Source organism: Tachyglossus aculeatus, chromosome X4, assembly GCF_015852505.1.
Source record: "Tachyglossus aculeatus isolate mTacAcu1 chromosome X4, mTacAcu1.pri, whole genome shotgun sequence".
Taxonomy (NCBI): Eukaryota; Metazoa; Chordata; class Mammalia; order Monotremata; family Tachyglossidae; genus Tachyglossus; species Tachyglossus aculeatus.
In genome coordinates, this window is record NC_052098.1 from 11381576 (window position 1) to 11525754 (window position 144179).

A 144179-nucleotide genomic window follows, 5' to 3' on the forward strand; every position below is an offset into this window, starting at 1 on the left:
ATTTATTTTATTTTGTTAATATGTTGTATTTTGTTGTCTGTCTCCCCCTTCTAGACTGTGAGCCTGTTGTTGGGAAGGAACTGTATCTATATGTTGCCAACTTTTACTTCCCAAGCGCTTAGTACAGTGCTCTGCACACAGTAAGCGCTCAATAAATATGATTGAATGAATGAATGAATGAATGAATGAATGAATGAATCCTATTTACCTTGAATCTACTCCAGCGCTTAGAACTGTGCTTAGCAGCTGGTAAGTGCTTTACAAATACTATAATTATTATTATTATTATTATTGTTATTATTATTATTATTATCAGAAGGACAACTGCATACAGTCAAATCTCATAGAATACATTCTTGAAGAATGCTATGTTAAGGAAAACTCTTGTAGTTCTTATGCTTGGACTGATACTGTGAGCATGCATGCAACCATTTTTTCCAACATAGCACTGTTTTGTGTCCACAGACTTACACTGTTGGAAGAATGCTCCCTATTTCTTCTGTCATCCCATTCAATCCAGAATGTGTAGGGAAAACACATGGCATAGAAGGACTGATACTCACATTCAATCTCTCAATCAGTGGTGTTAAATTGAGTGCTTACTGTGTGCAGTGCATTGTACTTAAGTACTTTTGGAGAGGAACTCTCTCTTTTTCCATCTACCTAGATTGGGTTTAGACCCAGTCCTAAATAAATGCTACTAATGCAGCTTCCTGGAAATAGATATTGTAGTGAAACCATCAGCAGAATAATCCATTTCCCTATAATTACCTCTAGGCATTGGCAAAACAGAAAAACAAGTTGAAGTGCATATTCTCTGCTGACCGACTTTGCTAAAGGATGAGTGTGGGAGGGAGTTGAGAGCTGGGGTTTTCATATGTCTTTTCCCAATAATTGCCTGATTCGAGTTCCAACATTGAAGGGCTGAGTATGTTTTTTGTCATCATTATTATTTAATTCTTTAGATTTTAGTTGATGATGTTAGGGTTTGTTCCCATAATCCATCTAATGCATACCTTGGTAAGCATTCACTGATTTTCTTCCTCTTTTTCAGTTCTCGACTGCAGCAGTGGATTTCTGTGTTGTGGTGCGAATCGAGTGCCTGGTCTTTATTCTCTTGGAGCTGTTCTTTAGATGTGGCCTTTCTCTACGGACGACAAATCATTACTGTTCAAACCTTGGCCACTAGAGGGTGCACAGGTTTAACATTTCTAGCGCCGTGCAAACCTTTGTTTGAGATCATTTCTTTAAAAAAAACAACTTATTTTTATCTGAACAGTGAGCTGATTTAATTGATCCATTGTTTCACATAGAAACAAGTGACCTTATGCTAGCATTTGATTGATTTCAGCAGTATCTTTTTCACCAAGTTAGTACCTCCACAATGCTGTGAAAGGCCCAAACTGAGTTTCAGTTGCCCTTTGGGCTTTATGAAACTTACAGAGAGTGGAATGCACTTTGCTCTAGCCATAACTGTGAAAAAAAAGACAGCTGAAGGACTGTGCCTTGTGTTCTATTATTCTATTTGGGGACAGTTATCTATTTATTGTCACACAAAACAACAGAGTCTCATAGCTCTCTTCCTTCAAAGCCCTACTGACAGCTCACCTCCTCCAGGAGGCCTTCCCAGACTGAACCTCCTTTTTCCTCTCCTCCTCCCCATCCCCCCCACCCTACCTCCTTCCCCTCCCCACAGCACTTGTATATATTTGTACAGATTTATTACTCTATTTTACTTGTACATATTTACTATTCTATTTATTTTGTTAATGATGTGCATATAGCTATAATTCTATTTGTTCTGACAATTTTGATACCTGTCTACATGTTTTGTTTTGTTGTCTGTCTCCCCCTTCTAAACTGTGAACCCGTGGTTGCGTAGGGACCGTCTCGATATGTTGCCGACTTGTACTTCCCAAGCGCTTAGTATAGTACTCTGCACACAGTAAGTGCTCAATAAATATGATTGAATGAATGAATGAATGCTCCAGCAAACTTTCCCTAATTCCTCTCCCAGCACCCTGACCTATATCACTTCTTCAGCCAAATCTAGCTGTTATGGACTTATTTACACTCTCCTTAGCACTCATGTATCTACATTCACTGTATTTATTTTTGAATATGGGTTCTAATCCTGGCTCTGCCACTTGCCTATTGTGTGTCCTTGGGCAAGTCATTCAACTTTCATGTGCCTTGGTTTCCTCCTCTGTATGATGGACATTTAAAACCTGTTCTCCCTCCTATTTTGACTCTGAGACCCTTGTGGGACAGGGATTCCATTTGATCTGATTGCATTGTATCTACCCCACTGCTTAGCACAGTGCTTGACATGAAATAAACACTATAACAAACACTATAATTGTTATCAATATTATTTTGACCTCCCTAGTTATCAGTATTTTGTTTGTCTTCTCTATTGGAGTGTAAGCCCCTTGTGGGTAGGGGATGTTTCACTTCTTTATTCTGTACTTTCCAAGTACCCTGGTACAGGGCATCATTTGATGGGGATTCTCAATAAATGCTGCTACTACTACTACTACTAGTCAGTCATTCAATCGTATCTAGAGCTTAGAACAGTGCTTGGCACATAGTAAGCGCTTAACAAATACCACAATTATTATTATTATTATTATTGTTATTTATTGAGTGATTACTATGTGCAGGGCACTGTACTAAGAGCTTGGAAGAGAACAATATAACAATAAACAAACGCATTCCCTGCCCACAATGAGCTTACAGTCTGGAGGTAGTAGTACTACTGCCACTACTACTACTACTATTACTGCTACGATTGTTGTAGACAAAGGATGGGAAAGGTAGTTGATTCCGATGAATCAAGCCCTGCACTTGTGAGGGGACCTGAGTTACAGGCTGCTGATAGAGAATCAGCATGGCATAGTGGATAGCGCACAGGCCTGGGAGTCGAAGGACCTGGGTTCTAATCCCGCCGCTGCCACTTGTCTGCTGTGTGACCTTAGGCAAGTCACTTCACTTCTCTGTACCTCAGTTACCTCATCTGTAAAATGGGGATTGAGACTGTGAGCCCCACGAAGGACAGGAATTGTGCCCAACCTGATTTGCTTGTATCCACCCCAGTGATGATGATGATGATGATGATGGTATCTGTTAAGCTCTTACTATGTGCCAAACACTGTTCTAAGCACTGGGATAGATAAAACGTTATCAGGTTGTCCCACTTGGGGCTCACAGTCTTGATCCCCATTTTGCAGGTGAGGTAACAGAAGCACAGAGAAGTTAAGTGACTGATAAGTGGCAGAGTCGGCATTAGAACCCGTGACTTGGGACTCCCCAGCCCGTGCTCTGTCCACTAAACCACGCTGTTAGTACAGTGCCTGGAACATAGTAAGTGCTTAACAACTCCTATAATTCTTATTATTATTGATGGTAAGGGGTTGCAAAAAATGCCCCCCACTACCTTCAGAGTGACCCTCCCTCCCACGCCAGTGTCCCTAACCAGAAGCCACCCATCAGCCCTCCCCTGCCTCCTTTCTGAGTCACTATGATGCGTGGAAGGGGTCAATCCACAGTCCTCCTCCTTCCCGCTTTACTACCTTATTAAGGCACCCCAGCACTTAGAACAGTGCTTTGCACATAGTAAGCGCTTAATAAATGCCATCATTGAATCAAACTTATCGGAGGGCCCATGAAAACCAATCAATCAATCAATCAATCAATCAATCGTATTTATTGAGCACTTACTGTGTGCAGAGCACTGTACTAAGCACTTGGGAAGTACAAGTTGGCAACATATAGAGACAGTCCCTACCCAACAGTGGGCTCACAGTCTAAAAGGGGGAGACAGAGAACAAAACCAAACATACTAACAAAATAAAATAAATAGAATAGATATGTACAAGTAAAGTAAATAAATAGAGTAATAAATATGTACAAACATATATACATATATACAGGTGCTGTGGGGAAGGGAAGGAGGTAAGATGGGGGGGATGGAGAGGGGGACGAGGGGGAGAGGAAGGAAGGGGCTCAGTCTGGGAAGGCCTCCTGGAGGAGGTGAACTCTCAGTAGGGCCTTGAAGTGAGGAAGAGAGCTAGCTTGGCGGATGGGCAGAGGGAGGGCATTCCAGGCCCGGGGGAGGACGTGGGCCGGGGGTCGATGGCGGGACAGGCGAGAACGAGGTACGGTGAGGAGATTAGCGGCAGAGGAGCGGAGGGAGCGGGCTGGGCTGTAGAAGGAGAGAAGGGAGGTGAGGTAAGAGGGGGTGAGGTGATGGAGAGCCTTGAAGCCCAGGGTGAGGAGTTTCTGCCTGATGTGCAGATTGATTGGTAGCCATTGGAGATTTTTGAGGAGGGGAGTAACATGCCCAGAGCGTTTCTGGTAAAAGACAATCCGGGCAGCAGCATGAAGTATGAATTGAAGTGGGGAGAGACACGAGGGTGGGAGATCAGAGAGAAGGCTGATGCAGTAGTCCAGACGGGATAGGATGAGAGCTTGAATGAGCAGGGTAGCGGTATGGATGGAGAGGAAAGGGCGGATCTTGGCAATGTTGCAGAGCTGAGACCGGCAGGTTTTGGTGACGGCTTGGATGTGAGGGGTGAATGAGAGAGCGGAGTCGAGGATGACACCAAGGTTGCAGGCTTGTGAGACGGGAAGGATGATAGTGCTGTCAACAGAGATGGGAAAGTCAGGGAGAGAGCAGGGTTTGGGAGGGAAGACAAGGAGTTCAGTCTTGGACAGTGGAACCAGGCCCCAGGGAAATGTTGCAACAGCCCTGGCAAGCAACCTGGATGGATGACTGCCAAGCCAGTTGAAGAAAGGCTCACAGGGCACAGTGGCCTTGTCTTGTAATATATTTGAACAGGTTTTCTTCATTTCCCCAAGTGTTTCTGTTAGTAAACCCAGGGATAATGCTACTTGAGAGATGAGGAGGATGGTGGTGTTTTCAACAATGTGGCCTAGTGGAAAGAGCACAGGACTGGGAGTCAGAGGACCTGGGTTCTAATCCCAGTTCTGCCACTTGTCTATGGTGTGATCTTGGGCAAGTTTCTTCTCTGTGCCTCAGTTATCTCACCTGTAAAATGGGATTTAAGACTGAGAGCTCTATGTGGGACAGGGACCGTGTACAATCTGAATAACTTGAGCCTGTTGTTTCTAGACGGTGAGCCCGTTGTTGGGTAGGGACCGTCTCTATACGTTGCTGATTTGTACTTCTCAAGTGCTTAGTACAGTGTGCTGCATACAGTAAGCACTCAATAAATACAAATGAATGAATGAATAACTCGAATCTACCCTAGCACTTAGTATAGTGCCTAACATAATAATGGGCATTCAATTAATACCATTAAGAAAACAGAGAGTGGAAGGTTAGGTGGAGAAGATGATTTGGGAGGTTAGATTAACTCAGTTGGTCATTTTTGAGCTCGAGATGTGAAACTGTCAAATAGGAGAGGGGTCAGGGCTAGTGCAGTAGATCTGGGAGTCATCAGCCTAGAGGTGTTAGTGAAAGCCTGAGAGCAGATGAGCTCCCCAAGGAAGTGAGAGAAGATTCAGAAGAGGAGATATGGAACTGATTCTAGAGGGTGGAGACAGAGGAGCAGCTGGTAAAAGAGTCAGAAAAGGAGCGGCCGGGTAGTAGAAGTGAGACTACTTGGTACTGCTGTGGAATGAAAGGGAAGTGTACAAAGAGTAGCTCCTCCCCACTGGGAAAAGGTTTAGTGGATATTGATAGGAGACCTGGAGCCTCTTGCTCCTGACTTTCTCTTCGACTATGTTGACCATGTCACATATTTGGCCAGATTTATACTGGACAGTCCAGTTTGCAGCTTGTCTGTACCCTGTTTGGTACAAATATGGCACAACACCCCTTAGACCCTGTATTTTTGGTTGTTTTTTTTTTCAGTGCCCAGCTTCCCTACACAACAGCTCTTGCTGCCAAATTTCACAGTTTGGAAGCAGTGTCCATGTTGAGAAGTACCTGAAAGGGTAATGCAGACATTCTGGAGCAAAAGGGGGACTTGAGGTTCCCCCCGGAGAAACGCTCTAGCTTGGGTGCGTGTGGGGGTGGGAGGGTGGGGGCGCTTGTTGGCCAAACACAAAATGGCCTGTATGATCTCATCACATTACAAGGGTACAGACCCAAGTCTGTGGACGATGCAGAAGTGAGGGAGAATAGTATTCATTGAGTGTTTACGGTGTGCAGAGCACTGTATTAAGCACTTGGAAAAATAAACCCAGGGCCCCTGAATCGCAGCCCTGTGCACTTTCCACTAGGCTTTGTTGTAGCTTTCACTTCTCAGAAGTGAGACGCCATTTTCTGGCTCTGATCCGGGCCAGAGGCCCATACTTTATTGAAATAAGTAGACACGATTCCTGCCCTCAAGGAACAATCCTGTTGTCTGTGAAGAAATCTGTTTGGTGGAACAGAGCACTGTTTTTCAGGCATACAAGAGCCAAAGTTGCGTTTTCTTTCCTTCCTAGTGATGGGATTCAGCACTTTTCAGCAGTTAAAAAAAGTGACATGACCAGATGCAGCTTTAAATGAATATACATTAGAAAAGCTGCTTAGTATCACTTGCTTGCTGGAATTATGATCAGATTTGTCTTTTTAAGACTGATTTTAATAATCCAAGAAAAATGCAATTATGGGTATTTCCATAAATTTGAATACACAAAGTGTGGTGCCCATCAGAGACAAATGCGTCATTAGCAGCTTTCAGAAATGCACAGACCTTTGTTCCACAGTTGAATGGGTTCGGTCTCTGTGTCCATCACTGGGCTGCTGTGCATTTCAGAAAAGGGAGAGTGAGTCGGTAGACATGTCTGCACAAGTTTAGTTGCTATGTTAAGAAAGTAATGAGGCAGCTCTTCTCTCACAGTTCCCATACTGGCTTTCTCTCTGAACCATTCACTCCACCCATTCAAAAGCCCTCAAAAACGTGTCAATTTTCACCAGTTTTATCCAAGAAGACTTCTGAATCAGTCAATCACCAGTCGTATGTACTGAGTGCTTACCGTGTGCAGAGCAGTCTACTAAGTGCTTGGGAGAGTGCAGTATAACAGAGTTGGTAGAAACATTATCTGCCCACAAGAAGCTTACATCTAGAAGGCTGATAAAGTATGGTAAAGGTAAGGTGAGTGGTAGTGTGAGTCAGAGTAGAAGAAACATCAGCCCCACTATCTCCAGAAGACATTTATTTCATTCACATAACCCCGGGTGTCTTAGAGATGACATTTGCCTTTTTTCTGTAGGAACAGAACGGGTGACTCTGTTTAGGGTCAAGGTGAGGTTAATCAATCAATCAATCAATGGTATTTGTTGAGCACTTACTGAGGTCAGAGCACTGTACTAAGTGCTTGGGAGGGAGTGGTAGAGTTTGGTGAGTAGGTGAGAAGCACTGCCTGGCTTCTTCCCCCACCCCCAAACTCCAAAGACATCGCACTTCCCTCCCAAGTCCCCCACAGGCATTGCTTCCCAGCCGGGAGTAATAACTGTGGTATTTGCTAAGTGCTTCCTATGTGTCAGGCACTGTACTAAACCCTGGGGTGGATACAAGCAAATCGGGTTGCACACAGTCCCTGTCCCACGTGGGGCTCACAGTCTCAATCTCCATTTTACAGATGAGGTAACTGAGGCCAAGAGAAGTGAAGTGACTTGCCCAAGGTCATACAGCAGACAAGTGGTGGAGCTGGGATTAGAGCCCATGACCTTCTGACTCCCAGGCCCGTGCTCCATCCACTACACCCTGTGGTAGGAGCTTAGGTGGATGGAGGCTGGGTGTTGAAAATGAAAATACTTGACATAAAGGCATCTGGTGCCAGGTCAGTAGCAGACTAAGCTCCTTGAGGGCAGGGATCATGTCCACTTACTCTGTACAGTGACTACAGTGTCTACTGAGTACAGGTCTCTGCCCATAGCAAGTGCTCAATAAATGCCACTGATTGATGATCGATTGATTAAAGGGACAGACCAGCTGAAAACTAGACTGTCCAGCAGCATATAAACAGACAAATGGCCATCCTAGTCCCCATAAGAGAAGAGAGAATGAGAAGCAGCATGGCTCAGTGGAAAGAGCCTGGGCTTTGGAGTCAGAGGTCATGGGTTCAAATCCCTCCTCCTCCACTTAGCTGTGTGACTTTGGGCAAGTCACTTAACTTCTCTGGGCCTCAGTTACCTCATCTGTAAAATGAGGATTAAGACTGTGAGCCCCACGTGGGACAACCTGTTCACCTTGTAACCTCCCCAGTGCTTAGAACAGTGCTTTACACATAGTAAGCGCTTAACAAATACCATTATTATTATTATTATTATTATTATTATAAAGGTCTGCCCCTTTGGGGCCATTAGGTTGCTCTCCCAGCGATTTGGGCTAGCTCATCCCACTCCTCAGAGCTGGAAAGGGCCTGGCCTCTGCCTTGGACTCTGCCGGCAGGATCCAGACTCATGCCCAGGGACCTGTCATGCCCATGGGGGCAAGCTGTCCTCCAGGGTCTCCCCACCACCCACACACCCAGCCAGGAGCAAGCGGTGATGGTGCCGAAAGCAGACCAGCTAAGCTAGAGGCACTGTGGGTAAGAGGGGGATAGAGAATAGGGCTCCAGCCTAGCCTGGATGAGGTAAGTGGCAGCAGTGGTGGAGGAGCAAGAGCAGGAGCAGGAGCAGGACAGGGACACAGCCCTAATGAAGAAAACTTTCTGGTCCAAGACTGGACCCCTAAGGTCACCCTTCACCCCTCTGAACCCACCAATGAACCCAAGAAAGAAGCATAGGAGAAAGAAGCAAGGTGCCCAAACCACTGAGATCTTGATCCCCCTCCCCCAGCCATATTGCCACCCACCATCATAGCTCAGAGGACCTGAGATCACAGGAGGAGAGGGGAGGTAAAGGAGGAGAATGGGCTTTCCAGCAGTTAAAATGTAGAGATGGTGGGGGCTGTTTGGACCCAGAGCAATCAGGGATGTAGGGACTATTTTTTCCTGGTTTTATTGATCTGATTCTCTGAATTTTCCCTATTATTCTATCCCCATGTAAGCTCCTCTAGGGCAGGGGCCATGTCTACTAGCTCTGCTGTACGGTACTCTCTCAAGCACTTAGAACAGTGCTCTGGAAACAGTAAGCTTTCAATAAAAACCATTTGCAGATTGTCCCTTTCTGCCCTGCTTTTTAGGAATGCAATGTACACTTGGTGGTGAGCATTCCCTGTGGAAGGACAGAACTGGGCACCTTATGTATAGGGCAGCCCCACAGAGCCCCTGCTCTCCCTGCTATCAATCAATCAGTCAATGGTATTTATTGAACATTTACCGAGTGTGGAACACTGAACTAAATGCTTGGGAGAGGACAACAGAAGCACAGCACACATTCCCTGCCCTCACAAAGTTTATGATCTAATGGGGGCGAGGCAGACAGGCAAAAGTTATTTATGATGAAGAACAGGCAGGAGAAAGCACAAGGATATAACAGTAGTCTGAATAAATCAGGATGAAATAAAATTAATATTTTAATGGACAATGGAATATTCAGCTATGCATAAGTGCTGAAGATGCTATGAAATGCCTAAGTGCTAAGGGTGGGTGTTCATTTGATGAAAGATGGACTGTTGGGGATTAATTCAACAGGGAAGGTTTTCTGGGATTTTAGGAGGGCTTTAGGAGGTGGAGAGGGCTGAGGTCTGGCTGATTAGGGGAATGGGCAGGGGCAAAGGGTTCCAGGCCAGGGGAAGAGAATAAGCAAAGGGTCAGCTTTGATTCTTTGCTCTCCCCACAGCTGTCTGTTGGCTTCAGGCTCTGAATCCTTGCTCCCTGTCTTTCCCCACTGTTCTTCCTTCTCTCGTCCACTCTGCTCTTTCCTCCTGCCTCTCTCTGGTCCTGTGGTCTCAGACTACTCATCTCCTGGTAGCCATCTTTGAGCCATACTACTTGGACAGAGATGGTGACCCAGGCCATGACAACTTCTTTTACACACACACACACACACACCATCCCCCCACCCCCACCCCCGCCAAAGATTCCCGATCCACTTAAGCAAATTACAACTGCTCTGGAAGGTAATTTTATGGAACCTGAAGGCTTTGAACAATATTTTCCAAACAGGAACTTGACATTTCTTTAGCCTATTAGAATAAATAAACACTCCTACAAGAAACTCTACAATTATGTTGGAAGATGCAGTAAATGTACTATTCAGTGGCATAAAACCTTCTAATGCCTCCCAAATTGCAAAGACAAGGTTCTTCAAATACTCCAGCTTCACGTTAAGACCAAGTCATACAAAAGTTTTTTCTGTGAGATGTTTCTGAACAATATAGCCAGAATTATGCCATTACATGTTTGCAAAGTTGGGTGGTGGGACGGGGGACCGGGGGGCCAGCGGTGGGTTTTTTTTTTTTTTGCAGATGCTTAAAGTAGCCCAGAGTACATATTTTCTCACGCCCAAGTTCATTTGCCATCATTTTGCTAGGAAGAATGTGCTTGTGAAATGAAAGATGACTGAGTACTACTTTCTGTTCAACATAATTATATCCCTTGAAATAACAAAAGCCTTATATGCCTGTAGTCGTTTTCTGTTTTTTTTCAGGGCTCTCAAGCCCAAATCTAGCCCTGCAATACCCTTTAAGTGAGATTAGACATATTAGGCAGCAGGGAAAAGAGCATAGTAAAGCAAATTACCTTTCTCTGGCCTCAGCACAGTAGCAAGGATCTCAGAAGCTTTTGGACTTTCCTGCCTCCCTCAATTGACAGCTGCAATTGGAAGCCTCAGGTCTGGGCAGTGCATGTTCACAAGTCTACCAACTCTGTTCTAGTGAATCAATCAATCATATTTATTGAGCGCTTACTGAGTGCAGAGCACTGTGCTAAGCACTTGGGAGAGTTCAAAATAACAATATAGCAGACACATTCACAACCTATAAGGGAAGACAGACATTAATATAGTTACCGACATGTACGTAAGTGCTGTGGAGCTGAGAGAGTATGTGTGTGTGTGTGTGGGGGGGGGTGAATAAAGGGGAGCAAATCAGGGCGACACAGAAGGGAGTGGGAGAAAAGGAAATGAGGGCTTAGTCAGGGAAGACCTCTTGGAGAAGATGTGCCTTCAATAAGGCTTTGAAGGTGGGGAGAGAAACGGTCTGTTGGATAGGAAGAGGAAGGGCATTCCATGTCAGAGGCAGGATGTGAGTGAGAGGTCAGCAGCGAGATAGACATGATCGAGGTACAGTGAGTAGGTTGGCATTAGTGGAGCGAAGTGAACAGGCTGGGTTGTAGTAGGAGAGCAGTGAGGGGAGGTAGAAGGGGAAAAGGTGATTGACTGCTTTAAAGCTGATGGTAAGGAGTTTCTGTTTGATGTGGAAGTGGATGGAGTTCTTGAGTGGGGAAACGTGGACTGAACATTTCTGTAGAAAAATCCCGGCAGCAGAGTGCTGTATGGACTGGAGTAGGGAGAGACAGGAGGGAGGTAGTTCATCAAGGAGGTTACGTGACCAGGTTTATTAAGCCTAATTAAAATCACATCTTCCAATAGACCTACCCCAACTAATTCTTCATTCCCCCTACTCCCTCTCCTCTCTGCATCACCTATGCACTTGGATCTGTAACCTTGATGTACTTGATATTCACCCCTCCTTCAGCCCCACAGCACTTATATATATATATATATATCCATCATTTATTTTAATGGCAGTCCCTCCCTCTAGACTGCAAGCTCCTGGTGGGCAGGGAACGTGTCTACCAACTCTGTTGTACTGTACTCTCCCAAGCACTCAGTCCAGTGTTCTGCACACAATAAGTGCTCAATAAACACCACCGATCGAGTGAGTTACTGCATGGGTACTCAGCAGAATGTGTTGCACTCCTTGAAAAATAGGTGGGTTGGCAGGCTGGTAGGGGAAAGGAGTTTGTCTAACCAGGCTCATCTCTGCTGTCCGCTGCCTTGGGCTGGAGATTCACCCAACCACCCCCCCACCCCCACCCCCGCCCCAACACCACCACCGCCCCACTGCGCCAGAACATGATCTTTTCCTGCTGTAGCCATGAGGGTAAGAGTGGGGAGAGAAAGAGGTTGGGAAGGGTGGGACTGACTGCTTTTTTAGACTAGGATTTGCCACATGGTAATCTCACCTCCCTAGCCCATGGCACTAACTAGGAAAAGTATCTATCAGAAACTTGGAGTTCCTTAGAGAAATGGGCTCCAAAAGTTTAAGCCATCTCTTTTCTCTGATTTCCATTGAGTTTGCAACTCATTTTCTCATATTTCAGGAGCTACCATAAACCCCTCAGTCATTCCATTCTATCGCATCTCTGGAAGCCATGGATAACCACCAGCTGATCAATTCTGCCACTTCTGCTCGACACCCCGAGAGCCCAAGCCACAGTCCCTGCTGAGGCGGGATGAGGCAGAGATGGGGCACAAGTGGCCTTCCCAATTTTTTGAATGTCAGTGGTGATAATCTGTGATCAAGGACTATTCAATCACTCAATCAATGAATGGCATTTGTTGAGTGCCTACTATGTGCAGAGCACTATACTAAACACTTGGGAGAGAACAATACAACAGAGTTAGCAGACTTGTTCCCTGTCCATAATGAGTTTATAGGGTAGCAGGAGAGCATAAGGACCATCCTTTCCAGTGATGTCTGCTGCAAATACTGTACTCCCCCAAGCACTTGGCACAGTGCTTTGTGCACAGTAGATTCTTGATCAATAATATTTATTAGGTGCCTATTGTATAAAAAGTACTGTGCTTGGGAGAGTACAGTAGAATTAGGAGACATGAGCTCTGTCCTAAAGGATCTTACAGTTTAGCAGGGGTGACAGACCTTAGATTACAGATAAGAGGAAGAAAAAGGGGAGATGTATGAGTCCTTGTTTAAGGAATAAGGTGTGTAAGACATGTACTAAAGTGCTCTGAGAGGGTGTGAGAGTTTAAATGCTTAAGTGGGTGAGAAGTGCTGAACAAGCAGTAGGGGAGATTAGAAATGAATTGAAGAAAGCCTCCTGGAGGAAATGTGATATCAGTTCCATGGCATTTGGGCTGACTTTTTGTTCTACGACATGTTAGTGAAGTGTAATCCTTAGAGATGATCCCATTAAGGGGCAGTTTATGGAATGGCCCGAACTTCTCTCTGAAAACTTTAAATTATTAAATTGCTGAACTTTGGGCGGGGGGGGAGGTGCCAGAGGAGAGGGAGGAGGGACTTTGAGCTGAGAGTCATGGGATGCGATCCAGACCGTCCCAGGTCCCCGGCCCCCGGCCCCAGGGCGAGGAAGGCTAAGTTTTAGACTGTGCCTCCCCCAGCGGTCCTGCCTGCAGCCCGAGACGGCCTACTGTTTGTTCGTGAGACGGGCCGGGACCCCAGAGGAACCGTTTCACTCCGCAGAGAAGATGGAGGTGGAGAAATAGGGAGTGGGGCCAAGCAGGCAGGAAGACAAGAGAGAGAGAATCCCGGCTCAGCCACTTGTCTGCTGTGTGACCTTGGGCAAGTCACTTTACTTTTCTGGGCCTCAGTGACCTCATCGGTAAAATGGGGATTGAGACTGTGAGCCCCACATGGGACAGGAACTATGTCCAACTCGATTTGCTTGTATCCACCCCAGCGCTTAGTACAGTTCCTGGCACAGAGTAAGCACTTAATACCATCATTATTAAATGACAAATACTTGAAAATGGGAGAATATGCTTTTAAGTTTTTACTCGGAGACAAGGAGGAGAAGTGGGTACTTAAATTATGCTCTTCTCCCATTTTCAAGACTGTGAGCCCCATGAGGGACAAGGACTCTGTCCAACCTGTTTAACCTTGTATCTACCCTGGCGCTTAAAACTGTGCTTGGCCCACAGTAAGTGCTTAACAAATACCTCAATTATTATTATTATTCAAGCTTTTATTCAGAGACCAGGCAGAGAAAGAGGGTGGGGCAGGCATAGAAGAGAACTCAAGTAGTCCATTTTTTTTTCTGCTCTATTCATTTTTCTGAAGGTCTTTTGACTGCCCAAGTACAGCAAGAGGGAGCAGCTGGGACCCAGCGTGGGGAAGTGGGGAGAGTATTTAGTACAAATTGATGATTGAGTGACTAATGCCTCTGAAAGAGATGTAAGACAGAATCCAAAGTAGGTGGCTTCCTATTAATTTCTAATAATTGAAAATGGAAGAAGGGTGTATTTTGTTTGTCAATTATCTCTCTTCTCCCCCTCATTATGGGCAAGGAATTCATTCAATCATATTTACTGAGCGCTTACTGTATGCAGAACACTCTACTAAGCACTTGGAAGAACAATTGTTGCCGAATTGTACTTTCCAAGCGCTTAGTACAGTGCTCTGCACACAGTAAGTGCTCAATAAATTTGATTGAATGAGAGTACAATATAACAAAAAGCAGACACATTCCCTGCCCACAGCAAGCTTACAGTTTAGAGGGGGAGACAGACACCATTGTAAACACAAATTACAGATATGGAAATAACTGCTGTTGGGCTGGGAGTGATTGGAATGGTGTCTTATATTGTATTGTATAATACACTTGCACACAGTAAACACTTAATATGATTGATTGATTGATTCTCTGACTGCCTGAACCTCTCCACCCATCCCCCTGCCTCATCGCCCAGTTTCTCCACTTCCATTTTGCCTTCGGAGTTAACCTCTTCCCTTAGGGTCCCGGCCTCTCTCACAAGCACCTCTTGTCCCACTCAGGCCGAGTCAAAGGACCTCCAGAATAATGAACGAACACACACACACACACTCACTCACTCTCACTCCTATTTTAAATCTCTTCTCTACTCCCCTGCTCATCCCCATTTCTCCATCTGGTCTCTGAGTAAAAGCTTGAAAATGAGAGAGGAGGGTAGTTTAGTACCAGCTTCTTCTCCTGGTCAATGAATTAAAAACTTGCAAGTGGGAGCAGTCTTACAAACAGCTCCAGGACTACCTGGGACCTGACCCAGGATGTCAGTCTGCATTATGTCATGATGTGGAACCATAATTCAACCACTTCACCTCAAGTTTTAGAAACTTGATAGGATGATGACTTCAGAAGCCACCAACACGATCGTCAGGCAAATCACAACTCTGTTGCAGCACTGGAAGGATGTGAGCAAGGGATGGGGTCGGAGGTGGAAGTGATGAGAAGAAAGCATAGTGAATAGAACAAAGAGGGTGAGCTGGGATGAAGTGGGAGAAGAGTGAATAAGGAGCCCAGAGAGAGCTGACTGCATGTCAAAGCCAATTGTCAGGAGTTTCTGCTTGATGTGGAGAAAAATGGATAACCATTGGAGGTTAAAATAAAATTAATATTATTGATTGCTTGATGGATTTTTCAATCAATCCATGGTATTTTTTGAGTCCTTACTATGTGCAGAGCACTGTACTAAGCTCGCTGTCATCAGATGTTCCACTATTAAGTGTGGGAAATGCTGCTGCAAATGCTTATAACCGATAGATTTTCTGCAAAGCTAAATCATCTTTTGTGAGTCTGTTTCTTTACTTAGTGTCTCAATGATAAATGGTTATAAGATAAAGGGGCACTACAAGAGATTATTTTTTTTTTACTTATTCATTTTAAATTCTGCATTCCTTCTTTCAAACAGTAGAGAACTAGAATCCTCAGACTATATGTTTAAGCTCCCCTCCTCAAAAAAAAAAAAATTCCAAGGGAAGTCCTCCTTCCTTGATCAGTTCAGCATGTTAAGTCCTCAGAATTCAATTAAAGGACTGCATATAAAAGAATGTTCTAGAATGAGAGCCAGATGAATAGGAGATAACTTTTAAACCTCCTTTAAGGCCATTTCACAGTTATTTCAGCCGACGAAAATGGACAGTCCACAATTTGTTCCCCTTCTGCAAGCACTAACACAGGCAATAACTGATGCTATTTTTATTTATTTTTTTCAGATGCACAGAGATGCTCACTCATCACAACAGGAAACAGGCAAGCCAATACAAATATCAAATACACTTTCCCACCAAATACAAACAGTTAGATTAGAAATCAGGAGTCAAGCAACATTGCTGTAGTTTTCCTCAAGACCAACTTCTGACTGAAACCTGCAGGTTTTCCAGCAGGAAAAGAACAAAGTGAACCCTACCTGATTTCCAAGCACACAACAGAGGTCCTAAGAAACACATGTGATGCAAGCACTGTGGATGTGACAACTGGTTCTTAAAGCTTGAATATTCTTTTCACCATTTGTGCTGTCCATGTTTTACATTTCCTTTAGTTATGATCATGAAAACAGACTAAGCAGGTTCACTCTACCTGGTTCACTATGACACTCATTGTTCATAGTGTTCAGGTTCAGATGATATGGGGAAAGTTTAAAGTTGGATGGCTGGGCCTGAAAATCCCTTAATATTAAGGCTATAGTTATGTACTCAGTGGATTCACTCTGGGTCTTTATTCTGGAAAGTGCAACCTTTTCCCATAATTAAATCAGAACAGGGAAACAGAGCTATCAAACCACCCAACCTCCTTTCCTACAAGTTTGCAAGTTTCCCTGGCAGATTAAAGAGGAAATGAAAAAAAAATTAGAGCTTTATCTTGGCTTTAAATCTGTGACTAATACAGTCAATATTATACATTAATTTAGTTCATTCACTCTAAAAATAACCTAAAGCCATTTATCACAAAGTATTTTTTAGTTATTTGTTGCTTCAATAATAACCCCCACCCACCCTGAACCCAACCAAAAGAGTCTCAAGATTGATTAATCTCCCCTGGACATCATTAAAGAAGGGCTCCACTGGGATTAAAAAATGGTGAGTATGCAACAGAGCACATATTGGAAATCAGTATCCAGTAGGCCAGCCGGTCTGACATTGTACCTTTCCAGAATAAAAAAAAAAAACCAAACCAAACAAAACAAACTCAACTACTGAGCAAAATAATCTGTTTTTCTTGGAGGTGGAGGGAGAGAAATGAGAAGTGTGAGGAGGAAGTGGGAATTGGCAAGACTCAATTTTGAATCTGTAATTTTTTTTCTCCCACCCAGCTCTTGCAAATCTCAGCTACTAGCTGCCTGCTGGGATAGAGAGAGACATGTTTCAAAAGTCAGTTCTAGATCACAGGGCAGAATTCTTTCCTGGCCTACATGCAGAGCTCCCATTGAGTTCATTCTCTTCATCATTCTAAAGTGTTAACTTGAAAGAACTCTGCCCAAAAAGAAGTTGGCCTGGGGTAATCTATCTGCAAGATTCAAAACTAAAAAAGGGCTGAATAAGCTGCAGACCAGGCAAACCAATATATTTTTTTCAAAAAAATAGTGGGCTTTTACCGGCCTCCTCCACCACCGGTTCTGGCTTCAAACTGGTAGTAAAATCGAATAAATACCAAAACACCAGCATTTTTCCAATTTGACTGCCAAAAATCAATAGTCTTCCTAGGGAAACTGGTTGGCAAGTGACTACTTTTTTTTTTTCAAGGACCTTGAAATGTTTATGATGGTCTACTGGACTAATAATAATTGTGGTATTTGCTAAGCATTTCCTATGTACTAAGTGCTGGGGTAGATACAAGATAATCAGGTCTCACAAGGTAAACAGGTCACAGCACATCAAGGGATATTATCCTCATCAGACTAATGCCATACTATACACTCAAAGAAGAGAGGACAGGGTTATTCTCATTTTATCAAAATTCTCACCATATGTTAACACCGGTGGCTAGGAATGGGGCTGGGAAGGAGTGAAATCAAATTTGCTCCCACCCAGGTACTTGTTTTAAAATTTAGTCACTCTAGAAAATAAAATCAGCTACTTAGTCTGTTTTTACATTTGGATTGGAACAGCTTTGGTCAGGTTTGTATTACCAGCGTCACAGATCACTTAAGACATTTCAAACTTGCATGTATATTTGTATATGCAATTTGGGGGGTGACAACATGGGATTCGATTTCAAAAACTTAAAAGCTTTACTTGACAGCATCCCTCTGAGTCATTTTACTGGCTACACGACCAGCGAAGAAAACATTCATCATAAAGTGACAACTAGGATTGGCTGAGAACATCGCCTCTCCCCAATTTACAAAGCCTGGATCATTACACAGTCAACAACAATAGGCAAAGGCAACAATTTAAAGTGCAGAAACTCCACATGCCATACATAGTGAATGCCTAAAGTACTGTACGAAGCATTTGCCAGAGTCAACGACAATTTCCTTGAAACGATCAAACATAGAAGATTAACAAGTGGTACAGCAAGATCAAGGAGTTACAAACACACCGAATAGATCCCATTTTTGCTAAATGAGAACTGTAGAGCCTAACAGATCACCCTACTAGACATTCCGTTTAACAGGCTCTCATACTGTCATTCTTCCTTCTACCACTGGCCTTACTAACTCATCTTGATTGCATGCTGATTCTACAGATAACTGAAAGATACAACCAATACCTATGTTTCCACTCATAAATCAAGACACAGAAAGGAAAGGTGTGTATGGACTCAGAAGTATCTGAGCATATGGGACTTATTTTGCAGCTTTTTTCCCCCCAGAATTTTCAACTCCCATTTGGCCTCCTTAGCCTACTGTTCTTTCTTTTATAGGCCTTGGGTCTGGGTCTTTAGTTTGTTTCTTTCAGGGAGTGGGAGAAAGAGTCTACAACACCTGCTATTAAGGGTAGAGGTGTGGTGAGTCTTCTTTGGACTGTCTCAGTGGTTCAAAAGTCTTGGAAAGAAAAAGAATTGGATTTGCTAAAATTCCTAATACCCTTAAAGATTTCTTTCCCTTGCTTTTATTTTTTTAAGTCACAAGAAATGACAATGAGGAGGCAATTCTTCCAGGGAGAACTGTATTAGAAATAAATGGCATTTTAGAAAGGGGGAAGTTTGAATTTGGAATAAATACCACTACATAGAGAAGCATTTGATGTCATAATGAATTTCAGCATTCAATATGAGATGGAAGAAGCTGCGTGCCTTCTTGATTTCCCCCAAAAGTGCAGCATTCCACCACAGAGTGGTTACTAAATTCCAAACCAAATTTGCTTGAGGAAAAGCTCCTCCAACAAGATTCACTGTTGGGATAGAGTTGGTCTTGACAGATAAGGCATCTCCTAGTTTGTACGGGGATCCATCACAGTGTTGTGCTAATCCTTTCACTGAGAGGAGGGATTTGCTATTGAGCATTTGTTTCCCAATCTTTGCTATCTCTGATTTGTAGCCACCTAGTTTAAGGAATAGAATACATTTTTTCTCTTCTCTTGCCAATGTTTTCATTCTGACTAGGTAATCTATTACACACAGTTATAGATTAAGGTGCCTTTAAAATATTCAAAATACGATTTATGCTGTGTAGGTCAGTTAATAACTCCCTTAGGAGACCTTTAATAAGTCTTCTTTTCCCAATTTATATATCTGCAGGTGCAGCCCTGTGTTCACATGGAGTTTGCAATTTCAAGACTGTCACAGAAAAACACACAGAACAATAATGACACCATTGCAAAGTGCAAATTCAATTAAGTGCAGATTTCTAAAGCATGAAACACATTTTTGAAATCACATTATGAAACTGAAAAATTTAAAGAATTTTGTATGTTTAGCATATTTGAACACAAAAAAATGTATTTTTTATTTTTTTGTTTTTTTTAAAGAAGGGCATCTTTCCACATCCCAGGGTCCAAATATGGAATTGATTTGGATAAAATTTCTAATTTAAAAAAATCAATTTGGAGGGGAAACATATCTTTAAAGCTGGAAAGAATAAATTTTCAGTAAGCTAGGATCTTAAAGTCATAAATGATTTTCAAATTTATTTTACTAATTGCTCAAGTGGGTGCTGAAATTAGATGCAGAGAGTTAAGGAATCATTCTGACAACAAAGTTGTAGCACATCATCACTTCCCAATTTTCTGGGCTCAAGTGTTGAACCATCAGTTGCCCAATAGAATGTCAGCAGATGACTTGATTTACACTGAGCTTGAAAACGGGACCACCTGCTTTCCACCGACATATACTTCCTCGATGTTCCGATCATCTCCTGAAACAAGAGAGGGAGAGGGAGAGGGCATCTTTACACCAATCTGGTCTGCTGTGCACGTGTCCTAAGTAGTACTTTTGGTCAGCAGCTCCAGAAACTCTTTCCTAGTTATCTCTCAGAGATTCCCGTGCCCACCGCCAAAAAAATAAAAAAAAATTTAAAAAATCAGGGAGGAAGCTACAATGGTACAATGGTAGCGGAATTTGGATCCAGCTAGTATTTCAACCTGAATTTGCAGGAGCTCCATAACAATTCGATTTTACTGGTCTTTGCATTCACAATAAGGGTTTACTGGTGAGGAGAGTTAGAGGAGACAAAGGACATGCTACAAATACAGAGTTTTTAAGTATCCTCCTGCAAGGGAAAATTTCTCTTGTGACGCAAGGGAAGTTTGTGGCAAAATCTAAGGAAGTTTTAAAATTGTCTTTCCTGCAGATCTTTAGGAAGAGGAACCCAGTGGGTTCTCTCCCTCTTACTTGTCCACTATGTTGTCTAACCTAATCCCAGCTCACACTTTTAATTCCTCTCAAACTAATCTACTCATGGTGCCTCGTTCGCAGCCCTCCCACCACTGACGTCTTGCTCATGCCCCTCCCCACACTTGGAACTCCTTCCCCTTCATAGCCAACAGTCCTCAAGGCCTTTCTGAAAAACCATCGCCTCTGGGATGATTTCTAGCTCATATCCCCCACTACTACTGCTTCATAGTCTCCACACCACCTAATCACTAGAGTACTCTCAGTCTCCAGTATCAAGGATGTACATCGCTTAGATACCCCATTACTTAAACACTAACTCATGTACATCTCCCCTTTTCTTTCTTCTTCCTCTTTGTAATTTTTTTAATGCCTATCTCCCCCACTAGATTGTAAGCACCTTGAGAGCAGGGATAGTGTCTACTAATTCTCTTGTGCTCTTCCAAGTGCTTAATACACTGCTCTGCCCATAGTAGGAGCTTAATACTACCAGTTGATTGACTGAGGTAAAGGAATTGAGGAGTTAAGAATCTGTCCACAATTATACAGCAAGTGAAAAGAACCAAGACTAGACCCTGGTCTGCTAAGTCTTAGCCCAGACTCCCTAACACCTTCATTTTAGCCCAGAGGTGGAAATATTTAGGAGAGGCACTTGATAAATGTCACTGCCCGATTACTTTTTGACAACAAATCCCCTAATGTGGCATGGTGGTCCTTCTTAACTCCAGAAGATTCCAGAGTGGATTTGGCAAAATTTGGGGTAGGGAGGGTAAAGAACTCCCAGGGTTGTGCTTGTGGATCCTGGGAGGGGAGGAGAGAGTGGGGGCATACTTCCTTGTCCCTTCAGAATCCTCTATCCCAGTCACCAGCCGCCTCCCAGCAGGAAGCACTTAAACTCTTTCCCTAACTGCAGGACCTAGCGGACGGGACTTGGGGTCTGGAGACCAGGGTTCTAATCCTGGCTCTGCTTTTTGCCTGCTATGTGACCTTGAGAAAGTTACGTAAATTCTCTGGGCTTCAGTTTCCTCATCTGTAAAATGAGGATAATATTCCCATTCCTGCTTTCCCTCCCTCCCTCAGACAGGGAATGTGTCTGAACTGATTATCTTGTTCCTACTCCAGTGCTTAGCCCAGAGCTTGGCACATAAGTGGCTAAAATATTATTATTAGACATTCCACCAGTTGCTCATATTTTTGGGGAAGGAAATTCCATAACCTCCTTCCAGAGTCTAAAATTTGACTGCCAGGAAGTTCTTTCATCTCTCGCATTCATCCCACACATTCAATTTGTCACAAAATCTTGTTGGTTCTATCTTCATAACATCTCTAGAATCTGCCCTTTCCTCTCCATCCAAATTGCTACCATGCTGATCCAAGCACTCATTTCCTGCTAAGTTCATTGTGGACAGGGAATGTGTCTACCAACTCTGTTGTAATGTACTCTTCCAAGCGCTTAGTATTCTGCATGCAGTAAGCGCTCAATAAATACGATTGATCGATTGTCTTGACTACTGCATCTGCCTCCTCACTGACTTCCCTATATCCCGTCTCTCTCCCGTCCAGTCCATAATTCGCTCTACTGTCTGGATCGCTTTTCTGAAAAAAATCATTCAATACATATCTCCCTAATCCTCAAAACCCTCCAGTGATTGCCCTGCCACCTCTGTATCCACCAGAAACGCAATCAGCGTTCTCCATCCCATCTGACCTCACTTATACAAAAACCCAACCCATAAGCTTTGCTTCTCTAACACCAAACTACTCTCTATACCTCAGTCTCATCTATCCTGCCACCGACTCCTTGCCCACATAATCCCTTGGGTCCGGAACTCCCTCCCCTTCATATCTGACAGTCTATCATTCTACCCACTTTCAAAAACCTCCTAAAATCCCGCTTCCTCCAAAAGGCCCTCCCCAGATTAAGTCCTTTATTTCCCCTATCCGCTTTCCCCTTTCCCCTCTGCATCACCTAAGAATTTGGCTGTACACCCCTTAAGCTCTTAGATACTCACTCCAGCCCCACAATACTTACATAAACATTCTCATGCTCTACTAATTCCCCTACTCCTAATCTATTTTACTGTCCCTCTCTCCCTGTCTCTCCCACTATTTAAAGTCTTAAATAATCAGTGAGCCCAGACCTCTGGAGTGGGCAGGGAACATGTCTAACCAACACTGTTGTACTGTACTCTCCCAAGTGCTTACTACTATGCTCTGCCCACAGGAAGTGGTCAAAAAATATCATTCATTGATAGGATAGATAGTAATATGTAGTCCTGCCTGAAGCAGGCTGATGGATGAAATAACCTTCTTTTGCAATTCTTGGATTCTATGTTGCATTACCACTCAAACAATCAATGGTACTTATGGAGTGTTTATTGTGGGCAGAGTACTTTTACTGCATTAACGTTGGAAGACATGTTCCCTGCCCATTCCAGAGGTCTGTGCTCACTGACCATTTATGGCTTTAAACAATGGGATTAAATGTTGTGACATAAATCTGCACGGATCAAGAAGCCAGAGAAAATATTTAACCCAGGAAGTTACAATCCATGGGTTTTTCTAAAAACATCTCAGCACACCTAAGGGCAGTCACAAGAATGAGACCAGAGAAGGGAGGTATTCGCTTTCAGCACAAAGTCAGGGACGTACCTAGATAGAGGAACTTCTGGATGACAGCCTAAAAATGAAAAACAAAAGGCAATGTTTAGAAAGCAGACTCTGATCTTTTAGGAAAGTAAATCTGGAGGTTGGGAGCAATCATCTGCTGAAGTGTGACATTTACCTTTGGGCAGTAGAGAGAGTGGCTCTCTTGTTAGAAACCAATATTTACTGTTATAGTGTTTGAATAAGCATTGTTTGAAAGTTCTCCATACAGAACCTGGAACTCCAACAAGTAAGAGTGCTCCATAAACCCCCAAATAAATATAGCCATCGTAATTTCAACACCATAGGCCTTGGGTAACACAGGACTAAATGTCCTCCTTGCGAGTGGGAAAACCACCCAATATATAAGCTGATAAGGAAGTTTGACTATGCACATGGCTGTGAAACCCTTAAGCACTTTAATACTCACCCTAGACTTCCAGCACTTATGTACATATTCTCACACTCTATTATGTCCCCCATCTGTAATTTTTTTTAATGTCTGGCTCCCCCAGGGGCTGTAAATTCCCTGTTGGTAGAGATCACACCAAGCAACTCAAACTGTAATAATAATGATGATAATAATAGTAATAGTATTTGTTAAGTGGTTATTATGTGCCAGGCACTGTACTAAGCAGTGGGATAGATACAAATTAATCAGGTCCCACACGGGGCTCACAGTCTAAGTAGGAGGGAGAACACGTATTTAATCCCCATTTTTGCAGATGAGGGTACTGAGGCATAGAGAAGTTAAGTGATTTGCCCAAGGTCATTCAGCAGACAAGTGGCAGAGCTGGGATTAGAACCCAGTTCCCCTGGCTCCCAGGCCCCAGCTCTTTCCACTAGGCCAAGCTGCTTTTCAAGTGCTTAGTACAGTGATTTGCACACAGTGAGCGCTGAATAAATACCACTGATTAATTGTTTCAGAATTTAACTTTCACATGATTATTCTGAATTTCCAAGTTTTGACTCCACAGTTCTCCCGCACTAGCAACAGTCCTTAAAGTTACACCTCTCTAAAGCCTGGGTCTCCATTTACAAAGTGAAATGGAGGGTAGGGCAGTTATCTAGTGTAGTTGGGCTAGGCTGACAAGCGAGGATTACAGAGACTTTAAAAAAATAAGGATTTTCATTCCCTCTTGTTGCTCAGGACCTTTCTTTTGCCAGAATTATCTGGTTTGTCAATCAATCATTTGTATTTATTGAGCGCTTACTGTGTGCAGAACACTGTATTAAGCGCTTGAGAAGTACAAGTTGGCAACATATAGAGACAGTCCCTACCCAACAGTGGGCTCACAGTCTAGAAGGGGGAGACAGAGAACAAAACCAAACATATTAACAAAATAAATAAATAGAATAGATATGTACAAGTAAAATAAATAAATAAATAGAGTAATAAATATGTTCAAACATATATACATATATACAGGTGCTGTTGTCATCTCAGTTGAAGAAAGCTAAGATTAAGGACACTGTGTGAAAAAAAAATTCACCTTTTTAAGTAACATATAAAGACCCGTGTACATTTGGAATGTTCTCACAGGTGTTCTTAGGTTTTGGATGGTTCGCTCGTAAATGACTACCCTTAATGAAGTTTTATATAAAAATCGAGTGACTCAGTCCAATCTTCTTAGTACAATCTTCATTAAGAGGAGCTTCTAGTTTCTTCTACAAACAAAACATTTTAAAAATATAACTGTGGCTCGTTAGAGTGCTTATTTGCCTTCCTGAGAGTATTTGAACAAAATTATGTGATGCTTAAATCTGGGTTTATTTTTCTGACTATACTGCTGTTGGGGTGAACAGTATATGGGATAGGACCTCCAGTGAATTTTAGTAACATTAGGTTTGATTTACCTCCAAAATATTTCCAGAAAAATCACTCGAAAACAGGTCAAAGGGACAGTCTGTAGCTCTGGGGTTGATCAGCAGCGCATCAAATTCCTTGCCAACTTCAAAGTTTCCAATCTCATTATCCAGTCCCAGGGCTGTGAAATGAAACAAGTTAGTGAATCAGTCATATTTTCAGCCTCCTAAATGTGCCAACATCCCATAATAGGTTCCTGAGAATAGAAAGCTCCACCTACAGTTATACTGCTGTGAAAAATAGGGTATTTTAATAAGCACGAAGGATACTAGTTTTTGCTTTTTCACTTCAACAGACTTCAGGAACCCACTAGTGGGTCTTCAGACCTAATAAAAGAAATGATTAAAGACCCACAAGCAAAATCTGAGAATGAAATCTGGATGCCCTTTTCTGTTAGATATGTTTTTGTGGCATGTCTTTAAAGCTGCACTGCTGTATTATAGTCAGTGATTACCAACCTGAGAAATATAGTCTACCTTTTCTTCTTTCTGCTCAAATTCCCAATTTGAGAATGATATTGTGCCTATTTGAAATCCTAACTTTTCCTATTAACGTCCCCTTTTATCTGCTATTTGGAAATGGTCCTCTACAAGGGAAAAGGTTGCTCCTTTTGATCCTCCGGTTCCATCTGCATGGAAGTCCAAATCACCTCTGGGGTGAGTAAACAATTAAATTCTCATTTTTGCTTCTTTGGCAAAGCAGAGAGCCTCACAATAGAATGGAGTAAGTTAGCAGCAGTGAGCTGTTAGAAGTCTGCCCATTAAGCTTCTGTACTCTCAGTTCAAAATCCTTCAGTACAAGCAATGAGTCATTCTCAATCTATTGTCATATATTCTTTGAAATCACACTAGATTTTACAAATCAAATAATAATATTTTTTTGTTCTGACACAGTAGCATTAACCTTTGTTGGTGTGGCTCATTTTCTCTCCAAGTCGAAACACAAGTAAAACCTGGTTACAGTGCAATTCCCAGGACTGCCTGGATCCTTTTGTTGGAATGAATTTTGGTTACAATGCAATTAGATATTGCTTTTCCTACAGTCCTGTTTTGACCACTGTGGGGCATAAAAAAAAAAAAATCAGATTTTAGGGGTGGCAGTGCAATGCTTCCTGAGCTCTCCTGCACCCCTTAGACAAGGAGATCCAGGATCTGGGCAGAGCCACAAAACAGCAATATAGTTTGCTCCACACTTTGTTGTAACGAGAAAGTCAGCAAAGACTTTGGACAAATCTCATTACTGTATTATGAGTGATTTGGTGTAAGAGTATCCATTCTAACAGATCTTTACTCGTCTTGGTCACTTGGACACTTAATAGCTTTATCAGGGGAATCTACTAGAATCAGTCTAAAGGTCTCCATGGCCCAACAACAAACATCATCAGCTCTAGCAGGTCAAAATGGAGGTCATATGGATATTGAACTCGATGACAGGGTGGACAGATTTTGTTTTGCTTTGCTCCCAAAGCTACAAGAGTCTGTCCAAAGAAGAAAGTGGATATAACATACACTGGACAACTAAGCTGATAAACTGGCAAGAATTTAATCCACCCAAATGCTTAGAATGGTGCCTAACATAAATGCTGAACAAGTGCCACAATTTTGCTTTTTTACGGCATTTGATAAGTGCTTACTCTGTGCCAGGCCCTTGACTTCAAGACCTGACTATGCTATTAACAGATATCTTTAAGCTCCTTGAGGGTAGAGATGGTGTCTACTATCTCTATTGTACTCTCCCAAGTACTTACTACAGTGCTCTGCACACAGTAGACATAAACTCCTTGAAAGGCAGGGAGAGTGCTGAGTAACTCTACTGTATTCTTAGTACAGTGCTTTGCACCCAGTAGACTGTAAGCTCTCTGATGGCAGGGATGGTATCTATCTCTATGGTACCCTGCACAGAGAGAGCAATCAGTAAATACTGATTGACTGATTAATTAATTAATTGAAGAGAGGGGTGCTAAAATGGTACCCCTGGATGGCTTCCAGCTAGGATTTTCTTCTCAATGTTCTGAGTGGAACTGAGATGTCATTCTGCCTTAACTGAACTCTTTTTGTTTTTGTGATTACAAAGCTTGGAGGCAGGGAGGCTGAGCACTTGCAACCAAGGTTCAAGTGCTATTAAAATATGTCCATTCGGTTGTGTCTGCAATCTTCTATAAGCCAGTCACCCCATCAAAGATCAGGGGGACCTAAATGAAATCTTTGCTTTATCTCAATTAGTATTTGAAAAATCAAAAACAAATTAAAATGGATCTGATTGTTTTCAGGGAGTTTGTAAATGCATCCAATATCCATCTCCGTGGAGGTAAGCATGGAAAAGCGAGGGCTTCTAAACTACTTGAAGAACAGCAGTTTTAGCGGAAAGTGCTGCCCTGTGGAGAAAAGGCTACATCCCCTAAGTGTACTGTATACAATACTTCGAGATCCAAATCCACTTGGGACTCCAAGAGCTGTGATAAGTGTTGAATAGCTATTATCTTCAAAATAAATGTAAGTTTCCTCTGCTTCACTTCACACAGTCTATAGAAAAGAAATCACCTACCAAGTAGTGTGGCCTATAGCAAAAGAGCACAGGCCTGGGAATCAGGGGACCTGCTTCTAATCACGGCTCTACCAAATGCTTGCTGTAGGGGAACCAGAAAAATCACTTAACTTCTCTGTGTCTCAGTTTCCCCAATTGTAAAAAGGGGATTAAATGCCCATCCCTGCTCCTACTTAGGCTGCGAGCTCCATGTGGGACAGAAACTGTGTCCAACCTGATTAGCTGCTATCTATACTAGCTCTTAGTGCCTGACACAGAGTAAGCACTTAATATAATAATAATAAATAACCACACTGTAACACACAATAGAGATGAGCATTTCAGAGCAAGGAATAGAAGTGAAGTGGTAGGCACCTAACCCTCTTTGACCAACTGAAAAAAAGGACTGTTGGTGAAGCTGTTTCGCAGCCAGACAGGAGTAAAAGACAAACTGTTTAAGTCAATCAATTTCAGTTGGACAGTGAAATGGGATGTCAGTCAAAACCAAAAGGACTTGCCTAATTAGGGGATTCAACTTTAGGCAGAACAGGTAGATCAACTCTGAAAGATTAGAAAACTAATTTAGGATTCTTGGGAAGATTAGAGCATTTATGTACAATTCCTTATACCCTATTATTTCCCCTTTCTGTGATTTATTTTAATGCCTGCCTACTCCTATAGATTGTAAGGTTCTTGTGGGCAGGGATCGTGTCTACCAAGCGCTTGGTACAGTACTCTGTACACAGTAAGCACTCAGTAAATACCATTGATTGATTGACTAGAAAAGTACCACCTCTGCTCTTCAAAGTCTTACCATTTTCCAGGGCAATCTAGGAGATCAGATTAGGCTCAAAATTGGAATGCATTTGACCTTTAGTCATTTATTAGTAAAGATGGGAGTCAGAGGACCAGGGTTCTAATCCCAGCTCTGCCACTTGGCTGGTATGTAACTCACTTTCCCCATCTGTATGAAATACCACCTGTTGCCCCGGCTACTTAGACTGTGAGCCCTAGGTGGGACAGGGATTGTGCCCAACTTGATTATCTTGTATCTACCCTAGGGCTTAGTACAGAGTTTGGCATATACTACGTGCTTAACAAATACCACAGTGATTTTTATTATTATTAGATGGTGGCAAGTTTGTGGATGAGGAGAAAAAACCCACAAGAACATAAAGTTCCAACGTTTTCCCACTGAGTTTCTTCAATTCAGGTGGAGGCCATTTGGTCCCCATGATTCTTTTAATCTAGTTTATTATTTTTAGCTAAACCATTCTGTGAAATCACCAAAATCTGATCCTGGGAATTGTCTGCTACACAAAACAATTTAAATATGGAAATCTCCTGAAGAACATCTTCAGGAAAGACCAACCTCAAACCACTGAGTCTCTCAGGCATCGACTTTATATCTCTTTAATCCCATGTTTGTCAAGTAGTCCTACTGGTTCTTTAGACAACTTCTGGCATTTAATGTATTTTATTAGCATTGGTACCCCTTGAATGGTGCTTCTCAAATTCCATTTTGTTTTGCCCAATTCCCTGTTTGCCTCTGACCTGCCACTTTTGATGGCCTTTCCTGTTGTCACCCAGGTGCACTTTCCATTTTTGAAAAGATGACCATCTCCTTCTGATAACCTCGGACTGATTCTGCTCTGATTTCTCTGTATCACCACCAGTGCTTCTGCACACAATAAGAACTCAATGCTACTACTGCTGCTGCTATTATTATTATTCCTTGCCAGCTAGTTATGCAGGGCTTTAGTCTGCATGCATAAGTACAATACATTAAAGCCAATGGGCAGGGATTTCTGCTTGCTGTGGTGAGGAATGGGCAATGAGTGGAGCATTTTGAGGAGTGGAGAGATAAGTGCAGAATGATGATTTAGGAAAAGGATCTGGGCAGCAGTGGAAGTATGGGCTGGAGAGGGGAGAGACTGGAGACAGGGAGACCACTGAGGAGGCTGATGTACTCTTCTTTTTATAGCTTTCCTATTATGATCCATTAGCCCAGAGAAAGAAAGGCAGATTTGAAATAGCATTAGCTGGGACCTTTACTTTTCTTCACAGGGATGTTGAACAAGAAAGAGTGTGGCTTATATAGAGACTGTTACTTTACGTTCCCATTGGCTTCAATGGAAAACACTAGGTTAGAGAGTTTTGTTGCTGCACGGAGGGTGACAGAAAAGCTTGTTTACTATTACTATTCTCTGTGAGCACAAGCAAGCCAGTTCTCTGGACTTTTTGCACATAAAGCAGAACAACTTCAAATGGTTCACAGGATTTTCTCAGTTGCAAATGCGTATAGTAGGTACTCGATTAATAGTATTGACTGAGTGATAGATATGCCTCACATGGTGCTTCAGTATGATCAGGCAGGTGTAAGGATGATCTGAGCTGGGAGGGGAAGAGAGAAAGTAGGAATGGGAGGTGTAGCCCTTAATGGGGAAATGTCCCAGTGAAAAGTCCACATCTCCCCTCTCTTCAAGAGCCTACAATGGCTGCCCATCCATTCACATCAAACTCCTGATCGTTGGCTTTAAGGTACTCCATCAGCTTGACCCCTCATTTGCTTTCAACCTGGAAACAAGAAAGACTTTCCTAATTTTTTTTAAAAAAACCACCTACACTTGCTTACCTCGCTGATCTCCTGGTGCCACTCAGCCTGCACACTTTGCTCCTCTACTGCCAACCTACTCGCTGTACCTCAGTGATCTCATCTATCTCTCCACCCACCCCTTGCCCACATCCTCCTTCAAGCCCAGAACCCCTTCCCCATTCACATCCCTCAGACCACCACTCCCCCATCTTCAAAGCCCTACTCGAATGGCATCTCCAAGAGGCCTTCACTGACTAGGCCCTCAACTCCCTGATATGTTGCCTATGCATTTAGGTGTCTACCTCTCAAGCACTTTGATTTTCATCCTCTGCCCCACATCACTGAGGTACAAATCCATCTGTAATTGATTTTCATGTCTGACTCACCCTCTAGTCTGTAAGCTAGTACAGTGCTAAGCACACAGTAAGTGCTCAATAAATATCACTGATTGATTGATTGATTGGGGGTGTGGTGGAAGAGGGGAGAATCATTCCAGTCAGTTCCCCCCACCTTCAGCAACTTGCCAAACCATTCTCCCCCTTGGCCAGATGTGGTCAACTGGTGGGGAGAATTGAGGGCAGGGAAGAAGGGCAGTTATAAAACACCACCTAAACTTGCTTATTTTCCAGATGTTCATCTTGATTCCCAACTTTGGGGTGATCGCCCCCACCCTGTTCCTCCTTACATGCTTATATGTCAGGTTCCAAACTGATTTTATTATCTTTTGAGTAATGTGCAATGCTAATCAGAGAATGCCTACTGTGAACTTCTGTTCATCACTGTCACCTTCTAGGAACAAAAAATTCAAAAAACAAAGTTGCCCTCTTCAGCTTCCCTGCACCTATGAGAACTGACAAACACAGCTGAAACAGAATATATGTGTGTGTGTTTGTGCATGTTAAATGTCTATGTTCTCTCTGACACACACACACACACACACACACACACACACACACACACACACACACATTTTTTCCCATTACCTTGGCTTCCTCCAAGAGTTGCTAGTCTGAAGACTTCTTTAAGGGTGAGGTGCTGCTCATTTATTTTATTAATTAACAGGGCACTGGATGCCATCATTGCTCTTCTGATAGCATCAAGCATGGAAGCTGAATAACCCCCAGCAACATCTAGAATTTAAAAAAAAAAATCACAGATCTTGGTTCAACATCTGATACACTTTAGAAAAGAAAATTCTACCTGGAAACATGGACAAAGCAAAAGCAACATACACTGTAGTTCAAAAACTGCAATAATTACAAGGCAATGTAACCAAGGCAATGATTTTTTTGGTATTTGTAAGGCTAAAAAATAAAGGAACTGCTAGAAGAGAGGGTGGAACCTAACTCCAGGAGGTCTTCAGAATACCAGAAAAAACAAGTGACTTTTTGCACTCCCAGAGTCTGTTTGTGTTTCTCTCTATCTCTACCTTCCTTCCCCCTCCCCGAGTACACTTCTTCTCTGACTCCCTTTTCCTCTCTATATCATGTTTTCTTCCCTCTCCTTTTTCCTTCTTTTTTTCCACTCTTCCCCTTTTATCTGTCATTCCCTCTCTCACCTCACCCTCTCCATTTTCATGTGTCCAGCTTGATGAGCTTGTATCTACCCCAGAGCTTGACACACAGTAAGCACTTAACAAATTCCATTGTTATTATTCTCCCTTCCCCCTCTTCTTTCTTCCCTTAACCCCCTCACTTCTTGATTCTCCTCTTCTTTTCCCAACTCTCACCTCTTCCTCCTGCATCATTTGAGAAACAGGGTGGCCTAATGGAAAGAGCATAAGCCTGGGAGTCAAGAGCCCTGGCTTCTAATTCTGGCTGTGACACCTTGGGAAAGTCACATCAGTTCTCTGTACCTCAATTTCCTCATCTGTAAAATGGGGATAAGACACCTGTTTTCCCTCCATCTTAGGCTGCAAGCCCCATGTGAAACAGGGACTGTGTCTGATCTGTTTTTCTTGCACTGACTCCAATGCCTGGCACATAGTAAGTGCTTAACAAAACTACAATTCCTATTATCACTCCTTTCCTTTTCCCCTTCTCTCTCTCTCTCTCTCTGATACCTCTTCAAATTAAACCTCCAGCAGACTCTGACTAGTGTCCACAAATTAAGAAATGTAGGATATCTATTCAAGAAAAACATGTGGAAATGAACAAGGATGACCAAGAGGGTAATCTAGTGAGAAAAGGAAAGAGTGGCATGCACATAAAGATATGGAGAAAGTGAATGAAGGGATAAAATCATTTTTTATATTTCAAAGTGTCCACAAGTTAAAAAGAAATGTAGGATATCCATTCAAGAAAGACATGTGGAATTGTATAAGATGACCAACACGGTAATCTAGTGAGAAAAGAGTAGCAGGTGCATAAAGATATGGGGAAAATGAATGAAGGGATAAAATCATTTTTGTATTTCACAAACACACATTAACATAATTAAGTTGAATAGCTATCTTTGACGATCAAGAAAAGTTTAAGTGAACACACCAATTTTTGTTAAATAAATGGTACCATACAGTACCAGTCTGTACTTTGGTTATTTGTGGGCAGAGAGAACCAGTTCTAATCGGTATATACAGCAAAAGATTTAAAGGTGTAACACATTAATATAGTAGTTCTAGGTTGCATCTCATTTCATTTTAATAGCCAACGATTTATTTTTCTGTGGAAACCATTAAGTAGCTCTTTTCTGAGATGTGTTCCTTTAACCCAACAGAACATCACAGAGTATGTTTGGTTTTCTCAACTATACCATTTCATTTGCCTAATTAATATCATCAGTGTGTAGCCTTCCATTCAGGTGACAGTAATCTTGTATGTCACTGTAATACTTTAACCTTAGTAATTAACAAGGAAATTAAAAACCAGCTTGACTAGTTGCAGAACAGTGCTTTCCAGGTTTTATATCATTTTGCCTGTTACCACTGGTTTTCGGAATTTTTTTTAAATTGGCTGGGATTTTGGTTAAACAAAATTGAGCGCAAAGAGAGATGACCAATGCAGAGAGAGATACTTTATATAATCAGTGGCAGGAAGCATTTTATAAACTTTCCAGCTGACTTTTATTGCTGTGGTTCAGTCTTTCTAGATTTTCCTCCTGCTTTTCCCCTTCTCAATATTGTGAAAATTATATTATTGAGAATGAAGGAGCATATCAAAGTCAAGCAGACCAGAATTTACAGGTTAGAGACATGAACCATGAACCTTCTCAACAGTGGGGTTTGATTACAGTCCTGGTTTGAGAGTTGAAGTTTTTTCGCCCTCCGCCACCACCCCACAACTCTGGGCAGTGACCTATGCAAATATTTCATTTTATGACCTGAAGTTACATTTAAATGTTTTGTTTTTCCTTTCTTCTCAAAAAGGCAGGCCAGGAAATGAATTCCTTCCAGCAGCACCAAGAAATACTGAAGGCTGCCTACTTGTGTCACAGCTAGGCCTCAGCCTCCCTTTTACAAGAAAGAGGGAGACGAACCAAGCCACTGGCAAATCTCTGCTAATAATAACTGCAGTATTTGTTAAGCACTTACTATGTGCCACTCACTGTTCTAAGCACTGGGGTAGATACACAGTCTTAATCCCCATTTTACAGATGAGGTAACGGAGGCACAGAGAAGTTAAGTGACTTGCCCAAAGTCACACAGCTGATAAATGGCAGAGCTGGGATTAGAACCCATGACTTCTGACTCCTAAACCCGTGCTTGTGATCCTGAGCCAACAGGCGAGGGACAGCTCTGACCGATGGAAGTGTGGATGATGGTTAAGGGGAGCAGGGACCGGGAAGCGGAGAGACTGAGTCGGTCATGGAAATGGCCCTGGTGCTGATCCAAGTGGCCTTAAAATCCTCCAAATTCCAAATTGTCTTAACCCAAACTGAGTAGAAGCAGTATGGACTAGTGGACAGAGTGAGGGCCTAGGAGTTAGAAGGTTGTGGGTTCTAATTCTGGCTTCGCCACATGCCTGCTGTGTGATCTTGGGCAAGTCACTTCACTTCTCTGGGCCTCAGTTCCTTCATTGGTAAATTGGGGATTAAGAGTGTGAGCCCCATGTGGAACAGGGTCTGTGTCCAACCTGTTTAACATATCTACTCCAGTGCTTAGAACAGTGCTTGGCACATAGTAAGCATTTAACAAGTGCCATTATTATTATTACTATTTGGGTGCTCTCACACATGGCCAATTTGGCTCAAGTGACTTCAAACTGAGTAATTGGCCAAGAACAGGGCCTTATGAATAGCTCAGCTATTTGTTTTGGGAAAACAAATTCAGGAGAAATTTGAGTTGTTTGGTTTTGGGAGATTAAAATATAGGCCACTGATTTTAATTTCATTCAATCAGCTCTTTTCTCCTCCTACCTAACCTTGATCATTTTTCACTACAAACCCAGCCCACACACTTCGCTCCTCTAATGCCAAACTACTTACTGTACTTTGATCTCATTTTTCCTATGCACTCTCCCTTTATGTACATATCCTTAGCCATTTTCCCTATCTGCAATTTATTTTAACATCTGTCTCCCCTTCTAGACTGTAATCTCCTTGTGGTTGGGGATAGTGTCTACCAACTTTATTGTATTGTACTCTCCCAAATGCTTAATACAGTGTTCTGCACACAGTAACTACTCCCTAAATAACACTGGTTGATTGATCTCACCTCTCTCACAGCCAACCTCCAGCTCATGTCTTCCCTCTGGCCTGAAACTTCCTCCTGAATCATATCTCACAGACCACTGTTTTCCCTATCTTCAGAACCCTATTAAAATCATATCTCCTCCAAAAAGCCTTCCCTGATTAACCTCTCACTTCCCCACCCTATCTGCCCTCTCTTCTGTCATCTATGCACTTGGGTCTGTACGCCTAAGCACTTTGTTACTTAGTCACATAAACCCACACCATTTATGTACATATCCTTATACAGTACTGCTTCTTCACCTGTAGTTTATTTAAATGTCTTTCTTCCCCACTAGACTGTAAACTCCTTGAAGGCAAGGAATTTTTTTTTTTTTTTTTTTTTTTTTTACCAACTCTATGGTATCGTACTCTCCCAAGCACTTATTACAGTGCTCTGCACACAGTAAGCACTCAATAAATACCACTAACTGATTTTATATCCCATACCCAATGCCATAAAAAGTCACAGACTCAGTACTTTTTGTTCTATGAGTTATTATTACATGAATTTGTACCACGTGATCAGGCAGTAATTCTGGACATAATGGTGTTTTTTCGGTCCGGAATTATTCAGTTTGGCTAAAAAATGTTTAAAACAAACAAACAAAAAGAAATAAATCACATTTTGGGTGGGCAGATGATAATGGATTTGGTAAACACACCTTCAGCCTTGCAAAAGAGGTGGGAACTGGTAAACTTTTCTTAAAAATAATTTTGATAATAATAGAAAGCTTTCTTTTTTCCACCTGTTGAGAGCTGGGCTAAATTGAGAAACTTTAGACTTTTCAAATATCAGCACACATAAAATCCCGATGAGCCTGAACATCAGAAAAATCAAATGCTTCTCCTAGTCGCTGTCCTCTGTGGGCGTTCATAATGAAAAATGACAACATTCTCCAAGCCCCCTTTTCAGAAACTCTTTGCATTAAAATTTTTTTTTGTTAGAATCACACACCATTCAGCCTAAACATTAAAAGGCATGACTCATGCTTCCTAAGTAAGCAGCATGATATACAACCAGGAGAAACATCTAAAATACACCTTGAAAACAAGGAGGCATCAGCCCTCTGGAATGCCTTGAGGGAAAATAAAGAGCCCACTTTATTTTAGGGACCGTCTCTATATGTTGCCAACTTGTACTTCCCAAGCGCTTAGTACAGTGCTCTGCACACAGTAAGCGCTCAATAAATATGATTGATTGATTGATTTGGAGGTGATAGTGAGGGAGTCGCATTTTGCTGCTGCACTCAGTGAAAGCAAAACAAGCAGAACATAGTCCAGTAGAAAGAGCCTGAGACAGAGTCAGAGGACCTGGGTTCTAATCCCGGCTCCGCCCTTGTCTGCTGTGAGACCTTGGGCAAATCGCTTAACTTCTCTGGGTTCCCTCATCTGCAAAATGGGGATTCCCACTTAGACTGTGAGCCCCCTGTGGGACCTGATTATCTCGTATCTACTCCAGTGCTTAGTACAGTGCTTGGCACACAGTATGTGCTCAACAAATACCAGTTATTATGCATCCCTCTAGACTGTAAACTCATTATGGGCAGGAAATGTATCTACTAATTCTGTTACATTTTTCTCTCTCAAGCACTTCGTATAGTGCTCTGCATATAGTAAGTGCTCAATAAATACCACTGATTGATTGACTGGTATTTATTAAGTGTTAAATATTACCAAAGCCCCATTGGCAATTTATCCCCTCACTGACACCTTTCTTCTCAAGTAATTCATGGGTTTGGAGTGTCCCAAAATAAATCAAATTAGTCGAATTTTTCTCCACTAATGAATTCTGCTCCTGCCTTAACCATCTCTTCCTTTCTCTCAGTTCCATTTCCTCCTCTGATAGAACCTCACTTCCTGCAGACCTTTACTGCCCAAGAGATCTCCAATCCCAATGTCCTCTGTCCTTTTATTAATTCTTCCTGGTAACTCCTCCCACTCTGTGCCCAGCTTTCCCATTCGTTGGTCTCTCAGCCACTATGTACGTTTGTCACTCCAACTGGTAACAGACCAAATATTTTCTGGGCCTCCACTCTGCCTCAACCTGCTTTTTCTAGAACTTCTTCAATAAAATATAGTGAGTGAACTATAACATACCATGGCTATGACTTCCTCTGGGGTCACTGAATATTTATCTTCTTCTCCATTTTGTTTAAAAGAGAGGAAGGAAACACAAATCTTGTCTGAATGTGCCCTAGGCTATGTAACAGGTTAGTTATTAAAAGGTTTTTCTAGTAGAGAAAAATATATACTTGAAATGTATAGGATTAATTTAAGTTAGAGTTGTGCTCATTTGCTTTGTATAAAGGGGCCCCTTTAATTGCACCAGCACCCACAGACAAATTATGGGATACTCACCAGTGCCAAGTCCAATCTTCACTTTGTGCTTCATCACATTCTGTACATTTAGACATCCACTGATGAGCCTGGAAAGGAAAAAGGGAGAGAGGGAGAGAGAAGGGGGTGGGGGAAAAGTGGGTGGGGGAGAGAGAATCAGACCCAGAACAACATTATGGCCAAATAGAATGAAACATTAAAGTGGTTTGCCTGCTACTGAAAATGTTTTTCCAAGCTATTTTTTGAGCACCATTTGTGCACAATGCACTTCACCCAGAGTTACGCAGAGTGACAAAGGAACAACAACAAAACAAAAGAATACGACAAACCCTTTTTGAAGAGATTAGCCAAACAGGCAGGCAAGTACCTACACAATTAAAAACAAATATGAAATAAAACACATTGACAGGAACATAAAAAATAAAAAGACCCATGGAACAAAGATATCTTTATAAGTACATAGAAATCAAATATATATATATATACACACACACACACACACACCCCTCCCCCCCTTAAACTGTGAGCCCCAAGTGGCTACTCCAGAGCGTAGGACAGTGCTTGTTTAACAAATAAAATAGATGTGCATGCATATCATCTTTAAATGGCATGTTTATAATAATAATTACAATATTTGTTAAGCATTTACTAGGAGTCAAGCACTGTTGTAGATACAAGTTAATCAGGTCAGACACAGCCCCTGTCCCACGTGGGGCTCACAGTTTAAGTAGGAGGGAGAACAGGCATTGAATCCCCATTTTATAGATGAGGGAACTGAGAACCAGAGAAGTGAAGTGACTTGCCCAAGCCCACACAGCAGGCAAGGTCCTCTGACTCTCAGGCCTGGGCTTTTTCCACTAGGCCATGCTGATTTCTGCTGCTTGGCCTCTAAATGCCAAAGGGTTAACAGCTTATATGCTGATAATAAAAGTAGCAATAATCATAATAATGCCTCCTCGGACTTGTAGAGTGCTTTTCATTTTTCCAGAACACTTTCACATCATTTAAGCCATTTTTTTCCCCCTCACAGCATTCCCAGAGGTAGGAAGAGGAAGGCATTATTATCCCCATTTTACAGACGAGGAAACAAACACAATGAGTTCAAATGAACTGCTCCCAAATCACGAAGCAAGTCAATGGCAAACCTTCCAGACCCCACACTCTTTGCCCTGCCTCTCTAAATACATAAGCACTTCTGTCAAATGAGGCAGAAGTCACCTATCCAGGGCAGGAAGAAATGGAGCCCTGGAGTCAGAAGAGGCTTTGCTCACCGATATGCTTCTACTCCCCTGCACTGTCAAGATCTGGAACAACTGGACCAGTGGAAGGAGCAAAAAGAGAGCCTAGTGGCTCAGACAGAGTGGCAGATAAAGAGCTTTAAAACCAACTGAGGGCAACAGCTCTGGATACGTAAGTTATCTGTCAGGCTGGGATTTTATGTTGCTTTAAAGCAGTCCCTCCTCCCAACAGGAGGGGCATAAGGAGTAAGGGAAGTTAAGTCAGCATTCTCTGCTATTTGCCTGGTACACAGGGTGATGGATCCTGGATGAGTGGCTATTTTCCAGGTCAGGGAAGGGGAGATTCACTGTGTTGTTCAGCGAGTCGGCTGAGGAGTCTGGCAGTTCTCATTCTTCCTCTGGGGAAACCCAAGACAGCAGAACGACAGGGGGCAGAAGATGGGCAGACAGCGGTGGGTGGGGCGAAAGCAACTTGTAGGTTGGAGACAGCAATCAATCATATTTATTGAGCGCTTACTATGTGCAAAGCACTGAACTAAGCCCTTGGGAGAGTACAATATAACAAACGCATTCCTTGCCCTCAACAAACTCACAGTCTAGAGCGGGAAATGGACATTAATATAAATAAATCAATTATGGATATGGACATAAGTGCTGTGGGGCTGAGGGAGGGATGAATAAAGGGAGCAAATCAGGGTGACACAGCAGTGAGTGGGAAACGAGGAAATGAGGGCTTAGTCAGGGAAGCCCTCTTAGAAGAAATGTTCCTTCAATAAGGTTTTGAAGATGGAGAGAGTCATTGACTGTCAGATATGAAGAGGGAGGGTGTTCCAAGCCAAAGGCAGGACGTGGGCGAGAGGTCGGCGATGAGATAGATGAGATCGAGGTACAGTGAGTTTAGGTTGGCGTTAGAGGAGCGAAGTGTGAGGGCTGGATTGTAATAAAAGAACAGTGAGGTAAGGTAGGAGGGGACAAAATGATTGAGTGCTTTAAAGGAGTTTTTCTTTGATGTGGAGGTGGACGGGTAACCACTGAAGGCTCTTGAGGAGTGGAAAGCCTGGCTGAACATTTTTGTAGAAAAATGACCTGAGCATCAGAGTGATGTATGGACTGGAGTGAGGAGAGAGAGGAGGCAGGAAGGTCAGCAAGGAGGCTGTTACAGTAATCAAGGAGGGACAGAATAAGTGCCTGGATTAACAAGGTAGCTGTCTGGACGGAGAGCAAAGGGCGGATTTTAGCAATGTTGTGAAGGTTGAACCGACCAGACTTTTTGATAGATTGAATGTGTGGGTTAAATGAGAGAGGTGAGTCAAGGATGACAGCAAGGTTATGGGCTTGTGAGGCAGGAAGGATGGTGGTGCTGTCTACAGTGATGGGAAAGTGAGGGGGAAGACAGGGGTTGGGTGGGAAGTTAAGGAGTTTCTGTTTTAGACATGTTAAGTTTGAGGTGTTGGCGGGACTTCCAAGTAGGGATATACTGAAAGCAGGAGGAAATGTGAGATTGCAGAGAGGGAGAGAGATCAGGGCTGGAAATGTAAATTTTGGGACTCATCCATATAGAGGTGATAGTTGAAGCTTTGGGAGCAAATGAGTTCTCCAAGGGAGTGGGAGTAAATGGAGAACAGTAGGAGACCCAGAACTGAGCCCTGAGGGACTCCGACATTTAGAGAATGGGAAGCAGAACAGGAATCCATGAAAGAGTCTGAGAATGAAAGGCCAGAGGGGTAGGAGGAGAACTAGGAGAGGAATGTCAGAGAAGCTGAGGTTGGATAATGTATCCAGGATAAGGGGGGTGGTGGGCAGTGTTAAAGACATCTGAGAAATTGAAGAGAATTAGGATGGAATAGAGGCCATTGGATTTGGCAAGAAGGAGATCATTTGTGACGTCTGAAAGGAAGGTTTCTGTGGAGTGAAGGGGATGGAAGCCAGATTGGAGGGGATCAAGGAAGAACTGGAGGAGAGGAACTGGAAACAGCAGGTGTAGACATCTCACTCAAGGAGTTTGGAGAGGAATGGTAGGAGAGAGATGGAGAAAATAACTGGAGGGAGCCATGGGGTCAAGGGAGGGTTTTGGTTTATTTTCCCCCCAGATAGGAGAGACATTGACATGCTTGAAAGCAGTGGGGAAGAAGCCACTGGAGAGCAAACAGTGGAAGAAGGTAGTCAGGGAGGGAAGACGGGAGAGGGCAAGTGCTTTGATAAGGTGCAAAGGGATGGGGACAGAGGCACAGATGGAGGGCATGGATTTTGAGAGAAGGCAGGAGATGCCTTGAAATACTTCTGGGAAAGACGGGAAAGTTGAAGAAGGGGCAGGAGGAGGGAAGGACTGGAGAGGAGAGGACTGGAGAGCATGTACTTCAACGGGTTGGTTACTACTAATACAAAAGATATTACCATTACCACTATGGGGTTAAAGTAAAACCATTAAAAAGATGCTTGGCAACCACAGGAGCCTCCCCCAAATAGAACACTGATCAAAAGAGGCAACCTCTCAAAAGCAAGCTGCCATTATTTCTCCCACTCCCACAACCACTCTAAATCTTTCCTCTGAGTGGATAGGACAGGAAGACAAAAGATGACCTTGAAAAGGAGAAAGCGTCCTTTAGAAATGCCATAGTTCTCAATTGGCCTGCTACTTTTTCAATGTGGCCGAAGCTGTGATGTACCGATACCGCTAAACCTTGCCGGGCTGGCACAGTGACAATGAAGACAAAGAACTTTTGTTTCTAATTTCCCTAGCCAATTGCCCCCACCAAATCTAAATCTAGTCAGTCCTTCCAATGAATATCCTTACGAGAAGTTGGAGTTGGGGCAGTGAGAAATTGAAGCTCCACGTTCGTAGAACACCTTCAACTCTTCATCAGAAAGATAGCAGCCATGAGCCATCACCGTCTGCAGGTAATAATCACAATAATTATTGTGGTATTTGTTAAGCCCTTACTATGTACCAGGTACTATACTAAGCACTGGGCTAGATATGCGATAATCAGGTCTGACATGGGGCTCACAGTTTAAGTTAGGAGGGAGAACAGGTATTGAGTCCCCATTCTGCAGAGGAGGGAACAAGCTAAATCCCTTGCCCAAAGTCACACAGCAGGCAAGTGGTGGAATAAGGATTAGAACCCAGGTCCTCTGACTCTCAGGCCCATGCTCTTTCTACTAGGCCATGCTGCTTCTCAGTGAAGGGGCATTACCCTGAGGTTGCCATTGAACAGCTTTTAGGTTATTGCTTCAGAATCCAGAGAACCATCTAGTACTAGTATAGTTGGTATAACCCCAGTTGTTGCAATGTAAGCTCATTGTGGGCAAGTGTGTCTGTTCATTGTTGTATTGTACTCTCCCAATTGCTTAGTACAGTGCTCTGCACACAGTAAGCACTCAAATTTGACTGAATGAATGAAATTAATATTTATTGTTATTATTATGACAGTCACAAATGTGAACTTTTATGAAGCATTTAACTGTTGGCAAAATGATTGCTGCAGTCACTCATCTCTGTTGTCTTTTTCAGGCCCCTAAAGGGCTAGAAACACCCTGCCTGGACTGAGGAAGAATCCTACATTCATCCCCTCTCCCAGAAGCTTTCCTAGAGCTGCTGGAACCACCACTTCTTTGCATTACTTCCAAGAGAGCGGGGGTGGAAGGCAAAATTGCACCCCCCATTCCCATAGCTACTTGAGTGCAGTCACCAACTCACTGTCTGACCGTAACCCTCCCCAACCTTAATAATAATTGTGGTATTCTCTCTCTCTTGACTGTGAGCTCGTTGAGGGCAGGGAATGTGTCTACCAATTCTGTTGTATCGTACTCACCCAAGCACTTAGTACAGTGCCCAGCATACAGTAAGTGCTCAATAAACACAATTGATTGGTTGATTTGTTAAGCACTTACTATGTGCTAAGCCCCATATGAAGCGCTGGTATAGATCTCAGATAATCGGCTCTCACTTGGGGCTCACAGTTCTTTGAGGATCTACACCCCAAAACACTGAGAGACAGTCACCCCACTGTGGAACCTTTCCATTCCTGCATGACAGGAGAAGCAATTTTCCTCCTCTGGAAAACCTGGCCTGGCCATGTCCTCTGGGTTTACTTGAGCCTGAATCAAGCATGTTTTTACAACTTACGCTCCACAACAGCCTGGTGAGGCAGTTTAGCAGTATTTTTCCCCTTTGACGGGAACCTGAGTCAGAGTTAGGTTAAGTTCTCTACCCAAACTCAGACACAGAGAAATATCTGCAGAGCTGTGTCTGTTCTGATTTCATTTTTAAACGGAATTGTTGAAACATAAAATTTCCTCTATCAGGACAGGTGTGGGGTCAGTAATGGTGAAGAAAAGATTGATTTTTATTTCTTCAGCGTCCGTTTTGATATAGCTTTGAATTAGCCCAAAATAATTTTAAATGCCTCTTCAGAAGTAAGGCATCATGGAATGTTGGTACCTTGTAACAGAGGTTGCTCAGGCTATATGGTTTAAAGAGTCCTTCTGAAATAAAGCGGGGAGTGTGTTCTGTAGATGAAAATTCCATTTCTTTTTCAAGTCCCCCTCAGAGACTTTGGGAGCAATGGAATTTTCCAAACGCAAAACATTATTTTTTAATCAACTCTTGTAGCAGCTATGCCAATCATGGGTACAAATAGTGTTTCCAGTTATTTGCTAGTCATAACTCAGTAAGCACGACATTAGCACCACCGTAAAGTTTCAGTCAATCAATGATATTTATTGAGGGCTTACTGTGTGCCAAGCACCATACTGAGTGTTTGGGAGAGTACAATACAAGAGATTTGGTAGACCTGTTCCCTGCCCACAGGGAGTTTTTTGGCATATAAATAAACCCTCATTTCATTCTACACTTAACAAAATAAATCTGACATTACCCCCAAATAGTTTCCAATATGGAATAAGCAATGATTTGCTTTGCTAGCTAAACTCCCAAATGCATTTGCCCTTTTCTTTGAGAAATGCTTTGCAACTAAGACATGTATAGTATGTATTTCTCCTTCTACTAGTCACAGGCAGGAGGAAACACAAATGTTTGACATGTTCACTAACTGTTGGGTTTGTGGTAATTTTATTTAAAATATTTTTTATAAAAATTCCACAGCTATCCTCAAACCACTCCACGACGAAAGCCCCTTTGAAAAAAAGACAGCAATAGAGAAAAGTTTCCTGTAGTAATAAAGCTCTGGATACAAAACCAGTGAAAATGAATGCCCATAATTTTTTGTTTCCCAGCTGAAAGACCAGAAATTAGATTTTAGCAGTATGCTCAGGCCTACTCTATCTGGATAATTTAAAAAACATCTTTTGGCCTCAATGACCAGATACTTCAGGTCAAAAAAATCCCCAAATACTAGCCTGAGGTATCTGCATAATTTGAAACAAAGGGAAATCTTGGTCTACATTATCTACTAGGGTCGGCACGATCTCTGCTTTAGAAACTGCCACCTATTACACATCCTAGTTCCGGTAAATGTCTGTAAATTACCTTGTTAGTCAGAAGCTTATTTCTGTCATACACATCAGTATAGTTTTTATAATTGGGAAAGAGTTCTTTCACAGCTTTAACTTCATCACGATTCTCGCTGATATGGCTCTGTAAGAGAGGAAAAAGCGCTGACTGTAAGCTGGGAGAAGACACAGCTGACTCAGCAACGGTAGGAACCATCTGGGCCAGCCTGTTTAAGCATCCTGAGGGAAATAAGGAGGCTGCTCCCCTGTGGGCCAGGAATGAGCAGTAGCTGGCCAAATCTCCCAGGGTCAGAAGCTCCCAATTCTCTCGCCACCTCCAACCCAAAGCTCCTTGTATGCCATTAACCAAGTCTGGCCCCAGAAAGAGGCAGAGAGTACTAATAACAGCAAATACCAAAATTATTATCATTATTGTTATTATTAATCCAATACCTCTGTCTTTGCCTGGAGCTCTGGGGCACCAAAAGAGGATGTTGCAAGTGTCCTTAGCAAAAGTGTTAACTGTCCTCTCTCTCCCTCCTTCTTACACCTTCTCCCCTCCCTGACTACAATCAGAGTAGCCTCGGGAAAACTGGTGGCAATTGTGAATTACCCAAGCAGATGAGAAATTTCTACAATTGCATCAAGGGCTTTTATCATCAGAAGCATCTGTGCATGACACTGTTATCGGAAATGGGTGTCCATAGAAAAGGAGGAGAAAAGAGAAGGTGAGGAGAACTACTCCTCACTTTATATTTTGATGATGAGTTTTGGAAAAAGAAAGAAAAACACAAAAACTGTAACATTAATGTGTCTGGCTATAGCAATCTCCTTCCTTTCCAAGGTAGGGTGAGGGAGGAGAGTAGCAACTTTTCTGATTTGACCCCGGTCACTAGGGAAAACATTCTCTGGGATCTTGGTGTACATCAATAATGCAAACTCTTACTGATCACAAATTCCTGGTGTTCCTAATACTAAGGATGGCGCGTGAGAAGAACAAGCAGCAAAAGGTTAATGGACTTAAAAAAGGCAAATTCTAAAAACACACCATCACAAAAAAGATGAAGAATAATTTTTTTTTTCCTCACCTGCCCTTTCTGGTAACCAAGTGTAATAATGTTAAAGTACAGGAATTTCAGTAGAGCATATAATTAAGACTCGTATTAAAAAAAACCAAAACCCTCTCCCAATTTTAACACAGCTGTAAGCTTTAAAAAGTGCTTTATTTCTAAATTGCAGCAAGTTAATGACACAGTAAGATGCACTCATGTTACTGGTTTTAAAGTAAGACACTTGGCATTTCTTAAATGCATCTTTATAAGGTGGGATATAGATCCTTTATTTATCAAAAGGTAGCTAGTTTCCCCTTAAAAAGATATATTATTCTGAAAACATTTCAAATAAAATATAGCTGGGGGAAAAGCTTCTAACACAAGAGTCTGCTATAGTAACCTGATAAACACCTGGTTTTGTGAAATGGCTTAGTTTCTTATAAAAATGTCTCTTTGGGAAGGATTTCTTTCTGGGCAATTTGGGGTGGGAGAGGGTTGGTATGCACTGAGACATAAAATCTGGCTGGGGATGAAGTGCAGTGTCAATAGAAGGGTGTATTTGGGGATGAGCTAGAGACTACCTTCAGGGTGTGGGGGTCAATCAACCAATAGTATTTACTGAGCACTGTACTAAGCACTTGGGTGAGTCAGTAGACATGATCCCTGTCCTCAGGAACCTAACGGTCTAGTGGGCCCAGGGAAATCATTCAAATCGAGGCAAAGTAGAGAAACCATGCAACATACCTGAATATGCAGGTCGTGGGCCTGTGCTAAGTCCCCAAGTTCACTCATCAGAGCCTCAGTGCAGGAAAGTGAAAAACGTGGTGTCACTATGGGCTTCACCCTTGGATACTGAAAACATTCCAAAGACAGTTTATATAGCGATTATGGGCACCCCTCTGATGCAGGAGAGAGTCCAAAGCTAGCACAGTGTGAAAACATGGAATTAGGATCATACTGCTACAGCTTTCAGTCACCCTGGACATTCACCACAGAAACCGAAGCCTGGAGAATCTCCACCCCAACTCTTTCTCCATCCTCCATGAGCTTGATTTTCACCTCCCACATCTGTCTGCCTGCTTCTTCCCCACAAACCTGGAGTCAATGGGAACGCTAAGCCTAAAAATCTTTAGGTACAGAGGAAACTGAGAATTAGGTCACCCATGCAAAAGAATGGTAATTTCCTTCAATGGCTTTTTTTTAATCCCTCTCTCTCACTCCTGTGGACACAGGAAGACTATCGTGCTCTCCTAAGCGCCTAGTACAGTGCTCTGCACACAGTAATTGCACAATAAATACAATTGACTGACTGACTGACTTTGGAGTTTTGTCCATATAGAAAAATCAATTAATCAATGGTATTTATTGAACACTTACTGTGTACAGATCCCTGCACTAAGCACTTGTGAGAGGACACTAGTAAAGAATACGTACACATACATGGTCCCTGCCCGCAAGGAGCTCAGAGTCTTGACAGAGAAACAGACAATAAAATTAACATTTCCATCTGTAATTTATAAGTGTTGTGGGACTGGGGGAGGGGTGAATATCAAAGTGCTTAAGGGGAACAGATTCAAGTGCATAGGCAATTGATTGTTTGGTACTGACCAAAATGTGATTCCTTGATGGATTTATGTCTGTCTATTCCACAACCAATCAATGGGCTAACCAACTAGTACTGCTTTATGGTCCTGGGACATTGACTAAAGAACCTATAGGCGAAAGCCCCAAACCAAGAACCAGCTTGGGTGGTCCCAGAATTGAACTGGCCATGATTTACAGAGAAGCCATCTTACTCATTACCAGATGGAGATGATAGAGCTATATGCTGCTGTGCAAAGGCAAATGTACTTACATTCTTTTGTAGCATTTCGGTAATAAACCTGAAGCAAAACAACAAATGGCAATTGAGAAATCCAGAAATGAATACGCTTTTTAAAAACATGTTCTCCACATGCCCCAATTTTACGCATAGAGTTGAAAACTCAAACCTTGAAAAATCTTCATCACTACTAAAGACAGACATGTAATAATTACTTCACTTTATCATTTGAAACCAAAGACATAGGTGCATAAAATCCACTGAAAACATAATTATATAGTCTAACACAAGCATAAAGCCACCCCTTCATTTGGCTTGTTCATACACGTTTCCACGGCACCAAATCCATTCTACTATTTTCAACTCTATTTCTAGCATGCTGCTGTATACTCTGCTTCATGCACTGTAGTGAAGCTCTTTCGCCATGTGGGGATTTAAGAGTTATTATAAAGCTCTCAGCCTCCAGTTCATGGAAAGTAGAAAGCTGTTCCTCAATTTTCTAGGGAGGATACACATGTGCCTTAAGCTGTGCTACATTTACTCTATTAAGAAGAAAATATGGATTGAGGGGGAGTTTAAGCACTTAAACTTGTGCGTCTAGCTTTACTTCTATTTATTCTGATGACACCTGTCCACATGTTTTGTTTTGTTGTCTGTCTCCCCCTTCTAGACTGTGAGCCCGCTGTTGGGTAGGGACCATCTCTATATGTTGCCAACTTGTACTTCCCAAGTGCTTAGTACAGTGCTCTGCACACAGTAAGTGCTCAATAAATACGATTGAATGAATGAATGAATTTACCCCAGTGCTTAGTACAGTGCCCGGTATATAGTAAGCACTTATAAATACCAGAAAAAATATGTTCGCTGAGCTCTCAGTGCAATTTGATTCTGGTCTACTCTTACCTCTCCCTTTCAAAGGAAAGAGCTGCTAGCCATTGGGAAAGGATTGGAGTAGAGGAATACTGTTTCCACTGCCTGCCACATAGTAAGCACTTAAACTTGTGCATCTAGCTTTACTTGTGCATCTAGCTTTACTTCTATTTATTCTGATGACTTGACACCTGTCCACATGTTTTGTTTTGTTGTCTGTCTCCCCCTTCTAGACTGTGAGCCTGTTTTTGGGTAGGGACCATCACTATATGTTGCCAACTTGTACTTCCCAAGCGCTTAGTACAGTGCTCTGCACACAGTAAGTGCTCAATAAATACGATTGAATGAGTGTGACTAAACACATTAAGGGAAATTGCAGGACATATGGCCACTACTCAGGTGTCAATTTTACATTAGTCACAGTGACAGTTTAGACACCTCCACTGGCATTTTGTAGCTGATTTACCTAAGGTTAACTAAGTGAGGCTGGAGAAATGACTCTCTCAGCAAAAAACCCTGGGACTGGGAATCTGTCTTGTCCTGGAACTCTATCATTTCAGCACTGGCCCTTCACTTTAACAGTACTACTGGGGCTTTTGTGTCCTAATAATAATGATAACTGTTAAGCTCTTACTAAGTGACAATCACTGTACTACGCACTGGGATAGATGCGAGAAAATCAGAATGGACACAGTTTCTATCCCACTTAGGGTTCAACAATCTAAGTAGGAGGGAGAACAGACAATCAATCCCTATTTTGTAGATGAGGAAAATGAAGTATAGAGAGGTCAGGTGGCTTGCCCAAGGTCACACAGTGGGCAAGTGGCAGAGCCAGGATTGGAACACAGGTCCTCTGGCTCCCAGGCTTGTGTCCTTCCCATTAGGCCACACTATCTCTCAGTCCTAGACAGTCACTCAAATGCATCACCTCAAAAATCTCCAGGAGAGTCCATCCAAGAAGTGGGGGAGTTGTACATGTGTGCAATTTGCATAAGAGGCATTTGATTGGATGATGAATGTGTCTAGGTGTCCTATTAAATCCACCAATCCCTAATAGAAGTGGTTGAATTGCGACCCAACATGGTGCTGCGTCCCCTACGATTGGCATCTGCCAGTTACATGATGCAATCTGACGGCAGCCTGGTACCCACCCCCCAGTCCGCTCCCCTATCCCCTCTGGAAATGCTGCAGGTGTGAGTCCCGGGAAGCGGGGAACCATGCTCCAGAAACCCCATTCCTCCTGGCCTGGCCATAGGGGTCTGCTCCGGAGGGCGGGACCCCAGAGAGATAAGGAAGTCATAATCAAAAGGAGGACGGTTTCCTATTAATTCATTCTTAAATAATTGAAAGTGGGAGAAGAGCACAATTTCAGCATTAGTGAGAAGCCACGTGGTGTAGTGGATAGAGAATGGGCCTAGGAGTCAGAAGGGCATGGGTTCTAATCCCGGCTCTCCCACTTGTCCGCTGTGTGACCTTGGGCAAGTCACTTCACTTCTCTGTGCCTCAGTTACCTCATCTGAAAAATGGGGATTAAGATTGTGAGTCCCAGGTGGGACAGGGACTGTGTCCAACCTAATAAGCTTGTATCTACCCCAGCGCTTGGAACAGTGCTTGACATGTAGTAAATGCTTAATGAATTCCATCATTATCATTATTATTAGTATTACATTCCATGTAAGGAACTGCACACTCACCAGCACACCATCTTCTACCAACTCTGTTACACTCAACTTTCCTAAGCACTTGGTACAGTGCTCTGCACATGATAAGTGCTCAATAAATATGATTGATTTATCTTTGAGGCTGGAAAGGAGGAGGATATTTTTTTCTATCCTCCATTTTATAGGCAGGAAATCTGAAGCACGGGATAAATTGAACTTCTCAAACCTAGGGCAGCTGAGTCCGAGCTGCATGCTGGCAAGGAGGGTGCAGCAGAAGTGGGGACTGCCTATGCAAGTTTTCAGTGTGCTTAGCTAGGTAAGACCTGCTTCTCTCCCCTATACCGAAGAGCAAAATGGAGTTGGGTGGCCCTTGGCTTTGCCCCACTTCGTCCTCACTCAACACTGGGCCATGGCCCCAAGGGCCTCTGGGGGGATCGTACAGGACCCAGAGCACTGTACCCTTCCTCTTCTTGGATAAATGGGTTCTGGGGAATCTTGGTTCCCACTTCCAAGATACCACTCCCTCTCTATGAGGGGAGAGCAACGGGCTCCCAAAGAGATTTTAGGCCACATTACCCCACCTACAATTGTTCACACTTCCTCATTTTTTTGCACCACACAATCACCACACATTTATTTGAAAATGCTCCATATAAGTCCCTCTTGCATCAAGGGGCCTTTTTCACTCTCTAATTCGCACTTTCAGTAGTTCTATCCACATCTTTACAATAGAGCCACCCACTTTCACCTGGAGAAGTATATCACCATTTTACCTCTCTGTCTCCTTGACAGACTCAGTAGTGGTTTCCTTGTATTCTGGAACACTTGGGTTCATATCCATGCACACTTTGCCCACAAATGCTCGCTGACCAAATTTATCTGAAAGACACCAAAGAAATAAAACCGTTGACCCCGTGATTTTCCCAAACTCATGGTTTGATCACATTCATCAGCACCCTTCAGCCCAACTGGATGACTGAGCCCTGGAATGGGCCAAAGGAACAACCCTCTGATAAAACAAAAACCCACACAGAGCCATACTGGGGGCTTTGAGTAAGACACAGTTTTTTGTTTTTGTTTTGTTTTTGTAAAAACCACCATTTTCATTGCAGGGTTTAGTGTATGTGCTTTTCATTCTCAAACACAAAAAGCCCTACTTTACTATAAAAATTAGTTGTTATTGTACTAACAGTTCACAAATATGAATCAACACAGTTTTTCCCTGCCTTCAATTCTCCCCTTCTCTCCTTTAACCCCTCTATTAGGATGATTGACAACAATTCTCAGGTCTTTGGGGACAATAAGCACTCATTAAAATTACAACCTAGGAGGGCACTGTACTCTACAATTTATTTATAAATGTAAATAAGCATAAAGTTATCTCCTCGAACATTTAGCCCATGGCTATTCCCACCTCCACTACACACATGGCCTAGCCCTGCATTTGGGCTTCTATTTTAACAGATCCTGGGCCAAATCTAGACAAATAATAACAGCATTTAAGTGCTTACTATGTACCAAGCACTGTACTAATGCTGGGGCAGATACACGATAACGGGGTTGGACAGTCCCTGTACCACACGGGCTCACAGTCTAACCACACGGGGCTCACAGTCTATGAGGGAGGGGAAACAAGTATTTAATCCTCATTTTACAGATGGTGAAACTGAGGCACAGAGACATTAAGTGACTTGCCTAAGGTGATACAGCAGGCAAATGGTCGAGCCGGATTATAACCCAGGTCCCCTAACTCCCAGACCCATGTTCTTTTCATTGGCCATGCCGCTTCCAATCTCCTCCAACCAATTAACTGGTATTAGAGATACCCTAATTCCCCAGGGGCCCCTTACAAATCAACCTGGTTGGGATCAGAAGATCCAGCAGCAAGTTCTATCTGAGGATGTCACTTCTTCCCTTTGGATGTCACCAAAATTTCCTAGAAGTCACAACTACTCAAACTATTTCAGCTCATTGTGGGTAGGTATCGTGCCTATCGACTCCGTTACATTGTACTCTCCCAAGCACTTTGTACAGTGCTCTGCACGCCTGAAGCGCTCAATACAATTGATTGATCAATTACAAAAAGTATTCAGAGGTCATTAGAAAAGCAAAACACTGATTTAAATCACTGGCCAAAATAAAGCAATTGGAAATACGGGTAATATCCAGGATATTCCCCCTGATGGATTCTCAGCATGGCGCTGACCTTTTTTGCATTATATTCTTGGAAATGATTCATTTATCTTCTTACCTGTAATTTCAGCCAGGAGCAAGGATGAGTCGGTGTGAATTGTCCCGAAGTAACAAGCTGTTGTTGTACCATTCTTTAGGGTTCTCCTCTAAAAATAAGTAGTGAAACCAGGCTTACTCCCACCAAATGCAGCTATGTGACTCAAATGACAGGGAAACACAATTCACTTTTTTAAAAATAAGATGAAAACATTTCCTTTGCCTTCATGCGGGATGGATTTTGATGGGGGAAAAGAATATGTCCCTCCAACATAGTCAACTAAGTGAGGATTGTGGAAAGAGAAATGCAAATTACTAGTGTCTCCATGTGATTTCTCAATCTCACCTAGCTAAGGATTTCTGTTCATGAAAAATCATCCCAATAGTTTCTGTTTCCTTCATGGGCAAGAATTCTGATAAAATAGAATTACACTCAGAGGCATGGGAATAAAGTTGAATCCTTAAGCAATCCATTAGTGGCATTTACTAAGCACCTACCTTGGGCAGAGCACCATATTAAAATCTTGGGGGAATAAAACAGAGAATAAACTCCTGAAACTTTGCTTTGCCTCTTCTCCAAGGCTGGGACTGGGCAGAGTGGATGAACCCTGCACAAGACTTCCAGGACATTTGCCTAATTCAGCTTCTGCCACAACTGAACCAATGCAATTCAAAGTTTCAATGGTACAATCAAAATATGGGACCACTGCAGAAGAACCCTGAGAATTTCTTGACCAGAGAACAGAGGAAGTGAGCGGCAAAGCGGTTGCCTGCCCTATCCTGGAAAAAAAGGTGCTTCGTGGCTGGGCTAGTATCAGGGCCAGGGAGCTTGGGTGCCTGGCATGATACTTACCTCTGCACCATCACTTTCCAGCTGAGTGGCAGAGGATACAGCAGCAGGAAGAGGAAGGGGCACTCAAGAATGGCAATTTGAACATTCACCTACTTGACTCTTTTCCTCCCAAGCTATCAACCTCAGGTATGCCTCCCACCACCCACCACCTGGCAAGTGTGACCTGGCTCTGAGGCCCATGACCGCACAGCAATAGGGATGGGGAACTGTAGAGAAAAGAAGAGAAGGTGACTGTGGGAGGGAACACCCCTCCCACCGCTTTCAGTTGATACGCAGCTTAGCCAGCACCGACTATGTGGACTGCACTACCAGGGCTTAGATCCCAGTCAAGGCCACATAAAGGGCATGGCAAGCTTGGTCAATGTTAAGTCGTGGATGTTATCAAGGTACCCCATCTTCCAGTGCCATATTGGGGTTGCAGTCAAACGGGAGGGGGAGGCAGGAGAGGAGGCATAGGTGAGGCGCTGGGCAGCGTGGGCTTCCAAAAGCCTTGGGGGCCTGCAATCAGTTCCAGATCACCTCCCCCCCAGGATCCTGATGGGCTTGGAGAACTAGCCAGAATTCCTGGCCCACCCCTAGAGCCCTCTGGAAGCCTGGGAAGGCGGGGAGGAGGAGGAACTCTGAACCCAGAGTCACTTTGTGGGGTTCCCCAAATTGGGAGCCACCCTAACCTGACCCAGATTGCCCTTGGATGTCTGCAGTCTGGAGTGATTCCCCTAAGACTGCTCTAAGTCTCAGGTCATTTCAGGGTCCTACTGCTGGCAAATGTGACGTGGTATTTGCAGGCCCTGGAGGGTTTTCATGTTGCTCAGCAACTGCTGAATACCCCAGCCTCTCTCCTTCTCCATCCTGAGCCTCCATTCCTCTGTCCTTCCTCACAGGCAAACCTCTCAGGAAGAGACAGCTCCAGCATCATTCTTAAAATGGATGACAGTAACCAAATGTGACCATCATCTTTCCTGTGGTTTCCTTTGGTCGTGCACCACAGGGCTCCTGAAAAGCCAAGAGGGGGGAGTAGATGGTATCCCTGGCATGTGATTACGAGCTAAGATTACGGGCGACCTGAAAACACCCAAACATAGCTGTCCTTCAGGATCAAAAAAGATACTACTGATGATGAGATGTTATATCCATGTGCTCCTGTGTGGCTGATAAGACTGACAGTTGACTAACAATTCCTCCTGTGTCATGTGCTCGTTGCTATCCTGTTGCATTTGTCAGGATCTTCCCGAAGCTTTCTGCTCCAAGGCAGTTACCCCACTTCTGATTATTGCATGCTAGGCTGACCTGTCTCCTTTCTGTAGGTTTGCTGTGTTGACCGTGGTTCCCATTCAGGACCACAAATAGCTTATGTGGGTGGTACTTACTACAACCCTGGTGTACACCTCTTCAGCAAATTCAATTTTTCTGAACTTCAATTCAGTTGGAAATGTGTACTTGTTTAACCACTCCAGGAGGGGCAGATCTACGTTACATCCAGCAAAAGCATATTGAGGTGCATGAATGTGGGTATCCACCAGTCCTGGCATGAAGAATTCACTGGAAAATAAAATGAGAGAAAAGCAAGTAATTTGGTCATTTGCCTTTATCATTGCTACTGTACTTGTTCATACCTTTAAGGCACAAGTTTTTTAAACAGTGCTTTATTGACTTCCGGCAGTACACTTGGTCGATTCAATTGAAGAGCAATGGATTTTCCTCAGAAGATGGATGGATAATTACAAATGGTTTATTCACTTGTCCAATTCAGGCCTCACATACAATCAAAGAATACCAAATTATGAAAAAAAGGCACTGAATAAATGAATTCATCATCCACAACTATTCACAATGGACGTCAAGTTGGAAAAAAAACAAAAACAAAAAACACCCTGGGTTCCTTTCATTTAAGGCACTTGGCCTTTTGGGTAACCAGGTATAAATTAAGAGAAAGCAGAAGAGCTTTGAGAATGTTGCTTTCTTAGAGAGTTCCATTCTGCATTTCTGCTGAGGTTAAGTGGCTTGGGTGAACTCAAACTGGAATGGCCAGTGAGTCTTTCTGTGGGAGCAGGGGGCAAGAATATCCCTCACCACTCCTCCTACACACACATGTTCTTCTTTTCAGAACTGAGCAATGAGGGACCGCCCCTCCCCCATCTCACACCAATTATGGAGTGAGAGGCGGAAGGGGAGCCAAAGATCCTGAGGAGGAGTGAGGTAAAATGAGAACCAGGAGAGAACTATGTTGATAAAACCAAGGAGAAGGGGGTGGTCCACAGTGTCAAAGGCATCTTAGAGGACAAAGAAGATTAGGACGGAGTAGAGGTCATTAGATTTGGCAAGGAGGAGATCACTGGTGACCTTGGAAAGGGCACTCTCAATGGAGGCAATGTGTGTACACAACTCTTCTGAGGGGGTTGAACAGAAATAGGAACAGGGAGATGGGGCAATAGCTGGAGGGTGCGGTGGGATCCAAAGTAGGCTTTTTCTAGTATATGGGAGCCTTAGGCATGTTTGAAGCCAGAAGGGAGGAACCATCAGAGAGTAAACAATTGAAGACGGTGATCAGGAAGGGAAGGAGAGTGGACACAAGTGTTTATAGAAGGTGAGAGGGAAGAGGCACAAATAGCGGGGGTCGATTTTGAAAGCAGGCAGGCAGAACTCCTCGTGAGAGACAGCAGGGAAGGATGAGAGAGTGGATGGGGGTAAGGGATAGAAGGGAATTGAGGACGTGAGGAGAAGGCTACGTGGAGCTCATCTCTGGGTGTGCCACTGGCACCTTAAGCTTAATAAGTCTAAAAGTGACCTTATCCCAAATTCACCCCCCAATTATTTTTTCCTTCAACTGAGGTTGTATCCTCCAACTACCACCTCAGCACTTGTGCACCAAAACCACTCAATGCACTAATAATAATAATAATAATAATAATAATAGTGGTATTTGTCTCTGTCCCACATGGGGCTCACAGTCCAAGAAGGAAGAAGTCAGGCATGCTCTAGACTGTAAGCTCTTTGTGGGTAGGGAACATGTCTACCAACTATGCTATAGTATACTCTCTCAAGCATTTAGTACAGTACTCTGCACACAGTGCTCAATAAATACGATTGATGAGGTATTTAATCCCTATTTTACATGTGAGGAAACTGAAGCACAGAGAAGTCAAGTGACCGCTCAAGGTCACACAGCAGGAAAGTGATGGACCTGGGATGAGAATGTAAGTCTCCTGACTTCTAGTCCTGTGTTCTTTCCACTAGGTCATGCTGCTTCTCTACATTATGCATTTCTGTACATACTGACTTTCATGTTCAATCTGACGCCAAATCCTGTTGGTTCTACCTTCGCAACATTGCTAAAATCTTCCTTTTCCTCTCCATCTAAACTACCACGCTGATCCAAGCACTTACCCTATCCTACCTTGACTACTGCATCTGCTTCCTCGCTGACCTCCCTGACTCCTGTCTCTCCCCACTGCAGCCCACATTTCCCTCTGCTGCATGGATCATTTTTCTTAAAAAAAAAAAATTCAGTCCATGTCTCCCCACTCTTCAAGAACCTTCAGTGGTTGCCTATCATCCTCTACATTAAACAGAAACTCCTTATTATCAGATACAAAGCACTCAATCATTCATTCATTCAATCGTATTTATGGAGTGCTTACTGTGTGCAAAGCACTGTACCTCACCCCCTCCAACCTTACCTCACTATGACAGCCTAGCCCGCACACTTCGCTCTTCTAGCACCAGCTTACTCACTGTACTCCAATTTTGTCTATCTCACTGCCAACCTGTTTCTCACGTCCTCCCTCTGGCCCAGGATTCCTTCCCTCTCCCTATATACCAAGCTACCACTCTCCCACCTTCCAAACCTTATTAAAGTCACATCTCCTTCAAGAGTTTTTCCCCAATTAAGCTTTCTTTTCACTAGCTCCCTCTCCTTTCTTTGTTTTGTAGGCATTTGGATCTATGACCTTTGGGCATTAGATATTTGCCCCACTCTCAGCCCCAGAAAACTTATGCACATAGCTATAAATTAGATATTAAAATTGTTTATAATATCTGTCTCCCCTCTAGACTGTAAGCTCATTGTAGGCATGGAACATGTCTGCCAACTCTATTATATTCTCCCAAGCACTTAGTACAGTGCCCTGCAAATAGTAAGTGCTCAATAAATACCACTGATGATGACGTTGATGGGTAGTTCTGATTAACAACTAGGAGGTTGTGAAGTAATCCTCCTAATTAAAAAAAATGAGTGGTAAAAATTATTTAGTAGCCTGTAAGCTTATTAAAAAAAAAAACTTGCTTGCACAACTGATACAGACCCTGTATCAGTTCTTCTAGGTGGGGAAGAAGATGGTCTAATGAGAAAATTCAAACATTGTGCCTCTTTCTGTATTCTCTTTTTGTTTGTTTTTCCTGGAAACCTGTGCATGTGGAGGAAATCAGAGACTGGGTCTACACTAGCACATTATCTAAATATTTCAGATCCCTCAAAGTCATTTGGGTCTCAGTGACTCAGATATTTCAAGTAATCTACAAAAAGTCATAGCTGAGCCACAAATCATGCCATACCCCCCAACAATCACGGTATGACCCTTGCCTGGGTAGAGAAAGAAATGTTACCACGTGGGAAAAGTAAGTCATCTTTTTCATTGTGGGCAGGGAATATGTCTACCAACTCTGCTATAGTGTACTCTCCCAAGCACTTAATACAGTACTCTGCACAGTAAGCACTCAATAAATGAGCTCGCTGTGGGCAGGGATTGTCACTCTTTATTGTTGTGTTGTACTTTCCCAAGCACTTGGTACAGTGCTCTGAACACAGTAAGCGCTAAATAGGATTGAATGGATGAATGAATGACTGATTGATCTTTTTAAAAATGGCAAGTTCACTTAAATGACAACCAGAAAGTCCCTAGAGTCAAACAGGAAAGGAGTTTCAAAAGCATTCTGCAAGGGGCACAAAAGCTAACAGCAAAAGTCTCTTCAATCAATCAATTGTATTTATTGAGCGCTTACTGTGTGCAGAGCACTGTACTAAGCGCTTGGGAAGTACAAGTTGGCAACATATAGAGACAGTCCCTACCCAACAGTGGGCTCACAGTCTAGAAGGGGGAGACAGAGAACAAAACCAAACATATTAACAAAATAAAATAAATAGAATAGATATGTACAAGTAAAATAAATAGAGTAATATATATGTATAAACATATATACATATATACAGGTGCTGTGGGGAAGGGAAGGAGGTAAGACGGGGGGATGGAGAAGAGGACGAGGGGGAGAGGAAGGAGGGGGCTCAGTCTGGGAAGGCCTCCTGGAGGAGGTGAGCTCTCAGTAGGGTCTTGAAGGGAGGAAGAGAGCTAGCTTGGCAGATGTTGGGAGGGAGGGCATTCCAGGCCAGGGGAATGACGTGGGCCGGGGGTCGACGGCGGGACAGGTGAGAACGAGGCACGGTGAGGAGATTAGTGGCAGAGGACCGGAGGGTGCGGGGTGGGCTGTAGAAGGAGAGAAGGGAGGTGAGGTAGGAGGGGGCGAGGTGATGGAGAGCCTTGAAGCCAAGGGTGAGGAGTTTCTGCCTGATGCGCAGATTGATTGGTAGCCACTGGAGATTTTTGAGGAGGGGAGTAACATGCCCAGAGCACTTCTGGACAAAGACAATCCAGGCAGCGGCATGAAGTATGGATTGAAGTGGGGAGAGACACGAGGATGGGAGATCAGAGAGGAGGCTGATGCAGTAGTCCAGACGGGATAGGATAAGAACTTGAACGAGCAGGATAGCGGTTTGGATGGAGAGGAAAGGGCGGATCTTGGCAATGTTGCGGAGCTGAGACCGGCTGGTTTTGGTGATGGCTTGGATGTGAGGGGTGAACGAGAGGGGAATCGAGGATGACACCAAGGTTGCGGGCTTGTGAGACGGGAAGGATGGTAGTGCCGTCAAAAGTGATGGGAAAGTCAGGGAGAGGGCAGGGTTTGGGAGGGAAGACAAGGAGTTCAGTCTTGGACATGTTGAGTTTTAGGTGGCGGGCAGACATCCAGATGGAGATGTCCTGAAGGCAGGAGGAGATGCGAGCCTGGAGGGAGGGGGAGAGAGCAGGGGCAGAGATGTAGATTTGGGTGTCATCAGTGTAGAGATGATAGTTGAAGCCGTGGGAGTGAATGAGGTCACCAAGGGAGTGAGTGTAGATCAAGAACAGAAGGGGACCGAGAACTGAACCTTGAGGAACCCCACAGTAAGGGGATGGGAGGGGGAGGAGGAGCCTGCAAAAGAGTCTGAGAATGAACGACCGGAGAGATAAGAGGAGAACCAGGGGAGGACGGAGTCTGTGAAGCCAAGGTTGGATAGCATGTTGAGGAGAAGGGGGTGGCCCACAGTGTCGAAGGCAGCTGAGAGGTCGAGGAGGATTAGGACAGAGTATGAGCCGTTGGATTTGGCAAGCAGGTGGTCATTGGTGACCTTTGAGAGGGCAGTTTCCGTGGAATGTAGGGGACGGAAGCCAGACTGGAGGGGGTCGAGGAGAGAGTTGGTGTTGAGGAATTCGAGGCAGCACGTGTATACGACTCGTTCAAGAAGTTTGGAAAGGAATGGTAGGACGGATATGGGGCAATAACTAGAAGGTTAGGTGGGGTCAAGAGAGGGTTTTTTTAGGATGGGGGAGACATAGGCATGTTTGAAGGCAGAGGGAAAGGAACCAGTGGAGAGTGAGCGGTTGAAGATGGAAGTTAAGGAGGGGAGAAGGGACGGAGCAAGAGATTTCATGAGATGAGAGGGAATGGGGTCAGAAGCACAGCTGGCCGGAGTAGCACTTGAGAGGAGGGAGGAGAGCTCCTCTGAGGATACTGCTGGGAAGGATGGGAGAGTAGCGGAGAGTGTTGAGAGCCGGGGGGTTTGGGAAGGTGGGGGAGTGACTTTGGGGAGGTCGGACCTGATGTATTTAATTTTATTAATGAAGTAGGAGGCCAGATCTTTGGGGGTGAGGGAAGGAGGAGGGGGAGGACCCGGGGGCCTGCGAAGGGAATTGAATGTACGGAAGAGCTGACGGGGATGATGGGCATGGGTGTCAATAAGGGAGGGAGAAATAGTTTTGTCTGGCAGAGAGGGCTGAGTTAAGGCAGGAAAGGATAAACTTGAAGTGAACGAGGTTGGCATGGTGTTTAAACTTTCGCCAGCAGCGTTCGGCAGCTCGAGCATAAGAGCGAAGGATGAAAAGAGGAAGACAGCTAGGGAAAGTGGGGGCACTTGTTAACTGCAGTGAAAAAGGTGTACTTAAGGATGAAAGAGATAGCCTAGAGGGTCAAGGAATTCCTTAGTTCTGACTTTATTGAAGACCTTAGGGAGCTTATAAACCCAAATAATTTTTCATAGACAAATCAGTGGTACTGGATGAAATTGTGTTAAGACACAAGATATTTCAAATTGATATAGTAAACACAACCAAATCTTAGGATTTGGATGATATGATGGCACCTGGAAATACTGCTGTAAATTCTGGTCACAGCCTTGAAAAAAGGACATAAAGCTGGAGAAGGTACAGAGAAGGGAAACCAAAATCAACACGAGGTTGGAGCAGCTTCCATCTGAGGATATAGATGGGGAAGTTTAGAATTTTCCATCTGGAAAGACAAAGGCCGAGAGGAGGCACAGGTCAAGTTTACAAAAATCATCATCATCATCATCAATCGTATTTATTGAGCGCTTACTATGTGCAGAGCACTGTACTAAGCGCTTGGGAAGTACAAATTGGCAACATATACGGTCCCTACCCAACAGTGGGTTCACAGTCTAAAAGAAATCAAGAAATATATGTGGGCTGGAGATTGTGTCTAATCTGATCATCTTGTATCTACTCCAGCACTTGGAACAGTGTTTGATACATAGCACGTGCTTAATAAATATCACTTTTATTAGTGGTAAAAGGCTTGAAGGTGGCAGATTCAAAACAAAAGGGAAAAAGTTTTTCAGGCAGTAGTATATCTACAGCATTCACTATCCCAAGAAGTTGTGCCAGCAGAAAACACAACAATAATAATAATAATACTATTTGTTAAGCACTTACTATGTGTCAAGCACTGTTCTAAGGGCTGGGAGGGAAACAAGTTAATCAGGTCAAACAGTCCCTGTTCCACATGGGGCTCACAGTCTAAATAGGAGGGAGGACAGATCTTGAATCTCTATTTTACAGAAGAGGAAACTGAGGCCCAGAGAAGCCAAGTGACTTACCCAAGTTCACAAAGCAAATGAGTGGTGAAGCCGGGATGAAAACCCAGGTCCTCTGAATCCCAGGCCCGTACTCTTTCCACTAGGCTAAATCTGCTTCCCATCAATAGGTTCAAGAGGATAAATTCATGAATGAGAAGTACTAAATGATGGAAAATAAAATGGGGATGTTTGATAGCACATCCTTTAGCCTATAACTGGACTTTGACCCCTTCCTCACCTTCCTTCTCTCCTTCTCCATGCCCACTCTGATCCTCAGAGACTTCAATATCCACATGGATATCCCTAACGACTCCTCTGCCGCCCGCCTTCTATCTCTCCTTGACGCTGCCAACCTCTTCCTCCGCCCCACCTCACCCACTCACCAACTTGGTCATACCCTCGACCTCATCATCTCCTACCGCTGCACTGTGTCCACCCTCACCAACTCTGAAATCCCTCTCTCTGATCATAATCTTCTCACCTGCCTCCTCACTCACACTCCTTTCCCCTGTAAATCCGTATTACTCCCTCACAGAGATCTCCGCTCTCTGGACCCCACCCATCTTTCGGAGCGCCTCACACCCCACCTTGCCGCCCTCTCCTCTCTACCCAGTCTTGATGATCAGATTACTGCTCTCAACTCTACCCTTTCTACTCAGCTAGACTCACTCGCTCCCCTTTCCCTTCGCCGCTCTCGCACCACTAACCCACAGCCCTCGATCACTGCCACTGTCCGCCTCCTTCGCTCTTATGGTCGAGCTGCCGAACGCTGCTGGCGAAAATCTAAACACCATGCCAACCTCGTTCACTTCAAGTTTATCCTTTCCTGCCTTAACTCAGCCCTCTCTTCTGCCAGACAAAACTATTTCTCCTCCCTTATTGACACCCATGCCCATCACCCCCGCCAGCTCTTCCGTACACTCAACTCCCTTTTCAGGCCCCCGGTTCCTCCCCCTCCTCCTTCCCTCACCCCCAACGATCTGGCCTCCTACTTCATTAACAAAATTAAATCCATCAGGTCCGACCTCCCCAAAGTCTCTTCCCCCCTTTCTCCATCCCCCCGGCTCTCCACACTCTCTGCTACTCTCCCATCCTTCCCAGCAGTGTCCTCAGAGGAGCTCTCCTCCCTCCTCTCAAGTGCTACTCCGGCCAGCTGTAATTCTGACCCCATTCCCTCTCGTCTCATGAAATCTCTCGCTCCGTCCCTTCTCCCCTCCTTAACTTCCATCTTCAACCGCTCACTCTCCACTGGTTCCTTCCCCTCTGCCTTCAAACACGCCCTTGTCTCTCTCATCCTAAAAAAACCCTCTCTTGACCCCACCTCACCTTCTAGTTATTGCCCCATATCCCTCCTACCATTCCTTTCCAAACTCCTTGAACGAGTTGTCTACACTCGCTGCCTAGAATTCCTCAACAACAACTCTCTCCTTGACCCCCTCCAGTCTGGCTTCCGTCCCCTACATTCCACGGAAACTGCCCTCTCAAAGGTCACCAATGACCTCCTGCTTGCCAAATCCAACGGCTCATACTCTGTCCTAATCCTCCTCAACCTCTCAGCTGCCTTTGACACTATGGACCACACCCTTCTTCTCAACACTCTATCTGACCTTGGCTTCACAGACTCCGTCCTCTCCTGGTTCTCCTCTTACCTCTCCAGTCGTTCTTTCTCAGTCTCTTTTGCAGGCTCCTCCTCCCCCTCCCATCCTCTTACTGTGGGGGTTCCCCAAGGTTCAGTGCTTGGTCCCCTTCTGTTCTCGATCTACACTCACTCCCTTGGTGACCTCATTCGCTCCCATGGCTTCAACTATCATCTCTACGCTGATGACACCCAGATCTACATCTCTGCCCCTGCTCTCTCCCCCTCTCTCCAGGCTCGCATCTCCTCCTGCCTTCAGGACATCTCCATTTGGATGTCTGCCCGCCACCTAAAGCTCAACATGTCGAAGACTGAACTCCTTGTCTTCCCTCCCAAACCTTGCCCTCTCCCTGACTTTCCCATCTCTGTTGACGGCACTACCATCCTTCCCGTCTCACAAGTCCGCAACCTTGGTGTCATCCTCGACTCCGCTCTCTCATTCACCCCTCACATCCAAGCTGTCACCAAAATCTGCCGGTCTCAGCTCCACAACATTGCCAAGATCCGCCCTTTCCTCTCCATCCCAACCGCTACCCTGCTCATTCAAGCTCTCACCCTATCCCGTCTGGACTACTGCATCAGCCTTCTCTCTGATCTCCCATCCTCGTGTCTCTCTCCACTTCAATCCATACTTCATGCTGCTGCCCGGATTATCTTTGTCCAGAAACGCTCTGGGCATATCACTCCCCTCCTCAAAAATCTCCAGTGGCTACCAATCAATCTGCGCATCAGGCAGAAACTCCTCACCCTGGGCTTCAAGGCTCTCCATCACCTCGCCCCCTCCTACCTCACCTCCCTTCTCTCCTTCTACAGCCCAGCCCGCACCCTCCGCCGCTAATCTCCTCACCGTACCTCGCTCTCGCCTGTCCCGCCATCGACCCCCGGCCCACGTCCTCCCCCGGGCCTGGAATGCCCTCCCTCTGCCCATCTGCCAAGCCAGCTCTCTTCCTCCCTTCAAGGCCCTGCTGAGAGCTCACCTCCTCCAGGAGGCCTTCCCAGACTGAGCCCCTTCCTTCCTCTCCCCCTCGTCCCCCTCTCCATCCCCCCACATCTTACCTCCTTCCCTTCCCCACAGCACCTGTATATATGTATATATGTTTGTACATATTTATTACTCTATTTATTTTATTTGTACATATCTATTCTATTTATTTTATTTTGTTAGTATGTTTGGTTTTGTTCTCTGTCTCCCCCTTTTAGACTGTGAGCCCACTGTTGGGTAGGGACTGTCTCTATATGTTGCCAATTTGTACTTCCCAAGCGCTTAGTACAGTGCTCTGCACATAGTAAGCGCTCAATAAATACAATTGATGATGATGATGATGATGATCAAGGAAGGCAATCATACTTGGCCACCATTGTCCCAAGATAGAATACTGGGCTGGATGGACCACTGGTCTGGCTTAGTATGGCACTGCTTATGTTCTGATCTTAACAATGTGGGGAGCAAAAGGGAGGAGGTGGGTTGGCATTTTGTCAGTGAGGGAAATTTGTGGACCCAGTAGAATTGTTGAGAGACTAAAGATTTGAAAGGCTGAGCTATTTGGACTAAACATCTAAGAGAACTTTGTTGTTAAACAATACTGTTTTTTTCAGGCTATATTTATATATGCTGAAATTTGTGCAAGACTTAGGGATATTTCACAATATTCTATTGCCAGATCATCTACTCCACACGTACACAATGGGTCTGATTGAAGAGGGTCAATGGTGCACACAGTGCTATTGAAATTCTACTGATTTTATATTTGCATAAGCTTTTTTCTTCAGGGTGCTCAAAATTCCATAAAATCTGCACTTTATTCTTACCTCCCCACTTTTTTAAATGCACTGTTTCAAGGTTCCTTCTACTTCCACCTATCGATATAATATACATTAAAAGCTGCCCTCAAATTGGTGCCCCCTCAAAAAATCCCTATCCTTCTGCCAGAATGTTCTAGGAATCTCAATTTTCAGACCCCAAGCTTTCACTTTCATTGATTCTTTCACTACCTCCTCACAACCATTTTACTGCTCTCCTGTAGACTAAGGAAAGCACAAGTATGTGCCTCCCATTTGAAAGTTCTCCTGCAAAAGTAAATATTCATGAAAATTCGACCAAAGTGTAATATTCAAAGTTCCTGTTAACTGCCAAGGTGCTTTCTGTAGATTAAGCTGATTAGATACTGTAAAGGAGGTGAGGGTGATCCTTGCCCCTTTTATCAATTGCTGCCCTGCTCTGTTGTCAGTTTTTTTGCAACTAGAAGTCCCTCCTAACCTTGAAGCTAACATTTATTTTTCTGAGCAGTGAAGTAGTGCTTGAGAGGAAAAAAACGATTAATGTTTCCTACGGTTTGGAAGGCAGAGTACAGTAATAAGAAATCTATAAAGCTTTAAAGGGAAAATGTAATACTGACTGTAAACATTTCTTTTATTAAATAATTTCCAGGAGAAGAAACAAATGCATAATTTATACAGACTTTAAGAACACTGTGCTTTAAAGCAACTGATTACCTGAGTTTTTTTCCTGATCTCAATAAAGTACAAATAATTGGTTTTTCAGAAAGGATCAAATTCTGATGTAGCTGAATTCTCAGACAACACTGTGGGTGCTTACCCAGATGTCAAGTTGCTTGGAAACCTGGACTGAGGAGAGAGAAACTGTTTCCATAGGTGCTCTAGGGAGGCAGTGTGGTTTAGTGGAAAGTACTTGGGACTGGAATTTAGGAGACCTGAGTTCTAGGCCTAGTCCTGCCACTGGACTGCTGGGTGACCTAGGGCAAGTCATTTAACCTCTCTGGACCTGTTTCCTCATCTGTAAAATGGGGATAAAATACCAGTTCCCAATTTCTTAGATTGTGAGCCCTTGTGTAGGTTAAGTACTGTGTCTGATCACATTATGCTGTTCCTACCCCAGCGCTTACCTCAGTGCTTGGCACACAGCAAGAGCTTAATAAATACGACATCATAACTACCTATTCAGGGGGTTACCTAAGTGTTTTTGTGCCTACTGCCCAGTCATGGACTTTTTTGCTGTGTGACCTTGGGCAAGTCACTTCACTTCTCTGTACCTCAGTTACCTCATCTGTAAAATGTGGATTAACACTATGCATCCCACGTGGGACAGGGACTGTGTCCAACCTGACTACCTTGTATCTACTCCAGTGCTTAAAACAGTGCTTGGCACATAGTAAACACTTAATAAATACCATAATTATTACTATTATTCTTTCTCTTCCCTTCATCCCTCTCCCTCACACCTTCCTCCCTGCCCACCCCTCACCACCAACCCTGACTCTGCAGCCCCAGTCAATGGGCCCAACACTGAAGAATATAAAATCCCTTTTACTTGCAAAGTTGTTCTCTATGATTCATCTAACCAGATTTTCCCAGTGCCTAAGCTAGTTCCTGTTGGCAGGCCCTCCAATAACTGCATTAACTCTTTCATATCTCTAGTGGGGCCATTTCTTAGGAAATTACTGTACTTCCTCTCTATCCTTAATAATTCTCTAATTCTCAACAAGCCTTCAGAGAAGAAGTTTTCCTGCTGGCCACAGCTTCCGCCAGCTAGAAGTCAAGGAGTCAGAGAGGGCAAGATGGAACCAGAAAGTGAATACCTTCTTTTTCATTCCTTGTGTCTGCCATGCTTCCACCACTCTAACCATCGTAGGATTGACTTCCACTGCCTGAAGAAACTCTGCAGTTGTCTTCAAAACCTTTCCAGTAAATAAAGGTATAGCTCCATGCCCCACCCCTCTCCCCCTCCAAGGTAGCCCTCTGCTTTCCACACCTTAATGCACCCCCCACCCTCAAGGATGTCCTCTCCCCTGACAGCAGCAGTTAGCCCCGTGGCCACTATGCCATGCCACCCACCCCCGGCAAAAACTTTGGACTGCAAAAAGCACGATGGAAACTTTGAGTTCCTCCCTTCTCCAAGACTTCTTCCTCCATCACCACTACCAGCTTTCAGAATCTCAAACTCACCAATCCACCCCCGAGCAATTCCACCCCCCAGCAACTCCAAACCCTAGACCCAGATCTCATCACCTCAGGTCTTCTGCCAATCCCCCAGCCCGCCCTGTAACTTTCTGCCACTACGAAGTCAGAGCCTGGAGTGGGTTGGGGGAGAGAAGGAAAGTGGAGGCAAAGACTTCTCCTCCCCCAAGCCCTCTCTTTTGGGGGAGAATCCAGAAATCCTCCAGGAATGGGACGGCTGGGTTAGGATTTTGTAATCAGATTCAAAAAAGAAGATATTTACACGGGAATTTGAACATTTGATATTTGAATTCACAAACAAGTGATTTCGCCCCGTGGCGTGGAACCCTTCCACATGCCCACCTGCCTCCATGTTTTTCTCAACCACATCTGGATGAAGGAGGAGAGAGCATGAAAATCCAAGCCCTAAGATGTCCAACTCATGCCCCACAGGATCTTAAGCTTAACAGTTGGGAGTGAGAGGTTCCTGGAAGGAGAGGGCATAAATGGAAAGCCTACCCTCAAGTGAACAGTCCTCCTTTCCAGAAAAGCCTTTTTTTTTTTCTTGGTCCAGATTTTGTTGTCGATGGGTTTCACTGCTAGACAAACAAGTACTTACTGGGTGCTGAGTTCTCTTATTTCTGATGATTTGAAGCCCCATTCTTTGGCCAATTTTTCTTGTTGAGAAGCTTGTTCGAAAAACACAATCTTGTAAAAAGGAAAAAAAGGAAATCACACAGTCAGAGAAGTTACAGGCTTGATAATTGGCTGTTACCAATTCCCCGATTCTTTCCAAAGGGCAGAGCCTAGAACAGCCTAGATAGCCAAGAGATGTGGCCATCACTGTCTCCCAAGCCAGGGGGCTGGATGCTGAGTCGGTATAATTTTTTCCTCCTGAGGGCCTGGGGGGCAGCGAGAGTTTTCAATCATGTAGGTTTGGAAACTATTGCTGGGAGCTCTGCACAGCTGTTTGGGGATGACAGGGGCAGGAAAAACATCCCCCCTCTATTTACCTTCTCGTAGCCTAGAGGCTTGCCCTCCTGCTGTAAACTCTTAAAATTCATTCACTGCCTACTGGATGGTTTTGACCTTTTCCCCATTTCATTAACTGAAGTAATGGAACTCTTGCTTCCAAAATTTCTTCAGAAAATGGCTAAACAAATTAAGGAATAAGTAGGGCCTTGAGTGGAGCTGAATAATAAAGCCAAGACTGACCAGCCCTGAGATCAAGAGAGGCCAGAGTTTAGAGTCATGCTTCCTGGGCCCAAATTCCATCTTGCTGTTTTTTTCCCACTTTTATCATCATCATCGATGATTTACTGAGCACTCACTATGTGCAGAACTCTGTACTATGTGCTTGGGAGAGTACAATATAGCAGAGTTGCTAGACATGTTCCCTGCCACAAGGAGTTTACAGTCTACAGGGGGAGACAGAAATTAATATAAATTACGGATATGTATATAAGTGCTAGTGGGGCTGAGGGTGGGGTGAATAAAGGGTGCAAATCCAAGTGCAAGGGTGATGCAGAAGGGAGTGGGAGAACAGGAAATGAGGGCTTAATTGGGGGTGGCCTCTTGGAGATGTGTTTTTAATAAGGCTTTGGATGTGAAGAGGGAGGGAGTTCTAGGCCAGAAGCAGGAAATAACAATGAATTCTCCTCCCACCCAGGAATGTCCACAGAGCAAAAGTTCCTAGGATTTTTGTGACTCTTTTCTCCCCCTCCAGAAGAGAGGAAAGGGCTCAATGCCATATTATATGTAATTGGTCATTATCAATAATTATGTGAGATATGACAGATAATAGAGACAAAAGGAGGAGCCCTATAATTATCAAGAGAAATGAAGTTAATTTGATTTGGTACGTAATGAAGATAAAAGCTTCCTCGGCTGCAGGAAGCTACTTCTAGGAACCTAAGTGTGCCACCACTGAGAAAGCTGGCAATCCTAGCACTACATTTCTCAAGCTCTGGTTATGTGTAATTATTGTACTCTCCCAAACACTTATTAGAGTGCTCTGCACACAGTAAGCACTCAAATACCATTGATTGCTCAAGAACTGCAGGGATAAGAGGAATGATCATGTGACGCAGTGGTTTACTGACTAGAATGGAGCAGATAAACAAAATAAGAGGAAGCGGTCATCACATGACTGCCTCCTCCCTCCAAGATGATTCTCTAGAAAGCCACAGCTGGTATTTTAGTGTTGCGAAATAAAAACCAAAACCCACCAGTGCCTTGACCTTCCACGATAGCTATGTTTCTTCTAAACAGAAATAGAATATGGTTTTTGAGACCAGAAATCTGATTACCTGAGGTGGGGTCAACATGGGACAGAGAAAGAGAGAAGGGGAGAGGAAGAAAGGATAAGAGAGTGAAGAAAAACTGAGGAGGATGGAAAGGACAGCACTTACATTCATTCAATCGTATTTATTGAGTGCTTACTGTGTGCAGAGCACTGTACTACATGCTTGGAAGGTAAAATTTAGCAATACAGAGAGACAATCCTTGCCCCGACCGGGCTTACAGTCTAGAAGGAAATAATTGTGGTATTTAAGTGCTTACTGTGTGCCAGGCACTGAACTAAATTCTGGGGTGGATACAAGCAAATTGGGCTAGATGCAGTCCCCATACCACATGGGGCTCATATTCTCAACCCCCAGTTTACAGGTGAGGTAACAGGCCCAGAGAAGTGAAGTGACTAGCCCACTTGTCACACAGCAGACCTTCTGACTCCAAATCCCGTGTTCTATCCCCTACACCAAGTTGTGTCTTTTACATACGTAGCCGAAATTTATTTTAGTGCCTGTCTCCCCCTCTGGATCGTAAACTCCTTGAGGGCAGGGAACATGTACTCCAAATCTATTGTATTGTACTCTCCCAGGCACATACTACAGTGCTCTGCACCCAATAAGTGCCTAATAAATACCAATGGATTACTGATTGATTAATTGGAAGGGAGAAGACAGGAGGGAGAAAAGGGAGAGGAGGGAGGGATGAGAGAAAGGAGGGGGGCAGAGAGGGCTAATGCACAGACAACAGAAAATATGAGAACAAAATGGTGCTGCAGCCTCATTCAGGAATGGGGATTGATATTTCTCAAAAGACATGGCAGTTTGAGGGGTTTCACAGAGTTTTTATTTGGATTTTTCTGAATAACTGAACTTGTTTTTCATGGATTTTTTTTTCTACGCAGAAAGTATTAAAAATTTGGAAAAGCAATGAATTTGCATACCTGCCATGTCCAAAAAAGAACCTGGCCCTTCTCTCTGACCAACAGAAAAACCAGAACATGAATATCTCCCCAACCCAGAAAGCAGTGGCCATTTTTTCTCACAGGTGCATTTTATCTTGTTTGGCCAATTAAGGTATTCGGGGGGGTTTTTGTCAAACACCTACAAGTGCTCAGCAGCTTGGAACTAATGATACTTACGATGAGCAATAATGAAAATGTCAGAGATTCTGGAGCCAAAAATGGATGAGTAATGACAGTCAGCTAACGAACAAAAATTCTGTGAGATATAGATTTACAACAGCAGATGGCAAATTTGGGGAACAGGCTTGTTGCTATGGAATAGGGCAGACCACTCCTCAAATCATTCTGAAATAGCTCCACTCCAGAACAAAAGAGACATACCTCGAAGAATTACCCTAACTGAATCCTAGCATGACATTACATACATTAGCCCTAGACAGAAAATCTGATAAGAGCATAAATATCAGTGAGTACTTCCAGAGCTTGCAAACAAAAATGAAAAATAACTGGATCACTTAAAATCAAATAGGATAAACTGACCTTTCAGGTTACTAAAGAGCTACTGAAGACATTGAGAAGCAGCATGACCTAGTGCATGGGACTGAGAGGGACGAGGCCTGGGTTCTAATCCTGACTCTTGCCCCTTGCCTGCCATGGGACGCTGGTCCTTAACTTTCCTGGTTTCCTCATCGGTAAACTGGGGATGAAATACCTATCCTCCCTACCTCTTACAGACTGTGCGCCTGTCACCCGTCGTCCGGGGACGGGTTCGTTCAGTGATTGGCGAGGCGAGAGAGAGAGAGAGAGAGAGAGGCCGGGGACAGAAATCCTGAGTTTTATATAAAATTTATTCCACAAGGCGAATTGAATTTATGTAATTGTTTAGGTGCAATGGATTGAACTTCCCTTTCGGGAGGAATATAATCAATTAGCAATATTAGAGCTTCCCTACACGGGAGGAACACAATCATACATTAATCGCGCTTGGGTGAGGCGGCTAGCTCTCACCCATGTGCACTTCCCACTCAGGAAGAATCCACTTTCCCACATGGGAAGAATTCATTACATTACCTGCGCACGTGATGGGCGGCTAGCTCTCACAATGTGCTCTCCCTACATGGGAGGAATCCACTCATGATTCCCATCAGCAGCGGGGTACCTGGGTCCCACCCACGAGACAGTCACCCGTCCCGCGGCCCTTGCCTCAGTGTGTTGGTTCTGGTTGTAGAGCGGGCATCTGGCCTTCTGGGCAGAGAGAGACACGTGGGTTGCTGCTGCTGCAGCGGCTGCTCCTGCTGCTGCGTGTCCTGGTATTCTGACCCCGAAGGTCAGAGGCGACAGGTATTTATTGCCTGTGCCCCTAGGCCATTCCAGCTTCCGGCCTCAGTCTATCCAATCTCTGCCCTCCCCCCTCCTCCATACTTAATTTGATTGGCACGGGGGCGAGGGACATCTTCTGTATTCCTGGCTTGGGCTGTCAATCTAGCAGATTTGGTCGTGGGGGCGGTATCCCACCCTCACTTCCGAGTTCCGCCTGCTGGCTCAGGTGGTCACAAGATAGCTTTTGACCATGAGATGGCCGGTACCCCAGGGTCACCTCAGGACAGAGCCCCATACAGGACAGGGACTGTGTCTAATCTGCTTCTACTGAATCTACCCAGGATTATTACATAGTGAATGCTTAACAAGTACCACAATTATTATATATTATTACATGGAGTAGTGCTAAACAGTATCTCAATATCAATGACTAAAACTTGCCTATAAGAAATTGGTCTCTCAATTCCTGATCTTTAAGACCTTTATATCGCCTCATTCAATACAAATGCATGTGCTGGGACCTCATAAACACATTCAAAACCAAGAATCCATAAAGGAAAGCACTTAACAGCTGGTCTACAAAAGAAGGCATCAGAAGGTTAATATGATAATGGAATAACTGGAATACATTTGGAAAACAGATCATTTTGAAACACTGCAGCAAACCCAATGGCCAATAACTTTATTTCAAAAGGTTACATACTGGGGGGGGGGGGGGGGGGGGGAGTTTGGGGAATGTAATCAACATAATTCTACATGTAGAGAGTCTCATATTTTAATCTCTCAGAAGCGAAGTTATACCCAGTCCATCACCTCTGCATTTGGATCTGTACCCCTTAAAGACTTGTTATTCACCCTACTTCCAGCCCCACAGCACTTATGTGCATATCCTTATATTCTGCCATTCCTCTATCTATAACTGATTTTAATATCTGTCTCCCGCTCTGGCTGATAAGCTCCTTGTGGAAAGAGAACAGGTGTACCAACTCTACTGCATAGCTCTTTCCCATGTGCCTTGCACAGTGTTGAGCACACAGTAAGTGTTCAAATAAATACCTCTGACTGATTGCCATATGTTCTCACCATATCATTTGGGTGGGACTCTATTGGGGGATTAGGGAAACTTCTGATAATGCCAAGCTCTTTGGGCACAGAATGCCTGGTTATCGGAATTGCTTGTTCACATGCACATGCTGTCAGAACAGCATGCTTTTTTCCTTACATGAGATTTTGCAAAATTGCAACCCTAGCATTATAGGAAAACAGGATGTATTAAATCTCAGATATTTGAATACACATAGACTGCACAGCATTGCACAATACAAGGCACCACCCTACATATGTACCAATATGGCTGTTTTGGCTTTGTCAGGAATACAAATTGAGGTTCAGAGTGAAAAATCTACAACAGACCCCTAAGTTATGTAGATGATGCAAAAATAGAGATATTGCAAAGGAAGTAAGATGCATGTAGTGCCACAAAAAAGAGTGTCTAGTGCTGGGGTAGATACAAGGTTATCAGGTTGGATGCAGTCCCTGTCCCATGCAGGGCTCACAGTCTTAATCCCCATTTTACAGATGAGGTAACTGAGGTACAGAGAAGTGAAGTGACTTGCCCAAGGTCACACAGCAGACAAGTGGCAGAGGCAGGATTAGAACCCAGGTCCTTCTGGATCCCAGGCCCTTGTTCTATCCACTACGCCATGCTGCTTCACATCTAGTCCTTCAAAATACTATGTGATTCCTCGACTGGTTTTGGTCGATCGGAGGATATGTCCTAAAATATTTTGCTTTCACATCTATGTTTCTGGACAGCCATTTCTGGAAGTACACATAAACTTATTTTATAGGCAATGCTGCCTACTACACCACTGTTTGAATGCTTGAACTAGGATTTATGTGTTTAATGTAATAGGCAAGTGTGTACATTTGTGTGTATTTGTATAGCCTGGCAAAGCATATCTATTACATAGCTGTTCTTTGTCTTCAAAGATGATGCTACTGATGATGAGATTTTATGTGGACAGAATTACGTACAATTAATTTGATAGATCATCCTTTGCTGGACTGTTGCATTTGCCATCTGCAGAGTCTGGAGTACTTTTCAATTCTGCCTCTGGCTACCTCTATCTTTTCAGAGCCTCTGCTCTATAAGAACAGATTGCCACATGCCAGGCTAGTGTGTCTGCCACTGTGGTCTCTCAGCAGTCCATAGCTCTGCCAGGAGTATATGCTTAAAACTATCTTTTCAAATATCTCTTCTGCTCTCCTTGTTTACATTCCCTCAATTCAACTCACCACACAACAGCCGCTTGGCTATCCTGCTGTCATCTAACCTGTTTACGTCTTCTGCCTTGTTCAGATGCACACTGATTGTCTGCCTGGACCTTGTTAGGTGTGAATGTGTCTTACCATTTGTTGTTGTGCACAGCTCACAGGTCACACCGCTAAAGATGCTCAAGAAACCAGGTGTGATTCTGTGCTGAGGTCAGGTGTCAGAGCCAGAGGGAAGGGTGGACAATACCATTCTTCGTAGCCCTTCAGTTTAGACTGAAGCTTCTTGTGCAAAAGTCCCCCACTCTGTCAGTAAAAGTTAATGCCTGTACGCTCCTTGTGGGCAGGGAACGTGTCTCCTAACTCTGTTGTGTTCTACTCTCCCAAGTGCTGAGTACAGTGTGCACACAGTAAGCGCTCAATAAATACCATTGATTGATTGATTTTCTTCTATTCATGCCCGATTTAAATTGGACAACCACTGAGCTGGTCACCTGAGTGGACATCTACTCAGCATGCCATGCAATCAGTACTGAGAAGGGGATTGTTACGATTGCTTCTTGAGTAAACTGATGCTTTGCCCCCCAAAACTTTCACACAAAGAGATCCTGACAGTCAATCACCCTTGGACTCAAGAGAATGCTGGGACTTTAAAGCCTGCCTGCTGATTCCGTTTTGGCAGGCTTTAAGGATGGAAAAGGAAATTTATCTTGGCATGAGCCAGATTAGTTACACATCCTTAAATTCCATTTGATTTTCTTACCCAAATTTTCTCACCAACTTCCTTCTTCCCACTCAAGGAGATAGTCCAAACAACAAAAAAAAAGATCTTCTTTGCCAAACACTCCCTTCCACAGAGCCCACCACTGGTGATATATATATATATATATATATATATATATATACATACACACACACACACACACATATACATATATATATGTACATATACATATATATACACATATACATATATATACACATATACATATATATACACATATACATATATATACACATATACATATACACACACACACACACATGTACATCATAACTGATGGTGATGGAGAAGTGGCATAGCCTAATGGAAAGAGCACAGGCCCAGGAGTTAGAGGATCTGGTTCTAATGTCGGCTGTGTCAGTTGCTTGCTGTGTGACCTTTGGCATGACAATCAATTGTATTTATTGAGCGCTTACTGTGTACAGAGCACTGTACTAAGTGCTTGGGAAGTACAAGTTGGCAGCATACAGATACGGTCCCTACCCAACAGTGAGCTCACAGTCTAGAAGAGGGAGACAGAGAACAGAACAAAACATATTAACAAAATAAAACAGAATAGATATGTACAAGTAAAATAGAGTAATAAATACATACAAACGTATATACATATATACAGGTGCTGTGGGGAAGGGAAGGAGGTAAGGCGGGGGAAATGTGCCTTTTAGACTGTGAGCCCACTCTTTTAGACTGTGAGCCCATTGTTGGGTAGGGACTGTCTCTATATGTTGCCAATTTGTACTTCCCAAGCGCTTAGTACAGTGCTCTGCACATAGTAAGCACTCAATAAATACGATTGATGATGATGAATGGAGAGGGGGAGGAAGGGGAGAGGAAGGAGGGGGCTCAGTCTGGGAAGGCCTCCTGGAGGAGGTGAGCTCTCAGTAGGACACAACTTCTCTGTCTCAGTTACATCACTGAGAAGCAGCGTGGCTCAGTGGAAAAGAGCACGGGCTTTGGAGTCAGAGGTTCAAATCCCTGCTCTGCCAATTGTCAGCTGTGTGACTTTGGGTAAATCACTTAACTTCTCTGTGCCTCAGTTACCTCATCTGTAAAATGGAGATTAAGACTGTGAGCCCCCCATGGGACAACCTAATCACCTTGTAACCTTCCCAGCACTTAGAACAGTGCTTTGCACATAGTAAGCGCTTAATAAATGCCATTATTATTATTATTATCATCATCTGTGAAATAGGGATTCAATGCGTGTTCTCCCTCCTACTTAGACTGTGAGCCCCATGTGAGACAGGGACTGTGTCCAACCTGATCTACCCTGTATCTACCCCAGCATTTGGAACAGTGCTTGACCCATAGTAAACTCTGAATAAATGCCATTATTATTATTCAACTATGAGAGTGTGTGTGTGTGTGTGTGTGTGTGTGTGTGTGTCTCTAAAAAGGTCAAAGAGCGACCCACAGTTCCAGCAATATTGTGGACACAAAAAGGCTGATCGTTTTGGGGCTGTCAGGTTTGAAGTTTGCAGTGTGTGGAGTTGTTTTCTGTTTTGCCGCCTGTCTTTCATTCCCTACGCACAACCGCCTCACCCTGCATTTAAAGGACCTGGCACAGTCCAGAAATCATAATCACCCCAATATGCCAACACTTGCCAGCTCTAATTTCTGCCTGTCCCACTCAAGAGGACACGGCTCAACCCCCACAATGGCAGGTGAGGGTGAAGGCAGGGAGAGGGGGAAGGGTGTTTATCATTAAAGCTATGTGAATGGGGGCTCCTAACTAGCCTACTTGCAGCCTCTCCCCTCTTCAGTCTGTGAGCCCACTGTTGGGTAGGGACCATCTCTATATGTTGCCAACTTGTACATCCCAAGCGCTTAGTACAGTGCTCTGCACACAGTAAGTGCTCAAATACGATTGATCGATTGATTCAGTCTGAACTTCATTCAGCAGTCTGGACCATTTTCCCAAATGTTATCCTGCACAAGTCTTCCCACTCCTGAAACACCAGCAATGCCCCTTTCCATATCAAGCAGACACCAGACCACTGGCTTTGAGGCACCCTCTCAGCTTTCTTCTTACTTAACCACTCTCTTCTCTCACTATACCACAGCTTGCATTCTTCATTCCTCCCAAGCTAACCTACTCACTATGCCTCATTCTCTTCTCTCCTGCCTTTGAACCCTTGCTCAAGCCTTCCTCCTACCTGAAACACTACCAAACCACAGCTCTCATCTTTAAATGCCTTCTAAAATTCCACATCCTCCATGAGGCTTTCCTTGATTAATTTTTCCTTATGCCCTAATCATGTGCTCCCAACAATTACCTTAGCACATTTGTATTCCAATTCTGCACCCACAGCCACCCATAGCACTATATAGCTACTTAGTCTACTATTTAAGCATTTACTCATCCACAAATCCATCTTTCCATTGTAGTCTCCCCATATCTGCAAAGTTTCTGTGTCTGTCTCTCCAACTAGACTGTAAATTGCGTGAGGACAGGGATTACGTCTTCTAACTCTATTGTACCCTCCCAAGTATCTTCTAACTCTATTGTATTCTCCCAAGTACTTAGTACAGTACCTTTCACACAGTTGGCACTCAGATACGATTGATCAAGTTTGGCAGAATTAAAATACATTATATAGTAGGTAGAGAGGCAACGTTGGTCCAATAAGGCATACTGTACCACCTGCTACCTTAGTCCATCACAACTTGTCACAAAGTCTGCCCATTCTAAGCTAACCAGTGTCATTCAATGTGTTGAGAAGCAGAAGTAGCACTACGGTTTGTTTTCTCTATGCTTTTGTGTGTGTCTTTCCTGGGCTGCACATTCTGCCTTTCCTTCAGAATTAGCAAAGATCACCTCCTTAAAACTTAGCATTTATAAACACAGCAAAAGTCAACGGCAATCAGTTATTTCCGAGGTGCAGAAGCAACGGACACTTTCTGTTGTCTGTTTTTCTACTTCTGGTTTGGAGTTCAGTTGCTAAGGCTGGTTTCGTCATTTTAAAGCTGTTTCTGCCATTTTTTCCTGTTCCACAAAATTAAATAGAGCTTTTCTTCCTCACTGTTTAAAGTGAAAGATCCTTTACAATTTCTAGGAGCTAGAGGATGCCTCTTTTCTCCCATTTCTTTGTATTTTGTTCAGTGTTAAGTTAAAAGGTCTTAGTTTCAATTTTTCCCTGTCACTTTAATTACAAAGTCAGCCCCAGTTACCCCCGGAAACCAACATTTTCAGTTTCTATTTCTAGTTAGTGATCACTGATCCTATTTTCAGTAACAGTCTGTGTGTTTGACTGTATTATAGTCAACAGGAGTTATGTGTGAGTATGAAGGCAGAATTTGGCTTATTTGGAAGCTGATCAGTGTAGGGTGCAGACATGTTTGTATTTGCAAAACAGTGTTGAGGGTTAATCAGGGTAGATTTTCTTTTTAAAAATCTAACTGCCTAGGAGTTAGCTTTTATCAGATTTGACTCACGGAGCCCACCTCAGTGCATTGCTAAATGAAAAAAAAAACCTGGAGCCCATTTTGAATGAACAAAAATCTACTGAAAGAAGCAAAAACAATTAACACATCAATGATTAACTATGCACCACCTATGTGTGATATGTTACCAGGTGCTGGGGGAATTACAACGAAGACATACCCCTTGCCTAAAGAGGAAGAGACACACATTCACACATACACTTAACCGAAGGCAGAGGTAATGTCTACGACTCTATTGTATTGCACTCCCCCAAGCACTCTCTACACACACGGTGCACTCTGTATATATGATTGAGTCTTAAGATTTTTACAAAAATCTTTAAATGGTAAAACAGGAAACCTCTAAAACCTAAAACTCAAACAGGGCTTCTCCTTAAAGAGAGTAGGTATCAAGAAACTCCTCATCTCAGGTAACTGTAGAGGTTCATAGTCCTGTAGCCAGACCACCTCTGGGCGGTCACCCAAAGCTATGCTTTCCCCTCACATATGCACACAGCAGGAGTAGTGGATGAGATCTAGGTGCACTGGACCTTAAGCTTGTCCTGGGAAGGGACTGTGTCTAACTGTACTATCCCAAATGCTTAGTACAATGATCCGTGCACAGAAAGTGATCAATATCACTGATTGATTGATCGATTGAGTGACTGCAGTGCAGCAATTTTGGGTGGGTAAATTTGTAGCTGCTGCTCCAGGTTACATCCTCTGAGCCCAAATGCATTCATGCTCAGGGAAATGCAGTCTTCATGAAGATGAGGACTACTTCTCCCTGCAGCTTCAACTTCTCTCCAAGTTGCTACTCAATACATCATCATCAGCATCAATAGAGTATACTGAGCAATTACTATGTGCCAGAGCCCTGTACTAAGCACTTGGGAGGGGACAATACAACAGAGTTGGCAGACCCATTCCCAGTCCACGATGAGCTTACAGTCTAAAGGGGGAGACAATAATGTAAATAATTTATAATATATAATTTAAAGATATGTACTTAAGTGCTGTGGGGTTGAAGATGGGGCAAATATCAAATACCCAAAGGTCACAGATCCAAGAGCATATACGAAACAGAAGGGCGAGGGAGCTGGGGAAACGAGGACTTAATCAGGGAAGGCCTCTTGGAGACGACGCAACCTGAATAATGTTTTGAGGTGCCTCCTGTCCCCGTCTCACCCCATTCCAGTCCTTCCTTCACCCTGTTGCCCAGATCATTTTTCCACACAACCGTCCAGTCCATGATTCCCCACTCCTCAAAAACCTCCAGTGGTTGCCCATCCACCTCTCTGTCAAACAGAAATTCTTGACCACTGGCTTTAAAGCACTCAATCACCAGGATTAGGACCCAGGTCCTTCTGACTCCCAGGTCTGTTCTCTATCCACTAGGCCATGCTGCTTCTCACACACTTATGCTTGGGTCTGTACCCTTTATTCGCGCCCATCCATCAGCCCCAAAACAACTATAGACATACCTGTCATTTATTTTCAAGTTTCTCTCCCCTTCTAGACTGTAAGCTCCTTGTGGTCAGGGAATATGTCTACCAACTCTGCTGCACTGTAGTCTCTCAAGTGCTTAGTACAGTGTTCTGCTCAGAGTAAACACTCAATAAATATAACAGATTGATTACCCTTCAAACTTCATCTCCAGAAAGCACAGAAAGACTAAGTGGTCAAAGATGGGTAGGTCCCCCAACCTTCTCCTGGTATCTTAGTACAGTGTTCTACATGCAGTAAGTGCTCAATAAATAGGACTGATTAACTGAGAATCCATATCTTTCCTTCAAACATCCCATTCTATCCTTATTCTATTTAGGCTGGGCCCCATCATGTGTGGGTGATGTTAGAGGGCTCCAACTTTTCATCAGACTCTAATTGCTAATACCTATATGCATGCCATGCTGTGGGGTGCACGGAATATGAGAAACAAGAGATTTGTCCTCCCAATCCTGCCAAAATATGGAAGAATTTCAATGGAATGAAACAGTTGGGTTCTTAAACTGAGCTTTAATTTTACTATTGTGTGTTTTAAACCCCTGTGGCTGAAAATAGTTTTACTTAACCATATCTTTGGAATGGTGACAAACTGATAACCAAGGGATGGAGACTGGGTGACCAAGAGGATTCTAGTAGTTTCCCTCTCATGAGAGGTCAGTGGAAGGGAAGAACCGAGCCCAAGGAGAGAACATGGTTAAATAATAATAAAAAGGCAGATTAGTTCAACTCCTCAAATACACCTTCTGCTCACAAATAGGGTGACAAACTACTTTAGGTTTTCAAATGAAATGCTCTCATAGACCTGTCTGCACTGATGAACTACTGTTTAACAGTGGCTTGACTCAAAAAGAAGAAAAGTCTCCTAAAAAAAGGAGAAAATTTTGAAATGCTTTGCCATCTATCTGCATTGGGATCAACTGCTTATAATGACCTAGGGTGGTTGGCACTGAGAGTTAGAGGCAGCCCATGCCGGCTTCGCAATTCTGAAGCAATTTGGAGACCGCAGCACTGTTTGCCTAGGGCTGGGATGTTCCAGGGGGCCATCTTGATGAAGGGGTCTTTCTGCAGTGGAAAATTCCTCTGGTAAGTCCAGAAAAGAAACAGCATCACTTAATGGAAAGAGCACGGGTCTGGGAGTCAGAGGACTCCTAAAACTAATCCTGGCTCTGACACTTGCCTACTCTGTGACCTCAGGCAAGTCACTTCACTTCTCTGGGCCTCCATTCCCTCATCTGTAAAATGAGGAGTCAATACCTGCTCGCCCTCCTCCTCAGACTGTAACCCCCAAGAAGGGACAAGGGCTGTGTCTATCTTGATAATCTTGCATCTACTCCAGCACTTAGTACAGTGTTTGGCACACAGTGCTTAACAAATACCTTAATTATTATTTTTAGAGGCAATACCAGATTTCCTCCCCAAAATGACCCTGTGTTGACCCTTTTGTTCATTAAGAGAAAAATGACACTAAATGGCACAGCCGGTACTCTAGACCCCCCAGGGGAGAGTGCTCATCGAAAATTTCTCAGAAATAGGATCCTTTGTCAAGGACTGGAAACTCCATTTGTTTATCACTCTGATAATATCCAAACTAAGTAATGACTACACTGTGTTTCACACAGAGTTCAAAACTTATTATTGGTGCAAATTAACTATGACTTTTAAGTAGCCTAAGGCTCTGGACAATAGCCCAAACCAAAAGTAGTGTACATGCAAGCCAAAAAATAAAGAATTTCTAACTCTCAAAGAAAGATTATTGCAATTATATTGACCAGGTGGGCTATTTTCCTTTAGAACTCTTTAATCTTTTTTCTCCAGACTGTAAACTCCTTATGGGCAAGGATCAGATCTACAGTCTCTGTTGAGTGGTACTGCCCCAGGCAATTAGTACAGTGTTCTGCATACAGTAAGCACTCAATAATAAATACCACTGTTTGCTCCAGAATCTTTAATACTCCCAAGAAACCTCACAATAGAACACAAGCTTGGAAGTCAGAAGAATCTGGGTTCTAATCCCAGCACCGCCACTTGTCTGCTGTGTGACCTTGGACAAGTCACCTAACCTCTCTGTGCCTCAGTTACCTCATATATAAAATGGGGATGAAGACTGGGATCCCTTTATGGGACAGGGACTGCGTCCAACCTGACTAGCTTGTATCTGTCCCAGTGCTTAAATCCAATTCTCTCAATATTCTTCCAGATAAGAATCAGTACTGATGACAATAGCCAACTTTCTACTGCAGCTAGAGTGATTTGGTTAAGAAGAAAGACTTGTCTGAAAGGCCCCAAGATTTATTGTGTGCAAATCCAGGACCAGAGCTGGGCAGGCCCACTGAGACTGACTCAGCCCATTGACTCAGCATTGGACTCAGAGAAGTAGCATAACTGCACCACCAGCACTGTCCCTAGATCTCTCTCACGATAGAGCAGCAGCTCCTGCCTGGGCCCATTCCTGCCAGATGTGTGCACTCACAGCTGGGGCCCTTCCTACCCAGTGTATAAAGCCAAGCCAGCCTGGTGAGACCTGGAGAGGGCAAGTGAACCCGAGCTCCACTAGTAGCAGGTGGGCAGGCAAGAGGAGTAGGGAAGTAGAGAACTAGGGTAGCAGTATGGCCTAGTGAATAGAGCACAGGCCTGGGAGTCAGACAAACTTGGGTTCTAATCCTGCCTCTGCCACTTGTCTGCCGTGTGACCTTCAGCAAGTCACTTCACTTCCCTGTGCCTCAGTGATCTCATCTCTAAAATGGGAATTAAGACTGAATCCCATGTGGGACAGAAATTGTGTCCAACCCAATTTGCTTGCATCTATCCCAGCGCTTAGTACAGTGCCTGGCACATGGTAAGTGCTTAACAAATACTATTATTACATTATTATTATTATTATTATTATTGAGTGGGAGTGAGGTAGGGCTGCTGACTGCAGCCAAGGTAGATGGGTGTGAGAGATATTACGTGGGGAGTAAGCAGAGATACCAGTCTCCTATTTCAATCACTCTTTTCTTGCGAGATGTTAAAATAATAAGCGTGGCCCAGTGGAAAAAGCATGGACTTGTGAGTCAGAAGACTTGGGCTCTAATTCTGGCTCCACCACTTGCTTGCTGTGTGACCTTGGACAAGTAATTTCACTACTCTGTACCTCAGTTCCCTCATCTGAAAAGGGGGATTCAATACCAGTTCTCCCTCCTACTTAGATCATGAGCCCCTTGTGGGGCTTGTACTCCCGCAATGAGAACAGTGCTTAACAGCACTAAACAAATGCCATAATAATAATCAGAAACCTCAGCAAGGAGGACCTTCAGTGTCTCTTTTACAAAGGATTAAGGACTCATAAGGTTCCACGCTAGCCACTAAGTAGAAGGGTTTGTGGTGTGTCCCATGCTAAGGAAAGGTGGGGAAGAATAAACATGATGATGACAGAGGGACAGGGGCTATATGGCTGAATGACAGTGGAAAAAAAATACCAGAATTCAGAAATGGATAATGTGCTAAGAAATGCAATCTCGTGTTTAAAACAAGGACTGAAAAATTTGAAGTAATAATAATAACAATAATAATGAATGATCATGATAATAATGATATGGGCACACCTAGTTTGAGAGATTGCCTTGGCTAGAAACACAAACTTCTGCATAAAAATGAATGACTGGTAAGATGAGTTTTGAATGGGTGATGGCTTTACTTAAAGCCTACGTGGTTCATCATTTGGGGTTTGGGATGGGGGCTCATTTCCTTATTTTCATTATGTTTTGCTTTCCTCAAGTCTGACTGGGGCCTCAGAGAAATGATGAGGCTGCTAAGGAACAAGAAAATAATGCCACAGTGATGCCTGATGCATGAAGAGGCGAGCAGTGTTGGAAAATATCAACATTTCTGGCACCATGACTGAAAAATGAATCATTAAACCCAGGTTCATCTTTAATTGCCAATACAAGTAAACAGTTAAGTGAATGAGCATGCTTGGCTAGCTCAGTGAGAATCTGGATTAAAGCACCTGGAGAACCACAAGCCAGGCTGGGCTAATTTCCAGAGTAGGAAAAATATATCATAGCCCCAGAGCTCTGTAATGCCCTGCCCCTTTGCCCCACCCTGAGTGACATCACCATCTCCCCTCCCCAGGCCAAATCCAGTGGCTTATAATTCTGATGAGAGAGTCCACAGACGGCATTATTACAGGCTCTGTAACCCATGTTTAGTTATCTCAGAACAAAGTGCTGAGAGACAAAGGCAGACTAAGAAAACTTACCTCACAACATCAGTCAATTACTGATGTGTAATGCTGTGCTGGACCCTATACAACACTGAAGCTAAAACTCCAAGTTTTGCAGTACCATTAGACACAGTATGGGCAAAATCAACTTTTGTGCTTCAAAAATCCAGCATTTCTTTTTCAACAGCTTACCTGCTCTCCATGTGCTTTTTATCTTTCTTTTGGTTATTGTATTTTGAGTACTGGCTTAGGCTTGTGGAAAGAATGAGGGTAGGAGAAGGGTAAGGAGGGTTAGGTGCCCAAGAAAAAAGAAAAGAAAAAAGGAAAAGAAAAAGAGAAGTTGCCTCTGTCTGGATCTCCATCGAACCCTCCAATCGCATCAGATTTGACATGCCAGAGGTGAATGGTTAGGAGAGCAGGGCAACTGGAGAGACAGGAACAGGAACAGTACTAGCAGCAATGTAGACGGTAAGGGACAAGAAGGGCAGGAGGAAGTGGAGTGAGCCTGCAGGCAAGAGGGCTGGGGCTTGAGAAGCCTGGGACCAACAAAGGTTGGGGGAGAGGGAGTGAAGTGCAATAGAGAGGACTGCTGGGGGAGCAGAGGTAGGGCAAAGATGGGGCTAAGGACAATGATAGGGAAAAAAAGCAGGAGTTAGGTTAGGGCAAGGACATTCAGTTGCAGTCTTTTCTAATGTTCAATATACTGATGTGTCTTCACACACCACAAACACAAAAGGGGCACTTACAGAAATATTTTCCAGGCTTATACACTGGTTCACCTTGTTTTGAACTCTAGTTACATGAGAAAAAGAAAAAAGAAATTTTTTCTATCTTAAGATTATCTGTAATAAATTCATTTAAGAACCCAAAGGCCAGATCTACAAGAGGCAAGAAGGTCCCACAGTTCTTTACTTTTCTGCAAACATTGTTTTCACAAATGGATGCTGGCTTGGGCTCAGTCAAGAACTCCTTCAGAGCCAGTGTGGATTTCAAAGATCAAGGGCAGATAATAATAATTGTGGCATTTGTTAAGTGCTTACGGCCAAGCACCATACTCATTCACTCAATCATATTTACTGAGCGCTTACTGTGTGCAGAACACTGTACTAAGTGCTTGGGAAGTACAAGTTGGCAACATATAGAGATGGTCCCTACCCAACAGTGGGCTCACAGTCTAGAAGGGGGAGACAGGGAACAAAACATATTAACAAAATAAAATAATTAGAATAAACATGTACAAATAAGAGTAATAAATACGTACAAACATATATACATATATACAGGTGCTGTGGGGAGGGGAAGGAGGTAAAGGGGGTGGATGGGAAGGGGGAGGAGGGGTAGAGAAAGGAGGGGGCTCAGTCTGGGAAGGCCTCCTGGAGGAGGTGAGCTCTCAGTAGGGCTTTGAAGGGAGGAAGAGAGCTAGCTTGGCGGATGTGCAGAGGGAGGGCATTCAAGGCCAGGGGGATGACATGGGCTGGGGGTCGACGGCAGGACAGGCAAGAACGAGGCACAGTCAGGAGATTAGCAGCAGAGGAGCGGAGGGTGTGGGCTGGGCTGTAGAAGGAGATAAGGGAGGTGAGGTAGGAGGGGGCAAGGTGATGGAGTAGTAAGCTCTGGGGTAGATATAAGATAGTAAGGTCCCATCTGGGTTTCACAGTCCGAGAAGGAGGATGCCCAGGTATTGAATCCCCATTTTGCAGATGAGGGAAACGAGGAGCACAAAAGTGACTTGTCCAAGATCATACAGCAGTAAATGGCAGAGCTGGGATTAGAACCCAGGTCTTCTGATTCCCAGACCCATGCTCTTTCCACCAGGCCATAATGCTGCCTAAGGTGCACCTGAAAACTCTGGAGCCAGCAGAGATCCATGGATATGAAGGTCATGGGTTCCAATCCCCTCTCCATCACTTGTCTGCTGTGTGACCTTGGGCAAGTCACTTCACTTCTGTGTCCCAGTTACCTCACCTGTAAAATGGGGATTAAGACTGGAAGCCCAATGTGGGACAGGGACTGTGTCCAACCTGATTTGCTTGCATTCCCCCTAGTGCTTAGTAAAGTGCTTAACATATACCATTATTATACGAAATGAGTATCCCAGGATTCCTGGGAATTTCTGACAGTGGACAAAGCGTGTTGGTTTGTTGGCTTAAAAGTAAGCTACCTTTTTCAAACTGTAATAAAGGTTAGGAATATTAATGGGAACAGAATGTATCCAAGTTGGTTATCTTGCTTGTACCCCAGCGCTGATTACACAGCTCGGCACAGAGCATTTAACAAGTACCAAAAAAAAGGAGCTAAAGGCAGATGGACTTAGTAGTAGGGTGGAGGTGAAGAAGGAAGAAAAGGAAAGAACAGGCAGTAAGAAAACAGAACAAACTGGGAAGGAGGGCTTGAAATGCACTGGAAAGAGGCAGTGTGGAGCACAGGGAGGAGCACAGTCTTCAAATTCCCCACATGATGTTGGTAGGAGCCTAGTGCTGCTGATAAACTACACAGTCTGAAGGAGTTTCAATTTTATGTCTTCTGAAATAGGTCACTCCCATGCCCACCCCCACTCTCAGAACACACGGGTTTGAAAATTGTCAGAGTTCAGCCCAACACCGGTCCTATCTGTGCCAGCCCAATCAATCATATTTATTAAGCACTTACTGTGTGCAGAGCACTGTACTAAGCACCTTAACAGAGTTGGTAGACATGTTACCTGCCCATGACAAGTTTACAGTCTAGGGTGGGGAGACAGTCATCAGTATATACAAATATATTATGGATATTTATGTAAGTGCTGTGGGGCTGAGGGGTGATTGAGATCGAGGGGGAGGAGGATGGCTGTGACAAAGCAATGATCCCTGGACCCCTGCAACTCTGAAGTAACTGCCAGTACCCACCAGAGAGGTGTCCCAGCTCACTTCTGTTCTAGGCTCCCTTTCAAATTGATAGTGTCTCTTACCCAACCACTGCATTTGGAGCTAGATAGGGGTGGAAGTGGAGCCAAGATGTTGGTCCCCCTTCTTGACCCCTGCTGGCAGGATGGGACTGGCCTCCTCTAACCCCAGCCTGGCTTAGCAGCCAGGAATGAAGCAGGTGGTTAGTGTTGAAGTGGCTGGGTCGGCGGGGGAAATCACAGTGCAGCTCCTAAGGCCAGGGCCTGGCTTGCAGAGAGGCTGTAGATCAGCTGACCTATCCTGGTGCCTTAGTCACTGAGGCAGTACAGCAGGGGGGGACTGTGTGAGCAAAGGTCAATGGCGAGAAAGAAGAGTGAGGCACAGGGAGTAGAATGGTATTAGGGAAGCAAAGAGTGCAGGCTGGAGCTCAGGGGAATCGCATAATGACACATTTTCATCATCAAGAAAAGTGGGTTAATCACATCCTTTGTTTCAGCTGATCAGCCAATAGTGTTTATTGAACTCCTGCTGTGTGCAGAGCACTATACTAAGCACTTGGGAGAGTGCGATAGAGTTAGACACAATCCCTGCTCTCAAGGAGTTTGCAGTCTTATAATGGGTTGCCTATCCATGACAGATCATTTCCTCCAATTCAGTGATTAATTGCTTTTGTTTGTTTTCAAGCCTTTAGTGTGAAATCTTTGCCAAGATCTCTTGAAAAGGGGAATATACTATGTCTGCTATCTAGACTAGTGATGTATGGTTTCCTCTCATAGAAACCAGGTTGGGTTTCTCCAAACAGGTTGTGTTTGTGTCTAAGGATTCATTCAACACTTACAGAGGCAGCATGGCTCAGTGTAAAGAGCACGGGCTTGGGAGTCAGAGTCATGGGTTCTAATCCCAGCTCCGCCACTTAGCGGCTGTGCGACTTTGGGCAAGTCACTTAACGTCTCTGGGCCTCAGTTACCTCATCTGTAAAATGGGGATTAAGATTGTGAGCTCCACGTGGGACAACCTGATCACCTCATATCCCCCAGCGCTTAGAACAGTGCTTTGCCTGTAGTAAGCACTTAAATATCATCATCATCATTCAATTGTAGATCCTACTACTTTGCTAGGTTTAGAAGTAATACTCGCTGGTCTACAATTCCAGGAATCCTTTTTTATAGATGGGATTTACATTGGATAGCTGCCAGTCCAGTTCGGTGGTCATTTGTAACAATGTTAGACATTCTTACGAGAGTTCCCCAATTCACACTCTGAGTTTTTCATATATCTTGGATGGATCAGACAATCCTGGTGACTTCTTTACCTCATTTATAAACTCACCAAAAATAGTCTTTGGTCTTCCCTAATAACTTACTCAGTAAAGATCAAACCAAAGGCTTCCTCAAGCCTCTTGGTTATTGCCTTTGCATCCCTGAATGAACCTTTTATGCAGTATCACTAAGTAGCTCAACTGATTCCCTAGCTGGTTTCCTGCTTTTGTTATATTTGAAGAATCTTTTACTATTTGTTTGGTGTCTTTTGCAAAGAGCTTTGAAACTCCTTTTCTTGACCCACTAAATTTTCTATTTGCACCTGAGCTACCACCCTCTACTGGCTTTCCTATTTTCATTTGGGGAAACTGTCCATTTTTCAAAGGATGAGTTCTGCCCATCTCCCTGATGACCAATTTTACTTTACCAATTAGCCATGCAGTGTTTCTGTTTGAGTTTTGTGGGGGTTTTTTGGTATACACTTTACCTGGTTCTCATTTATAAACAGTCTCAAGAACTGTAGGTTACTTTTTTTAAACCTACGCTTTTTATCTTCTCCCTAATATTCGCATGTTTCGTAGTGCTTTTTCTAACATTCAACATCTTTTTGTTGGGTCTTTTGGGCTTCCCATCCCCAGCAAGCATATTTAATTTCACTGGATTGTAATTACTATTGCAGAACAGCTCTCCCATATAAACTTCCAGCATGAGGACCTGTCCCCTATTCAGAATTAAATCCAATATATCAGCTTTCCTTGGGGTTCTAAAACAAATTGTTCCAGACAAGAGTCATTTATCCAATTTAATCCTTACCTCTAATTCTCGTCCTGATGAGTTATTCAGCCAATCTGTGTATGGGTAATTGAAGTTTCCCACTATTACTACCCGCAAACATATGCACAGATGGACACACGTGCGTGCGCACACACAGAAATACATAATGGCATGAGCACACACATAGAAACACCCAGGGATACACAAACGTATATGGACAGAAAAGCAAATACAGAGGCATAAACAGACACATAATTTTACACATGGAAACCCAGCAACCTCAAAGCACAAGGACAGAAACACACATGCGGACTCAAAAACATATTGACAAGTGAACAGATATACAGGGAGACAGTCACACAGAGAGCGCAACAGGGCACAGGATCTGAAGAGTGAGAAACCACCAAAACAAAAGTAGGGAGAGGAATGACAATATATAATCTAACATGGGTGAAGAAGATTTTCTGATAGGAAGAGAGGAAAGGCTGCAGCCTTGAATATTCAGAATCTCACTGTGTAGTTAGTGTTCTCTCCCAAGAGCTTAGTGCAGTGCCCTAAACACAGAACGTGCTTTGGAAAAACTATTGATTGAATGACGGCCCCAATGATATTCATATATTTGCCATTTGGGCTTATGGCCAGTTAAATGTTTTTAATTCTTTTTTTCCCCTTTACTTCCCTCACACTTCCCCTTCTCATCTCTCCATTTCTCCCTTCCCACTCCTACCCCATTCCCACTCTGCCCATCCTCCTTTAATCATCCTTCCTCATATCTCCCCTATGTCTTCCCTCCTTGCACCCTGTAATCCCAATCTATCCACAACATATCACCATGGCTCCCCCTGGGTCCCTCTCTAACCTACTCCCCGCCCCACACCAAGCTGACCCTGTGCTCTGTAACTCTGAACTTTCCCCAGCACGACATTTTTTAAACTTATCCTGCCAGAGCCATCCCTGTACCTGCCCAGCTGCAAATAAGCCCATGCTGCCCAGGGTCCCCAAAATCACCACTGTAAATGGGACCGGGGCAGGATGGGGAGAGGGTTACAATGGTCCCTTCCCCATGCCTCTTCCACAGTTTTGAATGAGCTGACATGAGACAGGAAAGGGGGAGAGGGGGATGGGGAAGGGGGAGGGGGAGGGGAGTGTGTGTGTGTTTTCAGCCCAGCAATGTGGGGAGCAAGAAAGCCATGTGAATAGGGAGGAGAAGGTTTGGGGTTTCCAGAGTGCAAGGGAATCATGAGAAGTGAAGTGTTTAAAGGATTAAAGAAGGGCAGGGGCCAAAGGGGATAAGGAGGATGGATGGAGAGAGGTCAGAGGGTGGACGCAGGGAGGGCAGGATGAGTAAAGAGAAAAATGCTGAAAAGGCTTACCTGGCCAAGAGGTGGCAACTTTCTGATGACTTACTCCAAGAACACCTGTGATATAAAGTACAAGGTGCCCTTCTGATGCTCACTTGTGGAGATGACTCTATATCTCAAGTGATTGATCTCCTAAGGCCATGCCAGTAGGTGATCTGCTTACTAGGGCAGGACAGAAAGAGAGAGACAAGAACCTAGAGAGCCAACCTTGCTTCTTCAAAGGGGTATCGTCAGGGAACGTGCTGCTTTGGTGGGTCGTACTTGGGTCCCACACAAAGACTCTGCCTGCCCTTTCAATGTGCTAGCCATGACTCTGTCCGCCTACTCACTTGTTGCACCCTATGCCTCAGGGGGAACATGGCTGGCAGGGAGAGAGGGCGTGATGTTCTGTGCCAACGACAAGGACCACAATCTACTCTTTCTTACGGATTCTCGCTCCCAAAGTTGGTGAGAATAGACCGAAGGTCATCCGCCAGATTCAACAGAAGACCCCATCACTGAGTTGAGTGGGGCTGGCCAGCAAAGCAATGGAGAGTCCTGGTCTAAAAGGGTCCAGCTCCCATCCTTAGCCTCCCCACAGGGAGCTCCACGAGAGAAGGACCCTGGTTCTGGTAGCTACCCCCACAGTCTCCAGCAGCAGGGCAGAAGAGATAAATCTGGTTAGACTAGACCTTTCCCCACCACAACTACCCCACCCTGCTTGCTTTCTTTAAAGAGAAAACATGGTCCAATTGGCAACAGCGTGGTATCTAAATCGCCAAACCTGAGACTGTACTCAGAAGTAACTCAAAGTCATCAACTGGTACCAGGAAATGCTTGGACAGCTGGGATTGTTCAGTCAAATTATGTTGAGGGGTTTTTTATGATATTTGTTAAGTACTTACTAAGTGCCAGGCACTGTCTAAGTGCTGGGGTAGATACAAGCTAATCAGGTTGGACACAGCCCATGCCCCACAATCAAATTTACTGAGTGTGTACTGTGTGCAAAGTAATGTACCAAGCGTTTGACCTATGCCACATGGGGCTCACATTCATAATCCCCATTTTACAGATGAGGTAACTGATACAAAGAAGTGAAGTGACTTACCTAAGGCCACACAGCAGACAAATGACAGACCCGGCATAAGAACCCAGGTCTTCTGACTCCCGGGCTTAGGCACTTTTCACTATGCCACGCTGCTTCACGGTAGAAGATCCTATCTGCAGGCACCCAGCAGCCCCATCCCCAATGCCATTTGGCAAATACAAACTCTTTTGGAATGCTACACTATATAAATTACTCAGAAATGGAGAAGAATGTATAGGTATGGAATTGGAGACTTTTGCTTTGGTAGCAAGCTTCAAGATCAGCACAGGTATTGTGTAGTGTACTTGCAGACTGTAAATTCACACCCAACCCATATCTGTTTACCTGGGTTAACCCAACTGCATTTGTGATGGTAATTCGATTTCCACACATTGGTCCTAAGTTGAGACATTCCATTTTGAAAATTTCTACCCAAGAGTTATAAATCAGCACTCCACTTGATTTCTTTTGGTTTTTGTTTAGTTGACGAGGATTGGGGTTTGATCTTGGCTATGACTTTGCAAACCACCACTGCCTGCCCTTTACTCACCCCTTGACATTGTACTTGTACAGAAACACTAGTTCCCCAACCTGCACCTTTGCTGTTGGGCCAAATTGGAAGAACAGAGTCCATGCAGGTCTCTGGACCAGACCAAGGAAAGGAAATAGTTTAGAGGCAGGCATACAGAGCATATTATGTAATTTAGCCCAAGTTTCTAACTTCATTCTAACCATTACCCAAAATACTCTCATTGCCAATTACTTACAGGATCAGCTGAGTTCTGTTTTAATTCTGCTGTAGAATCATTAGGTAAAAGATTTAAAATTATCCCAGCTAAGGCACTTCCTACTCCTTTCTCTGTCACCAATTCTGTTCTCAAACAAATTCTGAAAAGGGAAGGGTTTTTTTTAGAATTTAGGAGTGAAACAGCTTGATATGGTGAAAATAATGCCTCCAACCCTCCCCGAACTCTGATATATTTTTTTCTAATTGGTTTATTCCTGAAATTCCCTGTCTGAGAGAGAGACAGAGAGAGACACAGAGAGAGAGAGAGAGACACACACACACACACAGACACACACAGGGAGAGACACTGAAAGAGACACATACGCTATACATTCAATATGGATTCGGAGGAATATGTTAAATGGATCCTTTTCCACGCAAACATCTTATAATTCAGGAGCCAAGTTTCCTGGACCTATGCAATCTTGAACCAGATAAGATATCCCTTCTAAATGAATCTATCCTGTAACTGGTCTTTGATCTCCTAGGTGACATTATGAAATAGATCATGGAAATATACAGAAGGATGTAGAATCATTAAGGCACTTCAATGAGAGCTTTTTTTTAAAAAAAGAAAAAACAACCTTTCATGTGCTTGAGGGAAAATTTGGCCAAACTCCTTACCCTTATTAGTATGCACAAAGGCAGTAACAACTCAGACAAGTTATACTGTGTATTGCAGGTGCATTTTGCTTACATACTGGAAGTCACAATTATGTCACATTTGAATCAATCATATTTGAGTGCTTACTGTGTGCACAGCACTGTACTAACCACTTGGTTTAGTACACTATAACCGAGTTGATCATCCCCCTGGCCTGGAATGCCCTCCTTTGGCACATCCGCCAAGCTAGCTCTCTTCCTCCCTTCAAAGCCCTACTGAGAGCTCACCTCCTCCAGGAGGCCTTCCCAGATTGAGCCCCCTCCTTCCTCTCCCCCTCCTCCCCGCCTTATCTCCTTCCCCTCCCCACAGCACCTGTATGTTTGTACATATTTATTACTCTAATTTGTACATATTTATTCTATGTATTTTATTTTGTTAATATGTTTTGTTGTCTGTCTCCCCCTTCTAGACTGTGAGCCCGCTGTTGGGTAGGGACTGTCTCTATGTGTTGCCAACCTGTACTTCCCAAGCGCTTAGTACAGTGCTCTGCACACAGTAAGCGCTCAATAAATATGATTGAATGAATTAGACATGTTCCCTGTCCACAAGAAGCTTGAAACCAATCAATTAACACAAATTATCCAATGCCTTCTTGCACAGAGCACCGTCCTAAGTGTTTGGGAGAAATCTACTTCAGAACACCAGAAAAAACGTTAAAAAAGTTAAAAAAAAATAACACTTCCCTCGGGAATGAATTTAAAGTGTAAATTTCTTCTTTTCCAGGCAGGGCCAGATTAACATTAGCTCAACGGAGCAGTGGATCACTGCAAGTATTGGAACTTTCGCTCCTCCAACATTCCTCCCTCCACCGCTCTTGCTTTTTGAAGAAAAGCAAGAAAAGCAAGAAAAAGTACTTGCTTTTTCTTGCTTGCTTGCTTGCTTACTTGCCTTTTCTTCTATGCCCAAAGGAAGAACTCCCTGAGCAACTAGATAGGTTACCACTACCATCTGTGCCATTTTTTTTAAATTCTATTTCCCTTCTTTCTGTGTAGTTATCATCTGCAGTGTTTCAGTTGTCTCCCTTTCCAAGTGGGATAATTACCAAAAAAAAAAAAAGAGAAGACATTTTGGACTAGAAAAAGCTTTGGTTATAGAATTGATTTCGGTCATCTTGGATTGTGTGCAGTTTACCGGCGGTTCACCCCAATTCTAGGCAAACCGGCTATCGGTTAAGTGAACTCTCTGACTTTAGTTCTTCTCCCAGCCGCCAACGAACAGGTCGTCTACTACTTCTCGGTCCCGGCTCTTCCCCTCCCCGGTTGATTTTCTAAAATGGAGCGAAGAACGAGTGATAATCTTCGAACCAACCTAGGGAGTACGTCTTGGCTCCGGGAGCCCCGGGATCTGGCGAAGGCTGGGACGAAGCAAAGCGCTGAGGCAACGGGCGAACGTCCCCCGCTCCCCGCCACTAACGTCTCTCTAGGAAGGGCAGGTTGAACTCGACCGCAGTTTTAACTGTGAACGAGAGACGGTCACAGCTGGCCCCGGCTAAATCCAGGGTGCTTCCCGCCTTCCCTTCCTCCGACTCACCCTCCGCGCACTTACTTTTCCGCTGTCGTTCACTCCCAGGAGATGGTCCTGCAACACCTCCATGGGGCAGGTCCAGGTGGAGTGGACGAAAGTGCCTTTGAAGACATGCGCGAGCGGGGGCATCAGGGAGGCACACATGGCTGGGGGGACGGGTGGCAGGGGATGGATGGCCCGGTGCGCTGGGAGAGAAGGAGGACTGCAGCTGCTGCCGCCACCGTCACCGCCACTACCGCTGACTGCCCTCCGCCGTGGCAGCTTTGGCTTTCGGTGCCCCGGCCGCTTCCCTTTCTGTGCAGCCCGCCCCCTGCAGGCCGCGCCCAGGGGCCGGCCTAACGCACGTCCTCGCCGCCTATTGCACGGGAGCGGCCCCCGCCCAACGCTTGCCCCTCCGGGGTGGGGTTCCGCTCGCCGCCCGTTTTTCTCCTCCCCTCGCGGGGCGGGGGCGGAGGTTCACCGACTGTTCGGGTTTCAGAGCGAGCATGTCTAACACTTGGGCCTGGAGAGCTTGGGTTTGCTCCCTTTATTCACCCCTCCCTCAGCCCCACAGCACTTAGGTCCCGATCCATCATTTTATTTCTGTTCACTTCTCTGCGCCTCAGTTTCCTCATCTGTAAAATGGGGCTGGAGACCCTGAGCCCCACGGGGGACAGAGACTCTGTCCAACCCGCTTAGCTTGTAACCATCCCAGCGCTTAGTGCAGCGGCTGGCACATAGTAAGCGTTTAACAAATACCGCGTTATTATTCATGTGGGTCTCCCCCTCTAGGCTGTAAACTCTTTGTGGGCCAGGAGCTCTGTTACAGTGTTGCGCTCAGTACAGTGCTCGGCGCAGAGTACGCACGCATTCATTCATTCAATCATTGAGCGCTTACCGTGTGCAAAGCATTGTACTAAGCGCTTGGGAGCGGACAATACGACAATAAACAGACACTTCCCCCACCACCACCACGATTTTACAGTCTAGAGATCAATACCACTGATGGATCGAACACACACTCGCCCCGATGCAGTGTCGCACCCTGGGGCAGGGCTGTGGGTGCGAGACAGAGGACGCGGATCCCTGCCTAGGCCCCTTGACGGCAAACCAAGCCCTCTTAGGGGTGTTCGAAGTAAAATAAGTGGAGGCTGAGATCCAACTCTCCTTTCCTCGCCCCCATTTTCCCGATCTGAAATATCACGATCCCTTTCACTGAGTACTTGTGTCGTGCCGAGGAATCCTGGAGGGGGAGAAGACGCACCGGGCTTTGTGTTCAGATTCATTTTTTACTTTCAAGTTGCGATTCTTGGCCGTCCAGGCTGGACGCTCCAGAAGAGGAGCTCTCATCGTTTCTCCAAGAGCCTTGGCCGGTTCCCCGGGATTCGGTGCAATGCTGAAAGGAAAAAAAAAGTTCCCTGTTTAAGTTGGCCCCTTTGCTATTTCTGCTGCTGCGGCTGCTGCCCTCCTCTGCACGTTGCTGCTGCTTGCAGAACTTAGCCGTGGGCAGCTCCTTAACCGTCTCTTTCTACCCTTGGGCCAAGCCGATTGTGTTAGGACCCTAGCTCTACCTTTATGTTCTTCCTGAAAAACTCCTGCAGAAGTCCCTGAGGGGAAAAGCAGAGCTTGAAACTCAGCTCTACTTAAGATTCATTCATTCATTCAATCGTATTTATTGAGCGCTGTGTGCAGAGCACTATCTGGGCAAGGCTCCGTGACTCAATTTTTCCCTCTTTAGAAAAAAAAAGCCCAGATTTTTTACTATTTTCTGAGAGACTACTTCAAGCAGCATGGCCTAGTGGATAGAACACAGGCCAAGGAGTCAGAAGGACCTGGGTTTTAATACCAGCTCTGCCACATGTCTGCTGTGTGACCTTGGGCAAGTCACTTAACTTCTCTGGGCCTCAGTTACCTCATCTGTAAAATGGGGATTAAGACTGTGAGCCCCAGGTGAAACGTGAGCTGTGTCTAACCCTATTAGCTTGTATCTATCTACTCCAGCACATAGTACAGGGCCTGGCACATAGAAAGCACTTAAATACCATCAAAGAAAAGTCAATGTTATGGGAGGTGAGTTTGGAACTGCTCTTCCTAACGCACAACAAAATATGCTGGCACAAATGAAGCAGTCATTTCTATCCAACCCCTCTCCCCAAACCTCCCAACCTCTCCAAAGAATTCAGATTAGCTAGGGGAACCCTATGTACAAAATAGAGAAAGGAGTTACATTACCCCTCCACCACGCCCAAGCGATTTATCTCCATTGGCATTCTGCCCTGGTTCTATAATACACCATTTTGCATTTAAGCTCAGCCCTGGCTCCTTGGTAAAATTTTGGGCAAGTTGCTTTGCCTTCTTAGCCCCCAAATTCCCTCATCAATAAAAATGCCTCCCAGGGTTATTGTGGGTAATTAAATAATAGAAGTAATGGTCAAGCACTTTTCAAAAATAGAAAGCACCTTGTAAATGGGAAATAAATGCCAACGATGCCAGGATTCCACAGGGCTTCTTTTCTGGCTTTAAGCCATCTGGAGCTATTCAAATATTCATATTATATACACAAATTTGGGCTATATATACAGCGTGATTACCTTACTGTAAATATCCAGTTTTCATCCAGGATGGAGAAAGTGCCATACTTTCTCTCCTCCTGGCTTTCTCTGCCCCTAGTTCTTCAATTCCTGTAATTTTTTCCATCATTCTCCTTCAACTCTTTGTGTTGGCCTATTCATATTTTCTCCTCATTTGGTTTACTTGTCTCCATACTTATTTACCCCTCTCTCAGTCCTTGTATTCCTAGTCTTCCATTCTCGCTCTCTACCTTGGTATCTCTCCTCATTTCCCGTTCTCATTCTCCTTTTCTTCCAGCCCTCAATTATTCTTTCTTTGCCCATTGCTCTAATCCTCTGTCCCTCTCTTTTTCCTTTAACTGTCTTGCAGCCTCTCCCCCTTTCCAGTCACTTCCCCCAGGGTCCTCTCTGCCCGGTGCGGGCAGGGATTGTCTCTCTTTATTCCTGAATTGTACTTTCCAAGCGCTTAGTACAGTGCTCTACACACAGTAAGTGCTCAATAAATACGACTGAATGAATGAATGAGTTTCAATCCTTGTCCCTTTGTTTTTTGTTTTTCTTTCATTTGCTAGCCTTTTCTCCTTGTTCCTCCTATCTCTCTTTCTCCTAGTCCCTCCTACCTAGACTATGAGCCCCAAGTGGGAAAGGGACTATGTCCAACTGGGCGGTGTTGTATTTACCCCAATGCTTAGTACAGTTTTTGGTACATAGTAAGCACTTAAATATCATAATTACATTTATTTTTTCCCTTATTGTCATCTTCTCTCTCTCACACACACACACAATCAATCAATCATATTTATTGAGCGCTTACTGTGTGCACAGCACTGTACTAAGTGCTTGGGAAGTACAAGTTGGCAACATATAGAGACAGTCCCTGCCCAACAGTGGGCTCACAGTCTAAAAGGGGGAGACAGAGAACAAAACCAAACATACTAACAAAATAAAATAAATAGAATAGATATGTACAAGTAAAATAAATAAATAGAGTAATAAATATGCACAAACATATATACATATATACAGGTGCTGTGGGGAAGGGAAGGAGGTAAGTTGGAGGGAATGGAGAGAGGGACGAGGGGGAGAGGAAGGAAGGGTCTCAGTCTGGGAAGGCCTCCTGGAGGAGGTGAGCTCTCAGTACACACTCTCTCTCTCTCTCTCACTCTCTCTCTCTCCATCTCCTTTGCCCTAACTTTTCCCCTTTTCTCTCATGCTGTCATCTCCATGAATAGGTCTGCAGTGGCAGTTGTCAGATTAGCACGAGGGACCAGACTGCCTTCTTCATGGATGAGGCTGCGGTGATGGCCTGGTGGGTAATCAGGGGGGAGAATACCAGTGTCCGTCCTTCCCTCCCTCTCCCTCACTTCCTTCCCACCTCCCTCCCTCTCCAGAAAGGGGTATTCTACCACGAGCAGGATATGGGTGTCATTTGTCTGCTGTGTGATCTTGGACAAGCCATTTCACTTCTCTGGGCCTCAGTTACCTCATCTGTAAAATGGGGATTGAGACTGTGAGCCCCAAGTGGGACAGGGACTGTGTCCAATCTGATTTGCTTGTATCTACCCCAGCACTTAGAAGAGTGCCTGGCACATAGTAAGTGCTTAACAAATACCATAATAATTATTATTATCTTGTCCCTTGTTGGCTAGCAGGACTAGTGGATACAGTCGATGGTCACTAAACAGAAAATCTCTGAGACCACCTCAGCATCTGACAGTCTTTAGTCCTCTGCTACTTCCTCAATCATTGTTGAGTAGGGCCCTCAAATTAGCCATACAAAAAGTTTAGGTCTTGTCATGCTGTTGTCGTCTCCCACTATAGTGACGCCATGGACACATCTCTCCCAGAATGGCCCACCTCCACCTGCAATTGTTCCAGTAGTGGATCCATATGTTGCCAACTTGTACTTCCCAAGAGCTTAGTACAGTGCTCTGCACACAGTAAGTGCTCAATAAATATGATTGAATGAATGAATAGAGTTTTCTTGGTAAAAATACAGAAGTATTTCCCACCAGGCCATTGCCTCCTTCTGCGCAGTAAACTTGAGTCTCCGCCCTCCCATGCCACTGCTGCCCAGCACAGGTGAGTTTTGACTTGTAGCAGATTGCCTTCCACTTGCTAGCCGCTGCCCAAACTAGGAATGGAATGGGTATGCCTCTGCTTGACTCTTCCTCCTGCAGCCGAGACTGGTAGAGTACTGGAAACTCTCCAGGTGTGACTCTGAGAGTGGGGGTTTAGGTCTTAGCTTCTAGCTAAAACCAGTTTGAGTAGACAAATGAGGCATGAATGTCATGGAAAAACAGAAAAAATGGGGTTCTGTGCACAATCATTTTCTTCCTTGACATAAATTTCTAGAGATATACCACCAACCCCAAACTACACTTCCCCACTGCCCACTTTTGGAGAGGGATTTACCCAGGTAATCTCTCTTTTTTTCTGTCCCCCTCTCACTCAAATAACAAACCAAACTTTGCTTGAAAATAAAATATTCCCTTAGGACATGAACAAATCATTCATCCCAAATGCTTATCACCCTAGAAACCTCCAGTAGAAATGCCTGCCTTCTGTGTGCAGTTAATTATGGCCATGAGGTCTGTTAGATTCCAAGCTCTTTAAATTGTCTCCAAATCAGGTTATGTTACTACTAACCTTTGTTAAGTGCTTTCGGTGTACTGGACTGATTAAATGAATTTCGGTTCGGACCCCATTCCTGACCCTCAAGGGCCTTATGATCTAGATAGGGAGGACAAACACATAGAATAATGACAATGCAAGCTGAACAACAATAAGACTGGTTAAAATGCAGAGTAAAAAAACTCAACTATAAAAATGGAGGAGTCTTTCAGTAACTCATCACTCAAGCAAAAACCATCCTAGGGGAGAAACTTCCACAATCTCCCCAGTGTTCTAAGGGTTGGGATAATAGCTTCCACCTGTCCTCCATGTAGTGGTCTACCAATGTTAATGGTGTAGGAACCAAGGAAAAGCTCAGGATTGCCCCCCAATCATTAACAAGTCACCACAACAATCTCAGTCACAAAAACTTAGTTTTCAGTACAAAGGGAGAGAAATGGGGGGAAAATGGATCACATTGCCAAGATCCGCCCTTTCCTCTCCATCCAAACTGCTACCCTGCTCATTCAAGCTCTCATCCTATCCCGTCTGGACTACTGCACCAGCCTTCTCTCTGATCTCCCACCCTCGTGTCTCTCTCCACTTCAATCCATACTTCATGCTGCTGCCCGGATTATCTTTGTCCAGAAACGCTCTGGGCATATTACTCCCCTCCTCAAAAATCTCCAGTGGCTACCAATCAATCTGCGCATCAGGCAGAAACTCCTCACCCTGGGCTTCAAGGCTCTCCATCACCTCGCCCCCTCCTACCTCACCTCCCTTCTCTCCTTCTACTGCCCAGCCCGCAACCTCCGCTCCTCCACCGCTAATCTCCTCACTGTACCTCGTTCTCGCCTGTCCCGCCGTCGACCCCCGGGCCCACGTCATCCCCCGGGCCTGGAATGCCCTCCCTCTGCCCCTCCGCCAAGCTAGCTCTCTTCCTCCCTTCAAGGCCCTGCTGAGAGCTCACCTCCTCCAGGAGGCCTTCCCAGACTGAGACCCTTCCTTCCTCTCCCCCTCGTCCCCCTCTCCATCCCCCCATCTTACCTCCTTCCCTTCCCCATAGCACCTGTATATATGTATATATGGTTGTACATATTTATTACTCTATTTATTTATTTATTTATTTATTTTACTTGTACATTTCTATCCTATTTTATTTTGTTGGTATGTTTGGTTCTGTTCTCTGTCTCCCCCTTTTAGACTGTGAGCCCACTGTTGGGTAGGGACTGTCTCTATGTGTTGCCAATTTGTACTTCCCAAGCGCTTAGTACAGTGCTCTGCACATAGTAAGCGCTCAATAAATACGATTGATTGATTCAAATGCTTACACTATTGTAATTATAAAAACCCCCGCAATAAATACACAAACTTTCATAAATGCATGAGCAAGCTTTCATAAATGAACAAAGTTCTAAATAGTCAAGCTTTCTAAGGCATGGGCTTGTGTATATCATGTGGTCACAGGGAAATTGCTCATGGAAGACTGGCCCCACTTCAGAGCACCTAAATCAGTGGGAAGCATTGTGGCCTAGTGGATAAAGCACCACCCTGGAAGCCAGAGAACCTGGGTTCTAATCCCAGTTTCACCACTTGCCTGCTTGGTGACCTTGGGCAAGTCACTTAAGGGCCTCAGTTACCTCAACTGCAAAATGAGGATTCAATATTTGTTCTACCTCCTACTTAGTCTGTGAGTCCCATTTGGGACTGTATCCAGCCTGATAAACTTGTACTTAACCCAGCACTTCCAGCAATGCTTAACACAAAGTAAGTAGTACTTAATGAACACCATAAAAAAAGAGAGCCAGACAAAAGAGAGAACTGAAGTCTCCCTCTTCCTGAATTTAAAAGTCTCCCCTGCTTGCTACTTGGAATATTCTGTGGGAGGATGGAGAGCCAATCTCCCAAAGGATTCTGGGACAGCTAAGCCATGGGGCAATACAGGGTTCCATGACAGGGTGGCACAATTTTTTGGTATAGCCTGTTATTCAGGTGAAATCCTCAAGATGATATATTAAATGTAGTCCTGAAATGTCTCTGGGGCAATCTGTCTCAGTCTGCATTACTACATCGCCACATCTGGCAAGTAGGGAGAGGAGCCAGGGAAGAGGGAAGCGGGACTTTCTGTGAAGCTGGGAAGGAACCCAGGATGATCATGAAATTTCCTCCCAAACTGAAGCATGTAAGTGTGAATTTGGAGCTGACCCCAGTGGAACCTCTGTCTGGGTCTCCACAGCTGAAGCTGACATGGCCTATCACAGAGAGCTGCTGCCCCCCCCCCCCCCCCCCCCCCCCCCCCGCCACCACAGCCACTCTCAGGGCTGCAGAAGAAGAGGAGAGGAGCTGGAGAGCTGCTGCTACTGCTGCCCTAAATCTGTGTATATGTGTATCTGTGTATATGACTGGTCAAGACAGGATGTGGCAGGCTTTCTTTTTATTTAAAAATGAATAAAAAATAAACCCCCTCCTGGGCCTCTCTCCATCTCCTCTCTGTACCCCTCCATGGCTCTACACCTTAAGGAGCTTGTAGAAGCTGCAGCCCTGGCTCCAAATCCCTCCTGTCTCAGAGCAGTGGGGCTGGGGATGGGGAAGGATACTGATTTTGATTCTTCAGAAACATTCTCTCCCTCTCTAATAAAGTATTAATAAAGTTACAGATCCTGCTAGGTACACGACAGGGGTGTGAACTTCCTAAACTATGTCTGATTGGATTATGGGCCATTCCGGGCACCCCTTCCTTCACTAAATTGGAAGGATTCATTTATTATTAATAATAATAATAATAATTATGGCATTTGCTATGCGCAAAGCACTGTTCTAAGCACCGGGGAGGTTACAAGGTGATCAGGTTGTCCCACGGGGGGCTCACAGTCTTAATCCCCATTTTACAGATGAGGTAACTGAGGCACAGAGAAGTTAAGTGACTTGCCCAAAGTTACACAGCTGACAATTGGCGGAGCTGGGTTTTGAACCCATGACCTCTGACTCCAAAGCCCGTGCTCTTTCCACTGAGCCACGCCTCCACTTTTGATTGGTTACTGCCATCATGAGTCATGTATTTTTACTTCTCCCTCAGCTCCATTGTTCCTGCTGTGGGATGGGTTTGGAGCTGGGCCCTACTGGCCAGTAGGATATGAAACATTATTAAAACTTTATTAAACATAGGGAATCTTTCTGAAAAATCAAAATCAGTATCCTTCTCTGTCCCCGGCCCCATAGTCGCTTCTCCACACCTGCAGCCAAAGCCATGGAAGTGGACACAGATGAGGCATGACGGCAGGGGTAGAAGCCATGCTCACCAAATGTCCCACCGGAGCAGGGGCCACTCATAGCCACCCCGCTCCTTGGGGCACAGAGCCGTGGATTGGGACAGGGACCCCTCTCTACTGAACTCGCTCCTCTATCCCTTCGCCATTCTTCTACCACTAGCCCTCAGCCCTGGCTCACCTCTATAGTCGGCTTCCATTGATGCTGTTCAGGAACTGTAGGGTGCTGCTGGCAGAAATCCAGATATCAGGTGAAGCTAGTCCACTTTAAGTTCATCCTTCCCTGCTTTAGTTCTGCCTTCTTTTTTGCGCAGCAACATTATTTCTCCATTGTTATTGACTCCCAGGCCCATTGCTCTAGCCCGTCGTTTCAGATGTTTAACTCTCTCCTCAAATGCCATCCCACCGCCTCCCACATCTCTTGCTTCTCTTATCTGAGAAGAAGCTTAGGCAACTGACACCTGTGTCTGTGCCCGAATATAAGAGAGAGAGAGAGAAAGAAGAGAGGGAGGGAGAGGGAGAGAGAATGAGCAAGCACTACCTGAATAGAGAAGAACTGCGTTCTAAGTTCTAACCCCAGCTCTGTCACTGCCTGCTGTGTGACCTTAGGCAAGACACTTAACTTCTCTGGACTTCAATTTCCTCTCATCTGTAAAATGGGAACCACAATTATAATAGCTATTCTCCCACTCCCCCTTAGACTGTTGAACCCCGTGCAGATCAGGGACTGTGTCGAACCTGATTATCTTGTATCTATCTCTGCACTTAGTACCTTGCTTGGTGCATAGTAAGCACTTAACAAATACAACTATAAAATTATGCCCTACTGTCCGTTTACTTTCTTTCCACTCCCAATAGGGGCCTGGATATTCCCACAACCATGCTTCAGCAACCATGGCCTCTTAAAGTTCTGTATATTTGTCTTTCTTGGCACAATGTACAGGTAGCTAGGTGGAATGGGATTCCTCCCACTGCCACCCAAAAGTATCCCTGTCCAGCGACCACTGATGGGGGAATGAAGCACCTATCCAGTCCCCTTCCCACTGTCCCACTCATGACATATTTTCTGCCTCAAAGCTAGAGGAAAACCAATCTAATGATTTTTACAGCTCATACCTCTCTGTTACCATAAGAGCAGTAGAAGGTCTAGATGGCTAGAAAAGTGTGGGGGTGGCAATTGTAAATGTGGACAAAGTAAATGCAAATTTTGAGAACCAAATTGAATTTTCCAGAACAATTTTTGAAAACAATTTGTAAAGCTGCTAAAAGGAATTAGAACATACTTCAAAGGAATACAAACCACTTTACAAATATCTATTCTAATCAGTCCCCACAGGGGAACCATAAGGTTAATTGGTGTAGGTACCATTAGCTACATCACAATCAATCCATTTATTGAGTGTTGACGGTGTGCAGAGCACTGTACTAAGCACCTGGGAGAGTTGGTAGGCACATTCCCTGCCCACACTGATGAGAAAATAAGGACCTGAAGGTAGTGAACTTGTTTGAGGTCAAAGGAGGTATAGAGAAGATGAGAATAGAAACACAGCACCTACTGAGGGAAGGGACTCCCCGCCCCTGCCAGACCCCACTTCCTTCATATACACCAAAGTTTAGAAGAATGCCACATTTTCTAAGGTTTCCTCAGTACCCAGACAAATGAGATTGGAACACTGTGTCTCAGCTGTGATGCCTTTACTAGTGGCCTTATGAGCAGGAAATCACATCTACCAATTCTGTTGTAGCATACTTTCCCAAGCACTTAGTACAGTGCTCTGCACACAGTAAGTGCCAGTAAATACCTTTCATTGCTTGCTCTCTACAACAACTCGCTCTACCTCCATCTCTGACCCCACTCCCTCTCATCTTGCTCTCACTGCCCCAGCTCCCCACTGCTTTCCAGTATCTTCAACCCCTTACTCTTGGATGGCTCCTTCCTCTATCTACCTTCCAACAGACTCATGTTTCACCTACACAAAAAGCAGTGTGGTCTAGTGGAAAGAGTACAGGCCTGGGAGTCAGAAGGACCTAGCTTCTAAACCTGGCTCCACCACTTGTCTGCGGTGTAATCTTAGGCAAGTCACTTCACTTCTCTGGGCCTCAGTTACCTCATCTATAAAATCAATTAATCAATCAATCGTATTTATTGAGCACTTACTGTGTGCAGAGCACTGTACTAAGCGCTTGGGAAGTACAAGCTGGCAACATATAGAGACGGTCCCTACCCAACAGTGGGCTCACAGTCTAGAAGGGGGAAGATAAACTGGAGATTAAGACTGTGAGCCCCATGTGGGATGGGATCTGTGTTTAGCCTGATTAGCTCGTATCTACCCTATGGCTTAGTACAGTGCCTGGCACATAGTAAGCATTTAAAAAGCCTTCTCTGATTCCCACAGGCCCTTTCAGCTATTGCCCCAACACCTTCATTCCTGCCCAAACTCCTGGAATCAATCAATCAACGGTACTTAGAGTGATTACTGTGTGCAGAGCACTGCACTAGGCATTTGAGGGAGTACAACAGAGTTGGTAGACACTATCCTTACCCACCGGGAGCTCACACATCTAGTGTCTTCTCTCCTTGCCACCAACTCTTCTCTTGACTCACTACAGTCAGATTTTCACCCCTGCCCTAAGATCACACTTTCCAAAGATAGCAATGGCCTTCTCAAAGTCAAGTTCAACAGGTTCTATTCTGTCCTAATACTTCTCGTCCTCTAGGCTGCCTTTGACTATGTTGATCAGCCCCTTCTCCTTAGAATGCTACCAGATCTTGGCTTTGCCAACGTGGAATGCACCTGATTTGCCTCCTGTCTCTTCAGCTGCTCCTTCTCAGGTTCATTTTGCTGGCTCTTCTTCCTCCTCTTATCCCCTAACTGTGGACTTCCTTTAAGGCTCTATTCTGTGTCCCCTACTCTTCTTACCCTACACTCACTCTCTCAGGTAGCTCATCTGCTCACATGGCTTCAGCTATCTCCCCTATAAGGGATACTCCAGAATACACATTTCTACCCTCTACTCTCTCATACAATCTTGAATTTCCAGGGCAACTCCATATAGATGGCCTGCCAGCACCTCAAACTCAACAAATCCAAAATTGAACTTATCTTCCCTCCTAAATTCTAACCTTCTCTCAACTTTCCCATGTCTATCTATAAACATCACCATTCTTCCTGTCCTAGAGAATGACCCCTAGAGTCATTCTCGACTCTTCGGTGTCAATTTCTAAAGCCTGCCACAACAACATTTCCCTGATCTAGCCTCTCCCCCCTTCAGAGTATACTACACACTGCTGCCCAAATCATCTTCCTAAAATATCATTCAATATACTTTTTTAATAGTATTTGCTAAATGCTTACTATGTGTCAGGTACTGTGTTAAATGCTGGGGTAGATACAAGCTAATCAGGTTGGACATAGTCCAGGTCCCATGTGGGGTTCATTGCCTTAATTCCCATTTTTCACATGAGGTAACTGAAGCACAAAGAAATGATGTGACTTGCCCAAGGTCTCACAACAGACACGTGGAAGAGTTCCCAGGGCTAAGCTCTTTCCACTAGGCCATGATGCTTCTCTACACTTCTTTCTACTCTTCAAAAACCTCCAGTGGTTACCTAATTCCTTCCGCATTAAATGAAAACTCCTTATCATTGGTTTCAGGGATCTCCACCAACATTTTGTGTCTTACACATTGGCTCTCTTCACCTACTACTTCTCCTTTTCTCCTCCCAAACTCACCTCCTATCTGTACCCCACTTTGGACTTGTCTGCTCATGACTCCTTCCTCGTGCTACTCTCCTGGCCTAGAACTCCCTGCCCCAACCAAGTCATACAGACCTCAACCCTCCCCACCTTCAAAGCCCACTTCCTCTAGCAGACTTGCCCCGATTAATCATCAACACTCCGAATCATATCAACCAAACAGCACTTCTGTTCAATTGTACATTCAATTATTTCTTCTGATTTATTGAGATTTCATCTTGACATATTTGTTCTACTCCTTATCTGAACCTTATTAGTTCTTCCCTACTGCTCCCCCATGGCTGTAGAAGTTCCTTGTGCACAGGGAATGTGTCTTTTGTTTAATTCCTCTTCTCCAATTCCAAGTGCATGTGTTACCCAGTGCTTAAAAAGAAAATGAATCTCTTTAAGCCAATACAGGCCTGAGTAGAATACAATGAGGGTGACTCTTGTCATGTGTCCAAGGCTTAATGGCCCAACTTGTTTCTTTTCCTCCCTGGGTAGGAAAGAGGTTGCATCTGTATGGAAAAATAAATGTCTGCCTATCATATTTATTTTTCTGTGTAGTTATATCTATCAGTTTCCATGGTGCCCCATGTTTCACCATGGAAACTCTGACAGGATTGTTATGCTATAAAAAATACAAAATCTGAAGGGATAAGAGAAACACATCTCCTGCAACCTTGGCTTCAAAGCAGTGTGCTTCTAAGTGAGATGAAATGAGGAAAAATTTGCTTCCCTCCCCCCAGTATTATAACTTTCAAATTCCTCTTCAGTATGACAGACTGTCTTGCCTCACCATCCTGAAGATGATAAGCCTCCAGAGATTGTCATGCCAAGTTTCAGGGGAATTCCTGGAAGAAGGAAGTCCAAGAAGCCATTACGCTCTATTGGAGAGTTGGCCAGTCATTTTAGCACATTCTTCTCCCCAACTTCCAAGGGAGACAATAGGGCCTAGTCATTTTCAATTTGACATAAGTTAAAATGAAAATCACTGGGCCATTAGGCACATCCCATGGTCAGCTGTGCAGCCTGTGAGGTGCACATTGGGCCATGAGAGACGCAGCCCTCACAGATAGAACCTGATCCAGTTCTGGGGTATTTCAAGGGAAAAAAATCCAGAAGTATTTTACAGGGTATTCCTGGAAAACCTTCTCTGATGCTCGTATGGCCCCAGTAAATCTAGAGGACTCCCTAATAGGAGTAATTTGGCAGGGAACATGTCTACCAACTCTGTTATGTTTTACTCTCCCAAGTGCTTAGTACAGTGTTCTGCACACAGTAAGTGCTCAATAAATACAATTGATTAATTGATAATTTGGTTTTGGTCACTCCCTGGTGCTGCAAGCCAGAGAAGGTTCAAGGGAAGATGCTCCCTATGTACGTGTATATGTGTATATATATGGTATTTGTTAAGCACTTACTACACTGTAAGTAAGTGGAATTAAACAAAAGTGCTACTTACTACTTCCCCCTCCTTCCTCTCACCCTCCTCCCCCCTCCATCCTCCCCGCCTTACCTCCTTCCCTTCCCCACAGCACCTGTATATATGTATATATGTTTGTACATATTTATTACTCTATTTATTTATTTATTTTACTTGTACATATCTATTCTATTTATTTTATTTTGTTAATATGTTTGGTTTTGTTCTCTGTCTCCCTCTTCTAGACTGTGAGCCCACTGTTGGGTAGGGACCATCTCTATATGTTGCCAACTTGTACTTCCCAAGTGCTTAGTACAGTGCTCTGCACACAGTAAGTGCTCAATAAATACGTTTGATTGATTGATTGATTGATACTACATGCCAGGCACTACACTAAGCACTGGGGTAGATACAAGCTTCTCAGGTTGGACACAATCCCTGTCCTACATGGAGCTCACAGTCTTAATCCCCATTCTTCAGATGAGGTAACAGACACAGAGAAGTGGAGTGATTTGCCCACAATCACATAGCAGACAAGTAGCAGAGCCTGGATTAGAACCCAGCTCCTTCTGACTCCCAGACCTGTGCTCTACCTATTAAGCCATGTTGCTTCTCTCTCCCTCTCTCTCTGTCTCTCTCTTTCTCTTTCTGTCCTTCCCTTATGTCTGTGGATCACCTCTTCCCAGCCCCTCAGGCACAGCCTGGCCTACAAGATTTTACTAAGTCTCTCCTGGCTCTGAATGTTTACTAATATGATATGCCATCCTTGCAGCCAGTTTCATAAAACTTGTAAAACTCTGTATTACTTGCTCCACCTCGTTTATCATTTCTCTGATCATTTTCGATTTATCATTTCGATATACCCAGGAACAACCTCTAATGTCTGTCTCCCCCTCTAGTCTGTAAACTCCTTATAGCCAGGGAATATGTCTAACAGCTCTGTTATATTTTACTCTCCCAAGTGCTTAATATAGTGCTCTGCACACAGTAAACACTTAAATACAACCAATTGATTAAGGAACGAGTAAGGAGAATGATAGAACTTCTAAATATCAGAGGCCTGTGAGGAGGCCTAGATAAAGAGGATTAAACACAGTATTCAGATTGAATCTGAGAGTAAACAAATAGCCCGTGGAAGGTACATAAAGTGTGGAAAGTTCTAAAGTTAATGTTCCTCCAGCGAAGCAGTCCAACTGACACGTTCTGACCTGGTTTTTTTGCTACTAGAATCACATTCCAATTACTTAGGAGCTTATATTCTCCAGTTGGTGAATTATTCGGGTCTGAGGCTTCTTTTACTCCCTATTCATTGTGAGCCTCCACTAGGGGGTGAACAGGGGTGGGGAGAAGTAATGAAACTAAAGCCAGACAATTTTTGCTCATTAGTTCTAATCAAAAAAATCTGGCTGAGGAAAACCCTAGGTTTAGGGATTTGCTGTTGATTTTATTTAGCCAGGTTCTCTCTGCTCCCCTTCCTACTGCTGATAGAGAGGTTGGCTGCAGTGCATTCAATTGCTTAATGCACTGAATGAACATATATTTGGTACCCACAGGTCTTTGCCTCTGCTGTAGGTATTAGGGAGTAGGGGAGCAGACCCCCAATGCAGAGAGGAAGTTGATGCTATCTACCCTCAAGGGAGTTACAATCTATTACAAACCACAATCAGCCAAAATGATTAAAATGAGAGTAAACATCTGTCCTGTTGCTTAAGTTCTGGGAGCATTATTGCCTCATGTATCTCTGGACAGAGTACCATGGAATCTATTCAGGTGATCATGTGCCCCATTTTACAATGGACCATTTGGTTTTCAGCTGGTCAGGCCTCTGTCCAGTAGAGATTCAGCTCTGGAGGCTTAGCTGTCCAGGATCTTTTCAGAACATGGTCTCCTTCTGCCGTGTCTCCTGCTGCCCAATCCAGAGGCTCAGATGCCCCACCCAAGTTCATTTGGAGGTGGGAGGGTAGCGCAGAGGACTAACTGGAGTCATTGTAAGGGGCCAGGATTCCCCCTAGAGAAATGCTCTAGGACTGCCTGAATACAAAATGGCATGGATGATGTCACATTAGGCCGCATGCCTGGCCTGTCACACGTACCTCTTTGCCAAAGCCACGGGATACTCTAGCAACTTTAGCCCCTAATCTCTACCATCCATCAGGAATTTAGGAATGCCCAAAGTAAGAGAAAAAACAGGACTTCCTCCCTCCTCTCACTCTCAGCAGGCCATGAGGACTTAGCTCCTACAAGTACCAGAAGGGGTTTGGAATCTTGGTTGGTGATAAAAATGCCAGGCAGTGAGGTATTTTATCATTAGGTTATTAGGATTAATATCAAATCTAATGTAATAATAACCTTTGATATTACGGATGACATATTATAGATCACCTATACCAAAGATACATCCAAGAGACCCCAAGAAAGCAAAGTAAGCATCTTGCAAACATCTCCCCTTATCCCTACGGATCAGCTCTGCCCAGCATCTCAGTCTTATCTTTTGCACTGCCTGGTGTACAAGATTTACCTAAATCTCTTCTGGCTCTGAATGTGATCTGCCATCCTTGCAGCCAGTTTCAAGAAATCATTAAAACTTGCAAAACTCTTTATTACTTGCTCCACCCATTTACCGTTTTCTCTGATCATTTTCCTTTTATCAGTTAGACAGAGCCCCAAGAAGGGCAGGAACTGTGACCAACCTGATTAACTTGTACCTACCCCAGTGCTTAGCATAGTGCTGACACATGGTAAGCTCTTATCAATTATAATAATAGTAATAGGGAAGCATTGTGGCCTAGTGGAAAGAGCATGGGCTTGGGAGTCAGAGGACCTGGATCCTAAGCCCAGTTCTCCCGATTGCTTGCTGTGTGACCTTGGGCAAGTCATTTAACTTCTCTGTCCCTCAGTTTCCTCAACTCTAAAATGGGGATTAACACCTGTTCTCCCTCCTACTTAGACTGTGACCCCCCATGAAGGATACAGACTGTGCCCGACCTAATGAACTTGTACCTACCCCAGTGCTTAGAACAGTGTTTGACACAGAGTAAGTGCTTAACAAGTGCCATAAAACAAATAATTATAATCATTTATCAGAATAAACAGAAATATTTGTCTAGTTTCCTCATGGAAAAAAAGCCCTCTAAGATAAGCACTGTTCAAACTTGTATGTCACAATCTTACAATTTAAAACAAGTAACCCTGAGGAAGGCAAGCTTATACAAAATGCATTTTTTGTTGTACGGGTGTATTTCCTTTCATACACACACTTAAATTCCACTGTAAACACATTTTGCATAAGCAATCTATCAATCTAAACCAAAGGTTTTCAGAGCTGTAGTGTTTGTCCAATCTTGTCCACGGCCATGAGATCCAGATCCCACACAGGTACTACATCCAACTCCTCCAGCTGTTCCAACAGCATCACTTTAGGGAGGCAGCATGGTGTAGTGGATAGAGCACAGGCCTGGGAGTCAGAAGACCATGGGTTCTAATCCCTATTTCGCCACTTGTCTGCTGTGTGACCTTAGGCAAGTCACCTCACTTCTCTGGGCCTCAGTTACCTCATCTGTAAAATGGGGATTGAGACTGTGAGCCCCATGTGGGACAGGGGCTGTGTCTAGCCCAATTCGCTTCTATCCACCCCAGTGCTTAGTACAGTGCCTGGCATATAATAAGCGCTTAACAAATACCACTATTATTATTACTTGCAGACCAGACTCAATAGCAAATGGCAAGATAAAATCACAAACAATGAAGCTCTGGAACACAGTCAGTGACTTAGCATTGAAGCTCCGCTCACCTCAACACAGCTAGCTGGGCAGAACGTTTGAGGAAAATGAGTGCCAGCAGGAGACCCCAAACAGCTGCTGGATGGAGTCCTGAAATTGGGAAGCTCAAAGTGGGGAAGGCAGAGGAAATGTTTTCAGGACATGGTAAAACACAGTCTCAGCCAGTGCTGCATCGCTGCTGAAAACTGGGGGTCAATTGCTGAGGACAGACCACCATGGTGCACTGCTATCAAGAAAGCCAAAGGTTCAATTGGAACAAGAGACAAGGAAGCAAAAGAGAAACAAGCATCAGGCACTACAAACATTAACCGCAACAACACAACAAGGGAAAGACTTTCTGTGTGCACAATTTGGCCACAACACATACTCATAGATGAATGTCACCATCAGTCTAATTCTAATTAGCAAACAGCTAATTCAGCTCATCCATCAGAGAACTTTAGCAACAAATTATCTCCTGATCTAATTAATACATTGTCTACTTACTCTTAGTTATCGGGGCTATACAGGGTAACAAAGTTTTGACTGCATAACAAAGAAATCTACTCCATTAATTCAGCAAAGGTGTTGGTTCTAAGAACATCCTGTGCACACCCAAGAAATTTCTGACCCAAAAGGACAGCAGATAAACAAACTAAACAGATCATTTAAGGATGCTGGTGGCTCAGAGAAGGTACCTGTATTCACACTTGGATCTGTGACCTTTGGTCAGTTGATATTTGTTCCACCCTCAACCCCACAGCACTTAATGTACATATCTATAAATATCTATATTATGAATTATTCATTTATACTAATGTCTATCCATCACCACCCCGCAAACCGTAAGCTACCTGTGGGTAGGGAACGTGTCTACCGACTCTGTTGTATTGTCCACTCCCAAGTGCTTAATACAGTGCACATGATAAGCACTCAATAATTATCACTGATGATTGATGATGATTTAGGGGTTCTCAGGGCCAGACTGACTTGGAAATTCTTACTGGGAAACCCAGTAAGAGACTTGAGGGCAGAGATTTTGAGGAGAACTTCTTTTACCTCCACCACATTGGTCTGTTATATTGTACTCTCCCAAGCACTTAATACAGTGCTCTGCACAGAGTAAGCACTCAATAAACACCACTGATGGATTGATCGGTCTCCCATCCAGCTTCAGGCTGCTCCCATGGCTTGGAGTTGGTTAGAGTGATGTGATGGTAACCATGGAATTTCCATTGATAAACTGACCGGCAGAAATAAACATGGCCCACCCGGGCCCTGAGGTACCCGGGCCCCTGGAGGAGAAGTACCGACTTTGCGGGAACTATCCAAGAGAGCAGGAGGCAAAACTACACTTGCCTATTTTTTTTATTCATTAGGGTATTTGTTATATGCTTACTCTGTGTCAAACACTCTTCTAAATTCTGGGGTAGATACAAGTTAATCAGGTAAGGCAGTCTGTTCACACATACGGCTCACAGTTTAACTAGGAGGGAGAATAGGTATTGAATCCCTATTTTACAGTTGAGGAAACTGAGGCACAGAAAAGTTGTGACTTGCCCAAGGTCATATAATATTCAACCAGCAGAGCCAGGATTACAACCCAGGTCCTCTGACTCCCAGGCCCATACTCTTTCCAGCAGGCCACACTGCTCCCCTATTCCTCAAAAGGGAAACCTTGCTGTGTAAGGAGTGGCTAACACAGAACTACCTAGGCTTGCAGAAGTGAACTCTTACTGTGTGCAGAGCATTGTATTAAGTGCTTGGGAGAGTACAACATAACAATCCAAAGTTGACAGACCCATTCCCTCCCCACAGTGAGACTACAGTCTTGAGGGGGAGACAGATGCTAATATAAATGAATAAATTACAGATATGTACCTAAGAGATGTGGGGCTGGGGACCAGGGTGGGGAATAAAGGGATCAAGTCAGGGTGATGCAGAAGGGAGTGGGAAAAGAGAAATGAGGGCTTAGTCAGGGAAGGCCTCTTGGAGAAGATGTGCCTTCAATACGGCTTTGAAGATGGGGAGAGTCATTGTCCATCATAGATGAAAAGAGAGGGCGTTCCAGACCAGAGGCAGGGTGTGTGTGAGAGGTTGGTAGCAAGATAGATGAGACTGAGGTACAGTACGTAGGTTGGCATTAGAGGAGCGAAGTGTGTGGGCATGGTTTTAGTAGAAGAGCAGAAAGGTGAAGTAGGAAGGGGCGAGGTGATTGAGTGCTTTAAAGCTGATGGTCAAGAATTTCTGTTTGATGTGGAGGTGGATGGGTAACCAATGGAGGAGTGTTTCTGTAGCAAAATGATCCAGGCAGCAGAATAAAGAATGGACTGGAGTGGGGAGAGACAGGAGGCAGGGAGGTCAGCAAGGAGGCTGATATAGTAATCAAGGTGAGATAGGATAAGTGCTTGGATTAATGTGCTAGTAGTTTGGATGGCCTCTCAGCACATGGGCTTGGGAGTCAGAGGTCATGGGTTCTAATCCCAGCTCCGCCACTTGTCAGCTGTGTGACTTTGGGCAAGTCACTTCACTTTTCTGTGCCTCAGTTACCTCATCTGTAAAATACGGATTAAGACTGTGAGCCCCACATGAGACAATCTGATTACCTTTTCATTCATTCAATCATATTTATTGAGTGCTTACTGTGTGCAGAGCACTGTACTAAGCACTTGGGAAGTACGAGTTGGCAACATAACCTTGTACCTACCTTGTACATACCTTGTATCTACCCCAGTGCTTAGAACAGTGCTTGGCACATAGTAAGCGCTTAACAAATCAATCAATCAATCAATCAATCGTATTTATTGAGCGCTTACTATGTGCAGAGCACTGTACTAAGCGCTTGGGAAGTACAAATTGGCATCACATAGAGACAGTCCCTACCCAACAGTGGGCTCACAGTCTAAAAGGGGGAGACAGAGAACAGAACCAAACATACCAACAAAATAAAATAAGTAGGATAGAAATGTACAAGTAAAATAAATAAATAAATAAATAAATAGAGTAATAAATATGTACAACCATATATACATATATACAGGTGCTGTGGGGAAGGGAAGGAGGTAAGACGGGGGGATGGAGAGGGGGACGAGGGGGAGAGGAAAGAAGGGGCTCAGTCCGGGAAGGCCTCCTGGAGGAGGTGAGCTCTCAGCAGGGCCTTGAAGGGAGGAAGAGAGCTAGCTTGGCAGATGGGCAGAGGGAGGGCATTCCAGGCCCGGGGGATGACGTGGGCCGGGGGTCGATGGCGGGACAGGCGAGAGCGAGGTACAGTGAGGAGATTAGTGGTGGAGGAGCGGAGGGTGCGGGCTGGGCAGTAGAAGGAGAGAAGGGAGGTGAGGTAGGAGGGGGCGAGGTGATGGACAGCCTTGAAGCCCAGGGTGAGGAGTTTCTGCCTGATGCGCAGATTGATCGGTAGCCATTGGAGGTTTTTGAGGAGGGGAGTAATATGTCCAGAGCATTTCTGGACAAAGATAATCCGGGCAGCAGCATGAAGTATGGATTGAAGTGGAGAGAGACACGAGGATGGGAGATCAGAGAGAAGGCTAGTGCAGTAGTCCAGACGGGATAGGATGAGAGCTTGAATTAGCAGGGTAGCGGTTTGGATGGAGAGGAAAGGGCGGATCTTGGCAATGTTGCGGAGCTGAGACCGGCAGGTTTTGGTGACGGCTTGGATGTGAGGGGTGAATGAGAGAGCGGAGTCGAGGATGACACCAAGGTTGCGGGCTTGTGAGACGGGAAGGATGGTAGTGCCGTCAACAGAGATGGGAAAGTCAGGGAGAGGACAAGGTTTGGGAGGGAAGACAAGGAGCTCAGTCTTCGACATGTTGAGCTTTAGGTGGCGGGCGGACATCCAGATGGAGATGTCCTGAAGGCAGGAGGAGATGCGAGCCTGGAGGGAGGGGGAGAGAGCAGGGGCAGAGATGTAGATCTGGGTGTCATCAGCGTAGAGATGATAGTTGAAGCCTATTTGTTTGATAGAACAAATGCCATCATTACTATTATTATTATTATTATTATTATTATTATTATTATTATTATTATTATTATTATCACACCTGGAGAGTTTCAGTACTCTACCAGTCTCGGTTATGGGAGGGCGAGTCAAGCAAAGGCATACCCATTCCATTTCTAGCTTTGGCAGTGGCTAGCCAGTGGAAGGCAAGCTGCTGTCAGTCAAAACTCACCTGTGCTGGGCAGCAGCAGCATAGGAAAGAGTCAAGGGCAGAGACTCAAGTTGACTGTGTGGAAGAAGGCATTCTTACAATTCTCTCCTTGACCCCCTCCAATCTGGCTTCTGTCCCCTTCACTCCATAAAAACCACCCTCTCAAAGATCACAAATGATCTCCTCCTTGCCAAATCCAACAGTCTCTACTCCATCCTAATCCTCCTCAACCTCTCAGCTGCCTTCAACACTGTCAACTACCCCCTTCTCCTAGAAACAATATCCAACTTCTGCTTCACTGACACTGCCCTCTCCTGGTTCTCCTCCTATCTCTCTGGCCACACCTTCTCAGTCTCTTTCATGGTCTTCTCCTCTGCCTTTCACCCACTAACAGTGTCCCTCAAGATTCAGTTCTGGGTCCCCCTCTATTATTCATTTACACCCACTCCCTTGGAAAACTCATTCACTTCCATAGCTTCAACTACTACCTCAATGTGGATGATTACCAAATCTACATCTCCAGCCCTGATCTCTCTCCCTCTCTGCAGCCTTGAATTTCTTTCTGCCTTCACGACATCTCCATTTGGATGTCCCGCTGAAACCTAAAGCTTAAAATGTCCAAAGCAGAACTCCATATCTTCCCACCCAAACCCTGTCCTCTCCTTGATTTTCCCATTTCTGTCAAGAGCATTACCATCCTTCCCGTCTCACAAGCCTGTAGCCTTGGTGTTATCCTTGACTCATCTCTCTCATTCAACCCACATATTCAAACTGTCACCAAATCCTGTCAGTTAAACCTTCATAATGTTACTAAAATCCTTCCTTTCCTCTTCATCCAAACCTGTCTTGTTTTATGCTGTTTAGTCGTCTCCGACCCATGGCGACTCCATGGGCACATTTCTCCCAGAACGCCCCACCTACATCTGCAATCTTTCTGGTAGTGTACCAAGAGAGTTTTCTTGGTAAAAAGTATCAAGGATGGTGTTGAGGGCATCAATTTGGTCATCAAGGAAGAGTACTTTGGGTATGGAGGCTAAATCATTCATCCAATTGTATTTATTGATTCAATAGTATTTATTGAATGCTTACTGTGTAAAGAGCACTGTATTTAGTGCTTGGGAAGTACAAGTCAGCAACATATAGAGACGGTCCCTACCCAACAACGGGCTCACAGTCTAGAAGGGGATGATGACTCGAGAAAATTGGATGAGGTCAAAAGATTGGAGGTCTCTGTAGACCTAACCCTAACCCTACCCCGTTCCGGACAAAAAAGAACCCCAAATCAGAGCTGGTCTAAGGACACAACATAAACTAACAGCAGAGTGTGGTGTTCCTTGAGTGACAGGTAGCAGCCATCCCTCCTAGAATAAGAACGAATACTATCACTCTCTTTTACTTGCTCCCTGGCTATCTCTTCCTCTCTCTCTAGCTCTGTGTGTTCTGGGGTTGATGATGATGTGCTTACTATGTGCCAGGCACTGTACTAAGCACTAGGGTGGATACAAGCATATCAATTGGACACAGTCCCTGTCCCACATGGGGTTCACAGTCTCAATCCCCATTTTACAGATAAGGTAACTGAACCACAGAGAAGTGAAGTGACTTGCCCAAGGTCACACAGCAGACAAGTGGCAAAGCCAGGATTAGAACCCATGACCTTCTGACTCCCAAGCCTGTGCTCTGTCCACTATGCCATGCTGCTTCTAATGCCTGTTTGCCAGCTGGGGCACACACATGTGTAACATTCTGAGACAGGATATTTGGCAGATTTAAAGCAAAAGCTGTCATCTAGTTTAGCCTTTGCCCATGCATAAGGCTGACACCTACCTGGAATCAAAATTCCTTGTGCTCTCATTGCGGGGGGCTCTACAACAACACAATCCCCGAGTTGTAAGAGAACCGGAAGCTTGCTGCAGGTGTGAGTTGAACTTTACTGCCAGTTGATAAATGTGCAGCTGAACATTCGGGGGGCCGGCAGTGAGCTGGCACCTGAGTGTTCAAATTCCTTTCATCCTGAAACTGAGACTCTAGAGAGAGTGAGAAATTTTTAGAATTGGGCTAGGATTATTTCCTCATCGTCTCTAGGGTTACAGATGTGGAAAAAAAAACAAAACAATCCCAATCTTGATTTCAAGTATACCCTTATCTTCAAAGTTTTCCTAAAAGCTATATTCTCCAGGTATCACCCTACTGGTCGTGTTATTTTTTCCATCAGCCACTTGTTAATTTGCTTTTGATAAATTAATCCATACATAGCTCATCTCTCACTTAATTAGGATATGTTTGTTAATTTGTGTCTAAACTGTCTCCATTATTGGATTGCAAACTCCTCAATTGCAAGGATTGCATCTTCTATTTCTTTTGTGTGTTCTCTGAGCATCTACTACAGTGCTCTGCCCTCTGCAGGAATTCAGTAAGTGCTACTGAGACCAACACACTCAGTTGTGCCGTACTGCAGGTTTTCACTACACGCTTTGGCTAGAATGCTGTTACGGAATTAGGGAATATTCATCTGACAACACGAGTATCTTTGGATTCAGCAGGCTGTGGGGTCAGTATAATTATCATAATTGTAGTATTTCTTAAGCACTTACTGTGTGCCAAGCACTGTACTAAGCGCTGGGGTAGATACAACATCATCAGGTGAGGTACAGTCTCTGTCCTACTTGGGACTCCCAATCTAAGGAGGGAAAAGAGAGAAGCAGCATGGCCTGGTGGAAAGAGCCTGGACCTGGGAGTCAGAGGACTTGGTTTCTAATCCCGGCTCTGCCAGTTGCTTGATGTGTGATCTTGGTCAAGTCACTTAATTTCTCTGTGCCTCAGTTTTCTCATCTGCAAAATGGGGATGCAATACTTATTCTCCCTCCTACTTAGATTGCGAGCCCCATGTGGGACTTGTTTATCTTGTATCTATCCCAGCACTTGGCACATAATAAGAGCTTAACAAATACTATAATTATTGACACGCAGTAAGCAATCAACGAACACCATAATGATAACAGATATTGGATCCCCTTTTCACAGATGAGGAAACTGAGGCATCGAGAAGTTAAGTGAGTTGTCCAAGGTCACACAGAGGGCAAATGTCAGAGTGAGGATGAGAACCCAAGGTGTCTGACTCTGGGGTCTGTGCACTTTCCACTAGGCCACAGTGGGTCTGGTTCAGCAGCTTGAACAAGTGAGAGGCATCAGAATGGGTGAGTACTCAAGTGCACTTAAAGTGGGCTATTGCAAGAACATAACCCCCGCAATATAGGAGAACAGGGTGTATTTGTTTGCAGGGGAGGTATGGCAACTGCTAATGAGTACTGATGATGAAAATCCAGTCTGAGGAGAGAAATGGTGATTAAAAATTTTGAATTTCCAAAATAATCTAGTTTTTTAGCATAATTACCAAGCTCCCAAAATTCAGTTGCTTATGCCTGGAAACTGTTTTACCCTCTGCTGTAGTACCCAAGACTCATGTGGCCTAACATGCAGAATATAATGGCAGTGTCTCCAGGCTGAAAATACTTCATGGAATCCATCTGTTTTGTAACAGCATTAGCCACCTAATGATAGGGAGATTTGTTATGGGCACTTTTTGCAGAAGAGATGAAAACAGTTGATCCCGAAGACACGCAGGTTTTTGGGCTGGATCATGTCATAGTGCATACTTAGTTGATAGCTGATGCCCAAGGTCCTCTGTTATCCTCCCTTGAGAATATCCTTGGGGCAGCTCGGCTCTTATGCTCATGCTATTGTGGAGTTTCTTTCCAGGGGGCTTGCTCAGTGCCTACTTTGCTTCTAGTGGGCAAGGAACTCTGTTGTATTGCACTCTCCCCAGCATGTGGGACAGTGCTCTGCACACTTATTTATCCATCCCTGCCGAGGATTGAATCTTATTCATCTGTATGGAGGCCGCGTGGCTCAGGGAGGGAGTGTGGCCTATTGGAAAGAGCACAGACCTGGGAGTCATTCATTCATTCATTCATTCATTCAATCATATTTATTGAGTGCTTACTGTGTGCAGAGCACTGTACTAAGCACTTGGGAAGTACAAGTTGGCAACACATAGAGACGGTCCCTACCCAACAGTGGACTCACAGTCTAGAAGTGGACTCAGAGGACCTGGGTTCTAATCCTGGCTCCAATACTTACCTTTTGTGTGACCTTGGGCAAGTTAATTAATTTTTCCTTGTCTCAGTTCCCTCGTCTGCAAAATGGAGATTCAGCAGCTGTCCTCCCTCCTACTTAGACTGTGAACCCCATGTGGGACAGGTATTGTGTCTGACCTGATTAACTTGTAACTACCCCAATGCTTAAAACAGTGCTTGACATATAGTAAGTACACACTCAATATAATAATAATGATAATAGTAATAATGATCTTTAATTGTGTTCTTCCCCAGTGCTTAGCAGTGATATTCATTGAGCACCTACTGTGTGCACTGAATGAAGCACTTGGGAGGGTACTTGTGTACATATGTACATATTTATTATAATATTTATTTTATTATTCCTGGGTATATATCTATAATTCCATTTATTTATATTGATGCTACTGATGCCTGTCTACTTGTTTTGTTTTGTTTTGTTGTCTGCCTCCCCCCTTCTAGACTGTGAGCCCATTGTTGGGTAGGGATTGTCTCTATTTTTTGCCGAATTGTACTTTCTAAGTGCTTAGTACAGTGCTCTGCACACTGTAAGTGCTCAATAAATACAATTGAATGAATAAATACACCACAGGCAAAATATATGGCCACTGCCCTATAGGGGCTTTCAATCCAAAGGAGGGGATAGGCAGACTTAAATTATTGACAAATAAAGGGAGCAGGAGGAAGAACCTTCTAGACTGTGAGCCCACGTTTAGACTGTGAGCCCACTGTTGGGTAGGGACCATCTCTATATGTTGCCAACTTGTACTTCCCAAGCGCTTAGTACAGTGCTCTGCACACAGTAAGCGTTCAATAAATATGATTGAATGAATGAATGAATGAACCAGGACTCAACAGGTAATAGCACAAATGTACCAGAATGAGCTAGCTGGATAAATAAATACGCATAGACACTCAATTCTGTCATAACGTGTACTTTCAATATATGTTTTGGTCTGAGTGTTTTGACAGACCTAGGGAACATTCTTCTGACAATGTGCAGCTGTCTAGATAAAGCAGTAACGAAAGAAAATAGTTGTGTGCATTCCCATGGCGTTGGACATGTAATGAGTACTACAATGTAAATTTTCCTTATCCTGGAGCTGTGCAAGAAAGCAACCCCCGCATTACAGAAGAACTAAGTGTATACATAAGTGTGGAGTGGGGGTGTAAGTACATATGTGCTAGTAAGCTGATGTGATTTGGGGTGTTGGGAATTAATCAGGGAAAGCTTTTTGGATGTAACGGGATTTTAAGTGGGCTTTGAAGATAGGGGTAGGTATAGTCTGGCATTTTTGCAGAGGGAGGAAGTTCCAGGCTGGTGGAAGGGTATGAGCCAGGTTTGGGAGATGGGACAGTTGAGAGCCAGGTCAAGTTCAAAGGTGAATTGGGGAGGAGCAAAGAGTATTAGCTGGGTGATGACAGCCACTGTGCTTTATGTTGTTTTGGCATCCGGCACCATTAATAAGGACATTTATTAAGCCACTTACAATAATAATGATAATTATCAATCAATCAATCAATAGTATTTATTGAGTGCTTACTGTGTGCAGAGCACTGTACTAAGCGCTTGGGAAGTACAAGTTGGCAACATATAGAGACAGTCCCTACCCAACAGTGGGCTCACAGTCTAGAAGGGGGAGACAGAGAACAAAACCAAACATATTAACAAAATAAAATAAATAGAATAGATATGTACAAGTAAACTAGAGTAATAAATCTGTACAAACATATATACATATATACAGGTGCTGTGGGGAAGGGAAGGAGGTAAGACGGGGGGATGGAGAGAGGGACGAGGGGGAGAGGAAGGAGGGGACTCAGTCTGGGAAGGCCTCCTGGAGGAGGTGAGCTCTCAGTAGGGCCTTGAAGGGAGGAAGAGAGCTAGCTTGGCGGATGGGCAGAGGGAGGATATTCCAGGCCAGGGGAATGATGTGGGCCGGGGGTCGACGGCAGGACAGGCTAGAATGAGGCACAGTGAGGAGATTAGTGGCAGAGGAGCAGAGGGTGCAGGCTGGGCTGTAGAAGGAGAGAAGGGAGGTGAGGTAGGAGGGGGCGAGGTGATGGAGAGCCTTGAAGCCCAGGGTGAGGAGTTTCTGCCTGATGGGCAGATTGATTGGTAGCCACTGGAGATTTTTGAGGAGGGGAGTAACATGCCCAGAGCGTTTCTGGACAAAGACAATCCGGGCAGCGGCATGAAGTATGGATTGAAGTGGGGAGAGACACGAGGATGGGAGATCAGAGAGGAGGCTGATGCAGTAGTCCAGACGGGATAGGATGAGAGCTTGAACGAGCAGGGTAGCGGTTTGGATGGAGAGGAAAGGGTGGATCTTGGCAATGTTGCGGAGCTGAGACCAGCAGGTTTTGGTGACGGCTTGGATGTGAGGGGTAAATGAGAGAGCGGAGTCGAGGATGACACCAAGGTTGCGGGCTTGTGAGACGGGAAGGATGGTAGTTCAGTCAACAGTGATGGGAAAGTCAGGGAGAGGGCAGGGTTTGGGAGGGAAGACAAGGAGTTCAGTCTTGGACATGTTGAGTTTTAGGTGGCGGGCAGACATCCAGATGGAGATGTCCTGAAGGAAGGATGAGATGCGAGCCTGGAGGGAGGGGGAGAGAGCAGGGGCAGAGATGTAGATCTGGGTGTCATCAGCATAGAGATGATAGTTGAAGCCGTGGGAGCGAATGAGGTCACCAAGGGAGTGAGTGTAGATCGAGAACAGAAGGGGACCAAGAACTGAACCTTGGGGTACCCCCACAGTAAGGGGATGGGAGGGGGAGGGGGAGCCTGCAAAAGAGACTGAGAATGAACGACTGGAGAGATAAGAGGAGAACCAGGAGAGGACGGAGTCCGTGAAGCCAAGGTTGGATAGCGTGTTGAGGAGAAGGGGGTAGTCCACAATGTCGAAGGCAGCTGAGAGGTCGAGGAGGATTAGGATAGAGCATGAGCCGCTGGATTTGGCAAGCAGGAGGTCATTGGTGACCTTTGAGAGGGCGGTTTCCGTGGAATGTAGGGGACGGAAGCCAGACTGGAGGGGGTTGAGGAGAGAGTTGGTAGGAGGGAGATGGGGCGATAACTAGAAAGTGAGGTGGGATCAAGAGAGGGTTTTTTTAGGACATTTAATTATGACATTTGTTAAGCACTTACTATGTGCCAGGCACTGTTCTAAGGGCTGGGGTAGATACAAATTAATCAGGTTGGACACAGTCCCTTGTCCCATATGGGGCTCAACGTCTAAGTAGGAGGGAGAACAGGTATTGAATCCCTATTTTCAGATAAATTAGTTTCAAAATGTAGGAAGATTAAAAGAAACTTGAGGATGAAATTGAGACAAGGGTTCCAGGTACTTGGGGTGAGGGAGGCTCCCCCCACTGTTGGATTGGCCCTATGTGGGGTAAAAACCTTAACTTTCCCCCCCCCCTCCCCTCCTGGCCACTTCTTGGGCAGAGTGAGCAGCCATCACAGCCTTGCCCTACCTCTCTGGAGCCAGATGTGGTGGCGAGACATGAGTTCCATTTTCCCCCTCAGTTGGCAAGCTGCAGCTCCCCTGACCCAGACTCAGGACCTGTAGGGTTCTTCTTAATCCCCTCATCAGGCACTGGGGCCGTAAGCTCATCTCATACCTGGCTCAGCCCAGAAATCCAGTGGGGGTGATCCAGAGCCCACCTTGCTCCTTCCCTGTCCAGGTAAATGATGATGATGATGATGATGGAATTTGTTAAGTGCTGACTATGTGCCAAGCACTGTTCTAAGCCCTGGGGGGGGGGGATACAAGGTAATCAGGTTGTCCCACGTGGGGCTCATAGTCTTAATTCCCATTTTACAGATGAGGGAACTGAGGCCCAGAGAAGTTAAGTGACTTGCCCAAAGTCACACAGCTGTCAAGTGGCGGAGCTGGGATTAGAACCCATGACCTCTAACTCCCAAGCCCGTGCTCATTCCACTGAGCCATGCTGCATCGGCGTCGGCAGTAATTGTGGTGGCTCTGAGCCCTCTAGAATTCATTTGCACAGCCGTAATTCTGCTTGAGTTTGGACCACAGAACCTTTGCCCAAGTAGCCTTTCCTGTTCTCCGGTTGGTGGTGTTGGCACCAGGGACATCACAGTAGCAAAATGTAAGACCCCTCTTCTTTTCATCTTGTTTTTCCCCTCCCTTTTCCCTCTCTCATTCTCCCCTTCATCTTCTCTTTCTCTGCTGTTCTGATCTCTCCCCCACTCCCTTTTCCCTCTTTCCCTGCTGTTCACTTGCCTCGATCAATTAATCAGTCAATCAGAGGAATTTATTGATCACTTACTGTGGACCAACCGCTATACTAGGCACTAGGGAGAGAACAATACAGTAGAGATAGTAGGCACGTTTTCTGCCCTCAGTGAACTCACAGTCTAGAGGGGGAGACAGACATTAGAATAAATTACTGATGGGAGAATGGAAGAGTATAGGTATATCTACTTAAGTACTGTAGAGAGAAGGTGGGGTGGATATCAAGTTCTTAAGGGGTACAGCTCCAAGGGCATAGGCAACAAAGAAGAGAAGGCAAATAATAATAATAATGATGGTATTTGTTAAGCGCTTACTATGTGCAAAGTACTGTTCTAAGCGCTGGGGAGGTTACAAGGCGATCAGGTTGTCCCACGGGGGGCTCACAGTTTTAATCCCCATTTTACAGATGATGGAACTGAGACCCAGAGAAGTTAAGTGACTTGCCCAAAGTCACACAGCTGACAGTTGGAGGAGCCAGGATTTGAACCCATGACCTCTGACTCCAAAGCCCAGGCTCTTTCCACCGAGCCACGCTGCAAATGAGAGAAATGAGAGCCTTGTCAGGGAAGGCCTCTTGGAGGAGGTGTGATTTGAGTAGGGTTTTGAAGTGTCTGAAGTGAATATGAAGGGGGAGGGAGTTTCAGGTCAGAGAGAGGATGTGGGCCAGGGATTGGTGATGAGACAGGCAAGAATGAGGTACAGTGAGAAGGTTGACATTAGAGAAATGAAGTATGCAGGTCGGGATGTAGTGGGAGATCAGTAAGGTAAGTTCTATTTGATGACAAGATGGTTGGGCTTTTGAGGAGTAGTGAGATGTGGACAGAACGTTTTTTTAGGAAAATGATCTGGGTAGCACAGTGAAGAAAGGACTGGAGAGGAGGAGAGACAGGAGGCAGGGAGGTCAGAGAGGAGGCAGATGCAGTATCAGTGTGGTAGCTGTTCGGACGGAGAGGACGGGCTGGATTGTTGAGATGTTGTGAAGGTAGTTCTGACAGGCTTTGGTGACAGATTGAATGTGTGGGTTGAAAGAGAGGGATGAGTCCAGGATAATGCCAAAGTTGCAGGCATGCGGGGAAGATGGTAGTGTTATTGACAGTGATGGAAAAGTCAGAGGGAGGACAAGGTTTGGGTCTCGCCCTGCTTCCATTCCCCTCATGCTATTCCTTTCTCTCCCTCTTTCATTTATTCCCCCTGCACTTCAGTGGGGGCTCCCGCTTGACTCCAGAGGTAGGTAAGAGGCTTCTCTCTCCCCAACCAGGCCCAAAAACCCATCTGAGGCTTTTTGAACCCACTGAAGACCCAGGGAAAAGGAACGGAGGAACTCCCATCCTAGGAAGCCATGACCCTTCAAAGCTCGGCTCCAAAGCCACCACCATGCTCTAAGTCAGAAGTCGGTGGTCAGAAATGGATGTGAAGCAGCATGGCTTAGTGGCAAGAGCATGGACTTGGGAGTCAGAGGTCATGGGTTCTAATTCCGGCTCTGCCACATGTCAACTGTGTGACTTGGGGCAAATCATTTAACTTCTCTGTGCTTCAGTTACCTCATCTGTAACATGGGGATTAAGGCTGTGAGCCCCACATGGGACAACCTGATTACCTTGTATCTACCCCAGTGCTTAGAACAGTGCTTGGCACATAGTAAGTGCTTAACAAATACTATTATTATTATTATTATTATTATGTGAAGCAGACTCAGTTTCTCTCAGGATCAGTGACTGTCTCCTTCTGGTTGCTGTTGCCCCCTCCATCCTACTGATCACCCACTTTTGCACTCCCCTTGGTGGTCTGTTGTGCTCAGCCTATCATCAACCTCTAGTTCTGGATCAGCCCGTGGTCCATTTCTGTGCTCACATAGAAGAGGACATGGTGGAAATCCAGAAATTACACTGATCTGTACTGCTGCAACATGTCTTATCCCACACCACTGACCTTATGATAGCAAGATAGAATTACCACTCTTCTCTCATCAACCCTCAATTGCTCACAACCCCTACAGCCCAGTTCAGGATTTCTGCTTGTTCCTCAAGTCTCAGGTCCCCTCACTTTCTCTTCACTAACCCCGATGGCCTTCCAAATTATTTCATTAAAAAATATTAAGCACATAATAATAAAAATAATGATAATTCTGGTACATACTAAGCACTTACTATGTGCCAAGCCCTGCATCAATCGCAGGGGTAGATAAAAAATAATCAGGTTGGATTGAGTCCCTGTCCCACATGGGGTTCACAGTCTAGACAGGAGGAAGAACAGGTACTGAGTCCCAACTTTACAGATGAGGAAATTGAGGCACAAAGAAATGAGTTGCCCAACTTCCCATAGCAGGCATGCGGCATCATGGCTTAGTGGAAAGAGCATTGGCTTGGAAGTCAGAGGTCATGGGTTCTAATCCCACCTCTGCCACTTGTTAGCTGTGTGACCTTGCGCAAGTCACTTAACTTCTCTGGGCTTCAGTTACCTCATCTGTAAAATGGGGATGAAGACTGTGAGCCCCACATGGGACAACCTGATTACCTTGTATCTACAACAGTGCTTGGCACATAGTAAGCACTTAACAAATACCAACATTATTATTATTGTGTGGCAAAGCCAGATTAAAACCCAGGTCTTCTGACACTCAGGCCCATGCTCTTTCTGGTAGGCCTAGATGTGCATTCTCCCTAACATCACCTTCTCCTTCTTGTTCCTTCTGCCACACATTCACCCTTGCCTTTTCCTTCCTTCCTATTCCAAAAGATTATCGCCTCCAAATGAACCTGAGGCCCCTCTTTCTCTCACTTCATGAAGGGCATTGCCTTCACCTTTCTCCCATCTCTGCTTCAACATCTTCCCTTCTTTGGCTCCTGCCCCACAGACTCTCTTCTTATGAAAAACAAAAAATCTCAGCACCTCCCCCCCGCCCCCAACAATTACCTCATCTCCCTTCCATTAGACTGTGAGTCCCGTGTGGGACAGGGACTGTATGTGACCTGATTATCTTGTATGTACCCCAGTGCTTAGAACAGTGCTTGGCACATGATCAGCGCTTATCAGATACCACAATTATTAAATGCCCTGAATGTGCTCTATGCCCACCTTGCCTCTGTTTCCGCTCTGCCAAGTCCCTCTTTGTCCCCAGTAATCTCGGTTTTACCTGCTCACTTCATTTAGCTAGCTCACTTTAATTTCTCCAATTTTCACTCTCTAACGCCAATTAGTGTTGGCTTTTTGTTTGCCATACATATGGGCTTAATCTCTTTGAATGAGAAATGAGATTCAGTTGATGGAAACCAGAGTCAACAGGTGTTAAAGGACATAATATGAGGGATCAAAGAAAAGCATGCAGAAAGTACTCTTTGGTCTGAAGGCATACTGTTTCCCTATCCCCCTTCCCCATGGGCAAGGTTCAAATAAATATGGGTATTATGAATGTCAGGACTTTACTGACATAACTGATATAGAATCATTGCTTATGGTTCAGGACAAAAAGCTGATAATGTGAAAGCCTGATAGATCAGTATATGATTTTGACTGAAGTTGGAAAAGATTAGCTGAAAACCTCCCTAGTAATAGTAACAGTGGTAGCATTTTTGGTGTGGTGTACTATACTAGGTGAATGGGAAGTATAAAATAATGAAATGACACAACTTCTCCGTACCTTAGTTTTCTCATCTGTAAAATGGGGATTCAATACCTTGCTCTCTCTCCTTAGACTGTGAGCCCAGAGGGACAGGGACTGTGCCCAGCCTGATTCTCTTCATTCGTTCATTCAATAGTATTTATTGAGCACTTACTGTATATTCTCTTGTATCTACCCCAGTGCTCTGGCACATAAAATGCTTAATAAATACCACCAGTATTATTATTAGTGAAGTGCTCTGCACACTGTAAGTGCTCAATAAATATGATTGAATGAATTACCAGTTGGATCTCATTCTTTGAATTTTCAAGCCCTCTCTTTCCCTCCTCTGCTTCAACTCAAACAGAGGAGAAGCAGCACCAGCAGCAGATTCTGGAACAATTCAATAGAAAGAGGACACAATAGCACGTGGGAAAGTCAGAGGAATAGCTATTAAAAAGAAAAGTACAAATACCTATACAAGTGGGATGGTAAAATTGGCAGAAAACATGGTGAAGCAGAGAAAGGTGTTTGAAAATATTGCAATAAGCATGTCATAACATTTCTAGTTGGGAAACATAAAATTACTAACCCATATGTATAATTCTTCTCTAAAAAAGGGATCTCCACTGCTATGGAAGGAAGAGACATTGATCATTAATGATTTTTTTTAATGGTATTTGTTAAATGTTTACTGTGTGCCAGGCACTGTTCTAAACACTGGGGTAGATACAAGCTATTTGGGTTGAGAACAGTCCCTGTCCTGCATGGGGCTCACAGTCTTAATCCCCCTTTTTCCAATGAGATAACTGAGGCCCAGAGAAGTGAAGTGACTTGCCCAAGGTCACACAGTAGACAAGTGGCGGAGGCAGGACCAAAACACAGGTCCTTCAGACTCCTAGGCCTGGGCTCTATCCACTAGGCCAGCTATATAAACACAGAGTCCTTTTTTAAGCCACCAAGTGTTAATAGATAGTCATCCTTCGTCCTCAAAGACGCCACCACTGATGGTGAAATTAACCTCTGAGTGCTTGTGCGATTGACCAACTGACTGAAAAACCCAATGTAGGATCCACAATCCTAGCCACTCTGTGCACACACAAAGACCATCTCTTGCTGTGCAGACATGCTTGATGTTTGCAATGCTTGGTGCTGTTTTCACTCTTACCTCTTTATCTCACGATTCTGATGAAGCTTCACCTCAAAAAGAGCTGTTCCTTTCTTGATAGCAGTCCACTATGCCGGTTCTAGCTGTGTCAACTGACTCCCCATTTTCAGCTGGAATGCAGCTCTGTGTTTCCAATAGATTTTTGGTAATGTGTATGGCTTTCCTGGTTTAGGCCCATAGCTTCTGACCTTTGGGTGCAGTCATCTGCCTGCTGTAATTTTTAAATGACTGTCTCTAGATCTTTGTAAGATGCTGGAAGTCTAAGATGGAAGAGTTTCCCAAAGGAGAGGAAGCATATTCTATTACCTGCATCCAGGTCTCTTGTTATAGCCACCAGCCTGGCTCTGAAGAATAAATTGCATAGGACCAGGCCCTCAACATATAGCTGCTTTACTCCACTGACAATGGTGAATGGATGAGACAGGGCACCCCCAACTCTGATCCAGTTAGCCAAGCCAAATGTTATCTCAGTGGCCTGAAAGTGCACCCAGAAGCACCTTGTTAAGTAGCCTGAAATCCTTTCCCTGGTCAAATCACTTAACAAATACCATTACAAAAGAACAACAACAACAAAACCCAACATATTAGCTCAGGGTTCTCGTGTTACCACCAACAAATTCAGAACTATAAAGTAAGTTGTTTCAATGCATTTGGACCTTAAAAAGAAGAACCTTTTAGCTGAAAGCAGCAAAGACTACTTTTGGCTCATTGAGTTTCCATATAAAGAGGAACCAAGTCAATTTAACAGTTGAGCTTCTCAGCCCTTTTGTTGTCAATGGCCTGCTCCCAGCTGTGTCCCACATCTGCTGCCCCAGTCAGAGGCTGATTACTGCCAGCTCTCTGTCAGTCTTTCCCAGTCACCAACCCATCCCCACAGTTTACATGCCTTTCTCAGTGTTCAGCTGGCTTTTTTTTCCCATTTTCGTTATATTACTCTGAGCCTTCTTTTCAGTAAAACACTTGGAGTCCAGTTTTTCCCTTTGCATCCAAATGGCCATTAGCGATGTTCATTTACAGGTTTCCAGGGTACCATTCAGGGCATCAAGGAAGAAATAGAGTCAGTGGTACCCTAAAGTAGCCCCAGAGTTCTCCAGCAACTTCCAAAATACCTAACTCACTCCTGGGAGGAACTTATTTTCTGGAAGAAACTGCCTCAATAAGGAAAAGTAACCAAAACCCTTTTCCCATTGTCATTTAGACTCTGCCTACCCAAAGTGGATTGGTTGAGCCCCTGCTATAAGATAGGCTATCTCTGATTGGTATTTCTGTTTACTGTTTTAATTTTCACTGATATATGCTGGGCTCCAACAATGTAGCAGGTACTAGCAGAGACAGAGTCGGCCCATATACTATCTCTGGCTGCCAGTCTGTCTCGTAAGGAGGAAATATAATCCTTGTAAAGCCCTCCTCCTACCCCTGCCCCCAAAACTCGAGGAAAAAATACTTTATCAAAAAGGAGACAAAGTGATGCTATTCTCCATCATTATAAAACCATTGCAGGTTCATTATTGTTATTGTTCATTATTGTACAGTAAATACAATCTAGAGCAGAGGCTGGCACCCCAGCAGGTGTGTCAGTGACTGACATAGAGAGCCATTCCATTACTCTAGACAGGTAACCTGAGAGTCTGAGGACAGAAGGAGAGACCTGGCATGAAGGCTTTGGAAAATCATTCATTCATTCATTCATTCAATCGTATTTATTGAGCGCTTACTGTGTGCAGAGCACTGTACTAAGCGCTTGGGAAGTACAACTAGGCAACACATAGAGATGGTTCCTACCCAACAGTGGGCTCACAGTCTAGAATCGAAACCTTACTGAAGGCACATCTCCTCCAAGAGGCCTTCCCTGACTAAACCTTTCATTCCTCTTCTCCCACTCCCTTCTGTCGCCCTGACTTGCTCCCTTCATTCATCCCCCCCCAGCCCCACAGCACTTATGCACATATCTGTAGTTTCTTTATTTATATTAATGTTTGTCTCCCTCTCTAGACTGTAAGCTTGTTGTGGGCAGGGAATGTGTCTGCCAAGTACTTAGTACAGTGCTCTGCACACAGTAAGCTCACGAAATACAATTGAATGAATGAAGGAGGGAGCCTGGGTTTTGCAAGGTGGGGCCATAGCTACTTTTCCCTGAGGACCTCAGAATTCAAAAGTTTGGCAAGTGAAAATGTCAATACCATTGTACTCTCTCAAGTGCTTAGTAAGTGCTTAACCAATACCATTAAATCTAAATATTACTTCCTACTACTTGTAATTTGCTTTTGTGTCTGTCTCTCTTACTAGATTACAAAGTCCTTGGGAGCAGGGATGATCTCTTCTAATTCTATTGTACTCTCCGAGCAGTGCTTAGTAAGATGTCCTTCACACAGTAGGCACTCAATTGATTAATTGCAGATGGCAAAAGATAATGGCTAGAAGCTATCACAAAAAATGAAAGAGGATGATTTTATAAATTATAATGAGAGAAGTGGAGATTTCTCTCAAGGAAATGTTGGGTAAAAGTTAGGAAGGCAGATAGCCAAGGATTAAAACCAAGCAAATGAGTATGAATGACCTTTTTTTTCATTTTTAAACTAAAGCAGGCTTCACTGATTTATATATTAACTTCTAAAAGGTGTTGGCAGCTAAAGAGCCTGCCACTCCTGTTCCCTTGCTCCAGCACAGATCCACATAACTCCTATTTTTATGAAACCCGATCACCTCTGCATGTGAGTTATGGTGCTGATGGAGGAAAAAAATTAATCTCTGCACATATGACTCTACATACCAATTCCAAGATGATTTGCAGGCACCAGTTAGCTGGACAAAAAAGAAAATCACTTAGCCCTTTAGCCATTTCACTGTGGGTGGGCACTTCCTCTTAGGAGAGGGTAGGGACAAGAGATGAAATTGAAATGAATCATATTCAAGTTTATAATGGGTATATAAATGCCAATGCACATTTGCATTTATTTTTCAAAGTCTTCTCGCCTTAAGACTCCCACATCCTTAATGATGCCAATACCTGCTTCCTTTGGATAGAATTTAGCAGCAGGTCTACAGATTGGACATGTTATTATGATTATTTCTGACATTTGTTAAGCACTTATTTTGTGCAGGGCACTGTACTAAGTGCTGGGGAAAGGGCCAAGGGTAATAATTCAAACATGTCCCTGATCCAGGGAGGGAACTGATGACAGACCCACAGGGAAGGAAAGAACAGGGCAAAGGCAGCCAAAACAAGAAAATGGGAAAGTCGCTTTGGTCTGCCTGACTTCTGCGAGATGGAGCTTCTCAAACAGTCATATTTATTGAGCACTTACTGTGTGCAGAGCAATGTGCTAAGCACTTTGGAGAGCGCAATATAACAGAGTTGATCGATATGATCCCTGCCCACAAGGAGCTTACAGTCTAGAAGGGGAGAAAGACATTAACATATGGCTGAGGGCGGGGGTGAATAAAGGAAACAAGAGCCAGGACAAAGGTTACACAGAAGGGAGCAGGAGAAGAGGAAATGAGGGCTTAGTTTGGGGAAGGCCTCTTGGAGGAGATGTGCTTTTAATAAGGCTTTGAAGGTGGGGAGAGTGGTTGTCTGTCGGATATGAATGGGGAGAGCATTTCAGACCAGAGGCAAGACGTGGGCAAGGGGTCAGCAGTGAGCTAGATGAGATCGAGGTACAGTGAGTAGGTTGGCATTAGAGGAGCAAAGTGGGAGCAATGGGCTGTAGTAGAAGGGGACAAAGCGATTGGGTGATTTAAAGCCAACGGTAAGGAGTTTCTGTTTGATGCAAAGGTGGATGAGCTACCACTGGGCAACCACTGCGGAAACATGGACTGAACAGTTTTGAAGAAAAATAACCTGAGCAGCAGAGTGTAGTATGGACTGAAGTGAGGAGAGACAGGGAGCAGAGAGGTCAGCAAGGAGGCTGATGCATTAAGGCAGGCTAGGATAAGTGCTTGGATAAAGCAGTAGAGAAGTAGTGTGGTCTAGTGGAAAGAGCATGGGCCTAGGAGTCAGAGGACCTGAGTTTTAATCCTGCTTCTGCCACTTCCTTCTGTGTGACCTTAGGCAAGTCACTTAACTTCTCTGTGACTCAGTTTCCTCAACAGTAAAATGGGAATGTGAGCTCTATGTGGGACAGGGACTGTGTCCAACCTGATTGCCTTGTATCCACCCCAGTGCTTACAAAAGTACCTAACACATAGTAAGAGCTTAACAAATACCCTTTAAAAAAATTAACATGGTAGCAGTTTGGATGGAGAGGAAAGGTGGATTTTAGTGACGATGTGAAGGTAGAACCGACAGGATATGGTGACAGATAGATGTGTGGGTTTAACAAGAGAGATAATGGAGAGCAGAGGGGTACAGCGCGATCCATAGACTTCAATGCCCCAAATGGAGAGGAAGCTCTGGCAACTTTTTTCAGAGTAAAAACGACGAGGAAGATGGGGAGGGGACAGAGAGATTCCAACAGGATCAGCCCTGGGGCTATATCTCCCATTTGGGGCTCTCCTTCTTATTGGCCACCTGGGCTGAGCTCTCTGCCTTTGATGGCATATGCTAAATGCCATGACACTTTCATTTTCATTTAGTAGCAACCGGGACGGGTATTCTTTTCCCCTGAAGGAATGAAATCAGCCTTTCCCGGTTTATAATGGAGTCCTGATGACTCCAAGTTGCAGCTTGCACATCTCCTACTACAGCTCAGCCCACACACCCCACTCCTCCAGCTCCAGCTTGCTCACTGTGTCCCGATCTTGTCTATCTCACCACCAACCCCTTTCCCATGTGCTCCCCACTAGCCTGGAACTCCCTCCCCCTCCAAATTCACCAGACCACCACTCTCTCCACTTTCAAAGCATTATTAAGGTCACATCTCCTCCAAGAGGCCTAGCCAGATCAAGGCTTCTTTTCCCCAGCTCCCTCTCCCTTCTGCATCATCTATGAACTTGGATCTGTGACCTTTGGACATTTGATATTTACCCTGCCCCCAACCCCACAGCACTTATGTACATAACTTTATGTATTCTAAATTACTTATTTATTCATGTTAATGCCTGTCTCCCCCCTCTAGACTGTAAGCTCGTTATGGGCAAGGAACGTGCCTGCTAATTCTGTTGGATGCTAAGTACAATGTTCTGCCCATAGTAAGCACTCAAATACCATTGATTGATTGCAGCTCCCATGAGCAGATGAGTGGGGAAGAGAGGAGCTCTAGAGTTTGGAGTCATGCAACTTTTTGAAAACCAACTAAAAGACCATATTTATGAATTATTGTGTAAATACCCACTGCTAATCCCCTTGTCCCATGTGGGACGGGGACTGTGTCCAGTCTGATTATCTGGTATTTACCCCAGCATTTAACATAATACTTGGCACAGAGTAAGCCCTGAATAAGGGCCATTAAAAAAATTCCAAGATGACTCTAGCCAGCAAGATTTGGCAGGTTCCTGTCTCAAAGAATGCAGTAGAAAAAAGGGCTGTTGTATCTTGAGGACCTGCTGGTCCCTCTTTCAGTGGAATCTCAGTCTAGAAAATAATGGGAGTATCTGTTAAGTGCTTACCCTGCACTCACCAATCAATCAATCAATCGTATTTATTGAGCACTTACTATGTGCAGAGCACTGTACTAAGCGCTTGGGAAGTACAAATTGGCAACATATAGAGACAGTCCCTACCCAACAGTGGGCTCACAGTCTAAAAGGGGGAGACAGAGAACAAAACAGAGAACTCACCACTGTACTAAGTGCTGGCGTAGATACCAGATAATCAGGTTGGACATAGTCCCTGACTCTCATCAGGCTCATGGTGTAAAGACAAGGCAAATAAGAAACCTCAAATCTGGCAGTGGGACAGAATGCTCTAGGCCCTAGAATATTTCTCCCTTACAGTCTGGGTTGCAATCAATATTTGGTATTTATTGAGCACTTACTTTGTGCAGAGCACTGTACTAAACAGTTTTATTAGAGTTAATAATTATGGTAGCATTTGTTAAGTGTTTACTATGTGCCAAGCACTGGTGATGAAGACTGTGAGCCCCACATGGGACAACCTGATCACCCTGTATCCCCCCAGAGCTTAGAACAGTGCTTCACACATAGTAAGTGCTTAACAAATACCATTATTATTATTAATATTATTATTACTGGGGTAAGTACAAGTTAATCAGGTTGGTCACGGTCTTGTTCCCACCAAGGTCTCACAGTTTAATTAGGAGGGAGAACAGAAGCAGCATGATGTAGTGGATAGAGCACGGGCCTGGGAGTCAGAAGGGCAAGGGTTGTAATCCCATCTCTGCCGCTTATCATCTGGGTGACCTTGGGCAAGTCACTTAACTTCTCTGGGCCTCAGTTACCTCATCTGTAAAATGGGGATTGAGACTGTGAGCCCCATGTGGGACAGGGACTGTGTCCAACCCAATTTGCTTATATCCACCCAAGCAGTTAGTATAGTGCCTGACACATAGTAAGCACTTAACAAATACCAACATTATTATTATTGTTATTAACATATTGGCAGACCCAACCCCTGCCTTTAAGGAGCTTAGCCCTCATGGACTAGATAGTGAATAGCTGTGAGGGATAGGACACAGGGTTAGTATCAAAGTGCTTAAGGGATATGTAGCTAAGCGCACAGGCGACAGAGGGGAGGATGGGTGAGGGAATGAGGACTTAGGGATGGCTTCTTGGATATGTGATTTTAGGATGACTTTGAAGGTGGGGAGAGGAGTGGTCTGTCGTCTACAAAGAGGGAGGGTGTTCCAGGCCTGAGGGAGGATGTGGGCAAGGGGCCGGTGGTGGGATAGACGAGATCAAGGTACAGAGAGTAGGTAGGCGTTAGAGGAGCAGAGTGTGTGGATTGGGTTGTAGTAGGAAATTAGGGAGGTGAGGTAGGAGGGGGGTGAGCTGATTGAGTATCTCAAAGCTAATGGTAAGGAGTTTGTATTTGATGCAGAGGGGAATGGGCAACTACTGGAGGTCAATCAATCAATCAATCAATTATATTTATTGAGCTCTTACTGTGTGCAAAGCACTGTACTAAGCGCTTGGGAAGTATAAGTCGGCAACACATAGAGACAGTCCCTACCCAACAGCGGGCTCACAGTCTAGAAGGGGGAGACAGAGAACAAAACCAAACATACTAACAAAATAAAATAAATAGAATAAATAGAATAGATATGTAGGTCTTTGAGGGGTGGGGAGATATGGACTGAATGGTGTGGGAAGAGTGTCCTATTCTATTTATTTTATTTCGTTAGTATGTTTGGTTTTGTTCTCTGTCTTCCCCTTTTAGACTGTGAGCCCACTGTTGGGTAGGGACTGTCTCTATATGTTGCCAATTTGTACTTCACAAGCGCTTAGTACAGTGCTCTGCACATAGTAAGCGCTCAATAAATACGATTGATGATGAATTCACCCCTTCCCTCCACCTGAGCGAACCACAGCAAGGACACAGAACCGCTACACTACAAGGTTGCAGAGCAGGAACTGTCCCAATCAGATAGACATCCTGGGAATACAGGGAGGGCTAACCAGTACGAGGGGGCTTCGTAAATAAGAGGTATTGCTGCTATTTTTAGATGGAGGAGTTTAGACCGAGCCCTGCAGAGCCTGCCCTGCTGATTAGGACTCAGAACCCCTCCTGGGCTTGCTTGCTGTGCTACAGCTATGTGAGTACACCCAATAAAGAGGCAGAACTGATCACTCTGGCTCGGTGTTTGGTCTTTGGTTTGTCGTCGCCCAATCTAAAGAACCTGGAACTGCCCCCTGGTCGGTGACCCCAGCTGACTTGGGAGGCATCTCTCCACAAATGGTTTTGCAAGTTTCATAAAACATGACATGGAATGGAGCAGTAGTTGCAGAAAAGGATAAGTTAAAGGACAGCCGGGTAGAGCTTCTGGAGGCACTGGCCGGAACCAGTAAGAGCCAGCAGAGCTGGGGAAATTCAAATGGCCGGAGTTTGTAGTGGAGGTGGTCGTGGCTACTGCCTCTAGTTATTGTTTCACTTCTCTGTTCTACAGTGGATGCCCGCTTCAGCTGCTTCTTGCCCTAAATTGCAACTTCCTCCCGTTCCTACAAGATCCCTACTAGAAAGTGTAGCCAGACATTGATGAAAGTAGTGATGCTGAGAATCATGACAGTAGTCGTGGAAACTGGCCCATTAGTACGCTGCTGTGCACCAAGTGTTCAAAAATTACCTCTGATTGATTGCTCTTCCATTTACCATCTTTGGCTGTTATTACTTGGCTCTGTTCACTCTGTGTTGAGAATGTCTCTTGTATTGGGAATTTGGACAGCATGTGTGTGTGACTGTATGCGAGAGACAGTGGGTCTGTTGAATAAGTATCAATGTTTTAAGTGACCGTTTCTATAGGTCTGAGTGAGTGGAAGACTGTCCTTTAGACTGTGAGCCCACTATTGGGTAGGGACTGTCTCTATATGTTGCCAACTTGTACTTCTCAAGCGCTTAGTACAGTGTTCTGCACACAGTAAACGCTCAATAAATACAATTGATTGATTGATTGATTGGAAGGACACGTGTGTGTGTCTGAATTCCTCCTCCTCTGTCTCTGTCTGCTGCTCCTACTCCCCCATGAAGTAAATGTCTTTCTGCTAGTAATTCATGAAATGCATGAACCCAGCTGTCTTTCTATCTCCTCCCCAAATTCTACAGTTCCATGATTTTCCTAAACTTCCCAATCCAGCAGAGCACATAGGGTTCTGCTGAATCACTCCAAGGTTACTTCAGGAACATCAGCCCCCTCTAGCTGCATGGACCGGCAATACCACCCCTGTTGCCAGCCGAATTATCAATCCTGTAGTGAATTGACTGATTTTGCTCGATAGTGGCAGTTCTATCATGTCTTGCGGTCTGGAATTACATTAAGGAGACAAGGTACGAAAATGCTCCCCAGATTTGCCCCAAATACAAGGTTCAGGGTGCAAGTGTTCAAAAAAAGAAAAACCACTTAATGCTTATATTTGATTATTCTTGTGCTGCCTCCCCTCCGCTTCTCTGAGGTTCAAGGGATCCTGCTAGCTAATGGGAGTCTTCTGGAAGGTACAAGTAAATTTCCCATAAACAATGGTTAATTTGAAATCACCCCGGTGTTCCTTCTTCGTATGTACTCCCTGCCTTTCTGTTCTTTTCACATTTAGTCTGTTAAAATGGAAATAATTTCTTGATTTTATTGTTCTTTGGTCCTCCTTAAGCCCACAACAGAGTAAAAAGTTTTCATGAAATTTTCCATGAGACTGTTTTTGCATTCTGTGTAATGCTGTTTTATGGACCATTTACGGTTCTTTAAAAAAATCAATGTTATTTAAAAGAAACTGCAATGCAGGGCACCTTGTAATGAAGTTTCATTATACGTTCAGTATTGTTGTGTGTGGGTGTTGCCAACTGGACACTAGAGCTTTCATCTCTGCCTCCTATTTAGTTTTTTAAAAAACTGGTATTTGTTAAGCACATACTATGTACCAGGCACTGTACTAAGCACTGGGGTAAATGTACAAGCTAATCAGGTTGGACACAGTCCATGTCCTAGCTCACAGTAGTAATCCCCATTCTACAGATGAGGTAACAGACACAGAGAAGTTAGGTGATTTGTCCAAGGTCATACAACAGACATGTGGAAGAGCCAGCATTAGAACACAGATCCTTTTTTATTTCCAGGTTTGTGCTCTATCCACTATACCATGCTGTTTTCTTCTGAAGCTGCTTTACATTTCAGGTGTTGGGAGGCTTATAAAATTGCTCTGCCTCATATAAACCTTTCTTCTGAGGTATCACAAAAAGTTTCATGACATGGATAGAACACGGGCCTGGGAGTTAGAAGGTCATGGGTTCTAATGCCGGCTTCGCCACTTGTCTGCTGTGTGACTTTGGGCAAGTCACTTCACTTCTCTGGGCTTCAGTTACCTCATCTGTAAAATGGGGATTAAAATTGTGTGAGCCCCCATGGGACAACCTGATCACCTTGTAACCTCCCCAGCACTTAGAACAGTGCTTGGCACATAGTAAGCGCTTAACAAATACCAATGTTATTATTATTATTATTATTATTATTACTTCACTTCTCTGGGCCTCAGTTACCGCATCTGTAAAATGGGGATTGAGGCTGTGAGCCCCACATGGGATAGGGACTGTGTCCAGCCTGATTTACTTGTACCCAGCACAGCACTTAGTACAGTACCTGGCACATTGTAAGCACTTAACAAATACCATAATTATCATTATTATTATCTAGAATGGCCCATACTTAATATTCTAATTCCTCTAAGAGGAAAACATAGTTTCAATTTCCAGAACAGGACAGTGCTCTGTACACAGTAAGTGCTCAATAAATATGATTGATTGACATTTTTAGCTTTATCTTTACTTTCAGAATTTATCTGAGAAAGTCCACTCACAAAAGCTTAGTGCAGTGCTTGCCACATTGTAAGCTCTTAACAAATGCCATAGTTATTATAGTTAGTCATTATTATCCTATTTGGATAGACATTAAGAAATTAAGGCTCTTCAGTTTGGAAAGGCAAAGCCCCAGAGGGGAAATTATTGATGTTTACAAGATCATTAAGGGTGTGGATAGAGCAAAGCCAGATTTTTTCCACTGTTCTTCAATGATGATGCTTAAGTTGCGTCACTTGAGTAAAAATAATTAAGAACAAATGTACTTTTTATTTTGACTAAAATGAGTATGGTAACTAGTAACAGGTACTTTTTTGGGATAATATATTTGGTGCCCATAGTAAAGTTTTTCTAAATATAAGACAGGTTGGGAGAGGGAGGGAGAGAGAGAGAATGCTAAGGAAGAGGTAGAGAATTTATATGAGTGAAAGGTGGTATTAAAAACCCAACTTCATGTATTGTAGGTCAGGTCCAAAAGATGCACGTAGGACTGCTTCATTTGTTTCTTGCCTACTGTGGAGCATTTCCAGGCAACGGTAGATGCCACTGCCTCTGAACAGTCCCTGATACACCACTATGAGCTCCCATTAATCATTCAGTCTTTTCAAAAAATGTCATTTGCTTAGAGTTTAAAAAATAAATCAGAGCCCAGTTGTTAGGGAAGGTTATTACTGTGACTCACAATTATTGATATGACTCATAAACCCTATTGATAAGTATGCTCACAAAGTTCTTTAAATAGCATTGCAGACAGACGGAAGCTGCCAACCCATTTATTCTGACTGAAGTTTCTCCTCTCGTGCATATGACATGCAAGTTTGGTGTCCTGGGCTCATCTAGAGAACTTTGTGTTTCTGCTATACCCAAAAAGGATTGGCAAAAACCAAAACCCAATGCCCCCTAGATCTCTGATGGAACCCCAATCTTAAGGAAAAAATAAAATCTGTCATTTATCAATTCAGGTTTCTATACACAGAAAAGCACACTGAGGAAACCTTTCAGACCTATTCACTAAACCAAGCCCTTCAGACTTGAGCCCCATTTGGGGTAGGCACTGTGTCCAACTTGATTAACTTCTATCTACCCCAGCGCTTAGAACAGTATTTGACACATAGTAAGTGCTTAACAAATATCATAATAATAATTACTATTATTTTTAAAAATTCTGAGTGAGTACCATCTGACTTCTTTTAGACACAGATCGATTCTGTCAAGTTTTGTGCCTATAGACTCCATGGAAATCTGCAGGGTTGGAGAGGAGCATTAGATGTAGCAAGGCAGCTTCTCCCAAGACACAAAATCAATCAATCATTGATTGATTGTGCAGAGCGCTGTACTAAACACTTGGGAGAGTATAACACAGAGTTGGTAGACACATTCCCTTCCAAAAAAATGTATATCTAATCATTTAAGTGGCAGACTACCAAATCGAGGAAATGCAGTTCACCCAGAAAAGGGAATCTTGTCCAAACTGACAGAATGGAAAAGGTGTGAACTCTCTAGGAACACAGAAGCTTGTCCAAGACCGAACTCCTTGTCTTCCCTCCCAAGCCCTGCCCTCTCCCTGACTTTCCCATCTCTGTTCACGGCACTACCATCCTCCCCATCTCACAAGCCCGCAAACTTGGTGTCGTCCTCGACTCCGCTCTCTCATTCACCCCTCACATCCAAGCCATCACCAAAACCTGCCGGTCTCAGCTCCGCAACATTGCCAAGATCCGCCCTTTCCTCTCCATCCATACTGCTACCCTGCTCGTTCAAGCTCTCATCCTATCCCGTCTGGACTACTGCATCAGCCTTCTCTCTGATCTCCCATCCTCGTGTCTCTCCCCACTTCAATCCATACTTCATGCTGCTGCCCGGATTGTCTTTGTCCAGAAACGCTCTGGGCATGTTACTCCCCTCCTCAAAAATCTCCAATGGCTACGAATCAATCTGCGCATCAGGCAGAAACTCCTCACCCTGGGCTTCAAGGCTCTCCATCACCTCGCCCCCTCCTACCTCACCTCCCTTCTCTCCTTCTACAGCCCACCCCGCACCCTCCGCTCCTCTGCCGCTAATCTCCTCACCGCACCTCGTTCTCGCCTGTCCCGCCATCGACCCCCGGCCCACGTCATCCCCCGGGCCTGGAATGCCCTCCCTCTGCCCATCCGCCAAGCTAGCTCTCTTCCTCCCTTCAAGGCCCTACTGAGAGCTCACCTCCTCCAGGAGGCCTTCCCAGACTGAGCCCCTTCCTTCCTCTCCTCCTCGTCCCCCTTTCCATCCCCCATCTTACCTCCTTCCCTTCCCCACAGCACCTGTATATATGTATATATGTTTGTACATATTTATTACTCTATTTATTTATTTATTTATTTTACTTGTACATATCTATTCTATTTATTTTATTTTGTTAGTATGTTTGGTTTTGTTCTCTGTCTCCTCCTTTTAGACTGTGAGCCCACTGTTGGGTAGGGACTGTCTCTATATGTTGCCAACTTGTACTTCTCAAGTGCTTAGTACAGTGCTCTGCACACAGTAAGCGCTCAATAAATATGATTGATTGATTGATTGAAAGCAAAAGAGGCATGAGATAAAGTAACTCAATCAATCAGTCGTATCTACTGAGCACTTTGTGCAGAGCACTATATTAAGCTCTTGCAAGAGTACTAGAGAGTAGGCAAACACAATCCCTGCCCTCTATGACTTTACGATCCAGTGGGGGAAACAGGCTTTAAAATAAATTAGAGGTAGAGAAAGTAACAGAGTTTAAAGATATATACGTAAGTGCTGTGAAAGGAAGGGACTCAAGTGCATAGGTGAAGCTATGAGTGATTAGTCAGAGAAGCTGTTCTGGAGAAGAGGGGATTTCTAGATGGGATTTGAAGATAGGGAGAGTGGTGGTCCATTGGATATGAAGGGGGAGAAAGTTCCAGGCGGTAAGGAGGATGTGATCAAGGGCTCAACAGAGAGGGAGATGAGACTGAGACACAGTAGGTTGGTTTGAGAGGAGCAAAATGTGCAGGCTGGGTTGTACAGAGAGAAGAAGCAGAGTGGCGTAGTGGATAGAGGATGTGCCTGGAAGTCAGAAGGACCTGGGTTCTAATCCTGGTTCTGCCACTTGTCTGCTGTGTGACCTTGGGAAAGTCACTTCACTTCTCTGCGCCTGAGTTTCTCATCTGTAAAACAGGGAGAAAGGGGTGGTCTGCAATGTCAAAGGCTGCTGAAAGGTTGAAGGGGTTTAGGATGGAGTAGGGCCCATTAAAAATAGCAAGGAGGAGGCCATTGGTGACCTTGGAGAGGGCAGTTTCCATGGAGTGGAGGGAAGCCAGATTGTAGAGGATCTATAAGCAAGTTGGAGGAGCCCTGAAAAGCCACAAATAATTTGTTCCCTCAGGAATTCTAATATATGAATGCTCTTTTTTCTTCATCCATTGTTTTGGTGTTTCAGGCCAAATTCCACATCATTTCCTTTGTGTTTCTTCTGATCATTTATTCATTCATTCATTCAGTCAGTCATATTTATTGAGCACTTACTGTGTGCAGAGCACTGTACTAGGCACTTGGGAAGTACAAGTTGGCAACATATAGAGACGGTCCCTACCCAACAGTGGGCTCACAGTCTAGAAGAGTGTACCCATTTACCAACCCAATGACCCCGTATTTCCCCACCTGAGCTCCTTCTCAGAGAACACAACACTTGCAGTTACAGTACTTAAAAGAGAAGCAGCATGGTTTAGTGGATAGAGCACAGTCCTGGGATTCTGAAGGACCTGGGTTCTAATCCCTGCTCCACCACAAGTCGGCTGTGTAACCTTGGGCAAGTCACTTAACTTCTCTGGGCCTCAATTACCTCATCTGTAAAATGGGGATTAAGAGTGTGAACCCCATGTGGGACAGGGACTGTGCCCAACCTGATGAACTTCTATCTACCCAGAGCTTAGAACAGTGGTTGGCACATAGTAAGCACTTAACGAGTTCCATAATTATTATTATTACTTCTTTTAATCAATCATATTTATCAAGTGCTTACTATAAGCAGAGCACTATACTAAGCACTTGGGAAAATGCAATATAAAATAATTGGTAAACATTTTTCCTGCCCGCAATGACCTTACAGTTGAATGAGGTGAGTCATCACCCTACCCCAAGGGTAAAACGAGACCACCTTCCTTCCTGTAGCTCGGTCTATTGGTCCTCTTCCCCCATCCCATCTCCCCAGTTTGGCCATCTACTTCTCTTTCTCTTCTTTGGAATCTGGGCAAAGTGTGGTTCAGTCTGCTACTCAAATGTGATTTCCCTTGTGGAGAGTGGCCCAAGTGGGCAAATTGCCAAGAGATTCCCAGTCAAAGATCACGGGTAATAGGCAGTTAGTGGGACCTTTTAGCAGGGGAAATCTGCCACTTAGAGCAGTCAAAGCCGTTTTATAGTTTGAGAAAGGAGACAGCATAAAAAGGGCTTTAAATACAAACACAAAATGGCATCTTGTCTGACGAGGCATCTTGTCTGACGACTGAGGTGGCCCTCCTCTTTCTCCCTGTCTGTCATTGCCAGGGGCTCCAGGCGGCAGCCTGAAGCAGCCCTGCCCTCAACTGGATACATAAGACGGCTGCAAATTACCTAAAGTATGCTTGGTTAGATTACCCCACATCACCCCACAGCCCCACTCCTGGAACAGAGGGCAGGGGGAAGCTGCCCTCTCAGCAGGTCAAAAGTTGGGAAGTTTCAGGCAGTTTCTCACCAAGAACCATTTGTCAGGAGTATTGAGGCACCTGAGGAATTTTATGAGCTGTCCCCCTCCCGCCACCTTTTGCTATTGATGCTGTTCAGTTTGTGAATTTTGCCCATTTTTTCCTTGTTCTAATTCATGTGAATTAATGATTTTTTTTTTTTACTGTGCCTCTGGCTTCTTTCTCTTTCTTTTTCTTTCTGGCTCTTTGTATCATGAGCCTTCTGTCAGCCAGGAACCATGTTTAGATCAATGCCTAAGTATTAAACTTCCTAGGGCTTAGTACAGTGCTTCACACATTAAAAATGCTTAATAAATGTCACGGACTATGACTACAACTCCAGCTGGTCTCCATGGACACTGTCTTTAATATTTTGCTTCTTTCCCTCCCTTCCCTCTTCATTCTGGAGCCACACATTATTGAGAATCTGTACTGGCCAGAGAGAGATAAGGGTTTCAAAGTCACTGGGTGACTTGGGAATAATCCTGTGATTGGCATTTTAAGAAGTGGCCTGAGACAGGAAAGAGCTTTCAGCCAAGCCAGGAGCTAGAATATTTTCTCTAAACCATATCATTAGAGTGAGGTAGAGTGAGATATGAGTCAATTAATCAATAGTATTCATTCATTCATTCATATTTATTGAGCACTTACTGTGTACAAAGCACTGTACTAAACACTTGGAAAGTACAAATTTATTAAGTGCCTACTCTGAGCAGAACACTGTGCTAAGCACTTGGGTGAGTATAGTGGAATTAGTTGACATGATCCTTGCCTCAAGTAAGCTTCCAATCTAGTGGGTGAGTTATACCTAAAATAATTTATAAAGAGGAGGAAGAAATGCTCAGATATTTTAGTGTGTATATTGATATGTACAAAAGTGCCTTGAGAGATCAGGAGTACAGTAAGTTGTGAGGTGGTAGAAAAGTGTTGAGATGAGAGTTGAGACCATGTGAACTGGAGTGAAGAAAAATTAACCAGGGAAATCTTCCTGGAGGAAATGGATTTTCAGAAGGGATTTGGAGGTGAGGAGAGAGCTGAAGTCTGGTGAATTTGAAGGTGGGAGGGAGCTCCAGGCAGGAGAAAGTGTGTGGACCAGAGTTCGGATTGGGGAGAGTCAAGAAGGGGTCCCAGTGAGGTGAGTTTGTGAGAAACAGAGAGGGTGAGCTGAGGTGTAGTGGGAGAGGAGCCGGGGGTGGGAGGAAGATGGAAGGGAACAGGATATTATTCCATTAAAAGAATAAGTTCCAGGTAGCCCGTTCTGGTTTGAAGGATTTCAAAGCAGGTGCTTTTTATCCTTTCTAAATTGGCCCCAACTCGATGTGCCTG

The 144179-nt window shown here is 44.3% G+C and overlaps 1 protein-coding gene and 1 non-coding gene across 2 annotated transcripts; both read right to left on the reverse strand.

Annotated features, from left to right (window-relative positions):
* Nucleotides 1-19526: 19526 nt before the first annotated feature.
* GDA (guanine deaminase) lies at nt 19527-93363 on the reverse strand. Its single transcript, XM_038769491.1, has 14 exons — nt 93100-93363; nt 66617-66705; nt 53596-53767; nt 51398-51485; nt 49920-50025; nt 46649-46676; nt 45538-45645; nt 43779-43886; nt 41085-41182; nt 37074-37141; nt 31031-31177; nt 24919-25049; nt 23068-23095; nt 19527-19939 (listed from the first exon to the last, which is right to left on the reverse strand). The coding sequence occupies exons 1-14, from the start codon at nt 93220-93222 to the stop codon at nt 19869-19871; spliced, it is 1365 nt and encodes a 454-aa protein (XP_038625419.1). The 5' UTR covers nt 93223-93363; the 3' UTR covers nt 19527-19868.
* A 4356-nt stretch (nt 93364-97719) lies between these two features.
* LOC119948433 lies at nt 97720-97857 on the reverse strand. The gene has a single exon (XR_005456829.1). It is a non-coding gene; the product is annotated as a small nucleolar RNA SNORA7 (small nucleolar RNA).
* Between the last annotated feature and the right edge of the window lie 46322 nt (nt 97858-144179).

Coding starts and splice junctions, on each gene's coding strand:
- GDA (XM_038769491.1), bottom strand. CDS start 93,222: ATGTGTGCCTCCCTGATGCCCCCGCTCGCGCATGTCTTCAAAGGCACT. Junction 53,768..66,616: donor ATAAGAGAACTCAGCACCCA/GTAAGTACTTGT, acceptor TTTATTTTCCAG/TGAATTCTTCATGCCAGGAC. Junction 41,183..43,778: donor ATAAGCTTCTGACTAACAAG/GTAATTTACAGA, acceptor TATTACCTGCAG/ACGGTGATGGCTCATGGCTG.